The following is a 144,179-nucleotide window of genomic DNA, read 5'->3' on the forward strand; positions in this document are numbered from 1 at the left end:
TAACAAGACTATACAAGTAGATAAGAAATTAGTGGTTTCCAGGTATAATGGGGTGAGTTGGGCATGGGCTGAGTTGGCTATGGCGGTGTAAGGGATTCTTGTGACTATGAAGACATTTTATATCATGGTGATATTTTTATGTTCTTGGATGCCGTACAATTGCTTCTTAAGGTGATGCCATTGGGGAAAATCAGTTGGAGGCACACAAGATCTCTCTATATTATTTCTTACAACAGTATGTGAATTTTAAAGTACATTAAAATAAAGGTTTGTTTTAAAATGGTAAGTCATCATTGAGGACACAATTAAGAATCTGATCCCTTCCCTTACAACATATTTTACCTGTCATCTTTCATTGATTAGGCTATTTTTGACACCAAAAAATTCTCTGGTGTGTTTATTCCTGGTGTACTAAAGCAATATTAACAATAATTATTGTTTTTTTATTAAACAAGCAAACTGTGATGTTGTGATGAATGACCTTTGTGTATTGAAACTGATGAGTGTAGCCAGTTGACAGCGAAGACCCAGGTGAATGGAAACAGTTTTCAGAGAAAGAAGGTAAGCTGAGCTCAGAACAGGCACATGGGAATGTCTGGAGGGAAGAAAGGGAAGGAAGAAAGTTATATAGTTCTATTTTAATTAAAATGTATTAAATTTGCCTTACAGAAGCCTCTCAGTTTCAAGTGGTCCCATTTATTAATTGTTGCTCTCAGTGTCTGTGCTACTGGTGTTATATTTAGGAAGTAGTCTCGTGTGCCAGTGCATTCAAGAGTACTTCCTACTTTCTTTTCCATCAAGTTTAGGGTAAATGATTTTATATAGAGGTCTTTGATCCACTTGGACTTGAGTTTTGTGCATGGTGATAGATATGGATCTATTTGCAATCTTCTGCATGTTGACATCCAGTTATGCCAGCACCATTTGTTGAAGATGTTTTCTTTTCTCCATTGTACAGTTTTTGGCTTCTTTGTCAAAAATCATATGTTCATAGGTTTGTGGGTTAATGTCAGGATCTTCAATTCAATTCCATTGGCACACATGTCGGTTTTTATGCCAATACCAAGCTGTTTTTATTACTATATCTCTATAACAGAGCTTGATGTCAGGGATGGTGATGCTTCCAGAGGTGGCTTTAGTGTACAGGATTGTTTAGCTATCCTGTTTTTTGTTTTTTGTTTTTGTTTTTGTTTTTTTTTCCATATGAAGTTGAATACCAGCCCAAGCTAGTGGGAATTCATGAAATTTAGATTAACACCCGTGAAGCCTTCATGGGACTGGACTAAGCCATCTGCATAAGTGAGGCAATTGTGTGGCTTGATCTGCTTGGGGGGCCCCCTGTCGTGGGATCAGGATCCATCTCCAGTGCATGAGCTGGCTTTTTGGAGCCCACTACCTATGGTGCGACACCTTGCACAGCCTTGAGGCAGGGGGAGGAGCTTGGATTTACCTCTACTGCATGTATCAGGCTCTGTTGACTCCCCCTGAGAGGGCTTAACTTTTTGTAGGAGGAAATTGGGAGTTGTGGTGGGGGCGGGGAGACTGGAAGGGTGGGAAAAGGGAAGAGGTTGATCTGTGATTGGTATGCAAAAATTTCATAATAAAAAATAAAATGTATTAAAAATAAAAGACATATAAACGTGGTCATTTAGAATGTTTTTTTGGTGATGAAGAAGTGAAATTGACAGTGATTATTAGTATAGACTGTCAGCTTGATTGGAATCTATTATCAACAATGGTACATGCCTCTGAGCAGGACTGGGAAGGTATTTCCGGAAGGATTAACTGAAGAAGATCTATCCTTCCCCACAGGGGTTGGTGTCTTCTGGTCAGCCAGATATGAGGAGATCTGAAAGGAAAGAAGTGTGGCTTGCCATCCCATCTGTCTGCCTTTCTCTCTCTCTCTCTCTCTCTCTCTCTCTCTCTCTCTCTCTCTCTCTCTCTCTCTCTCTCTTTATTGAGATGGAGTTTCTCTGTGTAGTTTTGGTGCCTGACTCTATGATGACAGGTAGGGTATTCACTAATCTGATCACCGGAGTAGGCCAGTTCAGGCACCCTCTCTACTATTGCTAGTAGTTTAAGGTGGGTTCATCCTTGTGGATTCCTGGGAACTTCTCTAGCACCCTGTTACATGTTATTTTTTACATGGATGAAACTGAATGTAGAAATACACAAGAATACTATCTTCTATCTATACTCAAAGGAATAAATATCAGTCCTATACTTAGCACCACAAAAAAGGAAGTAAATTCCTAATGAGTAGAACATCTGTGGGAAACAATTTGGATTTCCTAGTGGCTCTACCCAGCAGGTCTGCATGGAGAGGATGATTAGACCACTGGCCTGAGTGCAGGTGTCTAAGATGGTCTGCACTTAGCTCTGCTGTGGGTGGTGGGTGGTGGGTGGTGGGTGGTGGGTGGTGGTGGTGGGTGGTGGGTGGTGGGTGGTGGGTGGTGGGTGGTGGGTGGTGGGTGGGAGGAAGGTCTTTTGCTCCACCCCTTGGCATTCCTTTCTATATCCTAGGGCAGAGACAGTCGGGCCCAATGGATTAGATCCAGGCCCTCTCTAGGCTATCCTGTATTTTCTATCTTTATCTCCTCCCTCTATCCTTCTATCTAATATTTCCTGCTGTTCCTACTCAAGAGCACTCTGGGGAAATATGGGGCTGGTGCGTAGCCCTTCCACAAAAATCTAAACATGAAAATTATTTTTTAAATCTTTTAGGAGTAACCACAAAAGAAATATCTTACAACAATAAGATGCATTTTTTAAACTTGTATTAGTTCTTTGAGGATTTCACATCATGCATCCTGATCCCACTTAAGATGTGAAATTGTTATAATGACATGAAAAGAGAAAGATGTTAAAAATTAACATTTCTATTCTGGATGTGCTTTGAAAATAAGCGTGGGAGTATATAGAAGATATTTTAAAAAGCTAAAATTCTAAAATTTCTCTTTAGCTGAACACTTAATAGAGCTTTTGATTTTGCCCAACATGGTGCTTGTATAAGCTATTGCCTACCTTAGCATTCATAAAAACTTAGGAAAAGCCTTTCTATGTATCAGTTTGAGTGAGAAGAAGTAAATCTCTGTAACATTTACATAGTGTAATGTAATTTAATGATTAATTAAATGGACCTTAAATAAAGTTTACACAAATCGTAGGAAGCCAGATCTTTGCTGTTTTCTCTCCAATGTGACTGGGTGGTCTATTTGCTATGTTCTGTATGCCAAGGGAGCTGAAGGCATATTCACATTTAATAAAAAAAAAAAAAAGCTGGACAGTGAAGAGAGAAGCATAGATATTTTTATATTTTAAGATGTCTCACCAAATTCAGAATTAAAAATGTATTCTGTGCTATGGCTCGAAATCTGAAATGCCCCATGTAGGCTCAGGTGTTTAAACACCTGGTCCACAGCTGGCTGAACTGTTTGGGAATATTGCACAATCTTTAAGAGATGCAGCCTTATGGGTCAAGGAAGGCTCAAATGGAGGCTGGCTTTGACAGCTTGAACCCAGCCTCCTCTCTGTTTCTGTTTTTAGCTTCCCCGTGGCTGTCATGATGTGGCAGCTGCTTCATGATCTCCCTCTGTGTCTTTCTCAATGGAAATCCCCTAAAACTGTCACCCAAAATATGAACTTTAACATAAGTTGCTTCTATTGGTTATTTTATAACAGTAAGAAAAGGATCTAATCCATCCCTCCAAGATGTTATATATTGTCATGTCTTGAGCACCAAGTGTGGTCAGAGAAGAAAAACTCAGACACATTTGAGAACTTAAAACACTTAAAGTTTTCATCTTGTTCTATATTAAACCTATACATGCCACTTCAAAAATTTACAGGTTCCCAGGAGCTTTAAAACTCCCAGAAAAGAGAGATTATAGCTGTAAGGGGAATTAAATATATTATTTTTAGTTTGTTTGGGTCAAACTATTATATACAGTCCACAGCCAACTATCTCTAACACTTGTTTTAATCTAAATTTTCTTTTATTTCCAATGCATTTTTGCATCCTTGCTTCTATTTACAGATTTTGGTTGCTGAAATATTTTCTTGGACTCACTCACTCAACTCCCTTTGTCTCAATGAAGCTAAGGCATCTCCATTGAGCTTAATAAACATTTCTGCTTTCAACTTTTGTTTCATTCTGGGCCATGACTTTACCATAGTGTTAAAGTAGATATTAAAAATGAAAGATGATGCCTATCCTCTAATTCATTATTGACTCTTTCCAATTGATCATGTGATTTTTTTATGCTGAGGAATCCATTTATGAACTAAGACTTAGATCTATGTCATAAATAGACTCAGTAGGTTGTATATTCATGTATGTATGTATTGTCACACGTATATACATGTTATAATAATTTTAAAAGAGGCCATAGATTTAGGAGGGGAGACAAAAGAGTTCAAGTGGGAAGAAACCAATGGAAAAGATATAGATGCAGTGTTCATGTATGAAGTTCTCAAACTAAAATTAAATTAAAAAACCCTCAAAAATAAAACAAAGCATAGTATCCATAGTTCAAGAATGGTTGGCACTCTAGGTCTTTACTCTGTTTGGCTTTGGTTCTTAGCCTTTGAGTTGAACCTAGCTTATATTTCTGAGTTCTCTTCTTTGGTGTCCATTTGTATTTATTCAACAGTTGGAAAAGTGGTCATTATAAAAGGAAGGAAGATGGAGCTGTGATGCAAGTTGACTAGGCCATTCTCATTCTTTCTAGTTCATGTTTTAATGAGGAGCTAGATTTCATTGTTAATGTAAGTTGCCTTAGTGAGATCTTCTTAGAATTTACTTATTATGCATTTTGGGGTATCTTGCAATATTTTAGTGACAGAATATTCTCTTAGCTTGTCCAAGATTTTGGGTTCAACCTCCAGACTGTAGAAACGATTATCTTTCAAAGAAGCAATGGTATTTAACAATTTATTCTTGGTTTCTCCAGAGGCATCCAGGCTGTGTTCGTTAGAACAAAAACTGGCAAACATGAACACACAAAATAACAACGGGGAGTGTCACTTGAGTCGTGAGATGTGTGGCACTTCATTTGTTTGACTGGGTTTTGCTGTGTGGTGATTGTTAGGGAGGCATCTGGTTAATGTCACATACTTTAGTATCCGATCTCATTGCATGACATTTTGTTCTGTGACATTTAGTTCCCACTTGGGACTTGGAGTTGGAAACCTAAAACTAAGTTTTATTCCCAGCTTAATAATAGGGGATTGTCTTCAATAATAATGCTTGGGGTTCTTGGTAAGACATTTCAACATAGCATATTGGAAAACAATAATAGGAAATTGTTATCAGTGACTTTCTTTACAAAAATGTGGGTACATGGACAAGTCTCAGCAACTATTCTGGGGGACAGAAGGGGACTTGTCAGTTTGGGTAATGCAGCTCTTTGTGTTTTGTTTCTCTCATATTGAGGTTCATTTACCTCCTCCACACCTCTCACTTTCCTTTTATAGGACATACATGTTTTGTAAGGCTATGCTGGAGAACGTGGTTTTCAAGAATGTCCAAACATACATTTGGAAACTTGAGGTTTCTGCAACTCAACTGTGCTTCTGACAGATCCTCTCTGACAGTTCCTCAATAAAATAAAGAAGAAAGGAACTTGGAGGACCCTTATTTTCTCCTTTTTCTAATGCCAGTCCATGTGCTTAAAACACCCACATGTCTCCAGTTCATTCCTGAAGCTAGGCTGGCAAATCCTTTTAATCTTTATTCTTATGTTCCTATTTATTTCCAAGTTAATCCTAAAAACTATACTCCTTATCATTTGGCTCCAAGAAAGTGCTGAATATCCCCAGTAGACTTATTAAACTCACAGGCTACATAAGTGATAATGGAGAATATGATTCAGATGAGAAGGTAACTAATTCTTTGCTACAGTTTTCTCTAATAGTCTGTGGTGTAGTTTGAAACTGTCCATTTAAAATTCATGTGTCAGAAACTTAATCCCCATTGCAACAGGACTGTGAGGTCAGGCTGAACAGAAGCCATTTGTGCCTCGAAGGGTCTGCTTTCATGAAAAACTTAATTCAAATTATAATCAGTCTTGAGGTTGTGAGTTAAAACTCTTGCTATCTGATAGTCTCCCTTCTGCCTTCCATCACGGAATGACAGAATAAGAAGGCTCTCATCTGGTACATGCCCTTGACCTTGACTTTTCTACTTTCCTGAACAACACAAATTATTTCCTTTTCTTTATAAACTACCTAGCTTTACATATGTTCTTGTTACTGTATGAAACAGGCTCGCTCTCCACCTTAAAAACAAACTTTTCCTACAGGATGTCTTGGGGCTATTTCCACAGGAAACCAACTGTGATGAAGAGGCACATGTAGGAGCTTTGCGGGAAGTGCCCTTAAGAACATGTGTGACTCAGTAAAGGAAGCAATGTTGACAAGCAGGAAAAGTTGATCTGATACCAAGTGTCAGTAACCGTCTCAGCTGATCCCAAAGGTGATAACCCTGTTGAGGTGTTCTCAGTTTTGCACACTTCACAGGGAGCCTTCATTGGATTTGACTGCCAAAGTGATTTTGCAAGGTGTTGGCAGATTTGGATCAATGGTCAGCAATTCTGGCAAGAGAATACATGTGTCTTTTCCAGAACCCTTTGTGCTTTCCCTGTATAACCTTCTCTTAAGGAAAATTTTGAGGGAGGGTTGCTCATTATTTTACCACATCAGGACAATTTCCATAAATGTTCTTATTTTGGATAAGATGATATCACAATCATCAGGAACCTTGGCTTAAAGGAACCTAGAATATGGGGAACTGTGGCATGTATTGGCCATTTACTGCCATGCAGCTTTATACAAAACTCTTAACAAATGTATTATTTAATCCTATCACTGATCCAAGTCTTAGTAATTATTACAACATTTATAGTTATTCACGTTTACCTTATGTGGAGTGCCTTTCCCAATGTATTGCTAGAAACAGTCAGAATAAAAATATTTGTTTCTTTAACTCAAAAACACATGGCATTCCCAGCAGAACAGTGTCAACAAAGAGGTATGTTATTAAAATGGAATAGCTTGATTGTCTTTAAAATTGTATTTCTGAAACTTGGAAAGCAGGACATAGTGCTAACTTTTTCTGTTAGAGAATACATATATGAGGATCAGAAAGAGGTTTTGGAGGAAGATCTTCACTACATGACAGTGAATTAAGAGATAGAAAATAAACTTCAACCTTTTATTTTAAGCATATTTGGCTATCACAATTTGTGGGACATTATTATCATTCAGTCAGTCTTTTATTATAGACATTTTTGGCTGTCACAGTTAGTGGGACATTACTATCATTCAAACACTATAATGCACAAAGCAATCCAACATAACATTTTGAAAGTGTCAAGGCTAAAAACTCATTTCCCGAACAATATAATCAACAGAGAAAAGCCACTAATAAAATATAATCTTTGGAAAAATTTATAGTTTGAAAAAAATAATATTTAATGTGGCTATTCAGATTTTTAGTTAGTAAATTACATTTATTCATTATGCCCAATGACCCTAAACAGGGTTTCAGAATTTAGTGTTCATCAACGAGGATGGTGAACTAAAAAAAATCTGTGAAATACCGAGTTATAATTTTAAAACTGCGGTGTGGCCTTTATACTTAAGTTTCTGCTAAATTTTCAGTAACATAGAAGAAAAATTTCAAGATGGTCTCTGAACTCATAATTCTCCTACCTCATCCTCTATAGAATACTTTATTGACATGTTGTTCAATGAGGTCACATAGAGCTGAGGAATTACAGGCTATTACCAACATTCATGTCTATCCTTAAGAAGTAGATGGCAAAACCATTTGCTGAATATATGGCATACTTGAGTCATAAAACATGGAGAAATTAAACTGGTATTACCTGGAAGCTTTATCCCTACCACCTAGCTTTCATGGTGGTGGAAGATGCTATGTACGCTGTAGGGGAGAAAGGCAATTCTCAAGCTCACTTGGTTGTGAACCCTGCAACAACTGGCCTTAAAGGATATGATGCAATTGTGGCACAAATGATATGGAAGTAAACAACCACTCTACAAGTGTATCTTAGGCCCACTTTGTGATATGGAATCCATATACGACACTGTTAAAAAGGCTGAGAACCTGTGGCTGACTAGGTCGTGGGCCCTAAGGGATAGCCCAATACTATTGTTCTACTAAATGAACCTAACATTAAAAGGACACCTGATGGCTTATTGCTATATCTATAGATCAGAGCATCTCTTAGCTGTCAGGAGAGAAGCTTTTTCTTGCAGTAGATGGCAACTAACACAAAGACTTCCAACTGGGTAGTGTGTATAAAATACAAGATGTTGGAGTTCTGAGTCCTAATGGGCCATACATGTGATACTCCTTCCTACAGGGCTAAGGAATCTTCAAGAAAGAAAGAAAAAAATTGTAAGAGCTAAAGGTGGTTGATAACATCAAGGACACAATATTTTCCAGACACAATAGGACATTTGTACATAGGAATTCATATCAATTGTGAAAACATGCAAATGACCTGTGCATGATCCAGTCAAAAAATACCCAACATAGGGGGAGTATGGTGGGTCCAAAGTTCTACCCCTAGCTGAGGAGCTGTTATCATTTGATGTCTGCTAAGGGAAGGAGAGTTAGTTTTATTTAATGAGTGATCCCTGTTAGGCTAACTGCATACAACGGTGGGCCCCACTCCCAAGATAAGTTGGGAAACTCAAAATGAACACAATGGGGAAAAGGCAAAAAAAAAAAAAAAGGGATAAATCTTAAAGTTTGATGGAAAGGGACGAAAGAGTATAGAGGGATATTACAGGAGGAGTTTGGGGAGGGTGTGAATATGTTCATTATATAAAACTTTATAATTATATATAATTCTCAAAGAATTAGCAAAAATATTCTTATGAATAAATTAGGAAAGATGCTAGGCAGATTTTGTTTTTTGTTTTTTTAGAAAAGATCCTCTTGTTTGAAGGATACTACCACAAGCATTTTTTTCTATACATTGTTATCTCAAGACAGATTCACATAACTTTAGAAAATGAAGCATTATTATTAATTCATAGGTCTAAAAGAGGAAGAAATTAATCAGAAGATGATGAATTATCTAAAACCAAGATGCTTAATCCTAGTTCAAATAGCTGTGCATAGGATGTGAAGCCTCCTTTGAGGAGGGAAAATTTGATAGCATGTGTTGTATAATTGCTTCCTTCAAACAGAAACATTCTCTCTCTAAGGAAGTAGTGGGGTTCATGGGACTCAGGAAAGTGATGTGTACAAGGCTCAGGAAGCACCTGAAATGACAGGTTTTAAAAGGCCAGTCCCTAAGGTTACATAAGTAGCGAGCAGTTGCTGAGAGACAGGAAACTCTCTGGTGGAACTGCTCACAGGTTGGAAAGGCGCTCTGAGGTTCAGCTTTCATGCTGAGGTCGGCTTTTCAGTAACACTGCAGCCTCTGAGACATTAGATCTTTTATAGACAACTCTAAAAAAGCTCAGTGGTTCATCAAAATAGACTTGAATAGAATGGCTTTTTTTTTTTTTTTGGTTTGTCATTGGTTTCCTATCTGGGGTGAATAGATGTTTCTTTGCATCTCTCCAAGCAGTCACCCAACAGCATCTAATTCCTGTGATGAAGTCTATTAATATAAGTACAATTTTATGATGTTGTAATTGAAATGGGCAACATTCACTAGAATATATAAATTGTATTAGGCAACTCTATTTTATAGCCATGTCCTTTTGAATATGTACTTTAAAATCTGATTATTAAAAAATGTATTCTGTTCATTTGTCTATGTAATCTACACAGGTTGTGATGTTTTGTTACAGCAGTCTGAAGATACTAAGGTGGTTTTGGGGTGTGTATGTCTGTGCCTAAATTTCTCCTATTCATACCCATGAAATGACCTTGTTTCTAAATATGAACATATTCCAGGAACTGTGGATTAAGAATTTAACCAATAGTGTAGTCCTTGTGTTTAAAATTTATTTTGTTGCTGGGCAGTGGTGGCACATGCCTTTAGTCCCAGCACTTGGGAGGCAGAGCCAGGAGGATCTCTGTGAGTTCACAGCCAGTCTGGTCTATAGAGCGAGATCCAGGACAGGCTCCAAAGCTACACAGAGAAACCCTGTCTCAAAAAAATTGTTTTGTTTTCCCATTAGTACTGAATTAGAACTGAATTATGTAAATGATTGAAAACCATTACTTTAATAAGGTAAATAATCAAAAAATAAGGAAAAATAGAAGAAGAATAATTCAGGTTCCTTGTGCTAATTGCCCTTAACAATCTCTACTAGCAATAGTGTAGAGTTACTATTCATTGGAAGGAAGTAGAGTAGATTATTGGCTCCAATAAAAACCATCATTTTCTTGTGAGTCTAATAAGGAAACACATGGTGGAAAGCTATTTAATATCATGTTGCTTTAAAACAGAGGAGAGTGGAAAGGTAAATGCACAGTTCCTGAGGGAAGGGGCTGGCTTGACTATCTCCTAGGGGAAGTAGGAGGTGAAATATAGAACATTTCTGGATGAGATGAGGAGGAATGACTGCAGACATCAATTTGAAAGTACAGTTTAGTTTCATTCGATTTCTACATGAGCATCAGCTTGAAATATAAAATGCATTTTGCATCCAGAACTCAAATTATCTGGAAAAGTCCGTAAGGTAGTAGCATTACTCACAACCAGGGCCATCATCCTTCAGTGTTTCTCATTTGGAAATCTCCATGGTAACACATCTAGTTCTCATACAACTTGTATAGATAGATGTTGGCTTAAATACCATTGATGTCTGAGCATATTGATTTGTGTCAAAGAAAAACAGGTCTGTTAAGGATTCTGGTTTAAATACCATATATTAAAATATTTTAATGTCGAATTGAATTAATAATTGACCCCTAACCCTAAAGCTTCCCATAACCATAAAACGCAGTCCTTTCAAAAATGTATAATACCTCACAGAAAACTGGTTTTAATTTACTTCTCCTTGAAAGACCTCTTTGAGGGTATTTGCATTGTCAGCAGCTTAAATTGACCACAGAAATGATAACTAAATAATTTAGAAAATTGTAAGATGATTTAGGCATTTAAGATGTGTATAAGGTAATTAAAACCAAACCTTAGGCGGGTTAAGGCCACACTGCAGTTGGTTATTCTGCAGCTGGGGTCACTGCCTACGTTGTACAAAGGCATATGTTCAATTTACAGATGTAATGAGGAACATGGGGTGTTTTGATTCTTCATTTGCCATGCTCATCTCTAGAGGATGCAATTGCCTGCGTTAAAAAAAAATGCATAGAGGCTCTTTTGTGGAGGGTAATAAATTGAGTGAAAGAATACATGTCACATGCATGTACAGTGGACATATGGCTTTTTTCAGAGTGTGGGATTGTTGCCTTCAGCTGCTATCAGGATGGAGACTCATGGAAATGTTCGTTATTATCCACTTAGAAATAAGACCAGCTCCTTTGATCCTGCTAGTTTGATCATGATTATTCCATTTTAACTAATGCATGGTGTTTATAAATGTGTTTCAGTAGATTGTTTACTTACAAGGGAAATTTCTGATGTTTTCCCCTAATCCACAAAAGGGAAGAGGAATGCAGGTTGTAAAGTCTTCTTTTGTCTCTTGTATACATGATACATTAAAAGATGTAACATAAGTTTTTCCATTTTTATTCTACAATTAAAACAATAAATGATATTGTGTATTCAACTTTTTTTTGTACACTGATTTCTCAAAAACACTAGCACGTGTTCATGGGAGAATTTTAAAATAGTATTTACAGCATCAATATGATACAAGGTGATGTTTCTTATAAGGACTGGCTTCTTTTTCATTGCAAATTTGTAATCCATTCCACTGATCCTTCTCTAAGGTGTGTAAAATGATGGAGAGCCTGGCTATATTCAGGACCCTATTCTTGGCTTAAAACAGAACAAACATATTACTTTCATTTAAAAACTGCACAAAAGAGAAAGATCTTCATATCTCTCTCATTTGGAAAAATAAATGGCAGATGATTGGAATTGATTAAAAATATATGGGAACAAGATATAGTTTATTTTAAGCACACGTAACTAGAAATTATCCAGTTTCTGGACCTACCTACCTCTGAATTTTATTTTACCTTTTTATTATTCTCCTTTCTCTTTTCCTCCTTAGTTTAGTGGCTAGTTCTTCATTCCTTTGTGTGAACATCTAAAAACTGTACCCTGTCTCTTTGTGGTCACATGAATAAAGACTGGCACTTCACAATGCCTAAATCCCTTGACACGCTAGTAGACTGCTCCTGAAGTCAATTGATAACTTATTCAAAATAGAGCAGTAAGAGTCATACATAGGATGCTTCAGTTTTTCATCTTGAGAAGAGAAAATTTGAGGTTTTAGAGTTGGAAAGAAACAACTTGGAAGCAAGTGGTCCTCGACTATCTACAGTCAATCAGCTGAGAGGAAATGAAGGAGAGGAATAAGTGCTTAGAGCTTTATTTTCCAATTCTGGAAGAGTTCTGAAGTTTTTCCCCCAGCACCCTTCCAAGACAAATCATTTTCATACCTTAGTTTATTTTTTTTTTTTTTTTTTTTTTTTTTTTTGGTTTTTCGAGACAGGGTTTCTCTGTGTAGCTTTGCGCCTTTCCTGGAACTCACTTGGTAGCCCAGGCTGGCCTCGAACTCACAGAGATCCGCCTGCCTCTGCCTCCCGAGTGCTGGGATTAAAGGCGTGCGCCACCAACGCCCGGCCATACCTTAGTTTAAATTGCAAAGGTCTCATCTGTCAAGGTAGACAGCCTCTTATCACAGGATTTGTTTGCATCCATATGTGCCGTTCTGAAGCGCAGGTCATTATCTCTTAAATATTTCTAACTTCCCATGTATATATCTTTATTTAAACAAACTAAGAGCTAGTAATTCCCTAATATGAAAAATGTTGTTTACGTTGTTGAATACTCAAACCAATAATTAACAGCATTCTAATTATTAGAAGTATGTTACACAAAACTGATCTACTAGAAATATGTCCACAAACTTGCTTGGGCCCTGGAATCAACTTGCATCATTATTTTTTTTTTTTTCTGCCTACTTTTCAAATCAAATTCATTGGTCTGTTCCATCGCCTGGAAGTCTGATTTTGCAGCTCCTGGCTTGCCTCCAAAAGCCTTTCATTGTTGCACAAGCCATCCTTGTTTTCAATTCATTCTTCTTTATCCACTGTGTAAACTAGGTGGACCTGAATAGTTAGGAAAACTGAAAGCATTTGGTTGTTATTAGGGTAAGGACAGCCGACTCACACATGTAAAACATTAAAGAAACCTTACAAATGTTTGAGTAATTTTTTTTTCTGTTGTTGTTGTTTGGGGCTGTGGGGCATTTAACCACATCCTGTCATGCACACAACCCCAGAGATTCTCTCATTACCAGGTAGAGTTTTAGGCTAATAAAATAACAAAAGAGAGAGAGAGAGAGAGAGAGAGAGAGAGAAAACAAAGACAATATTTTTATTTTCTTTCCCCAGCATTTTATTGCCTTTATTTAAATGTAACATAATATACACTGTTCAGCCTCTTAGGGGGTAGGAGGAGGGAGTGGTTCTGTCTTTCAGGAGTCTCAGTGCCAGCCAGCGCTCACACGGCCTGGTATCTGTGGCTGACACCCTTTAGCATGGTGGGGCCAGCGCCCACACTTCCCACAGAGGCAGAGCTCCTCATTTTTTTTTTTCAAACACACAACATTTAGGACTGGACTCCTTTTCTTTCAGTAGTAGTAAAAGGGGCTATCAATATCAAACAAAGATGCAAATTTTTAATGCAGTAAAATCCTCACTCTTTATCAAATGGTTTCTGTATTTATCTCTGTTAGGATGTATACAGGGAAAGATGTAGAGTGGGGGAGGGGGAAAGATGTTTTCTATTTTTGGACTCTGCAAGCTTTGATATATTTTGCTAGAAGCTGTTTAATGTCTTGAGTACTATAATGATGACTGTTTACACGTAGTCTCTTTAGTAATCTAAATGGCAATGTGAAATAAGAATCCAGCGTCTGCCCTATTTGCTGTTACTCTGGTCATTGAATACCATAGTTTGTCTCCCCAAACATTTAATTTTGGTTGTGGGTGGTCTGTGTTCATGTGTCAGGTATAATTATTATTTTAAAATAAAAGAAAAAAAGAGATACCCAGTTTTTCTAGAGATGCATCACATTAGAGGTCTCAGACTCAGTTGCCAATTCAATTTTAACATACAGAATCCAACCACAAAAGTATACATGTTTAAAATCCCATTTGTCACAAAACAAGTTGAAAGAAAAATACCATAAAAATGCAAATATACCCATAAACCAAAGCACTGTGCTTCTGTGCATTTCTCTTGAAATAACAGGTTTTCAAAGAATCATAAAATATGATCTTTGTTGGATTACCCTGTGGGAACATTCTCAAAAAGCTGATTTTTAAATAACTGATTAACCTTTAACTTAATATTTTAAATAATTGATTTGCACTGGCTAAGCATCAGCACAAATAAGTTAGAAGAGGTCCACAAATCACCAGTCTTTGTAGAGGTTAAATTTTTAGTAAAAAGAACGTTTGGTGAGTCTTTTGTTTGTACCAAAATACTGTATCCAAACAATAAAAATAAAAAGACTTTTAAAATAAAAAGATAAACTGCAGCATCAATATAGTGTTAAAATTATCCTTTGAAATATTTAGAACAAATAATATTTTTGTTTACATTTTTAAATCACTACAGACACTGCAAATAAGGCTTATGTGTTTATTTAGTGAAATACACGTGACAGTGAGTGGTACACTTATGTTCTGCTTTCTATACCTGCTCTAAGAAAATGAATTTTGATGTGGTTATATTATGGAACCTTCTAGAAGACTTTAAATGTACAGAAAACAAGCTTTATTTGGTTTTGTAAAGACTAGATCATACAGCTTGAATGGTTTTCAGTATGTGGTTACACATATACCAGGATATATTTACTCAGTTTTAGCCCCTGGGAGAGTTGCACTTCATATGAAATTCCTTTTTGGTTCCTTTTAGGGGGGAAGCATTCTGTGGGACTTTCAAAGGGATCTTGTCTATGCAGATAACCTTTCCATCATTGCCACTGTGAGCTATAGTGAGCCATCATCAGTCAAAAACAAAATCAATCAATCAAACAAACAAAAAACCAAATGAACAAAATGAAACAAAACAAAACAAAAAAACAAGGTTAGGCTAAAATCTAACAATTCATTTTCCTTCTTTTTGTATATTCATGGAGATGAAATAAGGCAATGGAAGAGAATTTGGCCTTCTATGTTTTTAGGTAAGGAAGCCTCAGGACTGATGTGTATTGGCAAATGATGACAAATAGCTGTTCCTCAAGCTATAGCAGAACCCCGCCATAGACATCCCTGACAGTTCTTCTTGCAGAAGTGCAAATTAAGTCAACTGATAGCACATGGGGCACTTGTACTGCTCCCTTGAGCTCATCTCTTACTTCTGAAGTGTTTGCCAAGTTTTTAAAACACTTTGTCATGAACATGCATAGGGTGCCAAAAAAAAAAAAAAAAAAAAAAATGAGAAGGCAAATCAGAGGGCAGCACTGAGGATACTCTTTAAAACCCCAAAAGATATTTAACATCCTATTAAATAAATAACTTAGAAAGAAATAGTAAAGGATGAAGGCAGAATGCACAAGCATACCATACTATTTGTATTGTTAGAACAGTTTCACACTAATGTGTTTATATTTGTAAATCTGATCCAATTCTTCCATGGTGCCACACCCAAATCTCCTTTGGTTGTGCATATGATATGACCCAAGTGCTTTCCAGTAAATGCTTGCGTGTCTTACTGCTCATTGAATCATCAGGCTTGAATGAGCAATGAAAGTCTTTGATATGTGTTCATTATTCCATAAATAACTTTCCCAAAGATCATTCAACAGATTGTTCCATGTCCTTTAAGTTCTATCTCAGAAGTTCAAAAATAAAAACTTAAACAAACAAACAAACAAACAAACACAAAGAAAAACCCAGCCACAACATTGTTCACTTGGGGATAACTTCCATCCCACTTGATTTGCCTCTGTCTTGGGTATAAGGCATGACGCAGAGCTAATGAAAAGAACTTCATATGTCAGGAGTGAGTACAAAAGCCTCCAAAGCCTTCCTTCCTTTAAGCAAGCTGAGCTCTGTGATAGGTCTTTGCCTTTTACACTACAGTCTTCTGTGAGGATACCAACTCCAGCTCTTCCTGGCCAAAGAGTCTTTGGTTGTACTGTGTCCACCAACAGTGCCTTCTTCTATGAGTGGACCACCATCGGGAGGAAGTGAGCAGAGGTGTTTTTCCTCCGTGTTTTTTGTCCTCTCCGGGGAGCCCCTTTTCCATTCAATGCCACATACATTTGCCTGCCATTGTGTTGCCAGTTAAAGGATGCATAGGTATTGTATCCATTTTCCTCTATCCTCTCTTTCAGCTTACAGTCATTGTTAAATTCTTTCTGCAAAGGAAAAACATTGTTATTTATTTGTATGATGATGATACTGGATTCCACACTATGTAAACCATCTAATGAGCTACAGTCCATTGTCTTGTTTATAGCTGCCATTTTTACATAAATTTCTCACTTCATATACCATGCCAACAACAGAAGAGTCAAAATTCCTAACCACAAAACAGATTCTGTGTTTGAAAACGCATGACTCATCTTTGATTAATCACCACAGCATCATTTTTCTGGCCCTTTCATAAGTTGACAGGCTTTGAATATAACATGGTTTAAGTGCCTAGAATGATTGTCAGGAAGTAGATATCATAGTAACAATATTTATGATGGATCAGCTACAGGGGATAGGGTTATATCTTGTCTTTCATAGTGTGCAATATAGATCCTATAGGAAAAATAGAATCACCAGAAATGTGGGCTCATCACATTTATAAACATTATCTACCTAAAGATCAACTCAAGGAATGTTTTAAAGCTAAGATAAAGAAAATGCCTTGTGTGGGGATTGGGAATGTGGTTTACTTGGTAAAGTTCTTACATAGCAAAGTCTGACTGGTAACTCACCATGTAGCTTTACTTCTGATCCAATTGCCTCTACATTCTAAGTGTTTAGATTATACATATGTGGTTGGGGAGCTCACAGGCCCTAGGAATTAACCTACTGCTATTATTTTTATAAATAAAGAGTATCAAACTTCCCTCTAAATCTCTGTCTCTTTACTGGTAGATTAGCACACCTTTTAGAACTCATCAGAGAAGTTTCTTTTTGTAGTGGAGGGTGATTAGTGCAGAAACACAACTGGTCAAAGTGTGGAGAACAGATGTCTGTAGACTATAATTCACACCCATCTCCCTAAGGTTTAGGGATGATTATGTAAGAGTGGGGAGAAAGATTGTAAGACCCAGAGGTAAGAGAGTTGGAGAAAACAGTGACTGAAGGACATGACAGGACCACCACCACCATGGCACCCAAGAACCCACAGCAACTGTGGCTGTCTATAGAATTGCACAAGGTCAAGACAGCTGACATTCTAGCACAAGGTAGGGAAGAGTCATGGGCCCCACCTCTGAGGCACTATGGAAGGCAATGGCTTCAAGGAGAAGTGCCAGTTTTCTTTAGGGTCCCGGTCAGTCTACCATTCCCCAGTGGATGACCCCACATCTAGGAATGTGTAAACAGCACAAATTTGAATCCATGGATATTTTCAAAACAGATGGCAGCAAACTGGAGGGAGAAGATAAGGAGGTGGAGGTGTGTCTTGAAGGAGACAGGGTAAGAATCTGGTCTTGAATATGATAAAAATCCAGTGTATGAAATTCTTAAAGAGTCAATAAAAGTATCTTAAAACAAATATCTAAACAAGATTCCAAAGTGAATTGGGGGGATTAAAGAAAGGTTTTAGGTTTTCCATGCTTATCTGCGACATTTGACTTTTAAATCGTGGTGCTTGAGGACAGTACTAATTCATCTTCAAGACTTGCTCAGTTCTATCATTCGAGAGGGAACTTGGAATATAGGACGCTCGAAGAATGGCTACTGAAATTGAGCTTATACTAGGTATCTAATCAGGATTTCTAACAGTATGCGTTTTAGATACTTAGCTGCTGCTGAATGGGCAAGAAGCAGGGAGCATGTTTTCTACCGGGGAGCTGTGAGGTGGATAGAGACGTTTGTGTTTCACAGGGCTCTGGAAACTGAGCGGATCTAGATGCTATGGGTAGAGTGGGAGAGATGGCTCACATCACCTTCCCGAAGGTCACAACCTGTTCATAGAAGGCTCACTGGCAACCAGCACACCGATGATAGAAATATCAGACGAAGGTCATTTCAGATAGTGAGCTTAAGGTGATACTGCAGAGGTACCCCGGCAGTGAGTCCAGACAGAGTGAATGAAGAGACTCACAGAGGAGATACTTGAGAGCAGGCATCTACACAGCACACGAGGTGTGTCAGCACAGAAGGAAATGGGGGAGATGATAAGAAAATATCGCACATTTTAATGTCACAGTTCATTTGGGAGTGGGCTGTTACTTTCTTGATACCCCATTTTAAAATGAGCATGTTTTATCAATAAAATTGGTTTAATCTTCCCTCACAATATGAATTGCGTACATTTAGTTTCTTAAGCTAAATTACATTAGCTGGCTCTACCTCTGAATTATATTGACTTTGGCTATGTGTATATTCAAGTACCTCTTCAAAAAATATGTAAATACACACAATCCTCTTATGTACTGACTCTGAAACAGTGGATCACAAAGGAACCTGGACAAGATTAGTTGATATTTTTAAAAGACCAAGATATTTTTCTTTGTTGGTCAAAATAGCTTTGAGCTCGTGGGCTGTGGGCTCCAGTTTTGCTCCTCTCTCAGCCTTCAGTATCTGGGGATGAATATTCAGGCCACTGCCTGGATTCAGACAGATTTTGATTTTTTTTAACTTTAAAACAAGATTTATCTTATGTGTATGGATGTTTTGTCTGTGTGTTTTTCTGTATAGTCCCTGCATGTCTAGCAGAGCATTATAGCCCCTGGAACAGTTGTGACCCATCATGTGGGTGCTGGGAACCGAACTTGGGTCCTCTGCAAGAACAGCAAGTTCTCTTAACTTCTGAGCCCCCATCCTCTCTATGCCTATAACATTTTTAAAAGAAAAATTATAAGCAGATTTTTTTTGTTGTTGTTGGTGTTGGTGGTGATTTTTTTTTTTTTTTTTTTTTTTTTTGGTGTGTGTGTGTATGTGTGTGGTTTGTTTCTTTGGAGATTTTTTCCTTTTTCCTTTCTCTCTCTCTCTCTATTTTAAATGTGTGTGTGTGTGTGTGTGTGTGTGTGTGTGTGCGTGCGCGCGCGCGGCGCGCGCGCGTGTACTGGGGCATGCCTGTGGAAGCCAGAGGATAACTTGTGGGAGTCGTCTCTCTCCTGCCCTTTGAGTTCCAGAGAGTGAACACAGGCTGACAGACACAGGGGCATGAACATTAACTTGCTGAGCTGTCTGGCAGGCCCTCAAACATGTTTAATAAAAAGCAAAAGAAAACACAGTATTTTCAAAAAAGTGGTAAGAATTTAAAGCCCTAAGTGGAGCTATTTTTAAAAAATATTCTATTGCTTTTTTAGGCTCCTTGGTGGAATAATATGCAATGAAGAAATTTAATTAAAATTCCTGTGGACCTCATACTTCAAGTATTTATCCTGGTATGACTGGCTTGTCCCTTAACAGCAGACCTGATATGAAGAGACAAAAGGAGGCCATTTCTAGACTGCTGGGTCTCAGTTCTCAGCACTTGACACCACGCTAAATGTATAAATTCTTGTACCCTGCCTTAAACTCTGAATCAGACAAGCTGAGCCTACCTGGGTCCCATCATTATGTCTTTTAACAACTCCTCACATTGATGTTGAGGCTTACTCAGCTTTAAGAACTGCCAATGACCCTTATGCTAACCAAGAAAGTAAATTTATTTGCATGTTTAAAGTCAAATTATTTTTGATGCTATGAAAAATGTAAAAGTGCACAATATCTGGTAGAAAAAAATGAAATTATTTAAAGTAATTGTGTCAGATGTTTCATCTCTGCCCATTGATATTACTATATACCCTCCAAAAATACAATTAAAATTTTATATAGCTATATCCCATGTTCTCCTCTAGATTAGAATTCAGAAAAATTTAAATTTATATAGTATTCCTTTGGTACAGTTTTTGGATTAAAACTATGAAACAAGTGAGCAGCTTGTATTAGCCTTCAAATGGTGATTAAGTGATTGAAGTAGACTGCTAATGTTATCACATACTATTAATAATCTTCTTTTATAGTAATTAATTGTTCTGTAGCTATTTCATATTTGTTGACATTTTCCTTATATGTTGTAAAATACTTGAAGTCAAAGCTGTCTGTCTGTCTATCTATCTATCTATCTATCTATCTATCTATCTATCCATCTATCTATCATCTATCTATCTATCTATCTACATAGACATGCTTGTATATTTGAAGTTGGTTTGCTTTGTTTGGGGACAGGTTCTCCAGCACATTTTAGGTTAGTATGGACCTTGTGATCTTTCTACCTCAGCCTTCCAAGTGCTGTGATTATAGCTGTGCAGCACCATGTGTGACTCTATCCTTCTTCCTTGAGCATCTTTAGGAGGTAGGACAAACAGTGTCTGGTGCGTAGCAGACAACCATAAGTTTAACTAACATGTCTTCTAAAAATCTAAATAATATAATTGATATACTGCATATTATTCTGTTTCAGTTATGATTGTGATTTTAATTATAAATAACTATTATTTTATGTGAGAATGTAGTCTAAGAGATGGTCTAAATGAATTCAACTTGAGTTTGAATAGGTGATATTCAAAGTACTTAACACTTGTAGGTATTGATCTATCCAAGGTCTCATGAGGACCATACTGAAAGCGTGTCCTATATTGTTAACTATATTTTTGTAGAGAGTATACCCTACTGTGAAGATACTCCTGTGTCTTTACATAACATCTATAATGTTCACGCATAATTATAATTAATGACTATTACCTAGGTAAGTACAATTCTAGGGTTCATTGAATAACCTGGAAAAACTTCAATCTCTTGATGTTTCTCTGTTTATGATTTTCACAAAAATATGCAATATCTGAGCCCTAATTTTCTCTTCACCTATGAAAGATGCCCATAATATATGAGGTTCCATTCCATCCAAGTTTTTGTTTTAAGTAATTCTCCAGGTTGTCACCAGTTCCCATGCTACTTCATCTAGATGCTTTGGTGAAAGTCTGATTGACTGTAGTAGACTCACGGGCAAACAGCTCAGTAGATTATAGATCAAGCTTCTTTGCTGGCCCTGGAGATGCTGGTGACCAGCCCCCCTCCCCCTGTGAATCCTCTTAGTAGTGACCAAATGACAACAAAGCCATTCAGTGTCTGCTCTAGGAAACCATCCAAGACTCTGGGACTATCTTAGTGCAATGTGTTTTGAAAACAAAAGCTGGCTACTTACTGAGCCATAGAGTTTCCCCTTCTTGTTCATGGCTAAGTAATAGTTGCTGTTAATGGCTTTGACGGCAACAACTCCGATTTCCACTGATGTTATCTCTAGGATACCTAAAACACAATTACAAAGAAAGTTGTAAATAGTCATCTGTGCTTAGCTGGGAGAAGGTAAAAATCAAAAGAAATGATTAAGTGCATTTTGTATTATCCTTAAAGCAAAAAGCAAATAATGGGGTAGCCAAACTAAGTCAAAATTGTGTGAGTATGTTGAAAACCCCAGTGAGTATAGCAAACCAGTAATAAGGCTTTGGGAGGTTTCCCTCCATTTTTACTCTGCACATACACAGGCAAATGTTGTTTTAATTAAAATGCTTCCTTTGCAACCTCTGCATTTTCAACCCCATAAATATTGAAACTACTCTACTCATCTTAGCCTAGATTTCACAAAAACTTATCAGAGCCCACATCTGTACTGTGGCATTAAATTAAATCCACAGCATATGTCAATGATATGTCAGATTTACCTCAATCTGTAAAAACAATGGTAAACTATTTTTTCTTTGTAGCACATTTAGATAAACTAAATCCTTTGGCTGCATTTAACTGATAAATTCATTTTTGACCAATGTGTTGACATGCTGAGGCATAGAGAGACTTGTCTAGGATCCACATTGCCTTACAACAGCAGATACAATACTCCACATTAAGGGATTTTCTTTTTATAGAAAGAGAAGTGGAGGGAAGTAGTGTCTAACAAACAAGATTCTCTAGTAAAGGGTTTTTAGTTTGGCGCATATAAAGATATTTTCAGAAAAGTTTGTAAACAGCTTTGGAAAAGGCATCTGGCATATATAGAATGTAAAAAGCCCACCCATTTCCACCAAAGACTACAGCAAACTAAACTCATTTCACTATTTTTTTATAGAGCTTTCTTGGGCTGGTAAACAGCATGGTGAGGAGAATGTGGCATTGGGAGCTGGGGTATATGTATTTGACTCCCGGCTCTGCATCTATTGGGAAATGACCACAGAAGCTGTCCAGTTGCTCCACTTTGAAAAGTGGGCAACATAACAATATTTCTCTCAGTATCTTGCTGTGAAGACAAGCGAGACTATACACACAAAATGATTAGAGTTTGACTAGAGGTCAAGGCTTCAGTTATGATTAGAAGCAAATTTTTTTTTCTCTCTGACTTTTGAAACTTCTTCAAGAGGCTGTGGAAGTTTGCCATAGATCATACCACCCTCCATTGTCTTAGCCAGCTGATCTGGAAGGAAATCCTAAGTGACCACATATTGTGTGTCACCTAAGATGACAAGCACTATCTTCAATGTGGTATATAAGGTGCATTCTCAGATATTTTTCATTCTCTAAGAAAAAAGTGGCTTGTATTCAGGATATGAATAATTTTTCTCCTTTTCTTTCCCAGTTTAGTCTACTAGAAGCTGGTAGAAATGCTAGACTTTTCTGACAGAGAGGTTGACATAAAAAGAGACTTGTGCTAGATAACATGAAACAAAACCTCTATCCATGTGTTGAGGAAGTGTTTGACTTCACACAGCAGAATTCTCATTATCACAGCATCTCATTGTGTTTGCAAACAAAAACCAAGGACAGATTAGGAGGTGTATTTGGGACAATGTTTAGGTCATCAGTATCTCTCACTCTATGCTGGCTGTTGTCCTTGGGATACAACACACACACACACACACACACACACACACACACACACACACAAAGTTATTTGCATATTTAAAAAGTACTCTCTTGTAGTTCATTACTTTAATTTCCATAACTGTTCCATAAGGAGGCATTATTATTCTCATTGTCAGTTATACATTAGAAAATGGAAGATAAAGTTATATAGGTCATATACAAGGTGATTGTTAGGTGCTGTAGGATGGTCTGTATGTCAAATTACTCTGATTGGTCAATAAATAAAACACTGATTGGACAGTGGCTAAGCAGGAAGTATAGGTGGGACTAACAGAGAGGAGAAAAGAAAAGAACAGGAAGGTGGAAGGAGTTACTGCCAGCCACCGCCATGACAAGCAGCATGTGAAGATGCCGGTAAGCCACGAGCCACGTGGCAAGGTATAGACTTATAGAAATAGATTAATTTAAGGTATAAGAACAGTTAGCAAGAAGCCTGCCACAGCCATACAGTTTGTAAGCAACAGAAGTCTCTGTGTTTACTTGGTTGGGTCTGAGCAACTGTGGACTGGCAGATGACAGAGATTTGTCCTGACTGTGGGCCAGGCAGGAAAACTCTAGCAACAGTTAGGTCAGTCATGGCTGTATACACCCAGTCCTGGGCTTTCACACTTCCTTTCCCCACACCTCTGAATATTTTCATTTTTCCCTCTTTCTCTTTCCTACAGGGGGATTCTGTAGGAACCTTTTAGCAATATGATTCACTAAAAGCTCTTATTAAATGACAACATGCATGCTATTCTCCCAAGGATGTTGGTGTGCCACATGGGAAGACATCTGAGTTTCAGAGGGTGAAAAAGCAAATCTAATAACCTTTGTGACAAGGAGAAAATACCAACTAGACAGGAGGCAGTATTCCTATGTAATGTAAAAATATTGAAGCTGCTTTTCCTGCAGAAGAGGGAGTGCATAGTTTTAGTAAACACATGCATTCTACTGAGACAGGAAACTGATAGATAAGAGAGGCAGGAAGAATGATTTTATTATTACTGTTATTATTATTCACAAATAATAAAATAGAAATTCTGATGGAGAAGCAATAGGGGAGAGCTATGGCAATAAGACTACACTGAACAAAGTAAACAACATGATATTTATATCACCAAATCCTTCGCTGGTTGTTTTGGAGACTTTATGGCACACAGCAGGTTCACTAAAATACACTTAAATTCTTTGTGTTTTACCTCAAATGGGAGCTCAGTATGTAAAGGGCTGATCAAACATTTTTTTTTTTTTTTTTTACTTTAGAGCTGGCTTGGATAAGCATGTAAAATATTTACTTTTAATCATTTTTAAGTTGAGATATTAAAATGTATATATCTAAAGGTCATCACATGATGCTCTACCATATCTGTGTATTATTTGATGTTCATATCAGAATAAGTTTCCCTATCTCTTTAAAAGAGGTTTGCTATATTTTCAAAATAGAAAAAGGAAAGCCTTAGGTCACAGTCATGACTGCATTTATTGCAAGCATCTGTGATTATGGATGCTTCTTTGTAAAGAACCAAGCCTGTAGGGCATCTCTGCTTTTTCATATGTAATATCTATAGTTTCCTGTTTTGGTTAAAATTATAATTATCAAGTTTGCCTTATTCCAATTATTTTTGGAAAGAAACTTCAGAATTTTTTTTGATATTCATTAGATCAACAGCTGTTAAATTTGTATGTGTCCACTTCGACATAAAATGCAATGCCAGTTGAGAGACCTCCCGATAAAGAGTGAGTAAAGTGTATATGGGACCTCTCTGCATTTCTTGCAACTTATATGATGCTACAATTAACTCAAAAATTAAAAGCTGCTAAAATCTTTTGAGAGCCAAAGAGATGGCTCCATGGTAAAGATGTCTACTGCCAAATCTGAGGGCAATTATAATACAAGGTGCTTTGATAGTCTTAATCAATATATTGGAATATATCATGTTTAGCATAATGGTATTGAAATTTTAATCTTTTAAAGTTAAATCTCTCCCTCTTTCTCATGAGTTGTAGAGTCCCAGTCTGATCTATTATATGCTAACATGGAAAGAAATCTTGGGTAGCCATTACTTTTAAACTATCTACATCAGGGCTTATGTAGACCCAGTGAATAGTATGAGACACCCTGCATGGCTATGCATTTCATCTCCTAAGAATTCCCACTTTGGATCTCATCTCTTTCATAATTCATCTTCATTAAAGAATCATAATAACCACAGTGATGCTCATTCTGTATACTTGATACATAGTCTTTAAAGGATACAAAAGAATCAATGACTGTGCAAGGCAAAATGGGACATTTCTGAAATAAAATTTTGTTTGGTTTTGATAGTAGTTATACTTGTGAGTTAATAAATTAGTAGGTTCATATCTAAATATAACAAAAAATAAAAGTAAAAGAAAACATCAAAATGAATTCATAGGAAATGTTAGTGAATTATAAGATGTGTTTGATATCAGGTATTGACTAATTATTGTAAATGTGAAAAATTTTAAAGCTTTTAAATAGTCTTAAACTATTGGTTAATATAAATAGAAGAATTTTGAAATGATATTGAAAATTATTTTTGGTGTAGATTCCTTGATTTAAACAATATTGATTTTTGGTCAACAGAAGACAATAAAATAATATATTTGTATTCAATCATTGAACCATCGCTCCAGCTCCCTTAAATTTTTTAAAAAACAGTGTAGTACAGCTAAGACTGTTATAAAGGACCCTCTTATGTCATACACTTTTATATATGACTAAAATTCCCAATTAATTTAACAAAATATATCAGAATTAAACATTATCCCTTTTACATACAAAATAGCTTTGGAGAAATTACTAATTATAAATTAGTGAACATATATTGTTTTGAATATGGTTGATTTGATGTTTGGACCTAAAGCTTCTTCTCTTTCTACACTGTTTGGCTTTACTGAATAGAACTGCTATTGGTAATACACCAAAGCCTTAGATAGAGTCATGAGGGTGAGGTAGGTTCCTATGGTGGCATTCATGGCTAAATAAGCAAAGAGGCCCGAGCTAACTTGTTCTTCTTAATCATGTGATGCTGTCTGTCATGTTGATGCCACAAGGAGGCTTTACCCGATGTCCACATCTTGATCATGAGCGTTCCCTCTTCTGGAACGGTGAGTCAGATAAACCTGTACTCCTTACATGGTGTACAGTTGCATTTGTGTTGGAGTTGAGCTCAGTTTCCATCATGCTTCTCTCCTTAGGGTGACTAGCAGAACATCTGAAGCCAGGATCTCGTGTTGTTTTCTTTCTACCTGTTGTGTTTATTTTCTTTTTGATAATCACATGATACTAAAAGATCAGAGACATTAGAGTAAAAAAACTGTTACCAATAACCACGGGTGTTACAGGTCACCAAAATACTCCATAAATGTTTGACAGAAAAAAAAAATGAGATCAAAAAGGATTATTGTAGTCTAAGTAAGGAGGGGAGCTAGGCATATTAATGTCTCTGAGTGTACAACCAATTTAAACCTGTCTGGGTTTTAATGGTAATAAAATGTCATTTATCTTGGAGTCACATCTGTAATACTAGAGCGTGGGCACTCTAAAATTTATCTCGCATTAATAGCAATGAGAACACATTTTTGACCTGTCTGAGATAGTACATTTGGTTAATTCTACAATTTAGCTTGGCTTCTTTTGAAAGAATGTCTATCTAAGTAATCGCTACATTGAGTATAACTAGAATAATATAATATGTGTGCTACTAATTTTATTTAGTTAGTTATTTTTGGTTAGCTTCTCCTTCCCTTAATTCATTTTTCTACTCACCCCATGTTTTAAAGGGAATGGCCAGGTCCCATTGTCGGCCATGCAGTTTGGAAGAACACTTAGAATGAAGGAGTGAGTTAGCAGGAGGTGTAAAAGCTCAAAAGAGCTCAGCTTTCCATCCTGGATACTGGATAGCTAAGTGATTCAGGTAAGTCAGTTACAGTCTTGGAGTCTTAGTTTTTTTGTTTTGTTTTGTTTTTTGTTTTTGTAACTTGGGACAAACTGCTCATAGCTCACGTGGTTCTGTGGTGTTTTAGGGAGAGGGGGGGCATTAAATCTGTGTCCTGTCAGCTCAGTTGTAGTGGCACCACGCTAACTAACCTACCCTAGTGGTTCCCAAACCCAAACCTGCCTAGCAACCATCTGGAAGACGCGTTGAAACACAGGTTAGTTAGGTTTTTTTTCACTCTGTAGGTCTAGGCTGAGACCCTGGAATTAGATTTTCCAGCATGTTGATTTTCAGTCGGTGCTGGCTCTGTTAGCTCAAGGACCACCCACTGCTCTATACATTACAACTCAGAGGCAGGCAGCAGCTTTGATGCAGGAAAGCCATGGCAGAAACATGTGTAGGGAAGCTGAACCACAACAGGAAGAGACGCAAATAAAGGCAGAAGTTAACATCCCCCGCAAAAGCTTTTGATAGATGTGGAGAGAAGAGGATTTTCTTCTGCATAACAGGTGTGGGATTCTTGACATCCACATAACTGTCAAAACATGAATTGGGGATGGATGTGCTACATATGTATTATTTCCTTTCTCAGCTTTTTAAAGATTTGAAATAGTATTATTATCAGAGGGGGTTGAGAACAGTTCAGTGGTTAAAAGCATGGACTACTCTTACAGAGGGCCAGAGGGTCCAAATTCCTTCTTCTAGCTTCCACGGGCACCACACACATGCATAAAAAACATACATACACATAAAATAAAAATGAATATTTTATTAAAGATATTATTGCTAGATTTTTTTTTTACTTCTAACTATGACTGTAGAAATGTAAAAAGGGAATTTAGGAGACTTTAACATCTTTTATAACATTCTGAAGTGATTATTTATATCGACAGTCTAAGGATGAAAGGCCTGTATGTCACCCTTAAAGCTTTGCTCATGTTGCTGGGCAGTGGTGGTGCATGCCTTTAATCCCAGCACTTGGGAGGCAGAGGCAGGCGGATCTCTGAGAGTTCGAGGCCAGCCTGGGCTACCAAGTGAGTTCCAGGAAAGGCAAAAAGCTACACAGAGAAACCCTGTTGCGAAAAACCAAAAAAAAAAAAAAAAAAAAAAAAAAAAAAAAAAAAAAAAAAAAGCTTTGCTCATGGCTATGAAGCTGACTCATTGCAATGGGGATTCATTTTTATCACCAGCCTTTCAACCCAGGCTTGAAGGAATCTGCTTTTCCTAGAATGATCTTGTCTTTCAAAGAAGGACAGAATAGGCCTAATGATTAGTCTACTTCAGGGCTATCTGGCACAGTTATAGACGGGCCTCCTTTTCAGCAAATGCAGGATAGCTATTTAGTTTATTGGCTACAGTCCCTTCAGAGATCCTTGAAATTCACTTAGAATTACAGATAGAAATTAATCTCAAATAAGAGAATCATTACCAGTGTTCCACGAGGAGACATATATTTCTTAATTTGGTAAAGACCAAATGACCTTTCACATTCTCAGTAATTCAAGACATAGGATAAACCCAGCAATCAGCTTGGTTTTACTAGTGAGAATGAAGACCAATCTTAGAACAATTATTAGTTTAAGACTTCATTTAGTAACTGGTAATATAAAGAAAAAGTGAAGTATTTGGTCTCAGGATATAGTTCAGTGGTAGACAGCTTACCTAGTATGCACAAGGCCTGGTTCGTTCCATACCCAGCATCAAATACACACATATAACTTTAAATAGTTAACCCATTGGTACCAACCTAATATTTTCAAATATCAGAAATTTACAGTGGAATCCAAGCACAAATTTTAAAATTTTACTGATCTCTTGAATACTGTTTAAGACACTTCTTACTGCATTTTATTACAAACCAAGTGTGACTCCATGTCTTTGATACCAATCAGTAGTCAACAAAGACTTGGAGTTAAGTGGTCTAATGTGTCTTTTCAATATCAGCTTGATACTTTCTAGCTGTTTTTTCTCACTAGTTGTTCTAATTTCCTTTCTGTGGCTGTGATAAATACACTGATAGAAAGCAACAACTTTGGGGGAAAAGATTTTATTGACTTGTGATTCTGAGTCATAGGTTATGGTTTTGGGGAAGTCGAGGCAGGAACTCAAGCAGATAGTCACATCACACACTCCCACAGTCAGGAGCAAGGAAGGTAAATAAATGCATCCTTGCTTGCCTTCTCTCATCTTACCCTTTCTTCTCTTTTACTGTTCAGGATGCTTTGTCTAGGGAATGATAACGTTCACAAGAGCATAATAGACTGGGTCTTCCTACATCAATTATCAATCAAAACAATCTCCCATATACTTGTCCATAAGACAGTATGATCTAGGTAATTATTAATTAAGTTTCTCTCCCTAGTAAAGATAAAAACAAAACAAAAACTAACTTTATCTGAATATGCTAGGAAACACAGTTTATCAATTTTGCAAGTGTTATGTTTTGAAACATCACCTTCTGTTAGCATATATTCCCAGAAAGACACAAATGGTATGTTTCATGACCAAGGATTTTCTGAGTGCTCTTCATAATCATCCAAATAAGTTCTGATACCAATTTGCCTCACAAACTAGAAGAGGATTTGATGGCTAGCTAGAGTAAAGTACATACCTAGACGTGCTTGCGTATGATTGACAGTTGGTCCCAGTTTGAAATGGGATCACATGGGGTGTGGTGGGGTTGGCATGGTACTCAAAACACAGGTGTTTAGAGCTGCAGGTACTTCCAGAGGGGCCCATTCAAACTGTGTCAATCAAAGCTATGAAAAGGAAGTGAATAATATTTTTCCTAGAGAAGTTTTACCAGAAGACTTATTTGTATAAAGTCAAGTAAATCTATTAATTCTCTCATTGTATTAGACAAATATCTGTTCAAATAATTCTACAAAGTCAGAAATCTTGATTCTTTTTTTTTTCAAACCAGGGTATCCTAGAGACATCTCACAAGTGACTGTACCTCCTATTATTGTATTTCACATTGTGGGAAAAAAGCCTGAGTGAACTCATATGTACTGCAGATCTGTACTGAACACTGAAGGAAGAAAAAGTCTGCTGTTCGGGGAGGAAGCGCTTTCTCCACCAGCAATCACCATAACATTATTGCTTCCAGAGAAATCAATAAGTGATTTATGATCTTATAGCCGTGTTATGCATTAGTAGAAGCCAAAGGACTCCTTAAGTTAGATCTACTGCAGTAAAGAGGTGTTGGCAAACATTAATTTTCATGTATTTTTTATGTCCTAAAATTAAGTTATAAATTATTTCAGAAGTCTGTATGCAATCAAAGCCTGTGATCAGTCTAATTTAAGGCATGAACTTCACAATGACAAAATGAGTAAAACACCGCTAAATAAAAAAAAAGACTATTTTTTTTAAAGTGAGAAAAACTAAAAGTATTTAAACCTTAAAGAAGGCTATGGTTTAACACATTGTAAATTCAGAGAAGAGCTTGAAGAAATGTAGAGAATGTCTGCTTCATATCCCTTCTCTTCCACAAGAGATGACACCAGGGGATTCAGAGAGATTGGAGAGCTTAGCCAAGCACCTGTAGAAAGGTCACTGAGGACAAGAAGTAAATCCTGAGTCTATATCCTTCCTGAGCTCCTGTAAACATTTAGAAACAGTTCGCAGCCAGGCAAAGACTTTATATCGACTTTATGTTTTATAGACTAATTCATCTTGTGCTTTACACAGAAACAATTCAGTCTATTTGACTCAGACCATTGCTTTTTATTTATAAATGGAGAAAAAAATTAAAGTTAACACAAAGGGTTAGATGCATTACTACACGACTAGTCCAATAAATTATCATTTTGTTGATATAGATATTTTGTCTTAAAGATAGCTCAATAAAATATCTACCATATTTATTAATTTTTAAAGTTAATTTTTCCTATGTACCTAAACACAATGTAATATTTTTCTTCTTCTCGACTTAAAAGACAAATGAGTCATTGGAGTGCATGTTGATGTTGTTGTTTTCCACAAGAAAGTCTTAGTTGATTTGTCAAAGAGTTGATAGGCCAGGTAAAGCTTGGATGGCTCTAAGTAGTAAAATACTTAACATGGAACAAATTTTAAGGGTTCAAGCACATGGTTCAAACACGTATTCTCACAATGATAGAAATTTATCTATCAACTTTATCCATTACTACTTAGAAATCTGAATTTTGACTTGACTGTGAAATTTATTAACATAAAAATTTCAAATTATAACTAGAATTTGACAAACTATATTTACTTGTCTTTGTAATTAAATACTATATTTTGGTAATTCATGGCAATTGGCCATGAGAAATTATGTTCCTAATACTTAGGAAGTTCATGTCTCTCTAGTAGAGACTGGCAGGAGTGGGTTAGATCGAGGGTAGAAGTGATGTTCCCAAAGTCCATGAAACTGCTATATATTAGCACAACTGGCACATCCAAGAAAACAGGGCTTTCTGGACCGAACCAAGGATTCATTTCTGATCACTACCAAAGTGTAGCCAGTAAATTTGGCTGGAGCCATGGATACTTTCATATAAGTTAATGTAAAGTGCTTGCTTGGTGCAATAGTTTGAAACTGTGTACAGACAAAAGTTAAAGCACTGTGAGTCAGATGTTCTAGTCTAGACAGAGCCAGAAAGTAGCACTGAGCTGGGAAAAGTTCGAGGAATAAACGCTCTTCCCTTAACCACACAGGAGGAGGGAGGGAGGACTGCTCCTTCAACTAGAAGACTGGGTAATAGAATGCAAACTTACGATTCAGTCCTGTAATTATATATGGGATATAGAGTGTTAAGTAACTGTTAAAGTTCTAATTGAACATACTTTTGTTGCCATTAAATCTTGGATTAACAGTCTGTAAAGGAATTCCTGGAAAGAATGAATCCTACCTGACACACTAGGAGTTCCTCATGTGGACAAAGAAAATAAATTATGTCAGTATCACAATTTATCAGAAAACCAATGCTGACATTGATTGAAAACTTTATGTTCTCAATAAACAGAGCTGCCTTTTCAGAAAAATCCAAGATTTCAAATAAAAAGTAGTGAATGGATAAGAGGAAGGGTTTATGACATGTTGGTTACAAATGATCAGTAGGAGTGCTTAGGAAGGATTTCAAAATGCAAAGAGGTAAATTATATCTGTACATTGGCTGTGCTTACACACACTAAGATCCACAATACTGTAGCTTAAAGAAATGTTGTATACATACACACAAACAGACAGACAGACAGAGATATAAAGGCAGAGGGAGAGAGGGAGGTGGAGATTGAGATTCATCTTGGAGGAAGTTTGAGCATCTTTAGCAATGAAATGAGTTGAAAGCAACATTTAATAGTGTTTAGAACATTTAACTTGGAATTATAGTCTATTTCAGTTCTCACACACATGAGTATTAGTATGGTGAAGAATCAGAGGGCAAAAGAGATTAACAGGAAATCAAATCCCAAAAGCACAACAAAAGAAACATTGTATATGTGTGTGTGCGCTAAATTTAAGCACTTGATTTTACTCAATTTGTATTTTATTCAAGAATGTTAAAACTTAAGAGCAATTCTCAGCTGTGTATTTAATAACCTACAGCATTGGCTTGAGCTGTAGCTCCATGCTTGAGCACCCATCTAGCATGTGCAAGGTTCTGGGCTCAATTGCTAGTATATATGTGTTCAAAGGCATACATGTAAAGAACTACAATATTAGATTATGAAAAAATGCTTTAATATTCATTTAGATGTACAGTTCCTAATGCCTTTATCTGAGAAAACTTATTAATATTACATACTGTTCATAGTACACTGCAATGAGGAATTTGGGTTGATTTACTCAGTCTTGACTGGCTGAAGTATTGTCAGGCAGTTACAAATTCAACAAGAAGCATCAGTCTATTGTGACATGTGTAATTAACAGTTCCATCACTAGCTGGGAAGACCAAAAATGTTTGAAAAGTCTCACCAAATTTTAATAAAATGCCAACACACATTTCTGGGTAAAATGCCTGCCTTTTTAGGCTAGGTTACAAATTATTGAAAACATCTATAAAGAAGAATGGGTTTTCTGAGTGCCAAGCAACCACCCTGGAAACATATATACAAGTAACATTATATAGACTGAACAGGTTAGATTTAGGAACATATGTGTATTTACATACGCATGCAATAACAATTTTTAAGAGGTCATGAATTAGAAGGAAAATGAGGAGGAATACATGGAATGATTTAGAGGAAGAAAAGGGAAGGAAGAAATATTATAATTATATTATAATCTTGAAAGTACAAAAAAAGAGAAAAAGAATTAGCAGGCACCAACAGTCCCATAATGCTTGATTACTGTTTCAGTTGTTTCCACTTCTCTTGTTAATTCCACATCAGATTAAACACTGGTGAGCAGCTACTCAATTTAGTACAAATACTGACATATCTCAGGAAGGATTGTTCTTGGATAAGAGTCAAAGTAATTATGTTTTCACACAAGGAGCTAACAAATGATATTGACATGGATGAGAAGTGAGGGTCCTAATCTACATTTTAGAAGGAGATACATCTGCAGTTTTCATATTTCATTAAAATAGGCTAAAAATTAGAACCAGCAGCACGGCATTATTTGCAAAGTTGCTGTAATTATTCAATGGATGGATAGGTAGGTTGATGAATAGATACATGCACATCTGTCTTACACAAAAGAACACCTAGAAAACAACTTCAAATTAAAATTAAGAATTACCTAACCAACACAGAATTAGTTAGAAATGTTTAGCACATAAGTTTCAAACCGTTTTCAAATCTCGAATCTTTGACCACAGAGCAGAGGCAAGAACTAATACAGAAAGAAAATAGAGTTAGACTAAGTGGTAGAATGAGATCTACCTTGCTTTTGAAAGAACAGCACTGTATGTCTCCCTCTGGGCCTCATCTGTCACCCTTACTTTATGCTAGACTAGCAGGGCAGGCTCACTGTGGATGCTCAAATATAGCCATGGTAGAAATTCATTAATATGAAAAATGTTCATGGGAAATGTATCTGGTTGTGAAACTCATTTTCCTTTAGGAAGAAGAAAGAAGAGAAGTAGGAGCTCTTGGTGTCTGCCCTCCATTTTTCAGCTCTGAAGTTCCACGGTGACACTATGTGAAACGGGAAGCTAGATTTTCCTTTTTTAAATTTCTGCAACTCTATCTAAGTTTGGTGCTCAATGAGGCTGAAATCAGAAGACCCATGTCTGTTTTCTACACTCACCACAGTCTCTGGCCTATGGATCAAATCCTCACATGACTTTACATATGTGTATTTTACTCAAAAGCAGCAAGCTGCTACCCTGAAGAACTGATGGCCCAGTGCAACTCTAAGAAAACCATGTTGATGATCTTTGATGGTTAGTGCTTAAGACCCTTGTAGGAAACAAAAGAGTTACTGTGGACTTCATGCTCCAGGAAAATAAAAGATAAAAAAGAACTCCAAACCTAAATGAGAGGTATTGTACTTAGGTTTCTCTTACTAAATCCACTTGTTTCTCTCACAGGAGCCAAGGACCACTTCGCTCTTTTTTTGTGGCGTAGTGTGTCGTCATGGGAACCTTTACAAAAAGGAATTCTTAAAGAAGTCTGCCTAAGCACAAAAGGTCAGTATCCCAGGCCTAGCCCTGGCTGTTCTTTATCTAAGCAGCCAAGGATGTGAAGGTAAGGAGGTCTGGTGCAAATATCCAAATATAAACAATTGTTTGCTGACTCTAAAACCCTGATGAGTGTTTTCATCTAGAGTGCTTAACAGCTTTCTGACATGGTGGCAGATCCTATCTTTCTTCCTCTAGTGAACAAACAGCCTCCCCATCGCTCTCTGCCTTCACAGTCATTCAACACTTTAACTCAGAAGAGGATGACAAAGTCTTTCCTTTAGATAGACTTAAAAGACACGAGGAAAAAATAGAGCCATTTAAAACCCCCACTTCTTTCATTATCACTATCCCCTGTTTTTATTGTTTCTTCAACTTGCCAGTCCACAAAGACAGCCGCTAATGATTACATTTGTGGTCCTGAGCTCTGTGATCTAATTGTGCAGGCTTCTGAAGCCACATGTCTTGTCCAGTTACACAAACTTGATGTGCAGGAAGAGGGTTTGAGACACATTTTCCTTAGAGTCTTCCTACTCGGTCTTCGAGGGTTGTGTGTGCTATACTGTTAGATTTGTTCTCACCTTCAGCTAACCTCCTCCAAGAATCTTGGCCTACACACGGAATGAGGAGGGTCCTGCTTGTGGAATCTGTTAGTTTTTCCTTTTCATTTGTCTTTGCTAGTTGACTACTACATAAGACAATCACATTGGAAAGTCAGAGATATACTGACACCAAAACTCATGCTAGCAAATTCTGCTAGCAAATTTATAGGAGTAAAAATATAATCAGTTATTTTCTAATAACATAACTTTCTCAGACAAATTTTATGTATTTCCCTTAGCACTTACTATAATCCCATCTGTGAGAAACTAACCCTTACTGACAACCTCGTCTATATACATAAAATACTTACAAATTCAAGAAGAGGATGCCAAAAAGGAGAATTATTCTAGTAGATTCTTCTGTAAAATAACTGGTTGACATATTTGAAGATTTATGGATGAAGGCTCTGGTCTATTAGCAAAAAGATGCAAGTCATTGATTCCTTTCGGCTTTTTTTCCACTCTAGTTTTTATTATATCTGTCAAAATAGATTTATCTCTAATTTGGTTGACATGTTTGATGCTAGCCTTTAAAGTTAACACCATTGTTTTTATACCTCAACCAGAACCCATATTTACATGATAATCTGAATGAAAATATCACCAAATGAATATGCTTCCAATACCAAACACATTTGGTTTAAAATTTATGGATTAGACTTAAGTGCTTCAGTAAAATTTACCAGTCTCCAATATAAAACAGCTGTTTTCAGTGGCACAACAGGTTAAAGTGCCCAAGTCTAAAGAAGTGCTAGACAGGAGATCCTTGTTCCAGTTCATCTTCAGGTCTACTGAACCTAGGAGTTTGCACAGTCTCTCTTCCTACAGTAGACAGCTTGCTTCTCCCCACCCCCAACATAGTTTTCAGAACCATCACCTGCCCAGAGTATGCAGCACTGCAAAGCTTGTCTAGGATAAGCCTTATTGGTAGTAGTTTCCTCTTGTGATTCCTAAACTGGCCTTTTCGATGTATGAACTTATCCATGAGTTAAAGAGTTTAAACGTAATTTCGCTACTTCACTCTTTATCTGGTAGTTATTTCAGAACTACTCATTGTTTAATATGTCAGTAAATAACCATTCAAAATTTCTAACGGTGTTGCATTCTCAAAAGCAGGTTAGTTGGAGGAGTAATACAAACAAGTAATATAAACAAAAATATAAAGGTTATTAGGAGACACTGGCAGGCCATGCTTGCCTTTCTCAGCAGCAGGCTTATGTTACAGTTAAGAAAGCCTCCTTCTTTTGTCTCTGTGGCTTCAGCTGCTCATAGGTCCTACTGCCTAATTAATCCTTACTTAAAATTCATCTAAGTAAGTTTAGCATGGGTAGGAAGTTGGTTTCTGTTAGCTGTTCCACCTTTAACCCTACTGCACATCTGGGAAATATTCAGTTTTAGAACAGGTCCAAGCCTTTTGGCATTAACTACCTTAAAACATTAAGATATCACCAGGAATTTGCCTCTGTTTCAGAAAATGAAAAGCATATTTGAAGTATAAACACTAGTGTGCCACTAACATTACTGGTAGTGATTGTAAGACACATTCCTTTATTATAAGAGGGTCAGAATAAAAAAAAAAACAATTAGATGAAACTTGTAGAATCAGCCTTAATTGTTTGTTCTCCTAAAATATCTTAGCCTGTATATCTGTGAATTCTGCAAGCAACATACTGTGAATGCTACTATTTTACTTCAAGGTTATTGTACTTTTATTAAGAGAATAATGCATGCCTTCTGTAATGGTATAAAAATCCCATCTAACTCTTGAGAAATATCTAAGTTATGATTTAAAGCACTAAAATTTTATAATCTGTTAAAATTAAAAATAGGAATTATTAACTTGATCAGTTTTAATTCTTTGTGAGTTTTTTTTTTTTCTTTAAAATTTTAAAATCCTCATTTGGGTGTTTTCTTCAGTCTCCAATCAACCATAGTAATTAGATTTTACATTCTTGTTGTTGACAATTAAAAATGAACTTGAGGAAAAACACATTGTATAATTGCTTCTTGGTCAAATTATGAGAGTTATACACCAGAATCAATGGTAGAAGGAGAAATGAACAAATGGTGTTTGTAATGTCTGTTTGTTTAATTTGAAGAAAAAACTTAAAGATTTATCTGGGAGCTGACTTTGTATCTTTGGACAGACCTCTTCCCTTCATAAGGATAGAAATTCAGGTAGACCAGATAGCCCTTTAGATTGTCAGTCACTTCATTGAAGAGTTTATTTGTTGCTGGGATTACTCTGCACTTTTCTCTACTGTAGTTTCCATGTTGGATCCTTACTCAAAAATCTAGATCTTCAAAAACTGTTTGTAAAATTCCTACTAACATCCAAGTGACTATGTTCAAACATCTTACACATTTTAAACATCTTTTGGAAAAAAAAAAAAAAAACAAGAGGAAAAGGACATTAAAATGTGGTTCTATGTGCTTTTAATCCAGAGTTATTGTTTTTTTTTTCTCAAGCAATTTCCATTTTTGCTTCATTTATTTATTTTTTTCTAAAAAGCACTGACATTTAAAAAACATTCTTTTAAAAGGTCACTTTGAAGACACATACGTTGTACTGGAGTGTTATATGTGCAATTAGGGCTCTTTTCTTTGTGAAGCCTTGCCAGTTTCTCAGATGAATGAACATCTACTAGCCCAGTTTTCAACACCTTTTGTATCTATGGGGCTGACACAGTGTTATTGATCCCATCTTGCTTGCAAAAACCATGTGGAATGCAGGATGGAGAGGTGGTCACCAGCCAAGATACACAGAACCAAGGACCACCAATAACCACAGTCACGGATGTATCATGTTGAAAGGAATGTAAAAGAGTGCCATATTATGGTTACCCAATACTTAGTGATTGGTTGATATTTACATGTAGACACTTTTGGGCTTGATCTGGAGACATCCAAGCTGTGTTCTGAATGTAGTGCAGATGAAAATAAATAACTCAAGAAAGAAAAAAAGAAAGAAAGAAAAATTACAAATTCCTCTGCAGCTTCACACTCCTTAAGAACAGCTACTGGAATTATGCCCATGACAGATGTCCATCCTAGGTGTGAACCACATTTTACCAATGGAATAAAACAAAGAGCAGTTTAACATATTTAGTCCTTCCTTTTCTTTTAATTGGAACTCAATTGACAATAGTTTCAGCTTTGTCTTAGCAAACTGTAAACTTTAGTTTTGGAAAAGCCAGTTAACGTCTCATGATCCTCCTTCTCGTCTGTAAAAGAAGAGGTTGCCCCAGAGGTGAGTATCAAAGCTTTTTCCATATTTACAGTTCTGTGATCTATGGACATGTGCCGAAGTTACAGTTTAGGATTTAGCATCTGATTTTATACTGCTAGTGCCATGGTATTGCTTATTTCATTAACCTCACATGTTCTATTTCCCCATCTTAGCCTAGTTTGACTTCATTGTTTTTATTTTCAAGGATCTATGCTTGAAACTATTCTTGGCACAATAGGTGATTTTTACAAGAGCTTTTAACCCTACTTTGGAAATAAAGGCAGTACTGGGTGGTGCCTGTGTCTTAGGGCCCTCTAGTGGGTGAAACCATGTATTGCTTAGATTATCCATGAGCTTGGTTGGTTAGTTCCTCTCAAATTTTTTCAGATTATCTGAAATAAAGCCTCAATTTCTGCAATTCACAGTTCCAGATGTTTTAAAAATCATTCTCCATGAGTCATTCAGGTGTTCAGACATATTATCTTAATGATACAAAGCAAGAGCTACTCCCATTTCCCTAAAAGTCCACATAGACTGGAAAAGCCCTTTAGATTTTTCTATCAGGTTAAGATGCAATTTTAATTGTGTTTCCAGTCCTGTTCATAGCCAGTGTCCTACTTAGCACTAATCTAAGAATTACATCCTAAAAAACCTCATTTTAATAAGGATAGTTTATAAAGAGAAAAGAATAATCAACTTTAAGTCTTCCTGGGAATTGTATGATCACCAAACTCCATGTCAAATATAATTACAATTATGTCATCCTAAAATAGTCATTGATTTATGACTGGAACATTGTTCATGAAGGTGAACATTTCCATCTATTTAGGTTATCATTTTGTTATTATTATTATTATTTTTACTGTAATAAGCTGATCATGGAAAGCTAGTCATCCCACACTGAAGTAATTTATAGTATATATGTTTGCTGGTCTGGATTTAATTTACTGGGTTTCCCCCATCAACCGTATATTATATATTTGTGAAAGAAACTATTCTGTAACTAACTTGGTAGAATATGGTATTTAATATAAGTACAGTCATCTTATTAACCTAATAATTATTCAAACTCTTGAATATGGGAAAATCAGAATGTAATTGTGACTGCTAATTATGAAAATGACTTTATCAGAGACTGGAAAAACAAGAACTTTTCTATGACTTCATATCCTACAAACTAGAAAATGCAAACAAGATGGTAAAATGTGCATCATTTTTCTGGATATTCGATAAAATTGTAGAAGACTTATCTTTTCATCTTACTGTTCCCATATGCTTTCCAACATTTTTAAAAGCAATTTTCTTCAGTATTTATTTCATTAATGTTTTTGCAAAGCTGTGATCTCATTACTCCTGATTATTATGTCTTGTGATTATGAATTGAGTTCCTTATACCTTTCATTTATTATTTGTAGTTCAATGAACAATTTAACCCTCTCTTTATATATGTATACATTTATAATATATGTGCACATATACATATGTAATATGTGTTATATACATATGTATGTGTACATGTATAGGTATATTAGGTATATTAATCCATACCCATACCTTGTATTTTAGTATTCCTCATATACATTTTTCGAAGATTATCTTATATATTGTTCTTAGTATGCTTATGCTTTGACAGAATCCTGTCACTTGAAATCAGGTATGTGGTGATATATTGTGTCCTCCAATATATTGTGCCCCCTAATAAAGCTTATCTGAGGATCAGAGGAAAAAGCCAGCCACTATATTAAGGATAGAAGTCAGGCAATGGTAGCACATGCCATTAATCCTAGCATTCGGTAGTAAGAGATCCATCTGGATAACCGTGAGTTCAAGGCCACACTGGGGAACAGAACCAGGCATGGTGACACACACCTTTAATCCCAGCACTAACCACAAAGGTATAGAGGTCTGTACAGACAAACAGGAAGTGATGTAGGTGGGTGGAAAGAGGAAGTGAGATGCAGAACAGAAAGGCATATAGGCATGGGTATACAGGAAGTAGGTCTCTTTGGCTGAGGATTTCCATGTGATAAGAATGTAGCTGGCTTCTTTCTGCTTTTCTGATCTCTCAGTTTTTACCCCAATATCTGGCTCCAGGTTTTTTTTTTTGTTGTTGTTGTTGTTTTTTAAATAAGACCGTTTAGCAATTTGTGTTACACAAGCATGAAATTTTCTACTTCTAGTATTATGTTAGTGTCTGAGAGTCCATATTTTTCAGCACTTTATGTTTCTGGTCTTCACATTAGGCATATCAACTTATATGTCTTTTATTTATTTTGATTCAATAATATTGAAAACCAGTTAGTATAAAATACTTAATAAGATAAAAATAACACAGAGTACCAGATCCTTTCATTTGTTGTTAACCATATCACTTCATCTCCTGAGGTTCTCTCTCTCTAAAGAAAGGTGGCAGAGGACTTCTTCCTGAGTTATGGAATTGAGGAAGACTCTATGGAGCAATGCTTATGAGTCTTGGCTTTGAAAGTTTCTAATTAGTTGGATTAAATTTTGCTTTCCCCATGGACTGTCCCTGTGACTTTGTGTGGATTGTATAATCTTGATAAACCTGGGTCATTCCATTGTTATCTGAGATAATAATAGGATTTAGAACTCTGCTTCGAATTAAATGCCATGATACCTTCAAAGCATTTGGAATGACGATAATACTCATGTGGCAAAAATGTTGTTAATTATTCTATTTTACTTATTCCAGGAGACAAAGTTTTCATTTGAGTTATGTTCCATCTAACCTGAAGTCCAGAGAGAAAGAGTATTTGTAGGGGAAAACCAAGGGAACACAAAACAAAAGCAAAAACAACAAAAACAAGTGCTTACCAACCTGTTTGTTAGGAAGAGGGCAAAGCAGGTTGGAACATTTGGGGAATAATCACGGTGACCCTCAGATTTTCTCCCCCACTATGTTCTTCAGCACTTAACTCAAACAAGAAAAATGACTGTCACAGAGAAACTGTAGAAACATCCTTAATACCACACCACTGCAAGAAAGATTTTTTGAATCTCTACCGATGATAGAATTATCCGGTGATTTTGTTCATAAATGTTTTTAAAGTTTTGAAAACTGGTAAATCTATGCTCTATCAGTGATCTCAACTAATTTTAAAATATCGCACAGCTGTTACACTGAAATATAATAAAGATAATACTCAAGGAACAATGTGGTTGAGTCCTAAATAAAAGGGTAATCAATTAAATGGAACAGACTTGTGGAGGATAATCACAATAAGAAATAAGATTTAGGCTAAAAAATTACAATGTAGTTTACAATTAGATAAGCCATGTCAAGTGACACATAGAGATTTTAACATTAAGCAAAAGTTCAGGCCTGAGCAATGCAACAGCAAAGAAAATTGTAGAGTGTCAGGGCTAAGGAGAGGCAGCAACACTTCCATTAGCATGAGGTGATAGGGACAACTCAACTACAACACAGAATAACCTACCTACTTAAACCATTAAGAGTTCTTGAGTTTTGTTCAGTACAAGTTATTTTAAACCAGGAGTTTTATTCTGGGTGCCAAACACTATTGGGAAATAAAATGGTAGGTGATTAAAAACAATAGAATTATTTATTTATTAAGTAATGTTGAAATCATTGTAAATGGTGATGACAAACTGAGAAAATTTAAGTGTCCAACTAAGGACATGTGTTGGATTAATTGTTATCCCAATGTATGGTCAGTGCGTTTTGACTCATGGTCACAATAATGGTAAAAAGGATGGTATACAGCATTAATGATTTAATGATTGCTCATGATGTAAACTTTAAATATACTGCTAGATATGAATAATTCTATAAAAGATATACTCTACTTTATGTGATACATGTAGTTTTGACATACTCGAGAGGAAGAAGATGATCCAAAATAATAGTGACTCCTGTTGGGGATGACATTATTTCTATTTTAATTTTTCTGTGTGTGTGTTCTTCAGTGTTTTCTAGAACTAGTATTCATAACTTTTTTCCCATAATACAAAATTGATTCTGAGAAAAGATGTCTTGATAATCAAAGTTGACAAATACCAAAACAAAGATGTAGACCTGGTTTTGAGTCCCTGTAGCAAGCAAAGCTCCTTTCTACTATTCCTAAGAGATAAATGGTTTTCTACAATGAAAGATGCCTCCCAGCTCCCATTCAGGCTGATAAAAGCATCACTCTAGCTTGGGTTTTGATGTGTTTTAAAGATCATCAGAGCTTTCTTTCCCTTGCTCTTTCCTCTCTGCATACAAGTTCAAAGAGACTTTTATTATGAAGGGGTGCAACTGTAACAAAAGCCTCTTCCTTGCTTTTATTTTACAATGTAAAGTTTCTCCATAACTCTATTGGAAATTCACCAATTATTGACGTACTCTGTCAATTTTCATTGGCTATTGTGATTAATGGTTTCTGCTTCTAGTATCAGACACAGGAGAACAGAGACATTGTTATTTGGTGAAAGGATTAGTGTAGGAAATCAAGTAATAGCCACAAGAAGATTATTCAACCAGGTACTTACTAATGAATTTGAAGCATGTTAAAAATGTCAGTCAGAATGTGGATAGATGTTCCTGCAAAGCCAAAACAATGAATCTAATTTCCTGTTTATTTAGAATGAACTCTGTTTAATTTAAAAAAGAGAAACCCTTTCCTCTTATTATTTTTCTTTCTAAAAATGATCTAAGCACACAATGAATACAATTTAAAGAAAGTAAGCTATGAAAATATTCAAAGTATTTAATCTTCCCAGTACATTTTAAATGTGTTTAGTGATTTTTATTTGTATATCTTAGCTTCCCAGTGTTATAAAATGACCAGAATGAATTATTTTAGAATGTGTAACATTACTCTAAGTAATATTAATGTTTAATCTATTGACACAAGATTAATCTACCACCCAAAGATATTACTCATATTATAATTTAATTTATTTTAACTGTTAGGTGGACACTGGTGGGCTTTTTTTTAAATACTGCATTAAATGGTGTTCAGGACTAGGAAGATTTAAAACACACACACACACACAAATTTTAAAATCTTGATGGTTAGGCAGTCAGTCTATCAGGGAAATTTTCTTTGTTTGTGTGAGTCAGCTTCGTTCTGTTCTGCCAAACAGTTTTGCTGTGTGTTTGCAAATTATCTGACCCACAGTGACAACCTCCCACCAGCACTCTGTATGTGAGAACAGTAACCTATTAGGCCCATGCTGAGAACTGTCCACTTACTTCTTTCTCCACTTGGAGAGTCTTTGAATGGTGTCTCCTTATCTCACAGGTTTCCTCTGGACATTTGACCCCTATCTGTAATGTCAGGCTTCCTGCTCTTTGCTCTTCAGCTCCTCACCTTGCCACTTCGGGTTATAGTCGCCCTCCCTTTCAGGCTCCTTGTTATCTCAAACAAAGGGTCATCACTTTAGGCCATCTGCCTTCATTCTTTTTATGTCCTATCAACACCAGTCTCTCACATCCGAAGACTTAGTCTCTATTCTTACACACTGCTCTCAAATAAAGTACTGTCTTGCACATTTCTCTTGCCTTCTGATTACTTTCTCTACTATTTGGTTAGTTCTAGGGAAAATGGTAAGACATTAGTATTTATAGGAAATGAAGAAGGAGGAATTTGGGGGTGCAGCTGTGTCTTTTGCTCTCACTATCACTACTATTCTGTTTTATATATCTGTGTATCTACAACTGTGGACAGTTAGTGAAGGGTGGTATTAAAGAAGAGAGGAGTATGTTAGAAGGGCACGAACATGTAAGAAAAAAGTAGCGAGTGCAGACAGCAATGCAAATATTTGAATTATCAGAATTTGGAAGGTGAAATGAACAAGAGTAGTAATGTTCTTTGGGCTTGCTTCTTTCTCAGTCTCCAAGAATACAGGAGTTACCATGGTGTGGTGGCACATGGCTATAATCACAGTACCCCTCAGTATGAGGCAGGAGAGTAGCCATGAATTCCAGGCCAGTCTGGCTATATAGTCACTTAGAAGTCAATCTGGGTTTACTAGTTATTAAGAAGCTAATCTGGACTACAAAGTAAGACTCCGCCCCCAGGAAAAATAAAACAAGTAAAAGAATGGGAGAGTTGTAAACTCAAGTGAGAATCAAAAACCTTTGTCTCTTCCCTGTATCCCTAAGATGACAAGTCCTGGGTATTTGATGCTGTCCTCAGACTTTTTAAAACACTCAACATTGACAAGAGAAAACCATATGCAGTATAATAAAGTATGGAAGTTTAAGAATAGGATATAAGCATATGTATTTCAACACTGAAAAAGGGTTCATCAAGATTAAAGCATAGTTCCAGGCTTTCTTGTCATAATGTGAAATGTTACTTTTCATTATTTTGTTAGTATTGACATAATTAATTTACAGTTCATATCTGTCACTTTGAACTATACAGCATACACCAGGCATGAACTTCTAAAAGAAAATGCCCCTTAGGAACTGATGCAGGGGGGAGGAGCTTGGTCCAGCCTCAATTTCTTGTGCCAGAGTCAGCTGACTCCCCATAGGAGGCCTTACCCTCTCCAGGAGTGAATGGGGGGTGGGGTGGGGAGAGCGGGAGGAGGACAGGATTGTGGTTGGTATGTAAAATGAAAAAATTTAAAATGAAACAAAAAAAAAAAAGAAAAAAAGGCAAAAAAAGAATTTAGATTACAACACAAAACAAACTCAATGGTATTTTTGGAGATTTTTTTTTTCTCATACTGCTTTGTTTGGGTATTTATTACCTTACTGGCCTTTTGTTTATATTATGGTTTCTGATTTTGTGTTTTATAGGTGTTGTGTGTATGTATGTGTTTCTTTGCTTCTTTGCTTTTGTTTGTTTATTTTGCTTCATTCTGGTGTTTTTGTCTTTTTATTTGCCTGTTTGTTTCTAAAGAGAGAGAGAAGGGAGCCTTCAAATTGGAAGGGTGGGGAGATGGGTGGGATCTGGAAGAAGACGGGGAGGGGAAACCATGATCAGAATATATTGTATAAAAATATTTTCAATAAAAAGAAATAAAACTTATGTTACACTGGAGTAGGTTTATTTTATTTTGTTTTATTTTTCTGTTACAGATTCCTTTCTAGGATGTAGAGTGTGTTCTTGGATTAAGTCATAAATATAGAGAAGAAAAGAAAAATGATTTATTCTATTTTGCCTAAGAGGAAAATAATGTCAGCAAAGAAGAAAGTAAATATATATCTGAGAAACTAATGTTAAAAGTACTCTAAGAGCCAAGCATTGGTGATGCAAATCTTTAATCCCAGCACTCGAGAGGCAGAGGCAGGTGGATCTCTGTGAGTTCGAGGCCAGCCTTTCAGAGTAAGTTCCAAGACATCTAGAGCTGTTACACAGTGAAACCCTTCTTGAAAAACCAAAACAGTAAAAACAAAAAAACAAACAAATCCTCTAAGAATTGGTTTATACTTTACTTTGAAATATGTTTTCTAACTAATCAGAAAAAACATTCTAATCAAATCTTCATTTATTACTATTTTTCTAAGTCTCTGGGTGCATCTGATCTTGGGCTCTAAAATAAAATCTTGCATGGGAGGTCAAAGAAAAATAAACAGCAAGAAAGGTGTGTTCATCAGGTAACTGTCCTACCATGGCAGTCTGTTGTGGGTTTGGTTTCTTTCCCACTTATACTTTACAGATTTAGTGACTATGTCTTCCTGGACATTTAATATATGAAATACATATTCAGTTTAATCAAAATGGTTAAACTGAACATTTAAAGACTTAGCAAAAAACAAGAATTAAAAATACAAATTTGAAAACAACACTGTCCAGTTCTACTTCATTGGGACATTGGATTTGATGTACTGAATACAAATGCTAGACACGCATAGATATCCAAACATCAATATAGATATCATACATATGAACACAAAGAAATGCTAGTTTCGATGTCACAGATATGTAAATATGAATTGCCAAACAGCTTGTATAAATAGCAACTTGAATAGCAATTCAAAGGAATTTTAGGTAATGAAGTTTATGGAAGGCTTGATAGAAAAACCAAAATCCATTATTCAAAATATTTACTGACTGTCAGTCATAGATCAAGCCCTACAATAAATCCCAAGCAAAAATCTTTACCATAGTCAGATGAAAACATACAAGAGACTCTTGTAGGGAAGTGAGGAACCAGGTCTCACATAGCCCATGCTAGACTAGAACTCCTTATGTACCTGATGATGACCCATGAGCTCTTGATCTTCCCTCTTGCTTCTGTCTCTCAAGTGATTGTCTCATAGAAGTACACCATCACACCTGGCTTCAGGTTATATACAACATTAAAGCCTACTACTAAAACAAAGAGTCATGAATCTAAAAGGGACTGGTAGGGGAGGAGAGGAGTTTGCTAAGTTGGGAGACAAAAAAAAATGTGGTGAGGGGAGTAACTAGAATACATTGTATACATGTATGAAATCATGAAATTTAAAAATAAAATAAAATAAACCCACAGTTTGTCAATGTTACACTTTGGGGTTTTTCGGTAACTTGAGCAAAGGGATTGAATGATAACACCTTCAAATTTGAGAATTTCAATTTCTCTTTTAAATTACTAGATGGAATCTATAACATTAAAACAGTGATAGTGAAAGACTTTACCGCATTATTAGCCCCACAGAATGATTCTTCTTTTCAAAATCCATCACAACATTCGGAAAGATCTTATCAGGTTTTATTATCTAATTTTGAAGAATTTCATACAAGAGCATTATATTTAAATCATTTCAAGACCTCTTTCTACCACCTCTAACTCCTCCTCCCATGTGCCTCCACCTCCTTTCAAGTTCACGACCTCTTCCTCTATAATTATTATTCATATGTGCCTCCCCCACAAACACAGACAGACATAAACACTGACCCCATTTAATGTTGCTCTTATGTATATGTGTTTAGGGCTGACCATTTGGGGCAGGAAAACTTACTAGGGGACACATCCCTGGAGAAGACCGATTCTCCATTTATCAGCATCGTTATGACAATCTACTCATCATTCTATCAGTTTCCAAATTGCAGGGAAGAAATAACTATAATATTATTCTGCAAAACACATCATGTAAGGATGACTTAATATATAATTTTCTTCATATTATTTATTGTTTTTTGTTTATGGCAATAGATATTAGCTTTCCTTTATGAGAGTAATATGAGAGATGATTTCTTTTTAAAGATGCATGTTAGTACACACAACAAATCAATTTAAAGGAAATATTTAGCAAGTAATAAGACAGAGGCCTAACAGACATAGCCAAGTTTCTAGCAGTACTATTTGAAATAGCTGTCGAAGAAGCAATACTAGTAATGGCATAACAACCCAGCAATGGAAAACTGAGTGCTATATACTGACACCCACTAACAAACCAGACAGGTAAATGGAGATGACGCCACCCACGGAGATGGAGATGACAAGCCATGCTGAATGACCAGAAGCCTGCTTAGAAGGGTAAACAAAATGTGTCCACAGTGACAATGAGCCAGTTGAGACTACCTGAAAGGACAGACATCAGCTTCAAGACTGAGGCTCACTGCATTCCCTACCCAAAGTTAAAGGAATCCCATTGCCGGTATTCAGTTTTAGAGCATACTGAAACCCATCATACCATAGTGGTAAATTCAGGCATTTGGTGGAACCAAGTTTCCTTAGAGACAAGCAAATAGGTCAACAGCCGCACCGGAGTTCTTGTACTTGTCGGTAGATTTCTGTAAACCCCTACAAAATATCATTTTCAAGAGTTTTAAATGTCATGTGAATGCTTGAATTTTTCCCCTAAATTTCTATCAGTAAAGTTGTCAGCTTGAAGCTGAGCTGTAGTGTAGGAAAAATTTTAAATTGGGTTTTTATGGCTTCCCCTCCCCAACCCCTCTGCAGCTGCCTGGCCCATGTCTGGTTTGAGGGACAAATACTTTGTGTTTCCAGCACTCGAGATGGAGAGAGTGCTCTTCCCTTCAAGAGGATTTTCTGTGGCCTAATGCTAATAATAACAGTGTTTGAACATTGTTCTGATTTTATGGTATGCACTGGGTCAGTGATTTCTATGGGTCAGTAAAGGAAAGGAAGTGTTTGGACTTTCAAAGGATTTCACTTGAAAAAAATAACTCTGAATTTGGATAAAACTCATTTGTCTATTCCTACTAACATCTCCAATTTAGACTACATATGATAGGCATTTCTTTGGGTTTTGTTTTCCTTTTATTGTGTGTGGACCATTGATCTTTGGCTTTGAGTGCCAAAAGTTTCAGCTAATTTAATTCATAGTTAGACTATACATTGTCTAGCTTCAAAACAAGCCTGTTGTGTGTGTATGCACCATTTTTCATCCAATTTGTTGTTTCTAGCCATGAAATAATAAATTTATTTTAAAGCACAGAAACTAACTTTTTATCATGAGACAAGTTTAATAATTCTAAGGAGGGGCTCAAAAATACCTCTATGTTAAATGATATCTTTGCTAAACATGGTGGTGCATGACTTTAATGAACCACCAATGTACTTGGGAGGCAGAGACATGGAAATCAGGAGTTCTAGGTTGTGCTTCACTTCATAGTAGTTTCCAGGCTTGACTCTATCTCCAAAAAAAAGTCTTCAAATGCTAAAAGCTGAGGGCTAATGATAAATTTTTATATTGTAAAATAATGCATGGTAGAATGAAAAAATAGGACGACCTGATTTGAGCAAACACTGAAGAGAAATATAAGCTTAAAAAACTAAAATGCTATTTCTAAAATGTATCAGATTCCATCAAATTTGTATTAGTCTGTTCACAAGAATATTAATGCAGTAAAAGTTTCCTTTATTACCCAACTTCTAACCATTTTTCCTGAGAAAATAATTATTTCCATCATTAATATGTGTCTGTACGTGGGGCTGTGGCAGCAGCATGTCTGAATCTCTATCATGTTAAAAACATCCTTTCTTTGACTGACCAAGGGTTTTCTGCATTTCTCTCCGTTTTTTGTCTTCTGTCCAGTTTCTCAGGAAACATGGGATTTTCTGTAGGTTAACACTTCATTGTTTTACCCTCCCCCTGTCCTCATCAGCTCAGTTGGGTCTCTACTTGCTCTCATCACCATCTGTGGTACCCACATCATTCCAGAGGTCTTATCTCAAACCTCCCATGGAAACAGTTTTCTAACCTGTCGTCTGTGATAACATTCTTGACGGTTAAAGTATTCTTTGACACCACTTCTTTCTTTCTCTATCTTTTCCAGTTCCCTACTCATCATGGAAATGCTATGTTGACTTTGGACTCAGGCCCAGATGCTCTATGTTGTTTCCACAGGGATCTGTTTCATGAGTTTAAATCCCAAACACATGTCAATGATGCCCAAACAGACATCTTTAACTGTGACATCTTTTGTAAGTTCATAAACCTCTACTTAACAGCCCTTGAAATTTTAATGGTGATCTTAATATCTCTGAAATTAACTGAGTGGTCCTCCTGAAGTTGTTCCTTGACCCAAGGTCCTTCTCAGTACAAAGGAACACAAAAATCACTCTTCACATGCCTGTACCTCCACTCCCATTTGCAGTAAAACCAAAGACTGATGTGTTCTATCTCCAACGTGTTTCTAGATGTCATCACTTTCTTAAAACTTGTTAGTATCGAAAGTCATTTTCTCACTTGCTTAAGACTTTCAGTTTTCTTTCCTAGTTTCTCATTTCCAAAGGAGCATCATTCACCTCCATTACTTCCTCCACTAGCTTCCTCCTACTAGGACAGATGTTAAAACCCTTAACCGACTATGCAATCACAATCTACTCCTTAACTTCTTTGTTTTTGCTTTCACAAGTTATCATTCTCAATTTTTATTCTTGATTTTCTTAAGCTCAATGCTTTTAATAAGGCTTCTGAGAATCATTTCCCTGATATTGATATGGTACCATATTTCCTTCTCTGTTGCTGTGATAAAGACACTGGCCAAAAACAACTTGGAGAGGAAAGGGTTTATTTCATTTTACACTTTCATACCCATGGAGGAATACTGCTGACTGGCTTGCTCCTTATAGCTTGCTCAACCTGCTTTCTGGTACAGCCCAGGGTTACCTGACACATCAGTATTAATCCAAATAATATCTCAAAGACCAAAGGCAATATTTCAACTGAAGCTCTTTTTCCCAGGCGACTCTAGTTTGTGTCAAGTTGACAAAAGGAACCAGTACAGGCTTGCTTTCTCCCAGCTTCCATATCTCAATGAAAACACTATTCCCTCATATATGGAAACTGGTGTCAATAATACCTTCCAGTAGCTCTATCTAGAACTTTTTACAATAATACTAATTTTTGATGACCTATGCTATCTCATAAGTGACTTTTAAACATTTAAATTGTATCTAGTTACATTGGGAAAATTGAATAGTTTTATTAAGCTTCTCCATTAAGTTAATTAATTTAAATTTTAAATAACTACATATGACTAGTGGCTGTCATTTTTGAATAGGATAGTTCTAGTTCTTTAGTGTCTTCCATTTTTTTAATAAATTGAAAATCATTCATTTTCATTTTACATCTATTTACCTACTTTTGAAAGAATTCTTTTACTTCTGTATGGTATATATGAGAAGGCTTAGTATGTAAAGACTCCAGCCACCAATCCTGATGGCCTGAGTTCCATCTCGGTGATCACAGGCACACAAAATAAATAAATAAAACATTGAAAACTAAATAGCTCAGTGGGTTGCGGGTGTTCATTGGATTAAGTCTCAACTCTTGCTTATGCTAGCATCAACAATATTTCCTTTTATGTTTGGATGAGTTATCTTCATCCTTCATAAAGAAACCTAGAGGTCTGCTTTATGTGGTATTCTTTATGGGGTATTCTTTCCTGCCTAGCCTTCAGTATCTTACAAAGAATCACTTGGTGTGTCTCTGTATAGAGACTTATCATACTTTGGCCATGCACTGATTGTTATGTGAATAAATTATATCTGATACAGAGATGGTGGCTTCTTTCAGGACCTTAGCCCAGAGCAAAGGATCTGGATATAGCACATGGTAGATACTGAAAGGCTAGCTGCTCATTAAATACAGCTCACATTCACATAGCAGGAGTCCACTGTACTAGTGGTTGCCACCTAGTAACTTTGTATTAAAGTTTATATTATTACTATAGAAAAAAAGTATTTTTTTGAGATAGAATCTCACATTGTAGAACAGGCTTGCCTACTACTCATTTCATTCCTTAGTCCTGACTGGCCTTGAATTCTTAAAAATCCTCTTGCCTTAGCCTTCCAAGAACTATGATTTCAGGCTTGAACCAATGTAGCTAGTTCTCTCATTTTTGTAATAAAGGAAAAATATTTTTGTTTTGGTAATATAATTTTATGTTTGGATAGTGATGTGTTTTTATTTAATTTAGAAGGAAAATATAGGATCATTCCAGAAAATCATTCTGCAGTGTAATATTTTTCTTAAGGATCTCATAATTTGGCATACATATAAATAGAAAATGTTTGAATGAAAAATTTTGACAAATACGAGACTGGTCCAAAGAAGCCCTACAAAGACTCTGTCTGCCTTCTAGCTATACTATAGATGAAGTGGATAATGGTACAACATTTCTTTAAAAGAGTTACACATTTCATGGAGGGCCAGCAGTGAATTATTAAAAATGCATTTTTGAAACCACTGACAATAATAGAATAAAATAATCTATAAGTATTAAACAAAGTTAACGCTAATAAAACTTACTAATGGAATCGTCTTGCCATAAATGGAAGCAGATCCAGGGACAGAAGAAAGGGCACTTGACTTGGGATCTGGATTTCATAATCATTCTGACACTAATTGTGCATATTTGTGCTCACTCAACCCTTGGAGCTGCAGCAGAAGTTCAGTGCAATTTTCCACCACTCCCACTCCAGATAAGATGAAACCTGTGACCCTTCTTATTATCTCTTCACTGGAGCAAGTTGCTGGGCTTAGTGAACACAATGTGGACTACCCAGCTAGAGCTGAACTTTACGTAAACATCATAGGATTCTTTACTCAGTGTATGGGTATTCCATGCGATGTTTTGCACATGTCTGTTTACAGTGAAAGTCACTTGTGGTTTAACTGAAATCTTGGAATAGAGCATTTCTTATAGGAAAGGTGTTAACGGATGAAAATCTGGTAATTTTGTGTGGGGAAGGTACTGGCAGGCCATTTGTCATCTTATCCTTTCCAGTAAAATCTCACTCCCAGTTTTCATTCCTTAGGCAAGGTATCAGTTGCTTTGAGAAGCAGGGCTTGTTTTCTGTAGAGTTTCCCACAAACGCATTCAAGATAGTTGTGTATGAAGCTGACATAGACAAACATCTGTGAGTAGGGATGGGCACATACATTATGCCAATGTAAACAATAAAGTAATTAATTAATTAATCAATGGTGTGCTTTTTTCCCACAGTACATGGGTCCTACTCATTGCTCCTCTTTCTCCTATAATCAGTAAACTTATTATTGTTTACTTGCCTCTATAGTCTTTTACTGTGAATATTTAAACCACTGATAAATTCATCCCTTATGTATAAATCTATGGTATACACTAATGGCTAGGTAAGCTACATACTGGTCAGAATTTTTAAGTGTCAAACTAATACATGGACATTTTAATGATAAGGAAAAGTAGCCATGAGTAAACACAATTATAACTACTGTAGAATATACAATGTACAGTATAATATTACTCAGAGTATCCATTTATTATGCAGCTTCATGATCACATGTAATTGAAAGCTACATTGAGATTCCATCTCTAATAAGAAAGGCTACCATTAAGAAAACAAATAACAGCAAATGCTGTTGAGGACGCATGGAAAAGAGAATACTTACATATCGCCAGTGGTAGTAATATAAATTAGCTTGGCCACTGTGGAAATCAGTAAGAAAATCACTCACAAAGTAAGAATGAAACTACTCTGTAGTCAAGGTAAACTCTTCCTGAAAATGTGCCTAAAGGTTGTCCTAAGATGCTCTGTCTTTGATATAGGCTAGACCACGTTTTCTAATATGTTCATTTGGAAAGGATCTAACTTCATTTTTATCCAAAAGAATTCCTGAGGAGTTCAGAACTATACACGAAGCTTCATTCAAATGACTGTTCCCTGGGGCTAGAGAGGTGGCTCAGTGGTTAAGCGCGCTGGATGCTCTTCCTGAGGACCTGGGTTCCATTCTCAGTACCCACATGGCAACTCACACCTGTCTATAACTCCAGTTCCAGGGCTTCTGACACCCAAACACATTCATACATGCAGGTAAAACACCAGTGAACATAAAATAAAAATAAATTAAAACATTAAAAAGATGACTGCTCACAAACACCATTTGTTTAATTAAAATAAAGAAGCATCTACATACAGTAGGAACTTTCCCTCTGTGGCCAAGAGGAGCAGGTTTCCCAGGACAGCTTCAACATTAGGTTTTAAACTCTGCCAAGGAGGAAGACTTCCAGGTTACCTATCACTAATTTCTGAAACTACCTATCACTAGTTTCTTTTTCTGTTTACCATTGTTACTAGTTTGACATTGGGAAGCACTATAGCAAGTCACAGAGATTTCCATTTTTGCACAATGAAGTTGGCGAAATATAGTCAATCATATGAGTTAAGGTAACAATTTGGATTAAAAGATGTGCATCATAGATGTTCCTTTCTTTGAGTTAAATATACATGCACATACATACATACATTCAAAATTAGAATTAAATATTTATATTTATAGTTGGAATTTCTACTTTAAAGTCTACATTTTATTACCAACTGGGAAATGTTTAAGTTGAATATATTACTAAAAATTTCTAAGTAGTAGAATCATAGAGTAAATCAGTTATTTTACTACTGATGATTCCATCTCACACAAAAGTTAGCCAGTGGTTAATTAGGAACGTAGCTCATAAAACAAGGACACTTTGGGTATTATAAATAATATTGTCTCTCACACAAGGTGTGAGAAAGTATACTTTTATAAATGCTTTTTAAAATCATAAAATATGAAATAATCCACATAGAATTTATATATATATATAAATATATATACAGGGTTTCTCTGTGTAGTTTTGTGCCTTTCCTGGAACTAGCTTTGTAGCCCAGGCTGGCCTCGAACTCACAGAGATCAGCCTGCCTCTGCCTCTCAAGTGCTGGGATTAAAGGCCTGTGCCACCACCGCCTGGCAGAATTATATTTTATATTATCTTGCATCTTCCCTGTGCTCCAGCTACTATGTAACAAAGAAAAATTATGATGTATTTTTAAGACAAATAATTAGCTCTTAAATTTAAATACATGCATAGCTGATATAGAGCCTAGTCCCAAATGAAACATGTGCAATACAATCCCTCTACCTAAGGTTTTGGCATCATTTGGGAACGGAGATTCAAAGACTGCAAGAGGCAAAGGAAAAGGGAGTTTGCTGTGTCTCCTCAAAATGTCAGAGAAGCTACACTCATGAAGTCACATGGCTGTCTAAACAAGGCCCGAACAAGGACACTAATGTGAAAAGGAGCTCATAAGGCCTCAACCCTACACAAAAAACTACAGGCAACTAAAGAATGTTGAGAGTTGGAGAAACAGACTTCCTCAAGAAAGAACACAACAATTGATTATCCAATACCAAATGGTCAGCCCTGAAAAAGCACATACAAGTAATATCATATTGACTGAACAAATTATATTTAGAAATATATATGCATATCCATCTATGCATGTAACAACAATTTAATAAAACAGAGGACATAGATTTGAAAGAAAGCAAGGAAGGGGTATACATGGGAAGGGTTATGAGGTGGAAAGGGAAGGGGAGATGGTGTTATATTATAACTTCAAGAAATAGAAAAATAATAATAAATTAGTTGCATATGAAGACCTTGGGACTCTCAAATTTTATTTATTGCTACAGTATAGTTACAAATTATCCTTACAGATATGTTCAAATTTCCATTCTATTAGAGAAAATATCACCTAGACTTCAGTCCTCACATACATGTTACAAGTGTCTGAATGTGGTGTAATGTCAGGCTGTAGTGGCAGGTCACATGTGGGAATTTGGTCCATTAGAAAGCTGTAATGCAGCTGGAGTTTTAATACTAAATCTGTGATGGATAAAACCCAGAGCTACCAGTTCAGCTACTGCCTGCCCTGAGTCACTCTATCTCCTCTCCAAAACATATGTAACATATTAACAATCCGATAATTAGTGCACATTCCTGCCTGCTCCTTAAAACCTCACTCCCAGATGCTGCTTTGGTGAGATCTTGGTTTTATTAGCTTGCATGATTCACTACCACTCTAACACCATTTCTTTTCAACTCATTAGAATTTCTACCCAACAGAGCGGTGTTGATGTAAGTTCAGGCCTTTGCAAATCAGTCATTTTCATTCTCTTTGCATAAAACCATTCTCTAAATGATGTGTCCATACAATTAGAACTGCAATCTAAATGGCATCAATAGGGAAGAGAACATAAAAGAATATTTATTTTACTTACATCTACAGTTAGGAAAACTGCGTAGAAAAACAAACAAACAATTCACCAAGCAAGGCCATTATCTCCTGGCCTACACAGTACATGTAAAAGCTCCATCTTACCAAAAAGCCCTCTGAGAAAAGTGGCCCCATCTAACATTTACAGAGGCTATGTAAAATCCAAGCACACTATCTTTCTTTTATGACATAATGTGCTTCTTGTAGACATGATGAATGATAGCTAGAACCAAAAAGGAAAATTACTTATGAAGTTCTGATATGAAAAGACAGGAAATAAAAATATAAATGCATATATTCATTAGATATATGACTATGCAATTTATTTTTAGTGTGATCGTGTTAACTAAGAAGACAGAGAATAAAAAATCAATCACTTCATATTTCTTAATGTAAAGCCAAGGCAGACTGATCAGGTGTTGGTAAACATGAGATATAGAAACAAGGAGAATAGAATGAATGTTCATATTTTTCACAATACGTTTGCAAAAATAAATCATAACAATGAAAGCATACCACAGAATAGAAATTCAGTTATCTGACTGCTGGCTATTTTGAGGATAAGATGCATTACTTATACTTCAAGCATCATGATTCACTTTTCCTATTCTGTATTTGATAAGTAGCATAAAGTGAGATAAATTATCTTAAGTGGTACTATGGTCCAAATATTTGAAGCACATCATTGCCTTTCCCACGAGACTTGACTCATTAATGCTTAAACAATAGAATGCTGATCATAAAATTCCCTATGGCAGGAAAGGGAGAGAGGTGAGATTGCTAAAATTTCCCCTAGGAAATCACTGATGGGAATAGAAGGATTTAATATCAGTTCCATTTCTAAACTTTAACCAACTCCATCCCAGCTCACAAGTCCATAGTCAGCCAAAAAGACACAGTACAAGGTATTCTTTGCCAACTATGCTTTAACAAATTTGGGAATCAAGATCAATTAGATGACCATTAGCAATACAATTAATAGGGGTCAACTTCTTAACTGAAAGGGAGTGGTTTCCCATGGGCAAAGTCTAGATAAAAGAGCACACTCCTTATTTACAACAAAATGTTGGGTATGTTTCAGTTTATCACAAAATCAACTCTCTTTGTCCCTGATGGTGAATTAAACCTAAATTCAACTTAGATTGAAGTCCAAAATAAGTAATTTTATTAGCTGATCTACCTAACACTTTATTACACAATGAATTCGATGTCGTAAACATGCTTTTTGGCAATCTGTTACTTTAGCTCACGAACTGACTTGGAAAACCCTAGACAACATTTGGATAATGACAATCTCATCTTGTCTGCTTTGGAGAGTAATAATGTAAACAAACTGAAATCTGTACTGGCCGCCAAATGCAATGGACTTTGTGTCTGTTCTTTCCAATATCTACGCCCCAGGCTCTTTCATGAGTATATTTCTGGAGGTAGGAAAGACTCGGTGTCTATAGTCAAGGCAAGGATCTTTTACAGCATTGTCAAATGTTTTCCACAGTGAGACATTTTCTATGAAGAGTGTTGCCCAAGAAAGTCATCAATTCATCTGCTATTTTTAAAAGCAATTCTAAAGTTCTCTGAACTTTAATGGAGGGAGTGTCCATGAAAAGGTGTCTCGGATGGTTTTAGTTGTTGGGAGGGGCAAGGCAGCCTTATCAAACTGATGCAGTATTACCCAACTGCCATTCTGGAGGAGCAGGAATGAGGTGAGAGAGAAAAGAATTATACACTTTAGTCTAACCGGGTGACCTTGTATCCCAATATATTTTGCTCTTTAAAAAAATCTAATGTTTCACTTCTTCCTGTTTTGACTGCCAAAAACTGTTAGTAAAAAAAAAGATAGTTATACAGAAAAAATATATCTGTGCAGGTAGCAGATGCTGCTTAGGTCACTGACACCACCTGAAGTTTCCAAGGACTGAAAAAAAACAATCTGGAATCATGACAACTTATTTTGGCACAGCCACAACAAAGCTCTAAAGCTGAAGAAATTGGATGCTATACCCAAAAGACGCCATACAAGTAATCTCCAATTTCACTTTACAGCTGAGGAGACTCGAACCCCAAAAGTTCAGGGAATTGTGCAAAGCCACACCTTGCTAGTTCTGGGATCATGGCAAATTATCTCTTGTCAGTTTGCATTTTTATTTTCTTATAACTTTGTGGCTTCAAAAGCTGTTTTACATACACAGACTAACAGTGAAGTTGTTATAAGAGAACTGGGTGAAACTGAGAATTCTCAGTTGGGATGCTGTTTAAAACTTGCCAGGTGCCACTTATGCAGTCACTGTAGTAACCCTGAGCAGGATTCTACAGGCATTTCCATTTTATTACAAGGTGGCAGACATGTGATATTCAGTAACTTACTTCATAAGTGGTACAGCTGGGGGGATTAATCATCAGCTCTAGAGTCTTTGTGTTCTAACCAGTATACCAATGTATGCCAAAATTCTCCTGTGTTTTGTTTGTTTGTTCTTCAACATTTCAGCGAATGTAGATTTTCCTGTATAGTTAGTAAGTACCTTATTGCAAGTTTATTAGATTATTAGATAATAATAACTTCCATGAGGAAAGATAGACCTTGTATAACCTTGGAATTAGTGACATCAGATAGTGAGGCTTCATGGAAGGAAAGGTCTTCTTAGACCATCCTAGATTATCTAGCTTCCATCTTTGTCTTTTATTGTTTAAGAACAGAAAAAGTACTACAGACAAGAAGCTTATGGCTTGTGGAGAATAAGGAAGATTTTACATGGTGGAAAGTCTAATAGACATTCAAGAGACTCAATCTTTAATTAAAGCTTATTGGGTAATTTCTTTATGCACTTTTTGCATATTAGCCTGTTTTCCAAAGATATACCATGCACTTTGAAGTTTGGAGTGAAGAATGCCATGCTTTTCGCGAGGTGCAATGGGGGGCTATGCTGGCATATCCCATCTCCAACTAAGAACTCTTCCTACATTTATCGTGTTTAAATTCAAGATTTGATCTTATTTGCAATGAATTATTTGGTATTACAAGCATACATTTTATTAACTATGATTAAATAAAACAGAATGACTGTTTGAGTCAGAGGCTCTAAAAAAACAAAAGGATATTATAGAGAACAGACAGCTAGCTGCTTTCTTGCTCTGCTAATAAAGGTCTCGCTCCAGACTGTTTATGTAGTATGCACAGAGTGTCAACTGATGTAGATTGTACTGGAAACTTTCAGACATAATTAACCTCAGTAGCCTTGTAATGCAGTTTCACCTATAATACACAGCCCAGCTCAAACCCAGAAGAATCTAACAGCTAACTCACCCAAGGATTGCGACATTTCATGAAGAATCAGTGATTAAATCCAGACATATAGACAACAAGGAACCATGTGGTGTGTATTATCTCCACACATCAGTTTTAATGGTACATGCTCTACCCATGACAACACTAAAAGTCAGTATGTTGTATCTTAAATTGAGATATCTATTTTAAAAGCCAAGAAAAAATGGAAATTACATAATTAATAGGATTAGCCTCCCAAAGTAAAAATCACAGGATAACAGTCTCTAAGACTAGTTCTGTTTCTGTGCTGTGTTTGTTCCCTGTATGATGGAACACACACATATGCTCAAATCCTCATAAATACAAAGACTCAAGTCTTCCAGTAGTAAATTCTGTACAGTCTTATATCTCTCTGAGAGTCTTCTAACAAGACTATGAGTCCCATAGGGCAGGGAACCATTTGGTAATTGTTTTTGAACCATTCATAGTACCTTTGTAGAGCACTGAATGAGATAATGAAGGTTTGAGAGTTTTCTTCCTGCTCTTAGCTCTGCTCTGAACCCTCGCCTTTTTGTATACAGAAAGCTAGTAAGAAAAAATAATGTTGATACACACTGACTGGATACAGCGTGCGAAAATTAATGCTTAGGCAGATGATGAGATAATATATCTCTCACAGAGAACACAGCTGCTCATTTCTCTACCAGCCATTTGTTGTTGTGATGTTTTTAAAGGGGAAATTAGTGTATCATAAAACCATCCATATTGCCTGGGAGATGCCTGGGATACATACATCCTTTTCAGGTCAATCCTATAGATTGAATCAGAGGGAGAGCATTGTGTGTTGGATTTCTCAAAGAGACTGGGATAATTGCTTAAATTGATTAGTTTGGAGACTTCAGCAAACTGATGAAGCATCTTAAAGTCATAGATTTTCTGTTTGCAAAGTGGTTGGTAATGATGACACTTATCCACAGTTATCCAATTATTCATTTGGATAATTTTGAAAGCCAAATGAGATATAATCCTATAGCAGCCATCTTTAAATAAAACAGATAGTATTTAATTGTTTAAAATCTATTCCATCAAGAAAAGTAATTTTTAAAGAGCAAGACAATGTGCCAAATGAAGTCTATTTGTCCTGTATTTGAGATCTTATGATAGATTTCTATAGGTCTATCAAAATATGAGTTCACCAATGATTGCAAACACTATCTTCACTGGTTCCATTATTCCTTTAGTCATATGCTTTGAGTGCTTAATACATGTACAAACTACATTTCCAATTAGGACAAAGCCATTACTTCGAATTTCCTTCTGTCTCTCCTCTAGAATGTGTGCTTCCATCAAAGAGCATCTCTCATGTTTCCACCTCCAAGACCTTATCATACCAACCACTATATTGGTTGTACAACCATTTGCACTCAAAAATTATAGGTATAGATCACATTATATTAACTTCCTTAGATTTTAATTAGATGATTATAGGAGTTTGAAGTATAGGACTGAAGTCTTCTGCTTCCTTGTTATTATAAATACTATTATTTTGAGACAATGTCTTTTTATATAGGTTAAATTGGTCTGAAACATTATTCTCTTACCTCAACATCATTAGTTAAATATTGGGATTACAGGAATTACTACACAGGCACCCATATCTTTATTTTATGACAACAAGTAATCAATGAATATTTTTATAGTATAACGAAAGTCATTATAATTACTCTATTAAAAGGAGCAAGATGTTTTTTATCAATACAATTATCAATTGAATTATTGTCAACAATAGTAATGTCATTATGTTGTCAATAATATATTCTGTCTCAGTGGTATTTCAAGACCGGAATTTTTTAAGAAGGCCTATGGTGGCAAAAATCATGGGTGACTTCCTCATGTTTCCTAACTTAAACTTTTAATATTTGTGAATGAATGCTATTTTAATCATCTCTTTGATTCCATATAGAATACAAATGGAAGTATCCAGAAATATCTACATTAAAAGCTACCGTGGATTCTCAGAAGCAATAATCAATTTTAAATGAAAAGAGTGGCTTGCTGCAGCAAGTCTATGTCAAGATCATTCTTCCGCATTGAGATCTTGACCTAAATGGTGACATTCGAAGGGTTGTTAGTTCCACTGAAAGCAGCTTCTGCTGCTCCATGGAAGCTCCCTAGGTCTTCTTAGCTGGTAGTTTATTTCTTTCTAAAAAAAAAAAAAAAATTAAGCTGGAGAAATAACAGCTGAGATTTTTCAGACACTCATGGGAGCCTTCTCTGCAGAGGCATGTGAAGGCCACTTCAGGGGTACTCTTGTCTTTTCCTCAGGGGCAATGTCATAGATTTGAGAAGATGACATTTCAATCTGTAAGAACTACTAGGACATGGGATGACCCATTGTGTTAATGAGGAGAGCAAGCCTCTGTGTGTCACCCTGAAAACTCAATGGGGAGTAAGAGCCCCACTCCAGATGACTGATCATCAAAGAAGAATTTGGAAGGGGTCAGAACATCTGGAATTATCTCTACAGATAAAAGCTATGTTTAGGAGCTGAGCCAGGAAGGCAAGAGAAATCTGCCTTGCATAGTCTGGCAAGGCTTAGACACATTGGACTTCCACAGACTCCTCGTGCCTAACAAACTCATTATTACATTGCACTTAATAAATCTGTATTTGATGTTGTATATAGGTTGCCTTGAGATTTTTTTATCCAATTTTATTTTGTCTGCTCAGCACTTTTGTAGTCAAAATTTTCATAGCACCTAGATACTATTACTTTTTCCATTTGTCTGCATTTGTGAAGCCTCTTAAACATACACCTACACAAAGTCACTCTTTCACATCTCTCCCCATTGCCACTTTTCTTGGAAAGGCAGTCTTAATTATTTTGCCAAACTACATACACCACATTTCTTCTTTCTACTTCAACTCTGAAGGTTTTTTGAAGAGACCATGAACTCTAAAAAGCCATACCAAATTCAATAAACACATAGAAATGAGATGCTATTCAGCAATGATTGGATTCAAGTAGTCCTTGCCTAAGACCATTGTTCTGCTAATCATTATACTCGCCAAATAGTTTAAGTTACCTTTAGTTTTCCTGAAAATTGGAAATACCATTCCTTGCTACACAATATTTTTGATTGAATTGAGTAGGGTATATGGACAGCTCCCATAATCTAGCATGTAGAACACAGTATTTCTTTACATTTCCCCACATTTGACAGAACTAATATTCTTCAGAGTGTATCATGCTATGAGTCATAGGTGTACTTTGGCAGTCTACCATATACAGAGATCTCATGTAGTATAAGCTATTATCTGTTAAATAACAAACACTTAGATTTGTTATGTTGCCCCTCCATGACCAATTGTTTTAATTATTTCTGCTATAATGTGTGCTACTACACTGTAGTCACAATTTCCCTAATGTCTTGAAGATAGCATATATATCCTTTATTCCATGATAAAGAGGAGTCCTCCTTGGAGAAATGTGGGGTGATATCATTCATCTCAGAGGGTTTTTAACCTAAATATTTAGACCTTGTTAGGGTTACATTTTACTCTTTTTTTTGTTGTTGTTGGCCTATTATTCAGACAATTACTCTCCTGTGTGACTGCATATGCTTTTCTCTGCTTCCACGTTGTGAGCAGCATGTAAGAGATAACAATTACCTATCTTATTGTCCTAAACTACTTCACAAAGGATGGAGTATGGTAAGCACTTAGTGTGTATTTGCTGAATGATGAACACACTTCTGAATGAGAGGCACTGCGACTTTTCCAATATTCTGCAACATTATTTTAATTTGTAGTTTAATTTGGGCTAAACATTCGAGTCTAATTAAAAGATCTTTAGGAGAAAATTCACATTTAAGGAATTGGTAAATCTCAAGTGATGCTCTCTTAATAACTATCTATGAATGTCACCTGGGCCTTTTGATCAACAGAAGTAATGAAATGGAGATGTTAAAGCTTCATAAAAATAAGATCATACCAGCAGGGAATCAGCAAGACTCAGCTGTTTGACATTCTTGAAGACAATGCAATTTAAAAAATATAAATTGAGGGGGTGGGAGTTGGAGAGATGACTCCATAGTTAAGAGCACTGGCTGCTCTTCCAGAGGACCCGGGTTCAATTCCCAGCACCCACATGGTACCTCACAGCTGTCTGCAACTCCAGTCCCAGGGAATCTGATTCCCACATACAGACATGCTTGCAGGCAAAACACCAATGTGTATAAATAAGAAATTAATTAATTACTTAATTAATATATATTGCAACATTCCCATGATGTTTGTTCTAAGATGTCTGTGGGTTCTTTGAACCAAGCAAGTGTCGCAGTTTGTGATTTCACGTGAATTGCCTTATGAACACCAAGGAAATAAAATCGATGTTGAATGTTGTCAAATGCATGTAAAAAAGCAGAATCCGAGAATGAAATATTCAAGCACTATTAACTAGACTTTTCAGTTAGGTCTTTGACGGCATCTTTTCTCATTGAAAGTTTTTTTTTTTTCCTGTGTGAACAAAATATTCTTAGCAATCTGATATTTGTATTGTGTCATTAGGAAAATTATGTTTAAGTTAGTGGGCTGCCACTGATCCTATCCTGTACTTGAAATCATTTATAGTTTTATATATACTTTTGTCCTATGGAAATCTTCATTATTTCTTTTCTCTAGCTATTATTTATCCAAGACACATTTTTTTCTTTAGACTTTATGTCTCTTATATAACATCAACTATACAATAAGATTACCCATGTAGTAAGGCAGCGAACTAATGACTACAGTATATATGAGGTTTTTACATTTAACATATATCTTGTAGTTAAAAGTGTTTTCAGAAGATTCCAACTCCAGGAAATATACTAAAACTTCTGGATTCAGATCCTAGCTACAGACTGAGGCTTAGTGGCTCAGGGACTCTCAAAACCATCTAAATTATATATTTTCTTTTGCAGTTTAAATTGTGTGCATATGTGTGATGCATGTATATGTGTTCATGTATGTGTGGGTCTGTGGTTGTGCGAAGGTATGGATGTGCTGCAGAGAGCAGTGGTCAACATCATTTGTCCTTATTGTTACTCTCCAGTTTTTGAGATAATGTCTGTCACTGAACCTGGAGCTCAGAAATTCTGCTGGAATGGGTGGTAAGTGAGCTCAGAAGGTCTGCCTGCCTCCACCCTGCCCACTCCACACCTGCACTTTTTTAATATGGGTGCTGGAAATCTGAACTCAGGTCCAGTGTACATGTACTTTACAAATTGAGCTGTCATCCCAGCCTCCTCAATTTACATTAAAAAGTAAACATAATTTCTACCTAGACTCATCATGTGCATGTGTATGGGTGTGTGATTTGACATGAACTGCCTTATTTACCCCAAGAAGGCAAAATGGACATGCATGATGAAAAGTGAAAATAGGTAATGCAATATGTATGGATAACGAATATATTTATTAAAATATATCTATGTATATCTAAATATTTAACCAAATACTAGACCTAGCTATTAATGAACACAGTAGAATCTCCAGTTGTGATTATTATTGTTAAGAATGGAGAGGAGATGTTTAGAATGATGGGTATGGTTTTCAGAATGATTGGAGTGACCTAAATGACCTCTGGGTGATCCTTCCATACCTCAAAACCTTCATTCTGACTTTATACTCCAAAATTAGCTGTCAACACACTTTAGTGGGTATCTTGTATGATTTCAGATATTGCCACATTCAAAAGTTCTTTAATCAATGTCTCTTTGGGTCTCATCATTCCCCATTCCTGACAGTCAACTTCATCTTCAAGTCATTTGACAACAACGACAAAAAACTTTCTCCTTTATTGTTCCCTTATTCATAGATTTTGTAATGTTATTTAAAAAATACATTTGGAAGGAAATTTAAAACCTTCTTGCACCTCCCCCTTCTTACTCCATAAAATTCCTACTCCACTCTGAGCCATGACTAACATGTACAGTATGCTTGCCATGAAAAAATTTCCCTCCTAAATGTCCTAACTCCAGATATTCACTCTTATGACTCTAAGCTTTGATTAAGACATACATTGAAAGCACAAATCTGTTCTCATCCCAGTCCCACGTTTCTCCTTTTGTCATTAAGAATGTGATCTAACTCAAGTATATTTAGTAGTCCCAAATAGCTAATGTTACTGAAAAGGAAAAAACACACAAAGTCCGAAAGTAGAGATCCAACTACAAACATAGTTAGCCACAAGGGTTAGAACACTTGCCATGTCTTTCAAAGTACAAAAAATAAATGTAAATATGAACAGCATTAAAAATAATACAGCCTGGGTACAATACATGAAAGTTAGATAATATCTGAGTTCCAACAATAAATATAAGTTATTTCCCTTCCTCCTTTTAGAATTACGCATATTATCATTTAATCTCTTGTAACTTCTTATCATTATGGTTTTTTAAAGTCCTGGATTTTAGCTAAGCTAAACTAAGTTTACTAGCCCAACTTTGCATTGATTAATTCCCATTTTGTGAAATTTTATTTTTCCCGCCCTCTCTCTGATGGAAACCAATTAGAATAATGAGGGCAAAGGTTATATATACATCTGGCCCCAGGTATTTAACATCCTGGTTTATCTTTTATGCTTTGTGGAGAACAATGGTGAAAAGTGGGCAAGAGGACCCTTCTATTCACTTCTGAGGCCAGAAAAACATATAACTTCCTTTTTTTTTTTCTTTTAACATATGTTACATCTGAAAGGATTCAGGCATGGCAACATTAAGGAGATCATTGTGTCTTAATTCCGTGTTTAATTGTCAGAGCCAGGAAGGAGGAGGTGAGGAGCGAAGGCAGTACTTGCACAGGCTGATGCTTTCTGAGGGGCTGGGCTGAAAAGGCATGGCTTTCATTATATGTAAGTGAATTAGTCTGTTTCCTTTAAACAGGGGAGATTAACAAGCCACCAAGGGCCTGCTGTGGGATTCTGACACTTTTAGTGGCTTGTGACATATGATTTGTGAATATCAATTCTCCTTCAAAAGCAAAAAGCAAATCTATCATTAGCATGAAGTATGCCAAAAGCTGATTTTGGGTTAGTTTGGTTGAAATTCATTAGAAAATCCATTTCCTAAAATAGGGGAATAAATCTCTCATTTGATCCAGTGTTCTGATAATTTTTCAATTATCCTTGGGATTTAGGAATGACTACACGTAGATTTGGGGGTTAAATGAGAATTATTATTTTTTTTTTTTATAAAAAGAATGGTTGGGGTATTGAACTAGAGAACTATGGAAGAGTTAAATTAGAGGGAGTCTATGAGCAACACCTAAAGGATTTCTTCAAAAAAATATTTTTTTTTTGACACTGGGTCTTACTATGTAGCTCTGGCTGTTTTGCTGAAACTCACTGTAGACCAGGCTGGCTTCAGACACACAGAGATCTGTCTGCCTCTATCTCTCAGGTGCTAAGATTAAAGGTGTGTGCCACTACTGCTGGCCATAAATTTTGTTTTTAAAGAATATGTCCTCAGGCAGTCTGCCATTAAGGCAAAAATGTCAACTGAAAATGACAAAATAAATATTTTCCTTGTATGTGACTAAGGGAAACAAACTTTGATATTAGAGGAATGACATAAAAATTTCAAGATGAAAGGACTGATATAGGAAAAAGAATTTACACTATAAACCATCTTTTAAAATATCACATTTATCATGTTTTGAAAAAACTCTGTGTGAAAAATATATAGATTTTTTTCTATTCTGTTTCTCTCTTTCTCTTTTTTTTTTTTTTGAGAATATATAGATAAAAACAGGAGCCAGAATTTTGTAGCTACAGGTAAAAATATCTAGATAGTGAGAGGAGATATTCTGGGGTCCCTATGTAGGAAAAATTTAATCAGGAAGATCTAGTGTGCCTATGTTCCATTAGCTATAGTATTTAATTTATGGATGTACCATAGAATATTTGGCTGGTGTTTGCATGAAGGGTTTTAAAACACACTAGTTGTATCTTATTGTGGATGGCAGAGTGATTAAGTACATAGGAATAAGAACCATGCTAATCAGGCTCAAATCCTAGGGACTCCAAGGATTAACTATAGAACTTCAGTGACATTAATCCGTGATCATGAATGTTCCCATCTATAAAATGGTATTTCCTGACATCTACACCATTTAGTTGTTTTTAAAAAAATGAAATGAGTACAAATGAGAAATAAGTGGAACTGAGTATCAAATATTAATGCCTATTATTACTATTTTATCCAAGTCTATAATCAGCTGATAGAATACTTAAAACTGGGAGAGAGATATCAACACTCGAAATCCTTCAGCCAGTTTGCATCCACTCAGTGCCACCTAATAAAAATCATGTACACTGCTGGGCGGTGGTGGCGCACACCTTTAATCCCAGCACTCGGGAGGCAGAGCCAGGTGGATCTCTGTGAGTTCGAGGCCAGCCTGGTCTAGAGAGCGAGATCCAGGAGGAGCACCAAAACTACACAGAGAAACTCTGACTCGGAAAAAAAAAATCATATACACATAAGTTCTCAAAACTGACCTTCTTGTCAAATTGATACTGCAAATATCCACAGAGATAAAAAGTTACAATGACACATAAAGAATCCCTTGCTGATTAAAACTGAAGTAATAGAGCCTGCACATGGTTCCACGACATCCTTCGGGAAGCCACAATTATCTGTCAAATCTAAGTGAAGACGGGTGTATTACTGAGTTTTGCCTTGTTTTGACTGCGAAATAAGAGCTTAGCAATTTATTCCAAGGTCTCTATTTATCTCTTATTCCACTTCATTAAAAAGTCAATGTTTCTCCCAGCCCTTGGGAGGCAGAGGCAGGCAGATCTCTGTGAGTTGGAGGCTAGCCTGGTCTACAAAGCAAGTTCTAGGACAGCCAGGGCTATACAGTGAAACTCTGTCTCAAAAAAAAAAGATTTTATTGATTATTATAATTGTGTGTGTGCAAGTGTGCAAACAATGGGAGGGGCATGTGTGCCACAGTACACGTGTGTAGGTCAGAAGTCAACTTTGTGGAGATGGTACTCTTCTGCCTTTACTTGATGGACCGTCTTACTGGCTGTCCCTTTTAAAATGTAACTTAATTAAATGTATTATTACTATTGTGCAGGCTTGCGTGGCTGTGTGTGTATACCAGTGGAGGTCAGAAAATAGAAGGCAACTTTCAGAGGCAGATTTTCTCCTTTAGCTTTTATATGTTGCAACATCCCTTCAGCCAAAGCATCACTATTGCTGGTAAGGATTCAACTGGTAGAGCACTAGTCTAACATACAGGAAGCTCTGGCTTTGATTCCTCACACTATGTCCGTTCATCTTGGTAATAGATGCTTGTAATCTCATCACTTTTGGCCAAGTGTCTTATAAGACAATACAACAAGTTATAACAAATAATGACTCCTCCATGCAGTCTGTGGGGACCATGAAAAACCCAAGCCTTCTCCTCTAGGTTTGTGAGACTAATGAATTATGGTCAATGTCAGTAGCTCTGGTGCTCAGCTGAATGAATTCTAATTATCCTTATTAAATTACTTTTCTGCCTATAGTACAGGGGGAAAATGTAAATACATAAAGGAAAAAAAAGATGCATCTGAGGTGTGCTACCTGTTGTTAATTCTTTATTAGCAATCTTGGATTCATATTCTTTGTGACTTTACAGAAGTTATTCCCAGGAGGAACACAGGCTCTAAGTCTTGTATGAGGTCAACTTTGTCAGTATAAAGAAATGTCATATATATTAGAAGTGAAGCTATCGTTTATATACTCACGAAACACCCCAGATGAACAGAGTAACCTTTGTTTGTTTGTTTGTTTGACCATGGTGCCAACCCGATTTATTTGAGGAAAAAATTGTATACAGGAAGTAAACTTCAATTCTCACAATGAAAAGAAAGAATTTCTCACAGCACAGTGGTGGTCTCCAAATGGTCCACAAGACTAAGGAATGACTAAGTTCCAAAGACAGCACACAGAGAAGCTGCAGCCCCTGGCTGGTATTCCTTCTTACTACTTCTAGCTTTTAGAACTTGTTCTTCAATCCCAAATGGTCACTTGGAGAGCTAAGGTGCTGGAAAAAGTTTCAGGGTCAGAGGAACATGCGCAGAAAATTCCTGCGGCTTCAAAATCGAAGTTGGGAAAATCCCCAAACCTCTAAAGTTTGTTTACACAGTGTCATCTGTGGCAGCGTCTCCAGTTCTTACTCATAAACAGCGGTGGCAGAGCATGCTGACATGGTGAGGATACAGACAGTTCGAGAAGAGGGTCACGTTTTCCTCTCCCTCCTCCCAGCTCTACAACACACACACTTAGACTAGAGTGCACTGAAAACTGACCTAATCTCAGCTCTATCAGAAAACCTCTTTCAGTAAGCAAGGAGCTGAGGAACGCCAGCATCTGTTTTAACTTACGTTAAGAATTACTTCCCTTTTATAGAACATACTGGCACTTTCTCTCTCTCTCCAGAATATACGCAAAAATGGAAAGTGTGCCAACATGGGAAGTGTGCATGAAGATTTTTCTGCCAATTCTTCAAGTTATCCTAAACTCCAAACTACTTAGCCACTCCTGAGATTACCTTTCTTAAAGGTTGGTTGGCATAATGAAATCAGGTGAGGCTGTTTATTGAAGTTCAGATTACTGTGTGTGAATCTGTTTTGTCCCCAACTCCACCCATGAATTAAGATTCATAATTTGAATTTGCAAACTTCCACTGATTCATTTTGGTCATGTGGTCTACTCTATAAATGTAAGTTTGAGAAATGCCAATTATTACCCTTTATTACTATAACATAGTTCCAATTTGGCTTTCCTGCTTTAAAACACTTTTTTTAAATGTGTATTAGGAGCAATATTATAGATTATTAAGAGTAATGAGTAAGGACAAGATCTAAATGAGAAAACCCAACTGACTTTGGTAGCCATTTTACCGCTGAGAAAAAATTTAGAAACTGTCATAGAGACTTGAACAATCTTATCCTGTATGACCGTTTTTGGAGCATAAAACTGAAGTGCTGCATTAAAAGTAATTCTGGGCTGTATCTTGTACCTAGCTCTTTTGTACCACAATGTTATTCGTAAATGTATTCGCCCCTTCCAACTCTCTCCACCATTATCTCTTTTCTCAAATTTCTATAAGAAACCCTACCTAATAAGGAGTGGTAAAGAGAAAAGGTAGGAGCTGTGGAGTCAGCCTCAACTTGGGGAAGATTCTGCTGTCTTAAGACTGGATAATAAAATGATTGTTTTCTGTCTGTGAATTCTATAGCTTCTACTGTAATGAGAGAAATTTCAGACATTATACAGCCCTCTGGAGTTATAGATGGTTGGATGCTACCATGTCAGTGCTGGGATTTTCAGGACAGAGATGACTCTGGAAAGAAGAAGGTCAGAGATGTGGAGAGTCACCAGCCAGGCACAGAGGAAGCAGGAAAGCAGCATGGTCAGTACAGGTAAAGATAAGAAAGTCACAAGGCAGAAAGCAAATTAATAGAAATGGGTTAATGTAAGTTATAAGAGCTAGCTATAAACAAGCCTAAGCTATAGGCCAAGCCTTCATAATTAATAAGAAGTGTGCATGTGGTTATTGGGGAGTTATTGGCAGTTGGGACAGAAAACTCAACCTACATCTTCCAGTTACAAAGAGGACTTTTTGAATAGGAAGGGTTTCAATGGAGTTAGCAAGCATCTTAAGAGAACTAATCTTGGAATCATTCAAGAGAATCCCTTCAACCCAGCCAACCTGAGTTTACAGTGCTGCAAAACAGACCACCTTGGGTATTCAAATTCTGCATTGAACAAGCAAAGTTTTTTAAAATTGTAGCAACATAAAGACTACAAGAGCATAAACAAACAACAACAACAACAACAACAAAAATTCACAGTTTTAGAAAAACTCACAATGTCTTAGAACCATGTAATCATTTGGCAGACGTAAGGTACCATTCTGAGCCCTGTGTTTGCTAGGTATTTTTACATATATTTTTCTAACTGAATCTTTACAGAAAGGCTGAGGAAGCAGAAACATCTAGGTATCTCACTCATCCAGTTAAGAAGTAGATGAACTATTGTAATATATATGTATTTGACTCCATGCTCAGTTATGTCTACCATAAAATACAACTTTGCTTGTTTGTTCTTAATTTGGTCCATGTAAGGCTGCCATAGTTGACTGTAACAAATTGCCATACACTTGGTAGCTTAAAACAGCTGCAATTTGTTATCTCACAGTTTTGGGTACTGTAAATCCAGTATCAGAGTATCAGTTTCCCAGGGCTGAAATGAAGGTGCTGGCAGCTACACTCCTGCTCAAAGCCCTCCAGAGGAGCTTCTATCCAATGCATCCTGCAACTTCTGGATCCACCATTATTTTTCCCTCCTGGCCCATCTGCTGTATTCAAAGGCAACAGTGCAGAATCTTCAAATCTCCGCATTTCTGCCTTGCATGTATGAATCTAATGTCCTTCAGCCTTCTCTTTTTGGATTATTTCTGGTGACATTTGGGGTCTACCTGAATGATCTTAATAATATCATCTTATTAAGATAATATCACCTGTTATCTCTGGGTGCCTATTATCTAACCTTTTCAAGACTCTGGTTCCCACCCTCCCCTCCCAAAAAAAATACCAATTACATGCATTCCATACGTATACTTGCAAAACATAATCATCCTTCCAAAGTTTCCATCAATTATAGCATAATATCTTCAAACTCAAATGCTAGTCGTTCAAATATCTCCAATTTCATACTTTAAATAACATGATTCATCCCAAGACAAAATTATTCTCTACCAATGTTTCTATATAATCAGAACATAAGTAATTCATTCTCAAATGCAATGGTCAAAAGGGCATAGGTCAGTGGCTATAGACAAGACAATTCCCCAAAGAGGATAATGCAGGAGGAAAGGGGTCCTCCACAGTCCCAAGCAATTTCAGTCCCAGCAGGGCTTTATTTTTATTTTTATTTTTATTTTAGTTTGAAAACAATTCTCTCTGGTTTGCAGGTCCAGATTCCAGCCCCACAGTTAGAGGATTATTGCCCGTGTACTCAAAGAGTTGAGTTTGTACACAAGACTGTGATCACAGTGACCTTTCTTTTAATTTTTAAGATACTATGTGAAAAACTTTTATTCAGTTTATTACCCTTTCCTGTCCATAGAATTTGTGGGACACCTGACAATCTTACCTCATCTTGCCTTTTTTGTTTTTTATCCCATCTTAATACAAAGTGGCAGTTTCTGATGATTTAACATTCTCAAAATCATTGTGGGCCTTTTACATGAATCATGGAGAACCCTCCTTAACATACCTCAGTCAATCTCATTACTAAGCCTAGCTACTATTGGAATGGCACAAATGTCACCTCTAAGAATACCCTAAAGTTGTTCAGCAGTGCCTTGGGCCTGCTCTTTCTAAAAGTGAGTCTCCTAGTTTAAGATACTTTGCAACTGAAAACATTGAGATTTTCCTAAGTCATCAAACACTTTCTCTACTGAGCAGGCTTTCTCTTCACTTTATCCTCTTTCTCTTGAATTTTATCATAACAGCAAGAAAGGAGGCTATCCTTCAACATTAGCCTTTGGGATGTCCCTGAATAATCAAATTTACCACTTACAAATTGAACTGCCTCCACTCAACAATAACCTGTCCCCAGTTTCCAATAGCACACTCCTTGCTGTTTCTCCCCCCTCCCCCAGGCTTTCATAAGAAGCACTGGTATCACTCCTGTTTTCATCTATACAAGTTTATTAAGGGATGGATATTCATTCCTAGGTTATTTAGGCTTTACTGTGTTCTTGTCTTCCACATTTGAACCAGAATGTCTCTAATGCTCATGTTTCTACCAGGCATCTGTTTCAAAACAATCTAGGCATCTTTAAAATACATGTCTGAAAATTCTTCCATTTTATGCCCGGTGTCCAATTCCACAGTCAGTTTTACATTTCTAGTCATTTCTTGTAGCAGCCTTCTATTTTGCATGTCAAAAACTTATGGTTTCTGTAACAAAAGACTATAGTGATGGCTATTTTAGTGTAAATGTATTATTTCACTGCCCTAGGAAGCAGATGTCTGATATCAGTATCAGTTTCAGAGGATCTACATCATGGGATCAGAGGGATCAAGTTCTTTTGTGGCTTCCAGAAGGGAAATCTGCTCTTCCCCTAGTCCAGCTACAGGATCTTCTGCATTTCCTCATTAGAACATTGGTGACAGCATATAGGGTCCATATGGCTAAAGAGAGGTAATGTCCCATTCTTCTATAAAAATTTTACTGAAACTCTACAATAAAAAGTTGTACCCACAGAACGGACCTGATGTCTATGAATGACTACTGTTTTAACATGTTTATCTACTATATTCCAGTAGAGGTATGCTTCTGTTCCTTAATCCATGAGATGAGTTTACCAAGCTAAAATTGTTTAATGATGATTTAGCTCAATTCGGTGGCACTCGTTTTATAGATAAGTCTCTGAGGCCAAGATAAAGTAAATGACCTGTTTAAGATCTCACAGTAAATGTTTTGACACAACCAAGACTACATGCCACATCCTGTTACTTCCACTGTTTGCAGGACATTATTCTTTTCCCCAAAGGAATTACTAAGAATTTCTCATTTCTTAATATCTGCCATATTATCCAAGAACAAAAATAAATAGCTTGAAATCAGAAACAACTCTTATCAGCAGCAAGAATTTTAAAGGGGAGGAAATTCATTATTAATGTCCACAGAATACAATAAGAAGATCTTATAAAAGTGAGAAATTATGAAAAAATGATTAATTTCATACTAACACAATTTTAATTCAGAGATTGAGATGAAATTACGTATTGCAGAGTCAAATAACTAACAATGACCCTTCAATGTATTTTCCTATTTCTCAGAATTGGAAAATAGCTGAATGGAAGTGTATGAGCTCTTTTGCATCAATCCCTCCTTTGCCAAGTACAAAGTACAAAGAATATCCATCATGCTTTCCATAACATATGACCTACCCCCAAAAGTCTCAATGCCTTGACTAAGGTTATAAAGTTAGAATGATTAATTTGTTTAATAACAAATGTGGAGAAAACTGATTATATACGCCAGGTACTGAATTAAGAGCTTACATCAAAGGTCAGTGAGACAGTGTGCACCCACAACAACTTTCTCAATCTGAATGAAACTGGAAGTAAACAGTGAATAATCAGGTGTAAAATTGTATTATGACACGTGGAATAGGTTCTGTAGGCATCGGAGTGGTCAGAAAAGCATCTAGAGACGGCACCCTGACTAAAATCTGGAAGGAAGGAGAGTTAGTAATGAGGGTAAAGGACACCATTCCAGGGACATCTCATACCTTCTAAAAGTATGAACACAGAGATTAAGAACTTGAGGAGCAAAATCAACCTGAGATGTCTGTAATGAGGACATAGAAATAAATATGCCTGGGGGTGAATGGGGAGAAAAGAACACGAAATGCTGAGACAAAGACACTGGAAAGCAATCAGAATACGCATTAGGTAACTGGCTTTTGTGGATGCGCATCTTCCATAGCCCAAAACTGACAAAGATGGGGAGTGCTCTGTAACAGAATAATTTAAAATAGAACAAGATCCAGAAGAAAAGGTAAATAGTGGGACTGCTTCAGGAAAACCAATATTTTTCAGGTAGACTACTCTATTTGGTGAAATTTGATAGTGACTCCTGCTAACTCATGTATCTTCAAGCTGGACACAACTTTCAGGTTTAATTTTTCTCATCCTGGAATAATACTGGGTAACGAAGACTATCTTACTTTTATAAGATTATTACCATTTTGAGGATCAGCTGATGGAAATAGTGAAATGTTTTATAAAATATAAAATGAAGTTAGATAGTGTACTATCAATGTTATACCTAATTTAAGAATCTTACCTGACTCAGGGATCTTCCTAGATAATGGAAAATTAGTAACAATACAAGTTAGCCATTTCATCAAATACTGCTGAGAGCCAACACCTCTGAGCTCTGTGCAGGATCCTATGTTTACAATTTATGTTTTCAGCCACCTTTGTAAATCTATGAACAGACCTTTGTATCAATAATGAGGCTGATTATTAGTAACATACTTCGCATAGGTACATAAATGAAGCCTTGGGTAGTAACTTGGCCAAGATCATCACACTGCCATGAAATTTCAGAATTCAGATTCTTTACCCAAAAGTCGGACTCCAAAGCACACAGTTTCTTTGCTGCATGTCATTCAATATAAGGACCCATCTCCTTGTTTGTTTAAAAAATACTGCAGTATTTCATTTGCAGGAGAATAAACTGTAGGCTAATTTGTTTCTTTCTCTGATCACCTATATCAAGTAAGTCTAAGACAATTTGCAAGAATAACAAATGCTCAACCTGGCAGTGTAGAGTGACATCCATTAATTTTACTGTGGAATCTGCTGCTAAGGATACAACCCCTTCTCGGCTTTCCACAGATTAAGAACTTTTTTTTTTTTTGTTTTGTTTTGTTTTTTTGAGACAGGGTTTCTCTGTGTAGCTTTGCGCCTTTCCTGGACTCACTTGGTAGCCAGCTGCTCGAACTCACAGAGATCCGCCTGGCTCTGCTTCCGGAGTGCTGGGATTAAAGGCGTGCGCCACCACTGCCCGGCTCGAGATTAAGAACTTTTAAAGCTGCTCATATTTTAAATTTTAAGCTAATGACCACCTGACATATCAAGATCTACTTCATGTCCCCAGTTAAAAGAAATTGTTTTGAGTTTTTTCCCTTTTAAATCCAGCTAGAATTTCTTGCTATTGACTATATTTTCATTATGCCAATTATAATTCTGCATAATGAATTTTTCAAATGTTTTTCAGCTTTCTTTCTGTGTTTTTCTTTACTTTGTAGAGTAAATGAGGGGGTTAGAGAGATGGCTTCGTGGTTAACAGCACTTGTTGATCTTGCAGAGAACCTGGCTTCAATTCCTAGCACCCACATGGCGGCTCATCATAACTCCAGTTCCAAGAAATCCAACAGCTTCTTCTGATCTTTTGGGCACCAGGCATGCACATGGTGCACATACATATTATATGCAAGCAAGACATCCACATACATCAAATAAACCTAAAAAAAATAAAATTAACTGGGGATGGTGTTAAAAGTGAAGAAGGTCAGTTTTAAACCAAACGCATGTTCAGGTGATATTTTGATAGAAAAACTGAGACCCTAAAATGTAGGGCTATTTCACACTTGCTTCTTCTGTGACAACAGTTCTAATGTTCTCTTCACCAACTAGCCTGTACACCATTCCACTCTGTTGCTATGCTGTTTCCTGAACACCTTGCTTTCAGTTGTGGATGCGCATGCTCCAGTGTCATCTTTTAGGGGATTCTGCTCTTGTCTGTTCTTCTGTGCCATGCCCTGCTGGAGTCCTTCTTAACTGTGATCTAATGTCATCATTCTCCCTTGGAGGTAGTGATTGCTACTCTCTCCATTCTGCACTGCTTCTCGGCTCTGAGTTTAGATTGTGTTCTATCATCTTTCAGCTCCCTGAGATGAGCTCTTGTCTCCGGAATGAAAACTTGTAAGGAAGGAGCCCAAGAGGTCGCAGTAAAAAGGGCAACAAATGAAAGCCAGAGCACAATATCGGTGATAATCCCATACAAAACCGGACCCTAGCGACATATGATGTGGCTTAAAACATTGAATGTCAGAAGAAGTTGTTACTTTTCTCTTGTTGACTTTCATCCCATAGTCTTTCTTCATTTCTCCATGCAACCTGTTTTGGGCCAATGGTTTTTCTCCTTTTGTAAAATCTGCTGTAGCTTGAGTCCTTCAAGACATTTATTATCCTTTGATCATTATTCTTAGCTCTCTCTTTTTATGTTCAAATACCAGCTAACAATCTCTTGAAAGGCCCCTACTCTTCACTCACATTTAAGAATACTGTGAATATCACAATTCAAACTAAATTTCAGATGATTCTTATGGTGCCTCAAATCATCTTTTTTCAATGTTAGTGTGGCTAATTTCCATTTTAAGAAATAATAATCAGGTTTTCTTTTCTTGAAAAAGATGGAAGTATCATATTCATTTTTAAAATATTATATCCACTTGATGAAGACTTAATATATACCACATAATATTAAGCTGTGTCCCTGTATCAACTCCCATTTCTATGACTTTTGGTCAAGCCCAGCCTCACTGTATCTTCCCCTAGGTTCCTGCACTTTCCTTACCCCACCTCTCCAGGTCCTTCCATAGCCAGCAGGATCAGAAGAGTCCCTGTATTTTCTATTCAGGTTCCTACTCATCGCTCTTAGCTCTCACTCTAGCATTCTCAATGTCTTCATTTAGTCGTCCACTTGACACTGTCACTACAGTGTTAGCTCCATGAGAGCAGAATCATTTCTCGACATTCTCAAACACGGAATCTTCTCAGTACTGGACACAATACCCGACACAAAATAATGAGTTCCTATTTCTGTTAAGCAAGTTAAATAGTGAGGGGATTCTCTATTTCCATCTTTATCAGGCAGGGGAAAAAAAGGTCAGTTAATATCCTTGTTTTTCCTGATGACACCTTGCACAGAGCTACACACTTTTGTCTTGCAATATGCACCCAAGCCTGTGACTCCTCAGTCCACTCTCACTCTAGACCCATATTTAACTACTTTGAGTCAAAGCCTGTGCCTTTCTCATTCCATCATTAAGGTCTAGTTTCTTTAGCAAGACTTGGGTCTAAGCTTTCTTTCTGCTGATACACACCATCATTAAGGTCTAGTTTCTTTAGCAAGACTTGGGTCTAAGCTTTCTTTCTGCTGATACACAACATCATTAAGGTCTAGTTTCTTTAACAAGACTTGGGTCTAAGCTTTCTTTCTGCTGATACACAACATCATTAAGGTCTAGTTTCTTTAGCAAGACTTGGGTCTAAGCTTTCTTTCTGCTGATACACAGACTATTAATGACCTCTGTGGGATTCTTCTTAGGTCACAGGTTCTCATTTCAGCTAATTTAACATCCAGTTGAATGCCAGGAGTTGCATTATAGTTTCTTGTCAGTTCAGCCCTTTTGCAGTTCAGTGCTACTCATTGGCCTGAACTCTATCCTGGGAGTTAAAACTCTTGTCTTCATCACTCCAGGAAACCCCTACCCACTTCTCGGAGTGTATATCTACATATTCTGGGTCCGCTTATCCTTTTCTTCCAGCTTCTAGAATTTTCATTACACATTTTGCATTGGCTTTCTGGCTGGTTGGATGCCTGCTTTATAAATGTAAAGCTCTCCTGTATTTTTGTTCATCAGGCTTTAATATTATAATCTGATTGTCCTCTTCATCACACCCTCCACATCTATGCCATCATATAATTCTAGAGATACAGTCTAAAAATGCCCAGGAAATCCAATAAGTATTGCTTCTAATATTGTTACAAAAATTTCTACTTTTAGATGTATATAGGTCATGGGTTGCCACATTTGCCTTATTATAGATTATTAAATATTCCTTTAATTTTACTGGTAAATTGATACCTTAAAATTTGGGAAACAACAAAAAAGAAGATCAACCTTTAGTTATTTGTACAGTAACAGATACATTTAATGCAAATAAATAGACAGATTCTGTTTATAAAACAGATAAGTCTAATTTAGCAGGCAGTCACCAAAGGTGCTCTCTTGGAAGAAGAATATAAATAGAAATTACATATTGTTGGAGATTCTAACCATTGTCTGCATTTCAAAATGTTGCTCATAGAGATCTATATGTCTGTATTTGGTTAAGCAGAAGTACAAATGTGTGTGTGTGTGTGTGTGTGTGTGTGTGTGTGTGTGTGTGTTTGCAATAACCAGAATTAACAGAGACATGGACTTTGTTTTTAAAAGCATATGCATTTGCCAAAGCTATACAAAAGAGTGTGATAATCTTTGTGACATTTTGAAAGTTGAAATTATGAAATAGCTCTGAACCAGTATTGATCTTCACCTACAGTATAGGAAAAAACCATTTATTCCTAAATTATCTTTACTTCCTCTTATACAAGTTTAGGACAAGAAATGATGGCAGGAAAGGTAGTGAAGTGGCTAGGGAGTACTACAAGTTCAAATAAAGTTAAAAAAAAAACATAAAACAAAACCACAGAAATGGGTATGGGTACAGAGCGTAAGCTGGAAATTAAATATAGAATGATATCCATCTAGGACTTTGCCCTCTTCAATAGAGGCAGAGCTTAAAACACCTGGCCTGGAGGCTGTGACAGAAGGAGGAGCTGGTGATTCCGTAGAATGAGGCTCCTGGTACTGTGTGTCCAATTTAAACTAATGAAGTTCTTGTGCGTTGAATACAAACTATCTACGCCCGAAACTATGTGTCGGTGCTTCTGGCCCTGAATATCACCTGGGGTGCTAAGTGACTATTTATTTGGCTTCAGAGATGTGCATTAGTTTAAATACCTGGAAAAATAAATTAAAAACAAACAAACAAAAATGGAAGAGAAAATAATAGGAGAGGCAATAAACCAATTAGGGTTCGCGATGTTTCAAAAATAGAGTTGTCCTAGCACACCCCAAAACAGAACTACTAGATGTAATTGAGCCTTGAGTTGAGTTGTAATGCTTCAGATAGCAAGTTATTCTCAACATAAGAGTGAGACTTAAGAAAAATTAAGACTAAAACAATTATGCTTATCAAGACAGTGAGCATTCTAAAAGGTACCTGAAAGAGAGTCATAACTTATCTGAGGTATAAGATGGCTTTTAAACAAGTCCTTTATCTTTCAGTTAACCCAAACTGAAGAATTAGGTTACAGTTATTGTGGAATTATTAGGTTTGCCTAGTTAATTTAATTATTTAGAGTTTAGGGTACATCCGTTTAATCAAGACATTCCCTTCTATTAGGCTTAGTTGGGTAATAAATTAACATATTCATCACATCATGCATTGCAGGAAGCATGCCAAATGTCTGAAAGTTCCTCATTATTGGTAATCCACATACTGACAGGTTAGGTATAGGTAAAGGTAGACAGATTTGGGCAGAAGAATTATTAGGTGAACTATACAATGAGGTAATGCTGTACTGCCAGCACTATGAATCTATCAAATGGTAATTGGATGCACGTGTTAGCAGCAGTAAAAAGTCACTGTCCAGTTATCCACCTTACATGGGAATCTACTCTGAGTGTCTTCTTTGATTTATTGTTCCAATTAGAACACAATGTTCAAAGAAAGAACACTAGTGGCCTGATTTAAAGGCAAAGAACCTTGACAGCCATTATTTTGTGGGTGACCTGGTAGATACTGTGACCATTTCTATTAATAAAAGAAATCTGTTAAAATTAAGGTCTTACTTTAAAAATATTCTATATAATACTAAAAATTTGAATTCATCAATTCAGTATAGATGTAACTGGTGGATCCTAAGATTCAACTATATTTCCTTCTTCTGACTTTGAAGACACACCTTTATATTATTCTTTGTTGTACCCATTATTGTCTGTTTGAGGTAAAAGGCACTTTGGGAGAAAATGTGCTGATATTAGAAAGTCGATATCTTAAATCTGAAAAAAAGAATTGAAAAAAATTGTCAAGTGGTAAATATAGAAGATCTTAAGTAATTGTGATATTTACCTTGTAAGATTAAGATACATCTGTATAAAGGACTTGAAAAAAAATGAAGATTGTTATTTCTCTATAACTGTTAGAAAACTGTATGAAAATGCATGAACAGGGATCTATATTCCATCCCATTGTAAAACTACAAGAGGTTTTTAACTTCTTCAAGGGAAATGCTAATATTTTACTTACTTATATAAAGCAAACCTCAACTATTAATGTTGACAAATGTTGGAACAGTCATAGTAAAACTGCCATCTGAATAACTATTCGTTACAAAGTTCAGAGAATTAATGTTAAAATAGATTAAAATCACTTTGAATACACATATGTTCTCTTCTTTTGGAAGGATAATAAATATCATTTGCACCATAATTTTTGATAAGCATATGGACATTAAGGGTTGGAAAAGATGTAGATAGATATTCATAGGCAGCCCATAAATGTGAGGAAGGCTAGTTCCATTTTAAATGAGCTGTCAACCCTTTTCCCAGCATTTTAGTTTGTGGAAAGGTAGACATTTGGATAATAAATGGGGTTTCCCTCTGAACATTAAAGTAATTGTATAGGAATTTAAAGAATCTATTCATGTTCTTTGCAAGCTATTTAATTTCTAAGGAAACATACTAGATAGAATAAGAGTTTATGTTATAAGCTGTTAGTGACAATGTAGAAGAAAATGTGCAGACAATAGACTTTGATTTAGTAGGACCCTTCTTTTAAAAAAAAAAAATGTGTGTTTAAATACCATTTTGGAGACACATGCTTTTAAAGAATGATCTGTACCTTTAGGTACCAGGTTACTGGCATTCCCAAGATCTAGAGTTTGGTGTCTAAATTCTCCTCCTCCCATACTAGCATGTTATTCCAGCCAACTGGTTTGTTGAGTTCTTCTAGGAGGTGGTTATAAATCAGGTTTATGAAGAGGGAACTCTCCAATTGTGCATTTTAATGGATTTATGATAAAGCCATCAAAGCGGCGGGTCCACATGGTGTAAATGCAGTGAAGGTAACAGAACGGTGTCACGTAAACTAAATACAGTGCCTTCCACCTTCATAAATCCTCTCGGTTGATGAGTCAACGCTTCTGGTTATAAATTTTTCAAGCAAATTCTAGAAAGAACCACAATTGTAAATAAGACACCAGCGGAAGCCATAAATTGCCCATAGGATTCCCCACACACACTAGAAAACTCTCGAGTGTTCATTAGGAAACAATACTGTAGTTTCTTCTTCTCCCAACTACTATTTTTTTTTAACTTCCTTCAATAATAAACTGAATTCCTGATTAAAAACTAATAAAGCAATCCTTTATTGCTATGTTTAGCATTACAATCTATGATTTTTATGTGGCAAAATATCGTTTTGATTTACAGATTTATTTTACAGCCTCACTACCTCTAGCTTTAGGTCTCTATAACGTCACTTTTTTTTAGAGTCATGTGTTAGAAGTTCCTGCAACAGCCTAAGCTCCCATAGGTATTTACAATCAAATTATTTTATTGCACGTGGGAACAGTTAAGCATTTGGCCTCAGCTGTAAACCATTACTATATACAATGACATTCATGGATTTTCTTAAATAGTCATGTATTCCTAATGACCTCTGTTAACATAAGTGAGATTGATGTATGTGTACCTTGTGTGTGTCCATGAGCAATTATATTTCCAAACATAATATCAAGAGAGAGCCCTGACCTGGATGAGATGCTAATATAGTCCGATACCATGTGGCCACCTGTATCGATTATCTCTATTATTTTCTTTTCTTCCCATGGTCATTTTACTTCTCTTTCAATTAAGACTGAAATCTCTTAGTGTTCACAGCAAAAGGCAACATGAGTTTTAAATGACTCGTTTTTAGGATGTTAGGAGTGTCTTGGTCTAATACACTGGTATTCATGTTCAGATTAGCAGAGAGATACATCATACAAGGAGAGATAACAATGACTCGTTTTTTAGGATGTTAGGAGTGTCTTGGTCTAATACACTGGTATTCATGTTCAGATTAGCAGAGAGCTACATCATACAAGGAGAGATAACCAGATAAGGTCAGATTTGCAATATGCTTTTATCACTTTCCAGTTGAGTGATTGGAAACTTTACTTCTTCCAACCTTGATTTTTGTATTTTAAAATATATATAGTTTTATCAAAGCTATGCAACTATTATGAGTACTAAGTTGGATACATATTTAAAGAGATGGATTGCATGCTCTATATTCCTTGTCTCTCATACTCTTTTCTCAGAAAGGCCCATAAGCTCTGGGACCCTGTATTGGGAACATCCGTTTAGCTGCCTTTAGTTTGGGGTATACATTTTCCTTTCACTAGATTCTTCTTTTCTTCAAGTGACAGCCATGGGAGAAGCTCACAGCTGTTTTACTCATGTCCAGAAATAAGTCAACCAGTCCCATTTGCAAGGGGACCTAACAGCTGTATCCAGCCTTTCTAGGAGGTCAGAACCAGAGCTGAGTGGTAATGTTTCAAGGGCAAAGCTCTAGATGTAAGGAATGATAAAACAAAACCTAAATGAGCCTGCACATATCTAGTGACAGATATGCCATAGCTAGTCTCAATTATTCAAGCTCCCTTAGTCTTCTAGCAGAAGAAACATAATTCACCCCTACTCTCTTGATTCTACTCCCATATAATAGCAAAGAGGAAAGAAAACACACACCCCTGCCTCACCCCACCCCACCCCCCCCTTCTAAAGAAAAAAGCTTTAGTAATCACTCAAGTTGAGAAGAGTTTCTTCAACACATGTCGCACTTTCAGATCTACTCAAAACAGGGTGTTAGCTTTGCAGGATGAAGTTTAAAAAAAAATCATTTTGCAATAATTATGAGTGAGTTCCTTTCTTCCCTTTCGTTGGCATGTGGCTGGGAATGAGCCAGTGAAACAGCTGTTTAATTACCCAAGGCATAACAAACATACAACCCCTTAGGTAAGCTGTGATGATATTCCAGCAGCAATAATACCAGGGTCAAACATAACAAAGAAAATCAGTCTTCAAATAAGCAAATCTCAACAGAACATCTTTGTGTATTGAGACTAATTAATATCTTGTTTAGGAAAATGGTCCCCAAATGTGGCTTTTGGATAAGGAACTGGCACTCTTCAGAGGCTAGAGATCCTAATATTTAACAGGCTACTATTTGGTGGGCTGACTGGATGGTTACCCTGTGGGTGTGGCAAATGTTTCTTATGTGCCATTAGGCAACATTTAAACAGTATCTAAATGATACCATGTATTTCAGCTGAATCAGTCCAGCTGGAAATGATAGCTGCATTCTGATTACTGGGCCACATGTGAAATTAAGGCCTTTTCAATCTGTACTTTTCACTTACTATGTTTTGATATACATGTTCTTGGAAAGCTTAATTAGTTATGGTTTGACAATATTTAGCAATATAACCACCCCCTTCCCTTTTAAACCATGAATTAAAACAGTCTTCTTATATTATATATTTAGCTTTTAATTTCAAAAGAGACTATTAGCAATTACCATATTTTATCCCACAAAAGAGATAATGTCTATTTTTTAATGTTCGGATGGAAATTTGCTGTACTTGTTTATGCAATAAAAGTTGCATAATTTTCTCATTTGGGATAGTTCATATTGTAAAAATAAAATTCAATGTGTTCCCTGGGAGTCATTTCACTAAGTAGTTCATGGCACAGGGATCATTATTTTACAAAATAGTCTTCTGAGTATCATAAACTAAAATATCTGCAGGTTGATCATTACATCACATTAAAAAAAAAAACACTTAAAACGGAGTAACAGCAAGATCGAGTTATTATCAAAATGTTAAAAAGAAGAAAGTAAGCCCAAGGTTCAAACTCAGACATTTTGTTCAATTTCTTCATGTTTTCCATATGAACTAAAGAAATTCAGCCCACGGGAATTTAAAAAGAGAAAACGCTGCAGCCCAGTGTGGAGGTAGGTTCTTCCTTTAACTGGGCACCACTATTGGATTTTATTTTCGAGGTAGGCAAAAATATTAAACGAGGATCAGCAAACCATAAAGGTTCTCTATAGGACAGTATCTATAGCACTCAAGGGGCAAGAGACTTTTAAGGAAAAGAAATCATTATTAAAGACACCATTTCAGCTACTGTCTAAGCACCAGAATGGAATATATTCACATATGCAATAAGGTATTTAATATTTCCAATACTAAACCTAACATAGATTACTTCACACGCTTCTACGGAGGTATTGCTTATAAACATGTTGCTAATTTTAATGAGCAACTAAGATGAAGGCAGCTGAAGACACACAAAAGTTAATGTTGGATGTTTGTGAATCCCCCAAGAAGAAAACTAAGTCTCCCTTCATGTAATCTTTATTGAAAAATAAAATGCTAAACTCTGGTCAGTTACCATTTTCATCAGTACCTGATACACTTTGAGTAAAAAAAAAAAAAAAAATTCTGAAATGTGTGACTCACACATTTCAGTGTGCTGGCCAGTGTATGCTTGGAATTCCCAAAGAACTAACAAAAAACGTTCCCCTTGAAAGGTGACTTGGAATTTACCAAAGAGATAAAGCCAAGCATGCGGTCATTAAAGATGTTTAAATGTCATTGTCTACTGTCTTCAGTGTGCCATTACAGAGCCTTGGGAATCCCTTCAAATAGCAATCAAAAGAGGATGAATAAGTCTCAGCCCATGAAAGTAACCAGGAAAGGAAGCCAACAGAATAATCTGGCTTGCCTGGATTGGTTCAAGAAGAGACATGGTATCCACCTCTTCCCTCCTCATTCTTCCTCCCCTTACTCAGCGCCCCCTCCCCCCAAGACAGGATGATGGAAAGAAAGACCAGAGAGAAAGGAAGAAGGAGAGAAAAAGATACAAGGATCCCCTGCAGAATGTGTGCTGGGGAGAGACAAACCGCGCCCTATGGGATGGAGTCTTGGAAACAGAACTTAGGCTTTTACTTTGAAAATAAAAGAATGACAATGAAATTTGTGTGAGGTCTGTGTGACTCCAGTCCCAGATGTTTACAATGCTGTAGTACTATGCCTCTGCAATATGAGAGGTTTCAGAAGAAACAGTCCAACAAGACACCACAAAGCAAAGCGCATATGCCATTTGACAATGCAGACATGAGCGTCATGTTACCAAGAGAGCAGGCAGGCAGGAGACAAACAGCGGCGGTGCTGCCCGTCGAGGACGAGCTAACTTCATGGACTGCCATCACTCAAACCAAACAGAGGGGCCCAAAAGGAGGAAAAAAAATCAAAACTTGGAAAAGAAAACAAACAAACAAACAAACAACTCTTTTGGCTTCTATCGAGAAGTGGTGGGGCAAAAGATGGGGGGGGGCGCGGGAAGACGGTGGAAGTGACTTTTCTTCCTTAAACTTCCCATAAAGCCCCTATAATTGACAGTGGATAATTATTTTCAGCTTTAGGAGCCGGTCCCAAAACTCTTAAGATTGCCAGCAAAAAGAAACAAAATGTGTTTACTTGAGCCATTTCCAGAAGGGAGGGAAAGGAGACCTTTGGATGAGATGGGGGCGGGGGGGGGTGTATTGGAGACAGAAAGGAGCATCTCCTAGAAGCAACAACTCGAGGGCATCAGGAGCGTGAGTGACAAACTAGAGAAATGGAGAATAGGGTGGCGATGGATGTGGAGGAAGCTTGTGTGGTGGAAGGAACCGTGTGGCACAATGTATGCTCGGGAGGGGGCTGATTTAGTGTGAAAGTATTCCACTTCATCGTTTTACAGGGGTTGGGGACATAAATATTTAGCTGGCCACATCTGGAACAGATTCTGCCCCCCCCCATGTCCCCGCGTGGGGTGGGGGTGGATAATTGGAAAGAGAGGAGCACGCATTTGTTACTTACTGTACGGACAGTTTTCCTTCTTGGTCCCGCTGACCTTTCCATTCTTCTCAATCTTGAGAAAGTACTTGGTGAAGGAGAACAGCTTTCTCCAGCGGACATCTCCTTGGAGGTGATTGTAGCTCCGCACATGCCTCCCCGCACTGGAAGGAGAGGACAAGGAGGAGGAAGAAGAGGAGGAGGAGGAGGAAGAGGAGTTGGTGGCCTCCGGTGACACCATGTCCTGACCAGGAGCTTGGCAGGTGACAGGGACGGAAGACACCAAGAAGAGCAACAAGAAGCAGCAACAGCGGCTCGGCAGGTGGGGAAAGGCTGAGGCACAATGTGTCAGTATCCATTTCCACATTGTACTGAAACTCTCGGCTCTGGAAATTGTCTCATCAGAAGGAACATACTGGAAGGGTAAGACCTGGTGCGAGGCAAAGAGACAGCTGGAGGTGGTGGCTACTGGTTAGCTCCCTCCGGGTACGGATCTGGCCAGAAGCGAATACACCAACATCCATAACTCCTCGGAAGGGCCGGCTGCCTGTCCTCGCTCCGTTCTCAGATCCGCTGCCTGTGTCTCTCCCGTCCGTGGGTGAACAGTGGACGTGGGTGGCCGCAGCAGTAGGAACTGGTGGTGTCGGTCACCAGCGCTCTCCGCTCCCCACCCCGGGGGTTACTTTGTTCTCTTCTTCACTCCTTTCTTCACCATGTTAGATGCAAAAGAGGTCTGAAAAACAGATGACAGCCCGGTGAAGAAAACCCAAAGTGGGTGGGGTGGGGGTGCGGGAAGACATCTGCGCCCCTCTGCGGTTGGCACCTTCTGGTCCTTCTCTGCAGAGTCCCAGCCTGCTGGCCACTTAAAAAGTGTGTCTCTTTGGAGTTGTCAGAACTGGAGGCAGCTGCCCAGGCGCGGTTGTTTTCTTCTCCTTCTTCTTCCTTTCTCTTTTTGGTGGTGCCTGTTGATGAGAAGTCTCCCGAAAGCCACTTCTTGTTTGGGGGGCGGCTGGCGGCTGGCGGCTGGTGTTTTGTTTGGCTCTAACCCTCCACCTCCAAGTCCCTTGGAAAGCCGCTTGTAAACAGGTTGAAGCCTGGAGTCTAAATGTCAGTGCTTTTCAGCCAGAGGTGGGCTCTAACTCTGCTGGTCAAACCTCATTTGCAGGGGTGGAGAAGGCGGGGGAGGGGGTCAAACGGCGGTGGGACATCTGAAACCCTAAGCTGCTGGGAACGCCAGGGAAAAGGGAAGGGGGGGGGAAGGGGCCGAGGGAGGCGCGCGCGGGGAGGGGGGTGCGGGAGGGGGTGCCTGGGCGCGAGGAGTGTGCGATGCCTTTGCTCTGAGCTGGGGGCTGCGGGTCCCTTCCTCGCAGCCTCTGTGGGCGCAGCCGCCCCGCAGCCTGCAGCTCCAGCTAATTGCTGCTCCGGCGTCCTGTGCTAGCAGCGCTGGCCACCACCAGCGCGAGCTGTCCGCGTGCGTTCCGAATTTTGCTGCCCTCCGGCGGGAACCACTCCCCTCCCGGGAACCCCTTGCTCATTTGTTTTCCAGTGTAGTTTTCTTTTTCTTTCTTTCTCCCCCCCCTCGCACCATCCCCTGCACCCCACCCCGGGCCGTGAAAATAGAGTTTGGAGCCTGGCTTTTGTGTGTGTTTGCGATTCTCCGCTCCAGGTCCCAGAAGCAGGGAAGAGGGCTGGGGAAAGAGCAGTAGAGGATGCTCAGGAGAAACTCTCCCCAACAGTAGATTATAAACTGATAGGAGCTGGAGAAAAGGGAGACATAATGAGCTGCTTCGTTTCCTCCTCTCCTGCCAGCTTCCAAGGAGGTCTCGGGTTTTAATGAATCATTGATTTCTCGCTTCCGTTGCTGAAGTAAAAAGTTCACACTTTGGCCCTCTCTGTCTTTTTAAGCTCAGGGAGATTTATCGTCTCCCTTAAACATCGCCTCTCTCTTGGCGTAAATGAAATCAGGGACCCAAGTTACTGATTTCTAATTGCTAACACGAGTCCTTTACAGAATCAGGCACGGACTTCAAAGCCTATGCACTTTCCTGCGATCGCAGATTTTATCACAAAGTTTGACCAAATCCCCTGCTGCCTGTTTTCTTCTCTACTCAATTTCCTTTGCATTTTACCATAAAGAGGAGGGTCCCTCCCCACAACCTCACATTTAATGTTTAAAGGGCTCTATTTTACAATGCAGCTTCACTACCTACAAATCTTCCACTCACACTCTAGTACACACCAACCCCCAACTCTACCAAGGCTCACACAACCTAGCTCTCAACCCAGAAGCAGACATAAGTCAGTCCAAGACCAGGAAACCGTTGTCCAAAATCAGAAGGTTCACACACAGAAGGAAACACTGTGATAAGCCATTCTTACCTGAGTGTGATAGAGTTCTGAGTCCCAGAGGATCACTTCTTTAAGAAAATAGCTAAACTAGGGAAGGACTGCCTGGAAGGAATGCATGAACATATATTACTCTGTTCCATGAGGCAGTTGGACATCTGTGTTCTGTCTAAGCAAAACAAATTGTCAATACCTTACAGCTTTCCACTTAGGGAAGTGGCAGTATCACATGGTTCTCAACCTAATAGGCAGCATGAGATGCAGACATTTCAAGGTGAACCTGAGAGTTAGACAACTTGCAACAGTGATTCAGAAAGAATTTACAAAAGGAGCTTGCACACACAAGCCAGAAATACTGTCGTGAGCATTTGGCTTCAGTCTTCATTTGGGACCTGGGAAAAGAAAATTAAAATTTAAAAGCCCTAGAGATGAGCGCTGTCAACGATTGGCCAAATACATTTTAGTGACTTGTTGAGTGGCTTGAATGTATGTTCTTATAGTTTCCTGTGTGTTTAGTGCCTTTGAAATGGAACTACTTAATACCAGAATCAGGGTTTTAATTGCATTATTTATAACTCATTGCAATGTTTATTCAAAAGATTTCAGCAATGTGACGAACATCACAGCAGATTTCTAACTTTAATATAATTAACTGATTTCTGTAGCTATTAATTGAAAAGTTAAGCAAATAAAGAGCATGCGTCAAAGAAGTCTTGCTTCTTTAATTAAAGTATGGATATTGAAAAATGAGCCCACAGTGCTAATTTCAATTTCCGATTTCACAGTTTTATACCTGAACAGACAAATGTGTGAAAGAGTAGATAATTTCTAAGGGATTTAAGTTTCATCCTCATAGAAAGAAGAATTCAAATGTTTGAATTGACAACTAATTGAAACTACATTTAAAAAATGTTTGATGGAACCATACAATAAAGATTCTTTTGTGAAAAATTATGAAACACAGGAAGTAATTAGTTTGGGGTTTCTTTACACTGGGCACCAACACTATTGATGCCAACTTGAGTGGTGGTTTTTTTTTTTTTTTTTAATTCACACCAGACACTCATTCAACCCAATATACCTCTCTCTCTCCTACACACACACACACACACACACACACACACACACACACACACACAACCTTTCTGTTCCAGTAGAAGCTATTCAGATCTTCTAGCTAAAAGTTTTACTTGAATTCTATCTAAAATGAGGAGAAAGTCATTCTCAAAACTGTCCTGTGAAAACTTGCCTGCAGAAGGTGTGGTGTTTGAGAACCCGGGAGTCCCTTTGCCTCTCCTCTGCAGAGCATTGATGACAGGGGGACATTTACTAAACTGCCCAAAGGAGAAGCTGACATGGCTTTTTAGATTGTATCTCCTTCTTCTTTTTCTTTTCTGTACTGCCTTTCTTCCACAGCACAGTAGAACCCTAAGTCCCCACCACTTTGTATTGTAAAGTCACCTCTCAACTTAGCCTCAGAAAGCCTGAGAAAAGTTCCACAGGAGAGATGCACTATTTAACGGAATCCAATCTCTCCCAATAGATTTGAATCACTAACATAAATGTATGAATGTAGATTATATCTCTGTAATGAGGCCTGAATCATTCTCAGTTACTTCAAAGGACTGAAATTCTACCTTCCTTTTTTTTTAGCTGCAATAATCAGGTCTTAATGGGTTCCTTTATTAATTGTTTCTCTGCTCAGATTGAAAGGACAGTACAAGCTTCAGATTAGAGCGGTACCTGCTTTTCTAAAGGGCTGCCTGTCTCTTTCATCCGATCTCTGGCAGGCATGCTCTGTTGCTATGGCCTAAGCATATCCAGTGATATTAGACTCAATCTTTATTGAAAGAAAAGGGAGGTAAACTTCTGTTAAATGTGATGATTTGAAAAGTCACAGACTTTTAAAAGCAAGATCGTGAGAAGACAGTTAAAGACTTGGAAACTGTGGCACTTTCATGTAAAGGAGGCATCAGGAGGGCCTTTTCCCAGACCCTTCAGTCGCTATTCTCTTTGAGCAGTTTACATTTGAAACATGTATTTCCGAGATTTTTTGTGTTGCTCAGCGCTGTCTGTGGTTCAGTGACAAGATGTGTCTTCTGTTATGTGAGATGTTATTGGCAGTGTCAGTAAGCTGCTTCAAATAATGCTAAATCAGGTCAAAAGTCAGCCAGGCTGTTTGACAATTACAACATGTGCAGGCCTCATTTTTTTTTTTTAAAGCCTGTCATGCAGACACTAGGAGCATGGGACTGTTTTCCGATTTGCATATAGGAAATGCTAGTAGGAAGGCTTCCCCTACCCACCTCCTCACTTGTTTCCTTCCAAAGTTACAGCTAGAAATGATGGCCACAGTCAATGATGTTTGAGCAAGTAGAGTTGGTAGTTTATAATTATTCATTTCAAAGTAAGAGCTTCAGGTGGAATAAAAAAAACATTTTTACCTTATACAGAGTAGGAGAGCAGCACTTAAAAGTTGGTAGGAGGCATGGTCTGAGGGGTTGATCACCCTCATTGAAATGAACAAGGACAGAAGGGCTTCAGATCTGTTGAAGTGTTTAAACATTTGCATATGCACTGAGAGGTAGCGTCCAGGCTGAATGTAAGCCAAGGAGTGAAATTCACGTTTCAATTATATTCATACAGACAGTCTAAAGGTACACTCATTTGATATTTTAGGGATCTGGGGAAGTGGCTCAGCGTCTAACAGCACTTTTCATGTAAGCACGAGGACCCGAGTTTGACTCCCTGGACCTGCACACACAGGAAAAGACAAGCATTGCTCTGGACACCTGTAATCCTCATGCTGTGGCTGTAGAAAAAGGAGCATCGCTGAGGCTTGCTGGCCAAGGGAATCAGGTAGAGAGGGTTCGAGACAACAGCACAAAGTCCTTCCCCAGCCTACATACAGCTCACTCTACACTACATATACACAGCCCACTCATGTAGTCAGACACAAACACACGTATACCAGATTTAGTTAGTTAGTTAGTTTAGTTGTGTGCCTGTTTCGGTTGCAACATAGATTTTGAGGTCAGATGTGCAATTTTCCTTTGGTGGTGTCATGGTGACTCTCACAAAGTTTGGATGATTGAAATATCTGTTTGGACTTTTGGTTTCTGAAGTAAAGATGGTCAGCCTGAAACTGAATTATGACTCTTGCATTTTATAGACTGATTGAAGTCACTCCGTGATAGATTAGTTAGGAGTGACAACAACAGGCCTTCCATGTGACCCTAGGTTTCGCCACACCCAACTACCTGTTTTCTTTTTCTTCCTCCTCTCTCTGTTTTTCTCCTTATCATCCTCTACTCACTCTAATATGTCTGAGTTGCCAGAATGGAAGAGATAAGAAAGATTAGAAGGCTTTAGTTATGGAAAACCAGCATATCTTTGTTGCAATTGATTAGCCAGAGAAAAGCAATAAAATAGCTTAGTGTTGAATTATTAACTATCAGTTGATTAGACAAAATAAGTGTTTTTGTGGTTTGGGTAAAGCAGATTCTTAAATGAAATGAACACATTTGAAAGTAACTTATACTACAAATTTTCAGGATATTCACAAGATATTTGGAATTTAATAAGCATTTTTAAGTTGCTTCCCCAAGCAATTGATATCATTTAGAAAAGTAATCTATTAATTCTGATTCAATTCTCTATGCCATCATGTTAAATTTTCCTGAAACAATATGGTACTTTAAAGCATAGACATTTATATATATATATATTTTAAGTTTGAAACTAAGGTGAACGTTCTGTTCTCTTATTTTCAAAGATCCAATAATCTCCTATTGAAAATGAAATAAGGCTAAGATAGAAACATAAAGGATCTTTTGTAAGAAAAATATCTATATTGGAATGTTTGAAATGTACTCACACTAAATCAGCGCAATTCCAGAAAGCTGAACTCTGCATCTTGAAACCAAACACAGGGAACATATTTTCCCAAAGCTGCTGTTCGTCCCCTCCCTGCTTCTGGCAGACAGAGCCTTTCCTTGACAAAGTTGTGAAGTCTCCGAAGAGCTCTGCTCCATGCCTCCAGCTGCCCCTGTGCAGATTTGTGTCTCCTGCCAAGCCAAGCCCTCTGGTTTCTTAGTTGTGTGACATTTGTCGATGTTTTGTTTGGAAATTACAATATTTTCCTTATAATTTTGGTTCTTTGGCATAGGGATATTTACAGCCTGGTCATTTTTTTTTTCCATACATTTTCTTTTTTTTTTTTATTCGAGTGATGTTTATTGAGTATCTACTCTGTGCTAGTAGTCCATTATCAGTATTTTGGGTCTAATGAAGATAGGGCAGTTTAACTCTTAAAGAGTATGCATGTATCTGTACAGGAGTGAACCTATGACTTCTGTCTTCGTCATTAGGGATAGGAAAGCTAGGTTGTCTCAGACCTAGAAAGCATGTGAAGAGATTTCAATCCTGACAATTATTTATGTTGTCTTTCTCTTCAAAAGAGCTAAGGGAAACTGTGGCTTCTGCTCTCTGGCTTCATGAAGGATTAAGGTTTGGTCATCTCCTCTGTGGTTATGGCACAACCCTTTGCTCTAGATTTCTCCTACAGGCTTAGGACGTGAAAAAAAATCTCTGCCAGCTAACCCTGATGGTCTCTCTTTTGTTTCTTTTTCCAGAATTGTGGATAGATAGTATATATGTTGTAAATGATTATGTTAACTATTTTCTGATAAAAAATTCCCTAACCCATCTGCTGTACTTTCTAATTTTGGTGAGATTTATTTATCATTCTTTATTTATTTGTGTTGCATGAGAAAGCATCTTCCTTGAATATACATGTGTGTAGGAACCAGTATTCCTTGGAGATGGAGTTACAGGCAGTCGTGAGTGACCGTGAGAGGGCTGAAAACTGAACCGAACCCCCTGTAAGAGCAATCAATAGGTGTTCTGACCACTGAGCTATCTCTCCAGTCCCATGTGTCTACTATTAAAACATACATCTTACCAAATTCAATTTGACCTAGTACCCATTCCAAATTGGACAAGTTTTCCCCTATTCAAAGAATCAGAAACAGAAAAATGTGCACTCTGTGAATTAGTGATAACCAAACAGTTCTTGTGTTGTAGGAAATGCAATCCTGTTGTGCTCAGTTTTCTTGGATTATCCCTGGGAATCCATTCTCTTCCCTTCTCTGCCCAGCTCTGGGCTGACATCTGTACCTCTCCAGTGTTCCTCGGACAGGTAACTTGCATTTGGTTTTGTCCGGTAGACAAGCCCACACAGAGAAAAGCTCACGGTATTTCTTCCCATATTTGTTTCGTTTTGTTTCAGTGCCATGACTCCGACAGGAGGTGCATCCTTCCAGATTTCCACCTTCTCTTCAAAGGACTCTTCCTCAAGATGTCCAGCAATTCCTGGAGTCCCTAGGACATTATTTCCGTCTCTTGCTATTGAAGCTCAAGGAGTTGTATGGTTACCCTTCATTTCTGGCTTGTCAGGATCATTCTTTGTTGTTCCTTCAATTGTGCGACATCTCTGTGAGTAAACTAAACTTGGTCTAAAGGTCTCTTCCTGTGAATTGTCTGAGATAACTTTTGTCTTTGTTAGGACAGAGCAGACTGTAGACTGGAATACACATCTTCCACAGACAGTAAACAGTCTGTGATAATGTGTTTTTGTGTTTATACGAGATTATAAAGAAGCACAATTTAACACAAAGCCCATTGTAAAACATCTAGTGTTTGCTTGGGGATGTGCTGAATTCTTTGTAGAGAAAGATAAAGTGAATGACATTTGCCCTACTGAAATATATAGGATTACATTTAGATTGAGAACTACCAACCTTTTTATTTAGCTATTGAATTTTTGGTTCAGAGAATCAATTATTTGATTGTTACAGGTTTGATAAAATACTTTCATATAAATGAAAGGAGCCTTTTAAAGGTGAAATTACATCTGTAAACAAAATGCATTTCTAGAAATCTGTGGTTAAAACTCCACATTAAAACTACTTTTTCTATGGTAATAGGGGTGAAAAGAATTAGAATTCAGTCTATACATGTATAAAACTGTCAAAGAATAAAAAATATTCAAAAATTAGTTTCCTTTCCAGTTAACTATGATAATTTAAATATTTCCTACTGTGAATATTTACAAATCTTTAAAATAATTATTTTTGCAATTAAAAGTATTTTGTTAGCCTATAGTCATAGTTTATTGTAGAAAACAAGGATTGGAATTAATTATGTCATTTTCTGGGATACTTAGGGTTATTGTTTGAATATTTTCTTTTCAACTATTTCAAGATGGAGAAATAGTCACATCTAAATTTCAAGGATAGACATAAAGCTGTTCCACATGGAGAAATAGCAAGAAGAAATACACGTGTAGATAATTGTTGTTGGTCATTGTCCTTTTAGGAATTTCACAAGCCATTGACTTCTGTAGAAATTGCTGCAACTCAGAGCAGACAATGGTTCTCATTTGAGCTTTCACTTTATGGTCCTAGGCCAAGATTCAACTGCAAGCTGTAGACTTGAAAAGACAGGACTTCCTGTTGTCCTCCAGCCCCTACTTTACAGGTTAAACAAAGGTGGGTCTAGGAAAGGTGTGTGCATTGTCTTAGGCAGTCAAGTTGGTGAAAATCTTCTTCCTGTCTTCCAGATAAGCAAACAGAAAGGATTTCAGCTTCCACAAAACCAAGGACAAAATCCACTTCTGTGATAGCAGAAGGTCTTTCCAGACTCTGAAGCAGTCAGGAAGGAAAGGTACATTTCAGAATTCAGGGTCTTGAGCATGTGAGGATTGGACATTTCCCGAGGTTCATTGCCACCAGTTTGGAAGATCCTGCCTTTAGCAGATCATGCTTTGTGACTGAGAATATGTGAAAACCATCTCTAAATAAGAGCATATTTTGATGAGTCCCTTGAATCCCAGCCAAGTCCAGCAATTCAAAATTGTGCGTTTTACAACCTATTTCTGCTGAAGAATCTTCACAGTGGTTCCTTGTTGCCCTCACCACTAGGAACAAAATCCTTGTTCTACATTCCCGCTGAAGTTAACGGAGGCTTGGAAAGCCTGAGAGTAAATTTTTTATAAATCCTGGCTTGTATGTTCCCATTGCAATTAGTGAGGATTAGGATGATATACTAGATTTCTGTTGGTAGAGGGAAAGTAACCTTAGTTCCTTTGGCTAATTTGTGACAAAGAAGCATTCTTGACTTTAACCAATGAAATCATGCCCGTTTGTAAATGGATTAGTACAGAATTTGCCTAGCTGCTTTTTTCCCTTCCTACTTCAACTATACTTGCTATGGGTTTAAAAAAAAATGCATGAGAATTATTTTATTCCTATTTTTTCATATTAAAAAGTTATTGTGGGAATTTCTCTTATTCCAGTTATCAATACACTAATGTGCACACACAGGCACCCATACACACATACAATCTTTTAATGCTATCTAGTTAGACAACTAGTCTTACTCTGAATCCTGTAAATATGTGGGCTTTTAAATCTGGATCTGATAGCATTGCTCTGTAATTCCAGTTGATAGGAATAGACTATGGCTTATGTGGCCTTCATAACAAGTTTAAGGTGGTATATATATATATATATATATATATATATATATATATATATATATAAATTATACCCAGTGACAGTGTGTATGCCTAGCAAGTACAAGACCCTAGGTTCAACCTCTGGTGTTGCACAAAGCAAACAAACCCATTAGTAGAAAGTGGCTTTATAGATCAGTAGGAATTGATGGAAAAATAATAAGGGATGAAGGTACCTGTCAAGGATAGAACAGTTACCTAGCATGGGCAAGGCCCTGATTCAACCTCTCTAACACGAATTCCTAAGTGATCTTAATAAAAAAAATATTAGGATAAATGCTGAAAGATCAGAGAGACAAAGGAACAAGCCACTGCCATGTCTCACCTCTAGGACTCCTTAGCCTGAAAAGCCTCAACCAATAGACCTCCAGCTGAATGAGCTTCCTCAGCTGAAAAGCCTTCAGCCAAAAAAGCCTCTAGCTGAAAGGGACGTTTCTGCTGAAAAGCCTTTAGTTCCTGTCTCCTTACGGCTTATATATCTTTCTCTGCCCAGCCATCACTTCCTGGAATTAAAGGCATGTGTGCTTCCCAGTACTGGGATTCAAGGTGTGTGCCACCACTGCCTGGCTCTGTTTCTCACCTAGACTGAGTCAATCTCATGTAGTCCAGGGCGGCTTTGAACTCATAGAGATCCAGACAGATCTCTGCCTCCCAAGTGCTAGGATTAAAGGTGTGTGCCGCCACTGCCTGGCATCTATGTTTAATCTTGTGGCTTGCTCTGTTCTCTGACCTTCAGGCAAATTTTATTAGGATACACAATACATGACCACAAACCTTCAACAACACACACACACACACACACACACACACACACACACACACACTCAAGACCTAGACAACTTACTTTTGTACTAGCCAATATTAATATATGACACATATAGCAAACTGAGAATGACATGGGCTTTTGATACTTCAAAGTCCAAACCCAGAAACACACTTCCAGTGCCAAAGCTGTGTCTCTCTAATCTTTCCAATCATTTCCACCAACTGGGGCCTAAATATTCAAATAATCAGCCTATGAGAGGCATTGTTATTCAAACCATCACAGATATATATGCATGTATAGATCCATATTCTTAGAGAAATTATAGTGTGAATTCCTGTTTTTTTTTTTTTTTTTTTTTTTTTTTTTTAAGACAGGGTATCATGTATTCCAGGTTGCCCTTGAACTAATCTACAGCCAAGAATGACCTTGCACTTCTTATCCCCCTCCATTTACCTTCAGAGTGCTGTGGTTACAGGCCTGTGCCATTAGGCCGGGTTAATGTGGTATTGGCAAGCTCTCTATCAACTGAGCTATATCCTTAGCCTTACACTTTCTGAATTCTTCAGCAACACTGTTCCTATCCCTCTTTAAGTGGTTCCACCATTAGATGGGACTAAAACTGATTTATCACTTCATAAATTTCTCAACTTTTATAAAATTATCTAGTAATTAATTTTAGCAGCACCATGTTTCACAATTGTCGGGCCAACAATTCCTGTGCTAGACTGTGTGAAAAGCATCTCCTGGGATTTTGCAATGCAGAAATTTCTGTAGCAGAAACAATTGGCTGTCTATCTCAGACCCATTACTAGCTTTTTCCTTTGTGGTAGGGCCACTGACTTATTTGGAAAGCCCACTCTCTTCCTCATGAATAGAACTCACTAAGCCAAACATAACACACAGTTGTTTGTCTTTGCTGGTGATTGGTTTTAGGGTGGACATATGACAAACGTCTGGCATAAGGGAAGGTCTCTGGCAGCCTCGCTGATAAATAAAAAGACATGTCTGCTTTCTTATGCCAGCCATTGTCATGTGCAGAGATGTGATCCGTGGAGCTGGGGAGAGTTTGTGCCTATAAAGGGAGAAGCCTGAGGGCAAGCTACAGTTAGTGGCCATGTGGCATGGCAAATCTGTGATGAAATGCCACAGCTTTCTGGTCTGCAACACACAATGACAGAATGACAACTCAGAACACTCAGAGGAAGGGCCTCTCCAGCCAGGAGACAGCCAGAGCGTGAGTTCTCCGGTGTCTCCCCACGCACTCCGGACAGTTTTCTGGCTGAGCACGGAGGACACGTATGTGTGGAGAAGACCTCAGCTGCAGAAAAGGACTGAGACGAGATCTGAGCTAATGCAAAGCTGAGGGTGCGGGTTCAGTCAAGTTAACCAGACCGAGGACCACAATAGAATAGACAACGTGCCGCTTACAAGGTCCAGAATGTGGCTGAAATTCTCCGAACATATAGAGAACAAGAAAAGTGCAGCAGTCAGCAAACACCAGCATCAACATGACCCCATTATCATAGTGAGCACAGGAAGACTTAAAGAAGCTGAGCTCATTGAGATACACTAAGGTAAAGGCAAATGTGTTCATACTGTCTTCATAGCAGGGATGGAACTAATCAAAAGGAAGACAAAATAACACTAAAAAAATACAGTGTTCTAAAATTTTTTACTTACTAGAATGAAGAGCTCAAAGGAAAGAGTCTATAAACTGAACTTAACTCAATGGTAATTATACATCTTAAAAATAGAGAGAATAGGGCTTTGATAATAAAAAACAAACTTTAAGACCTGTGGCGTAGTAGTATACCTCATAATATCCAAAAGGAAAAAATGCCAGCCTGTGGCAATAGCAAGAAGAACTGGCCAAACTATACCCAACAAGGTGATAGACAAAATTTATAGACATGTATAAGCGTAATGACTTCTAAACTTGTGTAAATAACAGTCTTACATCTCTGAACGAAATCCAAGTTGCTGTAGGAAATTTCGCCAGAAGAAAACTGTAATCCCCATTTGTGTCACTGGTGAATTCTAATGTTGATGAAGAAAAGACCCCAAGGTTGTGTATTTCAATATGAAGAAGTTAAAAATTTCCAATTTATGTTATGGAATAAAGAGAAAATGTGAAAAAGACATCGAAAAATATTAAATACAATATTAAAGCATTAAAGACCAATATCTTTTCTGAGAACAAAATAACTCAAGAATTGCCTTATGAAGCCAAAACAATATATTAAAAAATTACATTAAATCTATTCAATCTGACTAAGCATATTGTATCCCAGAAATATCTTTGCATTTTTTCTTCCCTCCCCTCTCTCTCCCTTCATGCCTCTTTTCTTCTGTTCCCCACCCCCTCACTTTTCTCCCCCACCCCCTTTTTGTCTGAGAATCAAAATTCAGGATCTCCTGTAGGTGAAGTATTTCTTCTACCACTGCCTGAGGGAAGGGTGCAGGTAGTGATCAGGCAACATAATGCTTATAATGCAAAAATCATAATTTTAGGGCCTCTAGCACAAAAGAACCCAGCAACTTCTGTGACTTCTGGGAAATGGAAGGTCATCTTAGAAAAGAGAGAATTAGAGAACAGAAGTTCCAATTTCCCTTTGTAAATTCTAGATCATTATGTGGCTAACCACTGAAACATATATGTGTGGAAGAGACTTCAGCTCTGTCCTCCTCATTCTCATGCCAATGCTATTTTTAATTCTGATAACACAGAGAGATAAAATTTTTATAGCTTGTGCATAATAAAAAATAAAAACGTATTAATTTTTGTAAGTATTAGGTTCACATATTAGAAAAAAACCTAGAATCATCTATTTTAAGAAAGTTGGATTCAGAGCGAGCACAGAGAAAGAATTGCCAGCAGAAAATTGATAAAAATCAAAGTCAGAAAATCAACACAGAAACAATAAAATCTAGAGATAGTTCTTTGAAAAGTTGATGAAAGTGATAAACCTCTAAATGCTAAGGAAAAAGAAAAACTATTTTGTTAACAGCAGAAATTAAAAGAAGAATCATTAAAGATCCTATGACTATCACAATGATAACAAAGGAACATTGAGAGAATTCTTCACTCATAAATTTGATATCCTATATAAAATGTCAATTTTTTGAGTGATACTACCTGTTTAAACTCATTCAAAAACAAATAGAACAACATGAATTGACCTACATCTATTACAGAAAGTTATAAATAACTAATAACAATCCAAATGTTCTCCTTTAAAAGATAAAAACATTAGGGATGCTTCATAAGTCATTCTACAATGTCATCACCAATCACATAACAAAACCAGATAATGATATTAAAAGTAATGAAAACTATAGACTGGTATACTCATTAACATACATATTAAATATCCTCAATAAATTTTGCAAATTGAACCTAACAATGCACAAGTAAATTTGTACAAAATGACCAAATGGGAACTATCCCAGGCTTTCAAGGCTAGTCAGTATTCACATGATTAAATCAATAGATACTGACACAGAATTGGTTTGAGTTCCAAACTCATTCATAATAAATAAATATTCAGTGAAACTAGGAATAGAGATGAACTGTGACCTTGATAAACCAGTTTTACATAAAACAACTACAGGTGTCATAATGTACTCTGGAAACATTTGAAGTTTTCCCAGTAGGACTAGAAACAAGATATGTGTGTATTCTTTCACCACTGCTTTTAAACACTGTACTGGAAGTCCAAACTCAGACAAAAATAAAATAAAATTGCAAACACACACACACACACACACACACACACACACACACACACACAGATAAACTGTCTTTGCAGATGATATGATCATCTATGTAGATACTAAAAAACTGGCAAATGCACTAATAGGTGAATGCAACAAATGTTAGCCTTTAGAATTAACCAAACAATAGAAAGAAGAACTTGACTTGCAGGGTATTCAAAAGTCAAGGATGTGGAGACTCTGAATTATCAAGATGACAGTTCTTGTCAACCTAATGTATATTTTCAAAGCAATCTAATCAAAATCCCCTCAAAAATACTTCCTTCAATATCCTCAACTTGAATCTTTAGGTTTTTTATAGAGAAGCAAAACAAACATGCAAAGAAAAACTCAAAAGTTCCTATAATGTTATGATAATTAAAACAGTATGGTATTGGGAAAAGAGCTGACAAAAGCCTCAATATAATAGAATAGAGAATCCAGAAATAGACTCACACCCTTTTTTACAACTGTACTTTCATGAGGACCAACACATTGTGGCAAGAAAAGAGAGTCTTTTGCTTACTGGTAGGAATAGAAAATAAGTCACCTTGGAAGAGTTTGACAGTTTCTTACAAAAGTAAACACTACTCCCAGCATATAATCTAGCAATCACTCCTTGGAAGTTTCCCAAATCAACAGGAAAGCCATGCTCCCTCAAAAGGTTCCACATAAATGTTTACAGCAACTTTATTCATAATTGCCCAAACTTGGAAGGAACTTAGATGCCCTTCAGTAGGTGAGTGGATAAATAAACTGTTGCATTCAGACACTGGAATACTAATCAGTGCTGAAACGAAGTGAGCTAGTAAACTGTGGTGAGCATGGGAAAGACATAATGAATATGAGTAATTGAATGAAACCATCCTGAAAGGAGGAGGCCGTGCATGATTCCAAGTATGTGGCATTCCAGAAAAGGCACAACCATGGAGACATTAACAATCAGTGGATGCCAGGGCTTAGGCAGAAAATGTAGGCGCTAAATAGGAAGAGCACAGGAGATTTTTTAGGACAGTGAGCTAGTGTACATAAGAGCAGAACAGTCATTACATGTCATTATTCATTTGTAACCACTCACAGAAGAGAAAACACTGAAAGAAGCCATTATGTAGATACTGTAATTGGGTGATGATACATTAATGCGGGTTGACTGATGATTACAGATGTGGTTATCTGGTGCAGGATATGGTAGTGGGCAAAGGTGTATGTGTTGGAGACGGGAGATGTATGAGAACTCTGAGCTTTCTCCTCAGTTCATTATGAATCAAAAATGTTTCTAAAAATGAAATTTATGAATGAACAAAGGGAATTTTGGACATTAAAAACTAGTAACAGTATAACAGGTATAATCACATAGAGTAAGTTTTACAACTTAGGCAAAATGAGTGAACTTATAAAGAAAATGCTACCCCTCCAGTAGAAAATTTGGAAGTCCTTATATTAAAGAAATTGTATTTTAATTAATAGGCCTTACCTTCAAAGAAGACTGCAAGCCCAGTGTCCTCAATGGTGAGGTGTTTCAAGTATTTCAAGCATTATAAGACAAAGGCATTCTGATAATCCTTTACAAATTCTGTCAGAAAATAGTGTACAAAGAACCACATTTCAACTGACTTATACAAAAGCTTAACCCTTACCTGTCACTAGTCACACTAAGTAAAAGCTCAAATCATGAAATGTTTTGTAAAAACCACGGAAGGACTTTCTCATGATGCTAAAAAAAAAAAAAAAAAAAAAAAACAAAAAACAAAAAAAACTGTTTCTTAGTTTCATAAATAATAACTATAAAAGTGATAATTTCTAGTTTTTTTCTAAACTAAAATTTAAGCTTATCAAGACACTAATTAAAGAAATGAAAAGGCTGGCCACAGATATGGAGTAAAGATAAATAAGCTATGCATCTGGAAAAAAAATTGTTACCTAGGTATGTGAAGGAGCCCCGTGTCTTAATAAGCACAAGACAAACTTGTCCAAATTATTAAACTGTTGTGAAAAAGATTAAAAGTATTAAAGGGCAGTAAATGCATGAAAAGGTGTTTGGCATTATCAGAAATTAGAAAAATGTGAATTTCACCCGATATCATGGAAATTTTGGGCAGAAGAGTGACTGCATCCATTTTAAGGTAAATGGAATCATTGTGGCTATTGTATGAAAGCTAGACTTTTCAGAGAGATCATTTTTGACAACTTGAGCCACATTCAAGAAAAAAGGTGGAATGACAGCCTTGAAGGTTGATACACATAAAAGTATCAAGAGCATGGTGTGCTGATGAGCTGTGTGTGTACCAGAATTAGAGATGGAACAGCACTGGGTTTTGTCTTGAAAAAATGTAAAAACTGAATTAATTTAAAATAATGAGAAAGGCCGGGCGGGGGTGGCACACGCCTTTAATCTCAGCACTCGGGAGGCAGAGCCAGGCAGATCTCCATGAGTTTGAGGCCAACCTGGGCTACTGAGTGAGTTCCAGGAAAGGGGCAAAGCTTCACAGAGAAATCAAAAAAATCAGAACCCCTCCCCCTGCAAAAAAAATTAAAAAAAAAAAAAGCCAACAACAACAAAAAAGATACTGAGAAAGAATAGGAAAAAGCTGAAGTTGAAATGTTCCTGAATATATTAGATATTGATGTATATTAGAAAGATAGAGATATTGGATCAGGAGAAAAATTATAATGGGCAAGAGGCCATTATAGAGTGCATATTCTGGAAAATGCATGGTGATTTTGTATGCGGAAGCTTTGAAACCTTGAAGCTGATTGCTTGTGTTTTTGCAATGAAATAGAAAACTGGTATTCGACTGAATTTCTTTTTACCTTCTTAAAATTTAAAAATTTATACATTTATCCAAGAAGCTCAACTTCTAGGACCTATCGTTTAGAAACAAAACATTGACATTAAGGGGTGGTTGCTTATACCTGCCTTCCCAGCACTTAGAAGACTGAGGCAGGAAGATAGTCATAAGTTTCAGGACAGTTTGTGCTGAGACTCTCTCCCTGGTTAATAAAAAATATACTAAGAGAGGAAAGAAATAAAACACTGAAATATAATGGTATAAGTATATATTTTAATATCAAATATAAATATTTTAGTATATTATTTATGTAAAATGTTTATAAATATAGAATAGAGATATTAAAAATAAAACCTAGCAACTTTAAATTGTTTATTTGGAAGTATAGACAAGAAAGAAATTTATTTTCCAGCAGGAATATTTTCTTTCTTTTTCCTTTTATCATATTATATTGTTAAGTTGTGGAAAGAAACACATATTGCTTTTGAATACTCACCTAAAGAAAACTGAGTTTTAGGCTGGGTGGTGGTAGCGCATGACTTTAATCCCAGCACTCGGGAGGCAGAGCCAGGAGTATCTCTGTGAGTCTGAGGCCAGCCTGGTCTACAGAGTTCCAGGACAGGCACCAAAACTACACAGAGAAACCCTGTCTTGAAAAACCAAAAAAAAAAAAAAAAAAAAAAAAGAAAGAAAGAAAGAAAGAAAACTGATTTTTAAAGTCCTGACCTGAATAGTCTCTGTATTTAGATCTTTCGTATATATCTGCCATTATACTTTAGTAGTATTACTTGATCTCATTATATTTCTACTTAATTTCTATTTAGTTCTAGCAGCAATTGTATCTATTTGGTTATAGTTGCCAGTAAATGTAATTGCTCTTTATAGGTCTTGTTTATTTAATACCTCTTGAAAGTCTTCCAAGTTTTGCATCATGTTTTAAATTATCAATAGTCTTTATGAATTTTTTCATTAATGTGCCATGTTATAATAATGTACTTCATCACTATATTTCGTGTCAAGTTTTCTTTTAATTGTTCTTTTAATCTACTTCATGTCACTATTTCCCAATGGGGATTGGTGAGTTTGCATCCTTTTCATCGATTGTGATCTTATAGTGTAAGGACACTCAATGGCCAATACAGATCTTTTTTTGTTGTTGTTGTACTTTTCTTTCATTATAGTTGCAGGTGGAGGATAGTTTTGATTACAGTTAAGAATCAAAATCTCTGATTTCTAATTTTTGTTGTGATTGACTAGTATTTTCTCATAATAGACTTTCTTTAAAAACATTTTTAATACTTATTTATTTTATTATTTTTAATATATATGAGTTTTTTGCTTGCATGTATGTATGTGTCTGGTACCTGTGAAGGTCAGAGAAGGGTATTAGATCCCCTGGGACTGGAGTTATAGACAACTGTGAGCTTCCAAGTGGGTGCTGGTAATCTAATCCAGGTCTTCTGCAAGAGCAACAAATACTCTTAACCACTGAGCCATCGCTCCAGAAACCCATAATAGTTTTTTTTTTCTCTAGCATCATTATCTTACAAAAGACTATTTGATCACATAAAAGATTTTACTTTAATAGAACAGAGTTCATATGCTGAAGTTGAGGTCTTTCCAAAGTTTTATGTTGGTTCCTAAAACCCACTATAATAGGATTTCAAAGTATTTTAAGTGAGTAAGTAAGCCATGAAGTTTCCACCCTAATGGAGGAGATTAGAGCCTTACAAGGCTCAGGGAAACTCTTTGTCCACTTTTCCTTGCAAGCATGCAGTCAGGAGGGGTCATCTATGAAGCCAAGTGAATTTACTGACTTTGTTGATGACTCAGTCTTGGACATCCCAGTTTTTAGAAGTGTTATCAACATATCCCCACTGTTTAGAAATTACCCACTCTACAATATTTTGTTATAAATGTCCTATGGATTTTGATATATGAATAATATTATCCCCAGAACCACAACAATTATTAGCCTTCTTCCCAGATAGCTAACAATACATTTTCCTGATCTACAGAGACCTCATCCAAGATTTGATGCATTTTTGCTTCTATTGACCTGTATGTATGACTCCATGCAGAAAATGACTACTTTTATCTGCCTGTGAAGAAAGACAGAAGGTCTGCTATAGGTAGCATGATGGTTTGGAACAATGCAATAATGTGAAAGCTATCTCTCCTATGCTGGGGCAGGACCTGTACTCTAGAGAACTCTAAAGAAGTCATGTTGTGTCCAGTTTTCAGAACAAAGGGCTTTGCCTGAAATTGCATCTCATTTGGTTTATTCCCCTCCCCCCTTGCTTCAGGATCCCTGTTTTTCTCTGGGAGCATTTTCCTTGGACATCACGTGCACAGGGATTCTTGTGTTTGAGTCTGTTTCAGGGAAACTCAATCTAAGAATACTATGTTAAACAACCTGGCTTGGTTTATCTTTTGCTTCACCTAGAACAATGACAGCCCAAGGTATGACATCCTACTCACTACCTCCCAGTTCCAAGTTCTGACCCTTTGTTTCTCCATGTGCTTTCCTGGATTAGGGCTGGCTTGGCTTTGGTTCTCAGGCTTTTTTGACTTGACATAACATATAACATATATGTATGAAATATATACTTTTACCTTATTCCTAAACCTTCACTTTGGTTTCTGTTTTGGAGGGAGGTTTCTGAGTAACAAACAACTAAGGTATTTTAAAAAGAAATTATGAAATTGTATATAAATTTTGGCAATGATTTATTAATCTATAGGAAATACATTATTAGCTAAAATTCAACTCTACTTGGAAACTGAATCATTAAGATTACAGTTAGGAGGAGCCAAGATCCGTCAACTTTTTCTAATTAAGTTGCATTTGCTTTTGCTGATTTTACATTCCTAGAAATCTTCTCTGGTAGAATTACTTTCTATCCAGGCTATGTTGTAAAAGCCAATTTGTTTGCTGTCTACTGGTCCTCAGTCCTTTAAACATCCTGGCTTGGTCTATCTTCTGCTTTACCTAGAACAATGACAGCCAAAGGCATGAATGACATCCTGCTCACTACCTCCCAGTTCCACATTCTGACCTGTTGTTTCTCTGTGTGCTTTCCTGGATTAGGGCTGGCTTGGGTTTGGTTCTCAGGCTTCTTTGATTTGACAGCACATTTGGACACATTTCTGCAAACTGACCCTTGGCATCTCTCTTTGGAACACAACTTGGTCTTTAAACTCTGGCAGTGTGAATTATAGATGCAAGCAAGAAGTACTTCTACCTTGTGAGAAGGCCTTCAAACTCCAGCCATTGAGGCCAGACACTCCAGCTCTCCTTCAGAGCGAAGGATTGGAGAGCTGCTTCTTGGCTTTCTCAAATGTCATTACTCACCTAGTATTTTGAAGACAAGCTTTATGAACACTGGATTATTTCCTGCAGTAAAAGCCCTTTATTATTTTTTTCCATGCGATGTATTTTGATCATTTTTCTCCCTCTCCCGACTTCTCCCAGATCCTCTCCATCTCTCTACCCAACTCATTTTTCACTCCCTCTCCTCTTTCTCTCTGCTCCCAAATAAACCCCCAAAACAAGAAAAAAAAATAATGAGACAAAAAAGAAGCCCACCAAAATATAACTAACCCCCCCCCCAAAAAAAAAATCAAGAGTTCATTTTGTGTTGGCACCTATTTCTGGGCATGGGACCTGCCCTTGAGTGTGGTTGATACACCCAGTGACACACCACTAGAGAAAACTACTTTTCTGTCTCCTGGGAGATATCAGTTGCAAATCGCTTTCTTGGCTAGGACTGGGGCTTTGTTTTCACATTCCATTTTCAGTGCCTGGATTCTGTCTGGCTTGAACCCATGCAGGTCTTATACACCTTTGCACACTCTCTGTGAGTTCTTACATCTATTGATCCTGTTGTGTCTGGAGGACACTGTTTCTTTGGAGTAATCCATAACTTCTGGCTCTTAGAGTCTTTCCCCCTCCTATTCTGCATAGATTATTGAGCCTTGAGGAGAGGGGGTTGATAAAGACATTACTAAAATCTTTTACTCTCTGTGAACTGACCAGTTGCAGATCTTTGTGCTCTTTCTTATCTGTTCTTAAATATATTCTTCTTCTCAGCCTTACTTTAGTTGCTTCTTTCCTGACATCTTAAAATACCCATGGGGGCCAGCAAGGTGCCTCAGTGGGTGAAGGTACTTGTCACCAAGTGTGACAACCTGAGTTTAATTCCCTGGAACCAGGCCGTGGAAGAAAAGAACTGACTCCTGCAGATTGGCCTCTGACCTCCACCCACAAGCCATGATACACACACATACACACACACACACACACACACACACACACACACACACACAGAGAGAGAGAGAGAGAGAGACAGAGAGAGAGAGACAGAGACAGAGACAGAGACAGAGAGAGACAGAGAATAAAATAAAATATAATTTATAAAGAAGAAAATGCTCGCCGGGCAGTAGTGACTCACACCTTTAATCCCAGCACTCAGGAGGCAGAGGCAGGCTGATCTCTGTGAGTTTGAGGCCAGCCTGGTCTACAGAGTGAGATCCAGGGCAGGTACCAAAACTACACAGAGAAATCCTGTCTCGAAAAACAAAACAAAATAAAGAAAAAGAAAAAGCTCATCATCTATTTCACTCATTCTAATGTAACCTGTGACCTATTTTAAGAGATTTTCATTAATATAATCAGGATATGAAGCCTCCAAGTATTAATTTTGAACTTGATAAATGTGTTAAAGTTTAATTAACTGGTTGGGGATTTAGCTCAGTGGGTAGAATGCTTGCCTAGCAAGTGCAAGGCCCTGGGTTCAGTCCTCAGCTAAAAAAAAAAAAAAAAAAAAAAGAAAGAAAGAAGAAAAAAAGAAAAAAAGTTTAATTAGCTAAAATTTGTAATCATTCTAAGCAAGATCACTAAAAGATCAAACAGCACACAATATAAGATAATTTAATTGATATAAAGAATGTTGTAACTGGTTCATAACTCAGAAAGTCATATCCTTTTGCTGAATCTAAGTTTTATATGTGTGTGTATTTGTGCATGTGTATGATAAACGAATTAGCTCATCATTGTCTTTGCTCCAATTTTACCTTGCTGAAATTCTTTTTGTTTTTCAGTATAGCTAACATAAATTACAAATAATATCCAGGCTCATCTCCAATTCCTAACAAGGATCCCAGAATGGTTTGAGATTAAGCATCAGGGAGACTGACAGGTGATTTAAGGGACAACATTGTTATTGGGAAGTATATTTTCTCCCAGTGATTTTTATTTTAGTTGAGTTTCCATGGTGATACAAGACAACTCCTCAGCTTAAATGCAACAAATGTTGTAATTAAGCCACAACAGGAGAGTGGAGAATTCGTTCACAAGTTTGCAGATTCAGTAAAACTGATTGATGACAGGAGCGGAATGGGAATTCAAGGCATAGTGAGTGATAATGCCATGGAATGGGAATCCTGGGCATGGTGTAGTGCCAAGTTCCAAAACTTGTTCAAATACATCTTTTCTAGAAACATGTGAAGATCTGGGGACACAATGTCTATACAGACCTATTAAATAGATATTAGAGCATGGTGATAGTATCATCGCCAACCTGAAGGCCTTTTTAGGGATTTAATTCTATATGGCAGCTTCTATTATACATTGGCTTTGTTCTTTTTTGCTCACACACTTAATTCAAGATAAAAAAAATTTTGTCTTGACTACTACTTGGTCTAATGACAGTTTTACTATATTGCATAGGTTCAGTGGGTGAAAAATTCAAGCTGAACTAAAATCCTCTCTTCATGGGATAGAGTAGATTATTCATACAGCAGAATGTTTTAAAGTCATTAGTTAAACTAATAATAAAATATAGGCAGATGGGAGTTTTAATTGTTAAATAAGAGAATAAAATTTTGTTTTATAAATGGCAAATGGCTCATCCATCCTTCATTTGGGTTGTAGCTAATACAGTGAATGTTAATTATATGTATCTTCTTTGCTAGATCATCATACTTAAATAATTAACATGACAGCATAAACGTTGCTGTATTTTGTTAAATATAACTTTCATTATAAAGAACTTGCATATAAAAACAGTACTCAGCAAGATTAGTCAGAATCAAAGTCTATACATATAAATGAACTTCTAAACAGTTAGAATAACCATGCTGATATTACAGTATTTTTTAAAATAATTATTACTACCACTTCCTATTTTCTTAAATGATACCAACCAATCTAGGAATGCATTACAGATTTAACTAATAAGACTAAAAGGACCAAACAATTGACTTCTGAATACTCTCCCTATATTTTCTCAAATCCTGATGAGACAGAAAAAAATGTGCGTAATCATAAACTTACATTTTGAAGGTAATACACCTTCAATTCCAAAGACCAGCATTGGAGAAATTACCCAAAGGAAAAAAAATGGAACAGGCTAGCACCATCTAGAGCCAGAACACATAGCTGCTCTACACTGTGTTCTATCAGGATAACCTTGATCCTTCTGTACTTGGAATTTTACTGCCCTCCTAAGACAAGTAGATGGAGTCTAACAGAGTCTTCTGAGTCGGAAAAGCTGTTGCCCCATGATCTGCTGTCAACATGGTCCTAACTCATGTACCCATGGTACTAACCTTTCTGACCCAGGCTCTCTCTTCCTTGTTTCTGAGAGCCTCACCACAGAAAAGTGAAAAATAGATTGGATCCTTCCTTGTAACCTTGGCCAAAAATCCAAGAACTTGCATTTCAGAATAGGATCTTGGACCCCACAAGAATTGCCTGATGATACTTCAAGTAATTCTGCTATGCCAAATTTCTGGTGAAGAATTTCCTGGGCTCCCCATAGATGAAGTGCTCCTTACCATCATATAGTTCCACTATGTTCAGAAATTCTCAAATGCTTTTTGCAGAGACACAGCTTCCCTCTATAAATATGATACCTAGAAGAACTATCAAGAGGTTGTTTCTAGGCCTTCTCTGGTTAGTAGTCATCACACCATCATAGATGAGGGCAGTGAGTTTGATAAATCAGTAAGAGTTGCTTACAGAATCATTTTCCTTTATATCAATGGCATCCCCAAAGGTCAAGGGGCGTTGTTTCATATAGTCTTCTGTGACAAGTATGGACATTTTCACTTTTATAATGGACTTCTTCATTCTATAGTTGAGGATCAGGAGATTCACCTAGTAAATTATCTTTTGATGACTTCCTTATTCTTTCTGACTGTTGTATTCTTTATGTAACTTCCTATGGACATGAAGTGGACGAACTTCATCGAACATGATATCCAACATGAAGTGGATGAATAATAGCTCTGAGAATCCTAGGAAATGATCAACATCACTGCACCAGGTACCCTCTCCTCATTTGGACTGCCCTAAGAACATGGAACAAATAAATAGGCATTTATCCCTGTATTTCTGTATTTTTTAAGGTCAGATTTAAATTTAAACCAACAGACACTCATTAAACTCTTAATAATATGAATGACAATAATCCAATCAGCTGAAGAATTTAAGAGAAGAAAGAAGTCTCTTGGGAAGGAGGTAATTCTGCCTCCAGACAGATGTTAGACTCAAACTAAAATGTTACTCTTAGGTCTCCAGCCTGCTGGTATCTGAACATGGCATCTCTCACTGTCACAAATCTCCCTCTCTGAATACACACACACACACACACACACACACACACACACACAGCTGATTCTGTTATTGACTTTTTTAAATCACTAATACATGTAGTTATAAATGTTATGCTCTAAAATGAACTTGTATCCCTAACCTTTTCTCACAAATAAATGTGTGATCCAAAGTAGTGCAAGCACTTGAAAATGTGCTAGGTGAATTGCTTTTGAGATATCTCTCAGTTAGTAGCCTGTTCCTGACCATTAGCAATTAGCTTTTAACAGGGAAAACAAATGGTTTGCATGTGACATACTCATATCTATTTCTTTATATCAGAGGTTTTTCAACTTTGACAGTGATATTACCTAAAGAACTAGTTTAAAAAAAATATTCATTCCATGAGAACCACCCCAGATCATTTCACACACCTTTCTGGGAGAGAACTCTGAGTTACACAATTGTATTTTGCTTCTATTTATATAGTCAATCAACTGTGTGACTGGTGGTCAGAAGCAGTGATGGAGACTGAAAGGTGTAACATGGCAGCCACTGGACCAAATGAAGCTGCTTGACTGGTAACGTATCGGGTGGGTTTGGTGCTTCAGTTTCATTTTCAACAGTTTGGGGTATTTAGGGTCGGTAGCTACTTGTGATTTCACCATAGTACTTGCTTCTTTCTGTTCTTGCTCTGCTGCAAATACTACAAATACAAATTAGTATTCTCCTATCTGTCCTGATAGTCCTTGAGATAATGATTTCTGAATTCTAGACTGTAAAATACTATCATTAAACATGTGTTACGACTCCAGGTGGAGAGGATAAGGGTAAAGACATGAATACTGGAGAATACACTTGGCAGTTCAGGCATTGCACATCCCAATCTGCCAAGTGTTTAGCAAAACATTGATTCTAAGAGTTTCAGAAGAATATGAAATAATTTCATTGTTTTTCCTTCTCCTCCTCCTCCTCCCCTCCTCCTCTCCTCCCCCTCCTCCTTCTCAAGGGTTAAAAGAGGAGACAGAATAATGTAATGGTTTAACTGTGTTCAAATGTATATGCTGAAAGAATATTCATGCCAATATGTATGTACTGTATTAGTTTATAATATCTTAGCTTTTTATTTGATGTTTCTAAGTTATTATGAAGGTCTGAAATTCTGTCCCCACTTCAAATATATCTATGTTCACCATTTTTGAAATTTAATGAGAAAGAATAGTTTTGACTTTATAGTCCTAATACCTTCTTTAAATGCTCTCTAGTAACAATGACCAGGGAACTTAGGTAATTATTTGATTTGAGTAATGATGTCATTTACATTTTATTGCTAAGGTTTTGTTTAAATAACTTTTAGCTTTGAGTCTTACATTTTGTTGAGATAATAGAAGTATAAAAGATGGAAAATCCATCTCCAGTTTCAGTTTGCAAACTTCAAAAGAATTACTACCACATCAAGAATTTGAGAAACTAAGCACTGTGTGGATATCTCTGCTGCACTGAACAATTGTCATAGATTTTCTTTTCTAGGCTTAAGCTGATTCAAGCAATAAAAATTGTTATGGATTGCTACTTAATGACCTATTTTATTAGTTCATCCTTCTATCTCATGAGCCATCCATTCCATCCAACTATCATTTCCCTGGGGCAGGGGGAGGAGAAATCTATGATTTAAAACACCATTATCTTACAAGTAAGTATTTCAAGTGAATTTAATTAAAATGTAAGAGATTAAATATAATTTAATCTTATTCAGGGCAAACATTTTCAGTGGTGTTCTACTTTGTTTCATTTATTATTTTTTGAGAATTTAATAAATGTATATAATGTATTTTGATCATATATACCCCCTACTTCCCAAGCAAAATAAATGCTTAAATGAATACAAGAAAGGTCATGGTTTTATGATGAAGGAGGGAGTATTGTGTGTTCCAAAACAAGACTGTGTCTGTTACTAGTTTATTCCCAATCCATTATGTAAATTAAGTCTAACCGAGTTGTGTTTAAATAAAATTGCCTTTGTTAATTCTATTGTCTAAGCAAAAATACACTTTTTAGGCATATATGATTATAAGTCTTTCTGCTTAAAGTTTAATGGGACTGAGGAACACTGATAAAATGGCTTAATGTGAAAAAATATAAAATCTTGGATATTGAAAAAGTTCGTGGTTTTTTTCATTTGAGCATTTGCTGCCATTTAGTAAATTCTATGGGGAAAAAAAAACCTTTCCAAGCTTCAAAAAGGACTGGATCCCCTGCAGCTGGAGCTACAGGCAGTTGTGACCCATCCAACATGGGTGCTGTGAACACAACTTGGGTCTTATGTTAGAGAAGTATGCTATCCTTACTCCCTGAGCCATTATACTAACCTTTAGATAATACCTTTTTAACTAAGCATTGTTTGCCGAGGATTTGTGTATCACAACCAGCCTTGAGTCAGACTGATACATGTTTGTTGCAATGTTTGTAATATTGAAACAAGTTTGTAGTAACTTGGTACCAGCAGCTATTGTTACAGCAACAGTTTATTTTGATGATAGTGGTGGTTATTCGTAGAGTCTCATCCTTGTTATGGTATTAGAAGAAGTGTTTATCAACTTTTAGAAACATATTTTGATGGTAACTTCAAGTAATCCACTTTGTACTGTGTTAAATTCTTTTACCTTTGAGGCATATACCTCATTTAGTGCAGGGAGAAGGGACAAACAGACCAGTCTTCCTTTGGAAAGATTTAAATTGTCCCGAAATTTGGTGAGCTGGGCATCTGAGCTCAATGGAGAGCAGGACCAACTTTGCTTTGTGTTGCTAATGGTACTGAGTGTTGTGGCTGCAATTCTTAATATCTGGTTCGTTCCTAGAACTATTGTTGGCAAAAGTCCTATTGATGGTGTTTCATTCCAAACCAAAAGTGCAGGGAATTCCTGAAGGGTTCTTTTTCTGCTGTTGTTTGATAATCCATATAGAAGGAGTCATTTCAATTCTGGGGCATGTTGCTTGGCTCTTCATTAAATGCGTGCTGTTTCGTTTTGTAACCAGTGCCTTCCTTTCATTGTTAAGAGTCTCTTAAATGCTATCATCAGGTTCTGGAACTTCATAATTCTCTTGGCCTCCACAGCTATTATACCCCTATCAAAACAACAACAACAACAAAAATACATAATTCAGTAACTGGCAAATAGATCCATGCAAAATTTAGTTATTTACTTATGTTTGAATATATTATTAGTAATAAGTAGACTACATTCCATTTTAGGGTATCATTATGTTGTAAATATTAATGTATAAGATATGACTCAGTCAAAGTTATTAGAGTTGGAGGTACAACTTATAGATGAAAGGATGTTCCCCTGCTAAGATTCTTCTGAATGTTTGGCTCCAAACTACATCAGATTTATCTGTTTAATCATGATGCACATTGATTAGCAATTTTTTTGAGTTTTACTAATGTTAAAATGGATAATTGAAGGCTCATAGTAGAGTGTCTTCTGTTTAGAACATTATTTAAAATGTATTCAATCTGTTTGGGATTACAAAAACATTTCTAAAGTACAGCTATATGTATTCAAATTTCCTTAAGCTGGAAGTTATTTTTAAAGTATATGAATAAACACTGACCATTACAATCTAAATGAATACACCTTTTCATCTCATTGCAAATTATTACTAATAATTAAACTCATTTACATAATGTGTCCCTATATTGGCTGTCCCTTTTCAGCAAGCAGAATTCATAGAAAAACAAGTAACCAAACACCTGGCGGGTAAAGCATGCTAACTCAGAGGACACAGTGTATCAGATTCCCAGCATGGCAACAGTGCTCTTCAGCAGATGACAAGGCTTTCCTCGGGCATATTTCCAGTTACAAAGTGATGTGCCAGAATATAAAGAAATAAGATTGCTGGGTGCTCATTTCTGGAAAGTGACTATGATCTTTATTATGTTTGTAAACTCATTTCAGTATTTTGAAGCTATAATAAAGCAAAACTATATTAATAGACGTGTGAATTGTTTTTCATTAGAATGAAATGGAAAGAATCTCATAAGTGACCATCACTAGGCAAGACTTCCGGTGGAGGGCTTGGAATCAAAAACCACCCACATAACCTTTGACCTACAATTTATTCTACCTACAACATATGCTGGAGTATAGATGGTGCAGAAATTATGAGAATGGCCAACCAATGGGTGCTCCAGCTTGAAACCCATACCATGGAATGGGAGCCCACCCAGGAAGGGCCAGGACCCAGAGGCTGGACAGCCCAGAGACCTAGGATAGAACCAAACATGACTGGCAAAAAAGAAAAAAAAGTCAATGAAATGATTCCTAATGATATTCTGCTATATTCATAGCTTGGTGCCTAGCCCAATTGCCATCACAGAGGTTTCATCCAGCATCAGATCAAAACAGATGCAGAGACCCACAGCCAAACCTTTGGTGGACCTCAGGGAATCCTACAGAAGAGAGGAAGGAAGAATTATGAGAGTCAGAGGGGCCAAGAACACCACAGAATCAGCTCACCTGGCCCCATAGGGGCTCACAGAGACTGAACTGCCAAGGATAGAGTTTGTGTGGGATTGACCTAGATCCTTGGCATATGTGTTACATTTGTCTAGCTTGGTCTTCTTGCCACACTCCTAATGGTCTGAGCAGGAACTGGCTCTGACTCTGTTACCCGCTTTTGGGACCCTTTCTAGCTACTGGGTTGCCTCATCCAGCCTTAATAGGCGAAGAGATGCCTAGTCTCCCTGCAACTTGGTATATCATGGTGGGCTGATGCACATGGGAGGCCTGCCTTTTTCTGAAGAGAGAGGAGGAGGAGGAGTGGAGGTTGTGGGGAGGAACTGAGGGTAGAGGAGGGAGGGAGAGGAAACTGGGATCAGGCTGGAAAAAAGTAATTAATTAATTAAAATAAATTAAAAATGAAAATTTTAAAAGCATTAGTTGTGGTGGTATTTCAGTTATAGAAAGCTCAGACAGAACACGAAACAAAGGACTACTGATTCTTGTCAAAACAAGTGTGGTTATGGCTTTATCAAAAGGCATCTTCTGAGGCCAGGACAATATGGCCCCATCCCTGAAGTGGCCTTCGCAATCCAGAAAAGGTACAGTGCCCTTTTCTTCAAAGGCAGCTTAACAGGCAGAGATCCTATGGCTTCTGTTGTGCAATGGAACAGCAGCTGAAAGCTCGATAGTAGACTGGCATTTAATAGAGGGATGTGGAGAAGAAGGGGATTCTGAGATGAAGCCATATATACACAGCCAAGAAGAATGGACAGCTGAATTCAAAAACTGTCAACAATTTCCAGAATTTAAAATCCTGAATCATGACAGGACACTAGTGGAATTCAGGTGTTTCTGGTACATGGACTGCTCTCACCCAATGTGAGGTTGAACTGTTGACCTTGTGTACATCCTACTTCACAAATGAGTCTGTCAGATACACTAAGTTTATAGGCTAAAGATGATGCCCCAACACTGCGGAAACCTCAGGCGACTATCCAGGCAGCTGGCTGTTTCTGTCAACTCACAAATTTTTTGGAAGTTGCTTGCATGCACTTCCTGTTTTTATTTTTGTTAGCTAATATTATTTCCTTCTTGGGTCTCTGAGGGAGTTAAAGATTAGTTAGTTATGGTTAAAGATTAGTTAGTTATAGTTAAAAATTAATTAGGATAGAAAGTACATTAGATACATCTTGGATTTACCAAAATAGGATAGATAATGGAATTATTTTCTCTGATTTGTCAAATACCTGTTTAGGTATTTATTACTTGTATATATTGTATATAGTTACTGTACTTTTGTATATAGTTTTTCTTTTGTTAGTTATAACCTTTTGCTTTTTTTTCTTTTTATTAAAATAGAAAAGGGGAAATGTGGTGGTATTCTAATTGTACTGAAATGTGATTTTGATTGTATGTTAATAAATAAAATTGCCCGGGGGTCAGAGCTATTAGAGCCATAGACAGAGTGTGGTGGTGGTGGCACACGCCTTTAACCCCATAGATCTCTGTGTGTTCAGGGATACAGCCAGCATTGGAGACATATGCCTTTAAGACCTGGGGGGCTGTACATACAGACAGTGACGAGGCAGTCACGTGTTTGGGTTTACAACCGATGAGAAGGCAGAGCAAAAAGACTATGAAAAGACATACACACAGGAAGTAGCTCTCTTTCAGAAAGCTAGGACCACCGCAGGAGAAAGGGTGAGATTTTAGCTCTGAGCTCTGATCTCTTGGCTTTCTCTTTTACATTGGTTCTGTGTTTCTTATTTAATAAGACGGTTGGTTACATCTATAATTAGTGAAAGGCATTTATATATGCATTGCAACAAGCTGAAGGATAAATGAATTGAGTAAAATTAGTGAATTGTGCATGGCTCACCATCCTTGGGTTCCAAGATGCAGCAAGGAGATTATGGTTTCTGAAAGGTATTGGAGATGATTTCATCAGAAACTTATGGTGCCACATCAAGAAAGTTCAGTGGAAGTAATACAGTGGCTTTAACAGGAAGATGAGGTTGGGGAAATGGTAATAGGCAGTGCGTAGATCAGTAGGTAAAGTGCTTGATATGCATACTCAAAGACCTAAATTTGAAAGCCCAGAACCACATAAAAGTAGCACTTGTCCACAACCCAAGCACCCCTGTGGTAAGAGACAAGACGGATACAGGAGAATCTCTGTATCCCAGCCAGCTAACAGAAGGATGTCAAGGACTAAGATGAAGTTGTCCTATGAGCTTCATATATAGACCTTTGCGTTCACGTGCCCCATACTCTAGACTAGAACACACACACACACACACACACACACACACACACACACACACATACAATGACAAATAAAAACAAAAATAAAACAATTATAGAAGATGATTCAGGATGGCAGTTATGGAAATATTAGGAACAAGATCATATCACATCATCTTGTGCCAACTAAAATTACTAACACAATTCTGGTCTAAGGCAACTGAGAGCTATTATAAATGTATAAAGAACTTATTACACTGAGTATTCAAAGCTACAACGATTTACTAAACATAAAACATGTGTCTATCAGTTAAATCCATTTAAACAACAAATATTAGGGAATCCTAATATAACCGAAAATGGTGAATTTATTAGCACGGTATTCTGTGTTGGCTAGACCTGGTTTGTAAAAGCCAGGTTGCAGAGTAATTCTCCATTTTTAACTGATGGAATTTGATTAAAAACAACTATGTCAATAATGTCACAGTGGACTTTTAGAATGAGAGGGGAAAACTGGGGACCCACCTTAGAGTTAAACAGAGTATTACTATTCAAATTTAGAACAGGCTTCTAAGGAAGCCAGAGGGAGAGGAAACTAAAGAAACGAACATGGGAGCTGGAGGTTTTCCTTTTTGAGTTGGTGTTTTAGACTGGGCCCAGAAAGGGTGATGATTCTTTAGAACAGTAAAAAACGATTCTTCCAGCTCAAGCCTTGGCCTTTGACTAAAGTAATAACTAGGAAAACGAGAATATGGCAGCATGAAACATTCACTGTGAAAATGCCACCATGATGAACGCTACTTCTGGTGATGACTTCAAGGAACTTCTCTATATAAAGTCAATCTTCATGAGAACACCATAGCTTAGGGATCTTGTTATGCCCATTCCACAGATTAAGGAGGATTTAATCCTGGTCCAGGCACCAGGGTTCCATTAAGTTACTAGTTTAATACTTACTGAGAAGTTAGGAGAGACAGGAAAACTGCCAAATGAGAAGTAGAATACAAAAGATAGAAAAGACAGTGATACTCTAATTTGTGATTCATTTGGGATAAAATTTAGTTATCCCACAAATACTTGAAAAATTACTATATAGTAAGATGAACAATTTAGTTAATAACCTCACAGTTGATTTCATTAAAGATATTTGCAATTTTGTATCAACATTTTTCTTATAAATTGCTAAATTGAGTCTCAGAATATGAGTGACATCTACTTAAAAGGATTGCGTAGTATGAGAAATTTACAGCTAGCTGGTCTTCAGTGGAAGTGAGTGAAATCATTTTCTGCTAGATGTTCTGAATAGATAGTATTTGACTTTGTATGTAGTAGTTCTTGTCAGACTCTGCTGTGAAATCCAAAGTATAAGGCCATGCCTACAACCAGTTACAAAAACACACACCCTGTGACCTCCAAAGGGAGAAGGACAAATTATAGAAAACACTAAAAAGCTGCTTGAAGATTTATCCCAAAATACACCCACGAACACACATGCAAGGGGAGGTTATAACACCTCTGTGTCTAGCATAATATTTAAAACCCAACTGTCTTTTGTCTTTATCCCTTCAGATAGATAATTTTTCAATCATAATGTTTAGTCTTTATCCCTTTAGAGAGATATTTTTAATTACACTTTTTAAACATACACAATGTGATTTTCCTATACCTGTAAATATAAACTTGGAAGAAAATGTATTTCTTCCTTATTAGTAATAGTAATGATAAATACTCATAAATTTCACTTAAATTTTCAATCTGGTTTTTTTCTTTACTATGTTTTAGAATTACTAGATAAAATACCACATGGGTAGCTACATTTGAAATCCAGATGAGTTATACACATGTATGAAACTGTCAAAATACGGAGGGAGAAAGGCATCTTTCTTTTTATGAAAACCTGAAGTGATTTCATGAGTTAGCCTTCATGTTCAATCTCTACTACTTGGTAAATCAATCACTGTTTATTCATTTATTTTGCTTCTGCTTACCAAGTTCCAGTTATAAAACTGTATTTAGGCTAGATCCATCAGTCACATTAAAAGCATATTGAGTTAGAGAACCCCCATTTTCAGGTGGGAGAACATGATCACATTCTTTAAAAGTTATTTTGACCTCCAGTAAAGTATTCTCACACACTCATTTTGATGGTAAACAATAACTTACTGTTAGACAGATCAGGAACTTATAATTACTTTTGGCCATGTGTTCAGACTAATAGTAAACCAATATTTAAATAAAAACTATAAGCACAAGGCTCAAGTCTGGGAATATGTTGTCATATTTAATCTCACTCATCTCACAGTGATATCAGCACCGCTCTTACAATTTCCATTTCACAGACAAAAAGTTTGAGGCAATATAAAGAGAGCTTAATCTCTTGTTCAGGGTCACAGAGCAGAATCCTGTAGAATCAGGCTTTGTGTTAAATTATCTGATTCTAAAATCTGTGTTTTATCTGATTTTGTTAAACTCTTCGGCCCTATAACAGATGAGACCTTTAATAGACTACAGGGAAGAAAAAAAAAAAATCTCAACAGCATTGTATTTGTTTTCCTTTGCAGGCTTGGGATCTCTGTGTCCTTTAAGCTGCTGACAGTGCCACCTGTCAATATTCCCACCCACGGCCACCTCTTGTGCACTAAACATCGCTTCCAAGGGTAATCCAAACACTCCATTGCTCTCTGCCCACTGCTTTAATCATGAATTGCTTGTAGTCAACTTTTCCACAACAGCCTAGCTCCCTCTTAATCCTTCCAGTTTCTGACTGCTCCTGTTTCCTGCCTTGTCTTGATCTTTAAATCTACCATTCAGCACTTTTCCTTTCAACTAATATCTAGGTTCTCTATCCAGCCACAAGGCCTCTAACTCCTTAGGTAAACAATGTTCCCAATATGACCTTGTTCTGGCCGCCTATGTTAGGGCCATCTCCAGCCACAATTCCAGGATCCGAGCTTAATGTTAGTTCTAAGAGCAGGAACAAGGCCTTCTCTCAGTAAGCAAGCTACAGAACATTTTCTCTGCTGTTTCACTCTGTTCTTGCTCTTCTTTTATCTTCACTGGGCTATTTTCTTTTGTGCTATCAAAAGCAGAATTGATGAGTTCCACATAAACTTATATCTTCATGACATGTAGGATCTATTTACTCTTTCAAGTTCCTACTTGAACAAAGTACAAGTTTTCATTGTTATGATCATGTGTTTCAAGCAACAAATCTTAGTGTTTTACTATCTTGAATTATATTCCAAATGTTGCTGATGATCTGGGCTCTGATTACACAATTCTGGGTCCTCCTTTACTCTTTTTTAACTATAAATTCTCTTTTTCCTGTACGGCTTGCATAACATGTTCGATTGTAATGGTTGATGTCTTTCATTACATCCAGTTTTATAGTTTTATCTGACAATGTTCTTTCTCTCCCTAAGATTGTGACTTTATAGCATAAATCTGGCAGGCTTCCAGATCATTCTGTGCTATATACTCCAGGTGTTCATCACTCTTGTAGAAAGATCCTGGAGCAGCAACCAGATACTGTCCTGTACTTCTATTTATTTAGCAAACCATTCTTTTTCGAACCCTCAGTCTATAAAATCTCCAACTCTGAAAGAGGAACAAGGATAATACTACATGATAAGAAACTAATTTCTTGCTTAGGATTTATAATTTCTTAGAGCCGTTTATCCCGTTTCTGGTGTTTATATCCTTTGTGTCCATTCCATCTGATAAGTGATAATAAGCCAGAGGAATTATTGATACTTTTTCCTCCTCAAACTAGCTTTATTGCCTGGCTACTTAGTTCTAGATAGAGTTCCAAGCCAAAGATTTGGTAGGTCCTAGTTAACTCTCCATCAATATCAAATGTCCATTTGGGGAAGAGAGAACAAGTTGTTGATTGTCTAGTCAAGTCCTATACATAGCTGTATTTCTCCTTTATAGGCACAGTAACTAGTGTTTGATTTCCCTAACTCTGGAAGTGTGTCTCAGGAAAGAAACTCAAGTTTTGTACCTTCCAAGTAGGCACTCTATCATGAAGCTACATCCCTGGCCTTTTTAAATTATGTTTTTAAAACAGAATTGAGACAGCATTTCACTCATTAGTCCAAACTGGCCTGGGACTGGCTATACAAGCCTAACAAGTCTTGAACATGTAATATTCCAACATCAGCTTCTTGCTAACTGGAATTAAAGACCTGGATCACCAGGCCTGGCTAGAGTACCTTATATGTTTTCCAAATATGTTTATTTAAATCAAAGGGTCAGATTTTGTCCTTCCCATCTTTTTCTTTATGGGATGCTTTCTATTCTTCAGTTTCCCTATACCATTTCAGTACCTTTCACAGTTCCACACTTTCTAGGCTGCTTTTCTATGGTATCCAAGAGACTATTTTTTTTTCTTTTAGGAAGAAAAACAAGAAATAAAAATCTGTAATTCTGCTCTTTCAATTTTCCCTGAAGTCTCTGTTACCTTGTAGCTACCAGGTTAATGTGTGATCAGACTAACTGGTTTTAGAGCAATTGTCTCCATCTCCTTTAGAAAACTACAGGAATCATTTTTAGGATGCAGAAGGCTTAGGTTTTTCCCATTCTTTGCTTCTCCGAGCATTTGTACTCTCCCTAGCACTGATATTAAGGTATTTAGATGCCCAAGTACTGGATTCAGACATTAGATGTAGTCCGGAACAGAGGCAACAGTTACTTCAGCATCCAAACTCTTCACACTTTGAGGCATCTAGTATGTAAATAAATCTTTACTTCACATTAAAATGTCTTCCAGCTCTCAAGTGTATGATGTCTGCTTACAAATGAATTAAGCAACTTTGTGGTCAAATTTTATATGCTCCTAATTAAGCCTTTGATATTTTGAAAGAGAATTTCACATAGTACAGTAGGAAACATGGGGCATGACAAAAATCAGTAAATGTGGAATGGCTTCAAATTGAGTATACGGTAATATTTTGTTTCAAAATTAGAAAATGGTCACCTATCAAACCCAAAATAATTATAAATATGCCTTATAAATATAATATTTTGTATAAATTTCCAGTGGAAAGTAACTTCCTTTTCTTTTAAGATAGCTTTTGTGAGAAAAGAAAACAATGAAAAGTTTTTATTATATGGTAATGCATAGAAGCTGAGGACAAATGATAGCTCTGGAGTGTCCATATCACATCAGGCACACTTCATGTTCTTTGTTTATAAGGGGGGTGTTATGTGCAAGCCAGTTCATACAGGATACATGTAATTTGTGAAGCTTTATGTCCATAATCCCCAATACAGCTTTTTTTTTTACATGAAAGCAGACGGAAATTACAAAATACCTACATTTAAATGAAATTAAGAATGTAACACAAACTGAAATTAACAAAGGACTTTTTTTTTTTCATCAGTTGTGGTTTCAAAGAAGAACTGGACTGAATTTAGAGTCCTCTGGATCTTTTGTGACTTAATTTAAAATCTTTTCTTTATTTTAAATGGAATAGATTTCCTATGACGCGCAAGAAGTAGTTAGGGATGGAAAATTCTAAAGTGTAAGTCCCATGGTTTTACAGAATTGGAAGTGCTTTAAAATTGTCCTAATGGGGACCTACATGTTTGATCAGTATGGCAGGAGGTGTGGTTCATTTAATCACCAACGCCATTCTGAAACGAAGGCAGAAGTCTAGTGTTCAAAATGTGATTTATGCTTTTAAAAAGAAGCACCAAGTCTGCCCTTAATTTCTTGTAATGCAAATAGGTCAAAGACCAAAGTACCTCTCCCACCTCCTGTTCAAACTACCTCCATACTTGTCCTAGTGGTTTTGATGGTATTTGGTTACTTTAGCATTATATTCCCATTTGAGAAAGCAGAGTCCTGTGTGGCTGGGTTAACTTGTCTGTGCTTTTGCAAAATAGATTTTGGTGTGTCTGTGTTGTGTGTGAGTACAGAGAATTTTTCAACATAGGCTAAAATCTCCTTCATATGCTGAAGAGCTCCTGGGAGAGGCCAGTACCACTGCTAGGGCTTCTACAGATGGGGTCAGCCTAGTGTTCCACCATCATCTTTATGCTGACTCCCTGGCTATATAAACCAGAAATGAGAGTTCAGTGGAGAATGAGCTTATGTGTGTCCTGTGCTTCCGGTTGAGCAGGAGGTAGAAGAGCGTTTCACCATCTTTGCCTTTTACTAAAAGAAGCAGTGATTGTTCTTCTGCTTAGACAAAGGAGGGTTCATGAGAATTCATCAGAAAAAGCTAAGCTTTCTCCAGTAAGAGCAATACTGGAACTGCATTCCCTGATAGGAGGTTTGTGGAGCATTAGAAACTTCATGGCTTGTTCCTTGGTGTACCAAAGCAGGTCATGATAATAAGGCACTTGAGATAGACTGACAAGGTCTCTTGCATTTAAAAAAAACATACAAGAGACATCCTTGTTCTTTGTTTACATGGCTAATTTTAACACTGTGAATCAAGTTGAAGCTATCTTCAATAATAAAGGGAGGATTATTTATGGTTATAGGATAGTAAGGTTTTTCATTCTTTTATATGGTCAGTGTATACTTCCAGGCACACAAATGCTTTGAACAATTTTGGGAGAAAGCAGATGTAGGTAAATGTGGGCAGGGTGAAGACATATTGAAAGTTACCCATGACCTGCCAGTGTGACAGTATATTTGTTGCAAGTTAGGGGCTAGGAATAGTGATGTCAGGGGGTAAGGGATCACAAAGAGTTGCTTTGTTTGTTGAGGATACTTCTTTTCCTTCTTACGGGGAAATCATATTTCATTTTATTTTGATTGTAGTTGACTCTAAGCTTCTCTATGTGATTTATTTTGCCAACAGAATATAAACAGAAGAAAACAAAGCATATAACTCTCAATTTAAAGTGTCGAGCAGTAGAAAAAAACATAAATTAGAAGTGTTGTCATGCACACAATGTGATATGGACTTGTCTGCTGCAACTACAGAATCTCGCAAAAACCCAGGAGACAGAGCCTCTCATGAAGGGCATGGGTGGGTAACTAGTATGACTATCTTATTTTTTGTTTAGACAAGATGAGAAATGAATTATTAAATCATTTTTAAATAAACACATTTGGCAGATTCTGTGAACCTTTCTGTGTGTGCACATGGGGTCTCCAGAACAAGAACATATACAAATTATGTTCGGGAGTTCAAGGTCTAAGAAACTTTGTTTGTTTGTTCATTTGCTTTATTCTTCTTTCATACAATACATCCAGACTGCAGTTTCCCATCCCTCCTTGGCCCCCAGTTCCTCTCCCTGACCCCCTCTCCCCTAAATCTACTCCTTCTCCTTCTCTGTTTCCCTTCAGAAAGGAGAAATCTTCCCAGGGATATCAACCAAACATGGCATACCAAGTTACAATAAGACTGGGTTAAGAAACTTTTAAGTAATAATTTGCATTATTCTTTCCAACCGTCCATGTATGAACTAAGTATGTATTGTGTGAAGTACTGTTATGACCTGTGAGGGATATAAATGCTCTTGTCCTCAGCAAAATGAGAGAAACAAATAAGTTAATAATACCTGACACATGAAATTAATAGAGAAACACAAAAGTGACATTATTTAGATTTTATAGCATGGTAAATCTTTGAGTGTTTAGACTGTTATCATAAATAAAATAACTGGCATGCATTGTTTCCTCAGGTGACCAAAATTTTTGTGAGGCCTTCATGCTCTTGTGTTCTACGGTGAACATTTTTTGGAAATCGAGTTAATGAAATGCTTTATCAGCCTCTGCTTTCTCTAAAGATATTAATTGAGAGGAAAATGCTATGATTCAAACAACTATAAATATTTATAGACACATGAGCCAACAAAAATGTGCTCCCTGTTTATTATGGCTAATATAATCTCAGACTCACAAAGTGCATGACCTTGGACTGACATTTCCTGTAAGGTAGAAAATTCACAGGACACTTGCCATTGATAGGACACAAGGTAGTGTGAATACACTCAGCCTTGTTGCTGTTGTTGGATTTTCTTTCAGCATGGGGAAACAGAACAGAAATGATAGAGTAGAAAACAATTTCTTTCTGGTCAAGAGAATGGGAGCCCTAGTCTGGGTGGAGACCTAACATTCTATGTGGGTCAGGTCAATTACTTGGCCAAGGGATCACCCATAGGAAGGGAGACTCCTTTTAAGCCACAACAAAGAGATAGGTGGGATATGTTTCCTTTAATGGGATACTGTACTTTTTCTTCCAGAGTCCCTACCCCTGGTGAAGTAGCTTTCCAAGACATATATATCTAGTTTCATAAGTCTGCCCACTTTTCTGAATTATTCAGAAAAATGTAGCGTCTCCTTTTCCTTTACCTCTCTTTTAAAATACAATGTAACTTAATTTTGTTTTTGATTTCTTTATATTATTTTATGTATATGGTGCATGAGTGTTTTGACCCCATGTACGTACATGTATCATGTATGTCAGTCAGATCCACTGGAACTGGACTTATGGATGGCTGGGAAACAACCATGTGGGTGCTGGGAACCAAATCTGGGTTCTCTGCAAGGACAAATGCTCTTCAGTGCTACAGCCTCAAACTCCTGTCTCTTTCCTGGGCATGCTCTCCTTCACACGTTGGCTTCCTGACTCTTTCCTGAAGCTCCTCTCCCTGCCTTGTGGCTGCTTGTCTATCACACGTTTGTCCTCCATGTCCCCTTCCATCTCTTTGATCCCTCCAGGCAATGGTTGCAGTTGGTTGTATATCTTGCCTTCCCTGGGGTGAGAGTGTCTTTTCAACTCCAACAAAAAGTAGTCTGTGAGCTTCCATTGGAGTCCATTTTAAAATTCTTTCATTAAATAAAATTGAGAACCCCAAGAGGGAACCCTAATTTCTCCTGTACCAGAAAGAGCTCTCAGACACAGGCAAAAGGCATGAGTTCCTCCAGTCTTTCATTCCCACATAGATAATGAACTCAGACTGGTTAGTGAGCCTCTGGATGTTCTGTGTCCAATTTTTAAAAATCGAACTTTAGCTAGGTAACTCACACTGTACTTGCTATCTTAAAACTCTATGATCCTGACTGAACTCTTTCTCAAGTACTGAAATCCAATACTCAATAAAGATCCAGTTATATTTTTCAGAAAAAAATTCAGAAAATGGAGTTCAAAATTTTTGACATGAACATTTGTTTTTAAAGAAAATATTATCATCTATGTTCAGAATTGTATGTATTCATTATCATATATATTTACTAAGACAGTGTTTGCTGAACACAATGAAATACAATATTATACTAGATAGCCTGTCTCCTTTCTCCCATTTCCTTAGACAATATTGTCTTCTACAGAAATGTATGTGTGGCCAAGAACATTGTGTGGTTATTGGATTTCGCTTAAAACTTCAAGTATTGCCCACTGCTGTGAGGGACATTTGGTATTAAGCTCTAAAACAAAGGTCTGAGTTGGAAAGACATTTGATAGGGTAAAACTATTTTATTTTATTTCCTTGGTTAATGATTTTTTTTTCTGTATTAAATGTTCTGAAGTTTGTAAATTTTGGCCAACAGGACTTTGAAAATATGTTTATAACATGTTCTTGCCCAGCCTTGTAAATAAATATCAACTGAAGAAACATGTCTGGCAAAAAAAAAAAAAAATGATAACAAAAGTGTAATCTTTTGCCATAAAGTAGAAAAATTGAAAGTAATGTCTATTCAAGACCAAGAGGGTAGCCTTGAAATCATACACATACAACTAATGTATGAGCTGAGCATGATTGTGCTTATAGGGTACATGGGAAGGATTGGAGGGAGGAAAAGGAGCTGGGGTGGGAGGTGGAATAATGTAACTATTTTAATTCCAAAAACATAATTTTTAAGCAATTTATACAACATTTAAGCAAGCTGCTGAGAAAGAAAACCTACCTCATAAGGGATAGAGAGAGGAATAAAAAAAAATTAAGAAATAAAGAGACTCTCTGGCCTCATTTACCTACCCAGAATATTTAACTTTCAGTAGTGTCAGATATACAAGTCTAAAATCTCTTCCCTTAAAGAATTTGGTGTTTGATGGATGAATGAATGGGGAGGGAGGGCCAACAAAGGTGAATAGTGGAATGATAAGCATGGTGAAGAGGTTGGAGGGGTAAGTGCCAAATGGACAAGAAGACAGGGATTTAATCTGGCCCTGTAGTAATTCACAGATGTTGAGATGCTATTAGTATATCATGATGGACAGACTGAGACTCCCAGTGAATAATGATACAGAAGGCCATCATGTATGAAAGCATAAGAAAATGAAGTGTTATAAAGAGAAGAACCAAGAGAAAAAGAAAGGGAGCTATGCAGCCCCCCAAGACCATATTAAAGTTTTATAGTGCATGGTAAGAAATGTGTGTTTGATACCATAGAAAATAGGGACAATTGGATTAAAAAATGACAAAATAAAGTAAAATAACAACAAAAAATGACTTTTTTTAGTTTGTAAAAGTGATATAAGAAAGGAGCAAAAACTAGTCACATTAAACAAGCTCAAAATATTTTTAGGCTGTTTCTTCTGAATATCATAAGGAGTGATCTGTTCCATTTGTCTCCCTTGACTTCAGTTTTGGGTGCATCCATCATCTCTGTTCACATGCACTCTCCACGTGTGGTAGGTGCCTGTCCTTCTACAGATTGCTCCTATATATCTGAACATCAACCACAAGGGGCCAGAGATGCTTTGCTCTAATATAAACACATTGTACTAAATTACACCGGTAGAAACTTCATTTCCAAGTAAGTACCTATTCTGGATATTTTGGCAAAGAACAATTTAGAAGCACGATATCATATTGAATTTTTTAAAAGTTATCCACATGCTGTTTCTGCAGGTAACATACAGAAAACCAACTGATATCAAGGTGACCAATGAGGAATGTCTCTGTGTTCTCTAAGAAAGACACATGCTTTGCTTGAGCAAAGAAAGGAAAGATTTCAAGTATTCAAGAGAAGAGAATTTTTCTAGGTTGCTTTTTGTTAATGAAATAAAGACCATGACCAAAGCAACTTGAGGGGTAAGGGTTTATTTCATTTTGAACTTTGCAGTCTGTCATAGAGAGAAGTCAGGGCAGGACCTCAAGACAAGTGCCTGGAGGTAAAAACTGAATCACAGACCATGGAAGAATGCTGCTTACTAGCTTGTTCTCCATGTCTTGTTCAGCTATCATCTTATGCCACCTGCCCAGGGGTGGCACCTCACACAGTGGCCTGGAGTCTCCAACATCAATCAGTAGTATTCCTTACAGATTTGAACTCTCAATATTCAATTCGAGATAATTCCTCAATTGAGATTCCCTATTCTCAGATATGTGTAAGTTTGGTCAGGTACAAAAAATCGACTGGTACAGGTGTATAGTTACAGCTTATGCTATAGCAGATGGCAAAAAAGAAAAAGAAGTTGGAACAGCTAACATTGGAAAAAGAAAGACAGTGGCTTGCAAATACAAAAGAAAGAGAGTAGAGAAGGTTTAAGCAGGGACTACATGCTTAGTTTTCAAATGCACTATACAGACAATAAATCATGTGAGAACAAAGCTCTGATTGGAGATGATTAAAAAGTGAGACACTCAAGATGGCCCGTGGCACTGTGAGGAAAAAGATGTAAGGAAATTTCAAGGAAACAGTGGTGCTTAAGAATTGCTGCAACCAAAAGAAGGCCATTATGAGGTAGGTAACTAAACCCAGAGAAGGTGTTATCAATTGGAAAAGAATGGTATTTTCAAAGGAAGGAAAAGCATTGTTAGTAATAGAAAGAAGTGGCCTCTACTGTTGGCTCTTCCAGTGAGTCCCAGGAACTGAAAAGCACCCTTGGAAATCATTAGTGGCTACAGAATAGGCAATTCTGTAATATAAGATTATATATATTTCAATCTATTAAGATGTAGTAATATATACTCAGACAAAGCTTTGATAGTAACAGTAACAATGATTTAAATGATGTGACCAATTCTGCAGGACATTCCACTCATTGAGACTCTGTTCATACATCCAGAAATAAACATCACGAGGGATCTAGATTTTACCATTTTCCAATCAGTTTGATTCTATATTGGTTCTATAAGCTGAGAATCTTGGCAAGCTCTCTAATTCTAGCATCACAGAATAAGATTTTCATTTTGATAGATGACTATGCAAACTGGTCTGGCAGAAATGGAGCTATTCCTCAGAGACACCTTTATCTCTCAATCTGACTATCAGGCCATTGAAAGAATAGACTCCAAAGAAATGGGGATTTCCCCAGGAATCGCCTGCTGAGAGAAGGAAAAAGCGCCAGTCAGAGGAGGGACTTGTTTCCGGGGGAGGTTTCATACAGTTCTAACAACTTGTCGGCCACCCTGCAGGATGGGTCTGTGGCTTAGACAATGATGGGCCAGTGATGGGCGAAGCTGTTTAGACCTGTATTATTAGCCCTTCATTTAAACTTTAATCTGACTTCAGGCCAGGGCGGGTGGACGTGCGAGGTTCCTGGGATCTCTCATCCTCCTTTCCATGTTGAAGAAATCTCCTTTCTATGTTCCACTATTAATATGCCTCTTTTAACTGGTTGATTCAGAAATGGTGGTCAAAGCTGGCTTGGGGTACAAGCTATAAATCCCCTCACCCCATCCAAGTTTGATAACTATTGATGTAGGGCTCTAAGCATAATTACTTACTGATCAGATGTTCAACTAAACACACACACACACACACACACACACACACACACACAAAAAAAAAAAAAAAAAAAAAAAAAAAAAAAAAAACTAAAGCAAAATGAAGCAAGTACGCCCTTCCAGCATTGGTTAGCAGATGAGGTGACTTCACACAATCACAGCAGAGCAGCCTCTAGTGAAGCTTTGCATACATATTTATAATAAATCCCCTTGTTGAGGCCTTTACATGCTGTGTTAACTTAAAATCTTAATTACTGTGTGTAAACATAACCCATTTACTTTACAAATGGTGGTGTTTAGCGAGTCTTTACTGGTGTCAGAGACACATCACCAAACCATTTGGGACACTTAGAAAACAGAGCAGGAGTAAAACTAGTGGTGGGCATAAATGCCACAAAACAAGTAAAATAACTAGTGCCATTCACGAAGTAAGTTCGCTTCCCTTAGATCTGACTCTACTGTTTACAGGAAGGGAATGGAGTTGTCCCAAACAATACTGACCTACAGGGCACCCGGGGGTGTCTATCACAGTGCCTGTCAGGTCTCCACTGCCTTGTGTTCTGAAATCAGCACAGGAGGAGCGGTGCAACAGCAGAGCAGATAGCATTCTTCACAGCCACACCCTTCCCAGAGTCTAGCAACTGGGAAACGAAATAGGAACTCAATTGGATCGCTCGCTTTGTTTCAGATTAAAAGCATACGGGAGTTAATCATTCAGGGATCACGCCTAATTCCAGAGACAAGAACAACATGGATAACGTGGTCACAGAGGAGTCGGCTTTGCCCTCCTGATTCTGCAATGGTGGTGGATTCTCTACGAGACAAACAATAGCAACTACTGAATATGCATGAGGGGAGTTTATTGTAATGTCGAAAGTGAACTTTAAATTAACTTCCTTAAATGAAATATCTGAATGGTGGTTGGTAGCCAAAGGAGTAAAAAAATGGAGGTCATATTATAGTTTTTATATTTATTATTAAATAAGGAGTGAAGAATGAGAGAAGGAATGACTAATTCGGAGTATGGAAAAATGTTATAATGGTGTTCCTATGGGGACAATTGGGATCAAATAAGCTGAATATATTAAAAACATGAGAGTAGCAAAGGGGAAGAATTTGTTGATGACAAACTATTTAGTCTAACAAAGGGTAAAGAGAAAGAAATCCCAGAGGACTATAAAAAGTAATCATTGATGAACACAATAGCAGCTAAATTCAACACAGACGAGTACCATGGAAAAAAATAACCAGAGGAAAATGAGATACTTTACATATGCCAAATGTTTCCTCATGGCTTGTAACCTTCCCGCACAGACTTTTTACCGTGTGTACCTTCTCCTCGGTTTTGCGTTTCAAGGTTTGAGTTCCGCGTGGCAAAGTTAAGATTGCAAATTTTCAATGGAAAATTCCACAAGTAAACAACTAAGAAGTTGCAACCACTCTTTACCCTCGCTCTGTTTTGCTGCTATTGGTTGTTGCTGACCTCCGACTGTACTAGTTGATGAATAAAGCTTTGTCACAGGTATTAACGTACCAGATTGAATTTGGAGGCAAGGGCTCTCAGCCCACTCCTTGGTTGCCGGCGTTGCGGGGTCTCCCAAGGTTCCTAGCAAATAACGTGGACTACTGAATGACTTTTGTGGTCAGTTCTATGAAAGCAACTACTTTTCAAGTAAACTTGTTGAAAGAATAGATGAAATATTTGTAGAATAAGTGGGATAGAGAAGCTATACTGGGGTTTGGTAACATTCTAATAAATTATTTGTGGGTTCGTAGCTTACGGGGGAAAAATGGAGGAGAAATTTCACACTGATTTACAGAATTTCCAAAGGAATGATTGCTCCTATTAGGTTTTTTTTTTTTTTTTTTTTTTTTTTTTTTTTTTTTGCTTGTTCCCAAGGAGACATCAACACAGAAAAAGACTGAGAGAAGAAGCAGAGAAGTAAATACACGATCTGTAAGAGAGGATTCCCTGGGGAGAGAATTTGTACCGATGAAAGGGAAGTGGCTAAGGAAAGGAGGGTCACTAGCTTTTCAGTTTCCCCAAATAATACCTTGCCTTCAGTTTGGGACTTATCTAGGCGGTAAACACAAACACAGCTGTACCTCAAACCACATCCTTCTTGTCCCTCTGCTTGTGTTCAGTGTCCCCACAAATAAACTCACACAGTCCTGGATAGTTAGGTGAGGTGAAATTATTCCTTAGGCTTTGTGCATGGAGAAAGTAGAAAAGGCCACGGGGCCAGATTTCTGGACATACAGGAGAGGGAGGAGCTCAAAGATACGATTCTTCATAAGGAGGTAATTGAAGATATGTGTTTATGCTATGACATGAGGGCTATAATATCTCAAAGCACTGCAGTAGAAGTATAAAACATACTTCTTCTATCTCAAAGCACTGTAATTGATGTGTTATTCAGATATAACTGATACCCAAGGCAATCAACTAATGAAGAGACAGTTTATTTTGACTCTCATTTTGGAGATTTTGTCCATGAACAAAATGGTCCCTTTGGTGTGGACTTGTACAGGCAGTGTGTCATGACAAGAACTGAGAGGAAACAAAGCTGTTCACCTCTCTGGGATAAGAAGAAATATGTCTAGGGCTAGGGACTTTTGATCCTTTTCAAGGCCAGCTCCCCTTATGGCCTAAGGCTTTCTTGCAGGGCCTATCTCTTCAGGGGCTCTGCCAACTTCCCATCCTGCCATCCTAGGCAAACATGAGATACATAGGCCTTGGGGCAACAGTTAAGATACAACCTAAGTAAACACAGACTACGATGATGTTGATACCTTCCAACTCCGTTCAATCAGCATCAGTAATTGTGTGTGTGGATAGAGTGGCAGGTGGTACTTGTTAATGTAATGATAATATTTTTTTTCAATGACTTACTAATTACCTATTTCAGTTTTACTCTTTTTTGCCTTTAGGTAAAAGTGTGCAAAAAAAAAAAAAAAAAACCCAAAAATCCAAAAACAAGAAAACCATGAATAGGTTATTTTTGACCCGGGTTGCAACTATAAGTTAGCACACGACAGCGTTCACGATATGAAAGGCAATCAGAAGTCAGCTATAGTACACCCTTCTCTTGGAACCTGACACTACAGACTCTAACATTCGGTAGGTGAGCCTAAGGGCCAGCAGCAGCGCCCGTCAGTCACTCCAGCCACTTGACTTTTTAGCATGGCATGGATGTTTCCAAGTCTCTGTATTTTTCAAACTTCTTGTCACTCATCTCTGAATGTAATTTTTAACTCCTAGAGAAGTCTAAAATAAAGGAAGGAATAAAGAAGAAATAATGGATAACTGACAAAAAAAAAAATTTGAAGGGACAGGCACACAGAAGCAGAACTTACCATTTGCAACTCACATATCCAGTCCATTATGTAAAGGACAAGTTCATAAATCTAAACTGATTATGTCAGCACAAAAATCTAGAGGAAATTATTACACATTATCTACTTCAAATTTGTGGGACTGGGTGTATTTCAGACATGTTTTTTTTTTAATAATTAATTAATAATTGTTAATTTTTATACACAGAATTTAACATGGGATTCCTCTATATGCAACTTAATATATTTATTTATGGCATTTCTCCACAAAAATCTCAATCTATCATTTCCATCTCAAATTCGAAATTTTAGCATCCATTAATTCTCAGCCTTTTTTAAAAAATGGGGAGTTTTAGCCCCAAACTGGGAGAAAGCAAGCACAGAACACAGAATAGCAGACAAAAGGCTCAGAGGAAAACATAAAAGATCACAGTGATGTTTTAATGTATGTAAAGACCCATGTGACTCATCAGCCCTCCCTGGTAGACCTCCCTGCTTGCTTTCTTCCCCAAGACTGATAAAAGGTGAGACTATTATTAGGTAACAGTTGGTGGAAGAAAAATATCGTGCTGCCCCAGGAATCTGAGTTTCTAGATAAGAAAATTGCTGAGATACTCAGCTTAGTCCATACCCCATGCTCCATAAATTTTGTTTCCATAGAACAACAGGAAAAGGTAAAGGAATCTGAAGAATGGCTAGTCATCTCTATAGAAAATGCCTGCTTTTAATCCCCAGGATTTCAAAACATTAGGAGAATTTTGCCCACATGTCTCCACAGATCTAGAGAATGACACTGGAAGAGAGACGGGAACCAGATCAGAAGACGTGATCCTCATGATAGAAGGAACTGAGTGCAGCTTCCCTGGTGCTGGATTTGAAAGGTTCTCTCCATTCTGAGCTTGCTTGCATCTGAGGAATAATAAAGTTTGGTGATTGCAGTTTTGGAGCATTGGAAGATGCTCACACAACTTCTCATTATTTCGGTTTTTAAGTCTTGAAACCAAACTACTATAATTCAAAGCCAGCTTAAGTCTTCAAATTAACATTTGCTACCAATTAGTTCATAACGAGTGTTTGTCTGAAACATTTAATGACCATAAGAAATCTTTCAAAACCGAAGAACTTTTATGTTTGAGACTTATGTTTCCCTGCCCGACTTCTTATTGCAAAAAGTTTGATCGCCCAAAGAGTTCATAAGGTTTTTAACAAGAGGAGTTGGCCCTCAAACAGGATGACAGGGCCCTTTCCCCTCCCCAGCATCAGGCCTAGGAAATCCTTCGAACAAAGCATAGATCTCAATTGCTTGTTTTCTACTTAAACCTCACACTAATCCCATTGCCTTCAATAGAAAGTCCTTGTATGGACTGAGTGTGGAACGCCATTCATAAAGCCACCGAGAAAAGGAAGTGCCTCTTTATTTCATCGTTAAATCCAGTTTTCTTAACTTTTTTTTTTTTTTTTTTTTTTTTTTTTTTTTTTTTTTTTTTTTTTGGTCTAATTAGTACCTCAAAGAATCCTTCCTAACTTTATTGGGAGCACTTCTAAAGTTTCACTATTAAAAGCACTGTTTACTTTAAGTTTTTCTGTTCTTGGTTAACATTTTTTTTTTAAATCACAAATGAGTACTTTTATTGAATGCTAGATAGCTCACTTATACAAGGTTGTAGGATTTTTCCATCTTGTTCTGCCCATGGATCTTACGTTAATGGCTACTCTAAATTAAAATCATCCTTGCATTATTTGACCTCATTTGGTTATGACATTGTCTCGAAATACATCTAAATTTTATATGACACTATTTTGCTTAGAATTTTCACACCAAAGTTAACATTTAATTATCTTTTAAATACCATTTCTCTCCAAAATACTTTGAATATTCTCAGAAACAAATTGAACTACCCATTTTATTTTCCTTGTATATATTCAAAACTATTGGCATAAAGTTAGTTAGAGAATTCCCTCATATTTTTTTTAACCAGAATTCAAATTCTCTTTATCATGTACAGTACCTATTGGCTGTTATCAATTTATCTTTTAACCAACATTTTCAAAAGTGTGGGTTTTAGTCTTTTAAAAGGTCAAGCATACAAAATAAACTCATATTACTTTGTATTCTCCCTTATGAATTTCCACTTCTGCTTTCTTCTTATTGCTTGTGAGTTCAGTCTACCTGTTCTAGATTTAGAGTTGAATGTTACGTATTGTTTTCCTTTCCCCAAGTGTGCTGATTTAAGCCCATAAACACCTGAAGCAATATTTAGATGCACTGAACAAATTTTAACTTTGTACTAATTGCACTATTTTAAATCTCCATACATTTATTACTTTTTAACCCATGGCATATTGGAAGTCTTAAAATCATTTGTCAGAGTTATTTATTTTTTAAATAGCCTTTGGGATAATAAATAATTTTATATGATCCATTTTAATGTCGTTTTGTTAACCTCCTATAAGTTTATGATTACTGTATATTCTTAGTGGTTTGCTATACCTAACATTACATAATATATTAATTCCGTTTTTGTAGCATTACTCTTACAAGTAAGTATTCTTTTTATTATTTTTTAAAAGATTCCTGCTGGTCATTGGCTTATCCTGACAACACTGAGTGGAGGAGGTCAGTGGGTTGGGGGGGAGGAAGGGTGGGGCAGCTCTTCCCGGGCAGCCTGGCTTTGTGCTCTGCTTATCTAGCAGATATTCAAAGCTAACAGTCCTATTTCAACCTGAGATTCTGGATCTCTTGCTTGAAGCTCCCATGCAGCTGACAATGCATTCCTTTTCCTGGGTTTATGGGGCCTCCCACAGCTTCTGCCTTTCCGGTAATCTGGACCACACAAAACATGCTGCTGTAATCCTCCAGTTTGTTATTATTATTTTTTTTTCTTTAAGTTAGTTTTCTGGAGCAGGAGTTAAAAGGGCCATAGTTCTACTCTATCCATATGATCTATACGTGCTCCAGGAGAAATATGTGTAAGATCTAGACCTGTAGAAGCTGTTTGAGGACAGGGCAGCAGCTCACTCTGGCTTCACCAGCAGCAAATGGCACTATTGAAACTGTGAGATATTCCAAGCAGACCTCTTTATCCAGTTCATGGGCCAATGTGTTTTGTGTCTTATTGAAGACAACACTTCTAGTCTCCAGGAACTGAGATTAAGGAACTTATATCACTGATTCATTACAAACCTTATCCCACCACACACATTGTACATACTTCCAGAGAAGGGAAGGAGTTGGTATTCTCAGTATTGTATTTCTAAGGATAGTCTCCTCAAATAAATAGCCTTCCTAGCCACACAGGGACCACTGCTACTTATTATGAATGTGAATATATTCAGACTTACATGGATCATTGTATTTTCATTTATTCATTGGTCTAGTTTTTTTCTTTACATGTAAAATTGTATTAATTATTTTCTTCTATCCTTTTATTTCTTGTCCTTGTTCTGGAGTTTTATATACTATGTCCTATGGTTTTTGCTAAGTAGCTAAAATATGTAAGTATATGTAAATTTTATATTTTTCCAAAAAGCTTAAACATGATAAGCATTTCTATCATTCCCTATCAAATAAAAGAAGCAGAGGATGATTTAATTTCTTTGCTATCTTTTATGCTGTTATTACATTTTGTATTTAAACCTAAAACTTTGGTATTTAGGAAGGTTAATATTTGTTTTGATTAATATAAAATCAAGTATTTACAATAGTACATAGGCTATTGAGCCCACTTCTGGGCTCTGAAAACACACTGACAATAAGACACGTCTTTCTGATATTCTTTTACCGTCCCGATTCCTCTGCTCACTCTTATTTCTTGAAATTTGTTTTAGATGGAATTATTTTTCATGTTGAAGTACACCCTTTAATATTTATTAATATTAAATTTATAAATATTAATATTCAGTAAGATTTTAACCAATAAACTTTTATTCTTTATTTATCTAAGAAATCTTTTCCTTCATATATAATGTGTTTACAAAGCTATATCACATATTTCAAAGATCAGCTTTGAGTGATACTTTGAATGGACAGTCAACTAGAAAACAAAATGGGACCGATCACAAAAAACTGACATTATGAAAGAACCCTTAAAGTGTATTTCAAACAGAATTCAGTCCAGTGTACTACTAAAGAATTTTCAAAAGTTAAAACAAACCAAGAATAGCCAAGGGTGAGGCCAGCCAGATAGCTCAATGGGTAAAGTTGTTTATTGACAAGAGGGAAGGCCAGAGCTGATGTCTGGAACTCATCTAACGGAAAGGGAGAACCAACCCATGCACACTGTCCTCTCACCTGAGCAGCACTCATGAGCCATGACAAGTGTGCACATGCACACATGGGCACACACGCACACTAAATATAATGGCAACAATAATGATGATGATGATGATAATAATGATAATAATAATAATAATAATAATAATAATAATAAAGAATGGCCAGCAAGATTATGGTAAATTATTTTCCAGGATGAGGAAAGGTAAATCACTTTGTCTGTTTATGTCTGGATTTATTTTTCATGTTCAGCTGGTTTGGTATAGTTTCTGCTGATTAGTCTGTTAATTCAGTTTAAACATTTGCTCAACGTATTTCACTTTACAGAGAGTCTTTCATTTCAAAAAGCTAAGAGGGAGGGCTGGGACTGGAGCTCCTGTTTACATGCACAAAACCTGGACTTCAATCTTAGGATCTTCTCCTAACCTGAAAAGATCAAAACCCAAACTGTAGGTGTAAAAATCTTGGAAGGATGCAGGTATTTGGGTAGAAAGGGTGTAAGATGGTTGGGGGGAATAAAAGATATAGTTACAATGGAAAGAAACAAAACTATGGGTTTAAATGAAAAGTAAAATAATGTGTTAAAATCTGTACAGAAGGAAAAAAATGATGATTTGTAGAACAAAATACAAGAAGACTTGAAGTGAATGTTGCGACAGTAATGGCAGCATAATTTAAAAGGTCATTTGACGTATCAAGTTATAAAGGTTGGAGAGCTGAATAATTGCTAAGTCAAGGTACCTTCGCACTCAGTGAAAATTATTGTTCTTTAAAATAAAATTTGGAGACTGATGATGTAGCTCAAGTGTAGAATTCTTTCCTAACAGGTACAAAACTATGTTTGGTCCACAGCCTCGTTAAAAAAAATAAAATAATGTGAAACATGGAGTCAGATAAATGTTCATGTTGCTCTCATTTTATCTCATGTTCTTTTTTTTCAATTTATAAAAGTAATATATAAATATAACTTAACATAGTAAGAAAACCTTTCAAACTGTCCTGATTTCTTTTTTATAGGATAGTCCAAATTTGAAAGTTATATGTAATCGTGCTTAAATATTTCTACTATATCATAGAAGATATGAATAGGGATTTTTCCTTACATATGATTTTTTTGTGTGAAATCTATAAAGTCATGCATGACTTATTAGCAGGGAGAGATCCTCAGTAGGTTTGCCTTTGAGTGAACATTATAACATATATTTATACTGATTTAGATGGATGTGATGCTACCAGGTTTAATTCATAGACTGTCAGGGTCTATGATATATCTAACAATTACTAGAATGATATGGTATTATAGGTTGACTTGGTTTAACTAAATGTGAATCTGCCTCTGTTATGAGATGTCTAGAGAGATGATGAACTATTACTTCTTGGTTTGCCTGTGAGGGTCTCTGGAAATGACCAGCATCTGTTTGTGGACTGAGCAAAGAAAATGGCTTCCCTTATTCTGTGTAGACATCATCCTATCCAGCAAGGGTACAAATAAGAAAGCTGACAGAGAGAACATTCACTCTTTGGATAGTGGTATTTCTGGTTCTTAAGGATTTGAACCAGATTTGATCAAACTGTATCTCCAGCTGTCTAGTTTTTGATGACACATTGAGGAACTTCTTGATATTTATTTATCATCACATAGATGAATTCCTTGAAAAAATTTCCCCTGATAAGTCTGTGTCTATTCCAGTAATTCTGTTTCTATAGAGAACTCAGACTCATACATAGGCCTTTAGTAGTGACTTAACAGGATAAGAACAGTAACTAGGCTATGTACCCAGATCTGTATCAGCTATATTTACATCTTGTCACCATCACTTACCTGTCAGCTGTATAACTGGGGAAAATTATTTAGTCTTTCTGTGTATTAATATTTTTCATTCATAAAATCGGAAAACAGAGCAACTACCTCATATGTTTGTTTTATAGTTTCACTAGTTAGAGTGTCTGAGTCATGATAATCCCTCAGACTAATTGGGTGTTATCAATATTACGAAGTATATTCTATTTCTAGCATTAGATAAGTTCCTTGATATCTATGAATAAATAATGGTATTTGCCTCCTGTATCTATTCATCAGATATTATACAAAGCATGATGGAGGCTTAGTGCCTGTTTCAATAAATGTTGGCTTAAACTATAAGCTTTAAAAATGATCCCTGAGCCTTAGATGATGATGTAGATTCGTCCATTGGGCCTGAGCTCCAAAATTCTGTGTTTTGATTTGGTTGTGGCTTTTAGAATCATCTTGGTCTGCTGCAAAGAGACATTTCCTTGATTGCAATGAGGACTACATTGATCTGTGTGCATAAGGACAGATATTTAGAATGGAGTTAGGATGATGCTGGTTTAGTAAAGTGGCAGTTGTAAATTCTCCTCTGAGATCCTTGACTTCAGTTGCTCTGAAGAGGGGGTGGAAACAGTGTAAGAGGCAAATGAGCAGGAGCTTACTGTGACAATGTATCTCTTAGGAATGTCCGAAGCTACAGGCATGAAGTCTTATGAATGTGACTACTAAACATTCTCTGAATAAGAACAGCAGTGATTGGCCACTCCCACAAGTTCTGGTCTACCTTTACTCCAGCACATCCCATGGGCAGGTCAAATTGTAGGTTGAAGGTTTTGTGCCTGGGTTGGTGTCCCAGTCCCTCCACTGGAAGCCTTGCCTGCTTACAGAAGATGGCCTGTTCAGGCTCCATAACCCCCATTACTAGAAGTCTTCGATGGGGTTACTCTCGTAGATTCCAGGGAGTTTCCATTATACTAGGTTTTTACCTCATCCCCCAAATGTCCCCAGTTCCAGTTGTCTCTCCCAGTACTCTCTCCCCTGTAACATGATCCCCCCTGTTCCCATCCCCACCTGCCCCCGTCCACCCATGATATCTATTTTATTTCTCCTTCCCAGGGAGATTCTTGTGTCCTCCCTCCTTGAGCCCCCCTTGTTACTTAGCCTTTCTATGTTTATAAATTGTAGCATGATTATCCTTTACAGCTAATATCTACTTATAAAGGAGTATAAACCATATTTGTCTTTCTGGATCTGGGTTATCTCACTCAGGATGATTTTTTCTAGTTCTACCCATTTGATTGCAAATTTTATGATGTCCTTAAAAAAATAGCTGCATATGGCTCCATTGTGTAAATGTACCACATTTTCTTTATCCATTCTTCAGTTGAAGAACATCTAGGTTGTTTCAAGTTTCTGGCTACTCCACGAGAGGGAGCCCATGCATGATATTGCTTGGAGGGCTAGGAAACAGAGGCTGGATATGGGTAGCCCAGAAACTTTGGATAGAACATAATATGACTGGCAAAAACAAGCAAGCAAGCAAGCAAATAAACAAAAACAAAAAAAAGTCAGTGAAATGATTCCTAATAATATTCTGCTATACTAGCATAATCCTCATCAGAGAGGCTTCATTCAGCAACTGATAGGAGCAGATGTAGAGATCCATAGATGGAACTTGGGGAATTCCATGGAAAAGAGAAAGGAAGGATTGTAGGAGCCAGAGGGGTCAAGGAAACCACACAAGAACATAGCTCACAGAATCAACTAACCGGGACTCATAGGCGCTCACAGAGACTGAAGCAACAGTCAGAAGCCTATATTGGTCTGACATAGGTCCTCTGCAAATACGTTATGACTGTACAGCTTTCTGGGACTCCTAACAGTGGTAGCAGGGGCTGTCTCTGACTCTTTTGTCTGCTTTTGGGATCCCTTTCCTCCTACTGGGTTGCCTTGTTCAGCCTTGACATTGAGAGTATGTGCCTAGTATTACTGTAACTTGTTATGCCATATTTAGTTGATATTTCTGGGAGGCCTCCCTTTTTCTGAATAGAGGAGGAGTAGATGGGGGAGAGTGGAAGATGGGGGAAGGGACTGGGAGGAGAGGAGGGAGCGAAAACTGGTGGAGATGTAATATATGAGAGAAGAATTAATTAATTAATTAAAATTTTCCTTTACTTGTGCTATTAGCTTGTATATTATGCTTAGTATTAAAGCATGAAAATGTAGAATTACAATGTTTACATTAAAAGAAACAGATTTAAAAATATACAAAGCATGTGTGTTTGACATTTATTTTCAGTCATATTTAGTATTATTTCAGCCCTCTTCTGTTCATTTGTCTGACTGTCTAGTTTTAGAGGATTTAAAAATTTTAGTTTCTTTTTGAAAACTAGTGGTTTTAAGGTAAAGAATTAATATTTTGCAGTTTTATTTTTTTATCTTTTTTAACATACACTTTTGCTCCTTAGCATCCCTTGTTTCTGAGGTAAAAGCCAACTGCTAATTGTGTTATATTCTCTGGTTTTGAAACTTCCATTAGCAGTACGGTGGTACATTTGATTCTGGGCTATAGTTTGCAATGCTTTAGTATTTTTCTTCAGTGACTTTTTTCTCTATCCTGTAGATTGATGAATTTTTATGACATTTACTTCATCCTTCTTCCTTATTTCTTCTGCCATTTCAAATGTGTTCTTGGATCCCATCAAGTAGATTGTTGCATTACTAAATGTACCAGTCTGTTTTCTGTTGTCAAAACAGAATGCTCGATGTTGGGTACTCTATAAAGAAAGCAAACTGATTTTGTTGGCAGTTTTGGAAACTAAAGGTCCAGTTTTGAGTGGCCTCATTGATTTGGCCCCTGCTGAGGGCTTCATGGCAGATGACATCACAATGGCAAAAGCATGTACAAAAATATCACATGATGAAAAGGAAGGCTCAGGTAATAGGGGTTAGGGTGGTGCTTTTTGTAGAAGCTCACTCTTACTTTCCATGAGAACCACAATTCAAAAGGCTGGCACCTTCAATGAGCTAAGCATTATCTACTAAACACTGCCTCTGGAAGGTTCCAACAACTACTAACGGTTCATCTGGGAACAAATTTTCAGCACAGCAAACTTTTGAGAAAACCGAAACTACATGAAAGCCATAGTATTAGACTATTACTGCTCCCCCTAAAAAATAAATAACTCACACTTTCACAGATTCTCTTGATCTATTGAAATTCTCCTGTCTTTTTTAATCCTTGCTAATACATTTGTCTTAATTTTTACCACAATTTTTGTACGGACATGTTTATACAATTTCAATTATAATCTTTACCTGGTAAACTCAACATTCAGGACCACCCAAAGCTGGAAGTTTTTATTTCTAAATAATATGGTAATTCCTATATCTTGTTTTGTTTTTAATCTTTAAATAGTTTGGCTGAAATACTTTGCTATTTGTTTATTTATTTATTGAGACAAGGTCTTACTTTCTTTGCCGAAGTTGGATTTCATTTTTAATTACTTCTTTTATTTTTGATATTATAATATAGTTACATCATTCTCCCACTTCCCTTTCCTTTCTCCAAACTCTTTCATATACTACCCTTTGATCCTTTTCAAATTTATGACCTTCTTTTTAATTAATTGTTGTTAAATTCATATATGCATATACATATATATTCCTAGATACAACCTCTTTAGTCTGTATGATGTTACTTACATGCCTGTTTTCAGGGCTGATCGTTTGGTGTTGGATAACCAATTGGTGTGCTCTTCCCTGGGGAAGACTATTTCTCCCACTCCCACCATTCCTCAGTTGCTTGTAGTTCTTTGTTGTTTTGCCTGTATGCATGTCTGTGTACCATGTGTGCACCTGGTGCCCACATGG

At 37.0% G+C, this 144,179-nt stretch overlaps 1 protein-coding gene and 1 long non-coding RNA gene across 5 annotated transcripts; one reads left to right on the forward strand and one right to left on the reverse strand.

The window, feature by feature from the left end:
• Positions 1–14,760: 14,760 nt before the first annotated feature.
• Positions 14,761–87,928, reverse strand: Fgf10 (fibroblast growth factor 10). The gene is made up of 3 exons (XM_028885376.2): positions 86,721–87,928; positions 21,498–21,601; positions 14,761–16,497 (listed from the first exon to the last, which is right to left on the reverse strand). The coding sequence occupies exons 1-3, from the start codon at positions 87,061–87,063 to the stop codon at positions 16,300–16,302; spliced, it is 645 nt and encodes a 214-aa protein (XP_028741209.1). The 5' UTR covers positions 87,064–87,928; the 3' UTR covers positions 14,761–16,299.
• A 101-nt stretch (positions 87,929–88,029) lies between these two features.
• LOC119088715 lies at positions 88,030–115,517 on the forward strand. 4 transcript variants are annotated; one of them, XR_005092414.1, is made up of 6 exons: positions 88,030–94,538; positions 95,510–95,593; positions 95,665–95,768; positions 111,167–111,257; positions 112,013–113,216; positions 115,242–115,517. It is a non-coding gene; the product is annotated as an uncharacterized LOC119088715 (long non-coding RNA). The 4 variants fall into 4 exon arrangements; XR_005092412.1 differs by having other exon boundaries at positions 88,036–94,242; positions 94,333–94,538; positions 112,013–115,517; XR_005092411.1 differs by having other exon boundaries at positions 88,034–94,538; positions 112,013–115,517.
• Positions 115,518–144,179: the final 28,662 nt, after the last annotated feature.

Source organism: Peromyscus leucopus, chromosome 11, assembly GCF_004664715.2.
Source record: "Peromyscus leucopus breed LL Stock chromosome 11, UCI_PerLeu_2.1, whole genome shotgun sequence".
NCBI lineage: Eukaryota > Metazoa > Chordata > Mammalia > Rodentia > Cricetidae > Peromyscus > Peromyscus leucopus.

Bases quoted from the DNA above. Each gene is read 5' to 3' on its own strand.
- Fgf10 (XM_028885376.2), bottom strand. From the start codon at position 87,063: ATGTGGAAATGGATACTGACACATTGTGCCTCAGCCTTTCCCCACCTG. The intron at 21,602-86,720 runs GTAAGTAACAAA...ATTGTGTTTTAG, and splicing joins GAAGGAAAACTGTCCGTACA to GTATCCTAGAGATAACATCA. The intron at 16,498-21,497 runs GTAAGTAGCCAG...TTTCCTTTGCAG, and splicing joins AGGGGAAACTCTATGGCTCA to AAAGAATTTAACAATGACTG.